This window comes from Dromiciops gliroides, chromosome 2 (genome assembly GCF_019393635.1).
Source record: "Dromiciops gliroides isolate mDroGli1 chromosome 2, mDroGli1.pri, whole genome shotgun sequence".
NCBI classification, from domain to species: domain Eukaryota; kingdom Metazoa; phylum Chordata; class Mammalia; order Microbiotheria; family Microbiotheriidae; genus Dromiciops; species Dromiciops gliroides.
In genome coordinates this window covers 467,086,983-467,231,161 of record NC_057862.1, presented here as the reverse complement: position 1 = coordinate 467,231,161, position 144,179 = coordinate 467,086,983, and the positions used below count along the sequence as shown (strand labels likewise).

The 144,179-nt window shown below is 42.3% G+C and overlaps 2 protein-coding genes and 1 long non-coding RNA gene across 8 annotated transcripts; 2 read left to right on the top strand and 1 right to left on the bottom strand.

Moving 5' to 3' along the window:
• Nucleotides 1–36,399: 36,399 nt before the first annotated feature.
• Nucleotides 36,400–102,174, top strand: SCARA3 (scavenger receptor class A member 3). 4 transcript variants are annotated; one of them, XM_043987232.1, is made up of 7 exons: nucleotides 36,400–36,461; nucleotides 36,716–36,856; nucleotides 65,005–65,103; nucleotides 66,688–66,807; nucleotides 69,683–69,781; nucleotides 76,430–77,473; nucleotides 98,686–102,174. In XM_043987232.1, the coding sequence occupies exons 2-7, from the start codon at nucleotides 36,850–36,852 to the stop codon at nucleotides 99,135–99,137; spliced, it is 1,821 nt and encodes a 606-aa protein (XP_043843167.1). In that variant the 5' UTR covers nucleotides 36,400–36,461; nucleotides 36,716–36,849; the 3' UTR covers nucleotides 99,138–102,174. The 4 variants fall into 4 exon arrangements, with proteins under 4 accessions (XP_043843167.1, XP_043843166.1, XP_043843168.1 ...); XM_043987231.1 differs by having other exon boundaries at nucleotides 36,433–36,856; XM_043987230.1 differs by lacking the exons at nucleotides 36,400–36,461; nucleotides 36,716–36,856 and adding an exon at nucleotides 62,047–62,483.
• On the bottom strand, nucleotides 45,065–120,290 carry LOC122742759. 3 transcript variants are annotated; one of them, XR_006354954.1, is made up of 4 exons: nucleotides 119,985–120,290; nucleotides 65,994–66,074; nucleotides 64,906–65,055; nucleotides 45,065–45,129 (listed from the first exon to the last, which is right to left on the bottom strand). It is a non-coding gene; the product is annotated as an uncharacterized LOC122742759 (long non-coding RNA). The 3 variants fall into 3 exon arrangements; XR_006354953.1 differs by lacking the exon at nucleotides 45,065–45,129 and having other exon boundaries at nucleotides 63,706–65,055; XR_006354955.1 differs by lacking the exons at nucleotides 45,065–45,129; nucleotides 119,985–120,290 and adding an exon at nucleotides 66,489–67,211 and having other exon boundaries at nucleotides 63,706–65,055.
• Nucleotides 120,291–123,420: 3,130 nt separating this feature from the next.
• On the top strand, nucleotides 123,421–123,874 carry LOC122739688 (40S ribosomal protein S15a-like). The gene has a single exon (XM_043981335.1). It carries the CDS (start codon nucleotides 123,421–123,423, stop codon nucleotides 123,811–123,813), a length of 393 nt encoding a protein of 130 aa, XP_043837270.1. The 3' UTR covers nucleotides 123,814–123,874.
• Nucleotides 123,875–144,179: the final 20,305 nt, after the last annotated feature.

Below are 144,179 nucleotides of genomic sequence, written 5' to 3'. Positions count from 1 at the left end.
GCTTAATATTGCATATGCCTACACAAAAAGCATATTGGATATGACCACTCAAGTAGGGGAGACTTCCCAAAGAGAGGGAAATAGACACATGAAATCTTATTTTAGGTGAGAAAGCTGATATGGCAGGAGGAATTTGAAATAGGGCTGGCCACCAGAAGCCCCTCTCACCCTCTCAGCATTCTTGAACTCTCTCTCCCTTTAGAAAAGCCTGCTCGATAGAAAAGGCCTGACATCCGCCTCATACACCTTAGTACAAATAAGATAAAGTTCCGTATGATACTTTTCAAAGGTATTTACATTTTAGAGACAATCTGGTACAACAGAAGGGACCTAGATTCTTTGATGCGTGTGTGGCCAACTGAAGCTCTCTGAGCATCAGTTTCTTTATCTGTAATATGGGGATAATACTATCCATAGTAAGTATCTGCCTCATAGGATTGATGCAAGCATCAAATGAGATAAATTCTGTGAATCACTTTGCAAAACTGAGAGTTTCATATAAATCCTAAATATTATTGCTGTGGGATAAAAGGATCATAAAAGTGTAGATTTAGAACTGGAAGGGAGTATCATCCAGTCAAACCTCCTCATTTTAAAGATGAAAATACTGAGTCCCAGAAAGTTGCAGGGATTTACCCAAGGTCATACATGTAGTAAGTGACACAGAGGAGAATTGAAACCAGACCTTCTGACTTCCTCATTAGAGGAATGTCGGGCATCAGCCTAGGAATTAGGAGAGATACTGAGTCAGAGGGCTTTCCATACCTAGAAACATCAGGTAAGTCCCCATCTATTTTGCACTTCTCAGAATGCTTATATTAATTGCATGTTTCTTCATATAAAGGGGAAGGGGAGGGAAGGCAATTTATTTCTAGAATATCTTTGGCTGGGGACACTGAATTAGATGCCAGAGAAATGGGAATTACCTTCTTACTAACTTCTTGGGACAGTAAGGACACTAGCAAAGTTATCAACCCTGCAAAGCCTTCCAAAATTTAGCTACCTCCTGGAAAGGCAACTGAATGACTTCCACCCCTAGGATATGTGAGCACCATGAAAGAAAAAGAGATGGAAGTAAATAGACCAACCAAGATATGTTGGTTGGCAGATATGTATACAAAAGTCAGGATTGCTGATGACTGATGACAATTGTCCAGGTTTCTTCAGTTACCGTTTGTTCTTGCCCTTAGTTCTGTATGTATGCCAATCAAAGATCTTAACAATGGGACTAAGCTCAAAACCCTAGCCTTCTATACTTTGGGGGGCTTTTTGGTTAAGCTAGGTTTTCCAAATAAGGTTTGGGGACATGGGATTCAACTGGGAATTTAACAGAAGTTATGAAGAACTTTCTACCCCAAATCAGATAGTTGTCTGAGACCATAGACCTGGAATCAGCACCCAAAAAGCAAGTCAAACAAATACTTAATTTTGGCTTGGGGGCACAATCAGCTCTTCCCTCCCACACCTCCCCCACATAGCCCAGATAATTAGTTAGAGTTCAGTGGCCAAAAAGCCTCTCTCTGACTAGGGTAGGTTGGCATTTTTTTAGGACACAGAGATTCTAAGACACCTTACAAAGCTAGGACAACCAACTGAAGCTCTCCCTTTTTCTTTCTAGCCACTGCACTTTAATTAATTATCTGGGATATGTAGGGGGGAGTGAATTAAACATATTCTTTTGAAATATAGATGCTAGTTGTTCATCCTTTGTTTTTGAAGAGGTCAGATGACATCACACAAATTGGATTTAAATGAGGCAGAATTGCACAAAGTCATCAGCCTTGTTGTCTGTTCCAGAGTCATCAAAGTCCAGTGGCAAGACAAATATCCTGGGCTATATCCCAGGGTGCAGTGGATGATCTTGGCATCTTCAATCTCTGACTAAGTTCTCCACAGAACCTGCTTCAGGCCCCTTCATGGCTGTTGGAACAAATTGTTCTCATCCAAATATTCTGATAGGGGAAGTCTTCCCATCCTTGGGTAGACACCCCGCCTAACTCACAGACAGGTCTGAGGCCCATCAGTTATCCTCAACCTGGTTTAGCCTATGTGCAATGATGGTTTTACTGGGGTTCCGCTCCTTCACTTGCTGCAGCTTCTTGGAGCCACAGGTGAGAGATGGGTGACAGGTGGACACCAAACATGGATGAGCAACCCTAAAAAGGGGCCAGCAAGCCCTCACACCAGATGTACTAGTGTTGCCTGAATACCCATACACCCTTTAGATGCTGGTAGCCTGAATTTGGTATGCTTTAGAAGCACATAGGTCTATTTGTCAATTTGCTGCTCAGCACCATGAAGGGGAAAGCCCAGGACTTCCTAACCACTCAAGATCCAGATACTACCAGGAACTCATCCATTTCCCTGCCCCTGTGCCAGCCTCGACCCCTAACCAAAGAAGAACCCCACTTTCAAGAGCACTGAAGGACAAGCTAAAGTGATCCTCTCAAAAAGAAGTGAGCCTGTCCAAAAGCCTCTCACAAAGAATCCTAGTGAGACCCTGACACGATGTTCCCCCACCCCAAGGGAATGTCTCAAATTCTTTTATTCAGTAGCTTCTAAAAACATCTAATAACAAAAACTGATTGTTATTAACAATTATTTTGATACAAATTGCTTCTTCCTTATTTATAAATGCTCAGGGTCAGGATCCTCCATTGTGAACATTCTTTGTAAGTTTCCCAGTATTTGTAACTCCCCCAGGGTCAAGCATATGAGCATGGACACAAGATTATAATAGAAAATATGACCTTGGAAAAGAGACACAGAGACCTGGCCTATTCTGATGAAATATGGGAAAATGGAGGAGTGCAGGAAAAAGAAAACAATCAGTTCTCAGCTATGTAAAACCTACTTGGAAGTCTCCTCCCTCCCCTAGGGAGTGGAAAGTTAACAGTGGTTCATCAAAACATTGCACCTAGGGGCAGCTAGGTGGCACAGTGGATGGAGCACCGGCCCTGGAGTCAGGAGGACCTGAGTTCAAATTTGGCCTCAGACACTTAACACTTAACTAGCTGTGTGACCCTGGGCAAGTCACTTAACCCCAATTGCCTCACTAAAAAAACCCAAACAAACATTGCACCTAGGGAGACTGAGGAATCCTCCTCCTGGCTGGTCTCTTATGCAAATAACTTTACTTTTTTTTTTCCTTTTTTTTTCAGTGACTTTTTTTTTTTTGGTGAGGCAATTGGGGTTAAGTGACTTGCCTAGGATCATCCAGCTAGTAAGTGTTAAGTGTCTGAGGCCAGATTTGAACTCAGGTACTCCTGAATCCAGGGCCAGTGCTCTATCCACTGCACCACCTAGCTGCTCCTTTCAGTGACTTTTCTAACTATCTAAGACCAAGAAAGGTTGACTGGCAAATACGTATACAAAAGGCAGGACTGTGACTGATTGACAACAGTTGCCTAAGTATTTCTTTCTCTTTAAACACACAAACTTTAAACAAACAAAAATACAAAAAAAAATTTTTTTTCAACATTTTTTGGGGGAAACCTTTCAGTGAAATCGCACTTTGTTGCTTCTTTAAACAATACAATGAACATAATTTAACCCTTTCTTTTTTTTAAATTTCTCAGGGTCATTTTGAACATCAGTCTTAAAGTAGTCTTATAAGCATGTTATCTCATTGGTGTAGGTATTTTCTTTGTTCATGTTACAATTCCTTCAGTTTTCATTATGTGATTCTTGTCCATGTTTTCCTGTATTGGGTAGCTCAAAGAAACCTGTTACTAGTAACACACACACACACACACACACACACACACACACACACACGACAGTAATATGGAACAATAGGAAGCTGATTATCTTGCCCTCCTAGCTCAGTTTTTGTGCTTTCTCAGATTCATTTTCATGATAACACTCCAAGGGTTTTGTGAAGCCTGAGGAAAAGTTCAGTGACTAAGACCCAGGAGTCCCTTAAATGATTTGAGAGAGGTACAGGGCGGGGTCAAAGGAACTGAAAGGAGTTAACTTTGGACTTACTAACCCTAAGTCAGAAAGTCTTTGTACAGAGATATTAAGTCTATTAGCAGGAAGAAATGAATTCAAAGATAGACTAAATGCCTACGGACTCTACTGTTCCAAAATAAAAATAAACCTTAGTTTTTTGTTTGTTTTTTTTTGCAGGGCAGTGAGGGTTAAGTGACTTGCCCAGGGTCACACAGCCAGTAAGTGTCAAGTGTCTGAGGCTGGTTTTGAACTCAGGTCCTTCTGAATCCAGGGCCAGTGCTTTATCCACTGCACCACCTAGCTGCCCCCTAAACCTTAGTTCTTGATGGCAAAAACTCTGAGAGCCAACAATTTCCACTCCTTATGTGAGGAAAGCACTTTTTTCTTTTACTTTTCTAGTCTGATGACTGGATTAGGAGGGACCTTGGATTTCCAAACAAGCTGAGGCAGGCTCAAAGGAAGATTAAAGAGCAGACTCCCCTTATAGGGATGAAGTAGCACTTCAGCTGAGATTTTCTGTCTAGGAAAGAAAAAGAGAATTGGGGAGTGGCAGAGACATGGCGCCTAACAGGGAACTGTGAGGCACAGCATGATGCACAGATAAAGGCTCAGCTGAGATCAATTACCATGAGGACCAGGCACAGCATGAGCAGCACAACGTTAGCACCAGAAGACCTTAAGAGTGCTTACACCTCGTGAGACCCATTCTCCCTCTGGCATATGTCCTTGCAACATATTTTTCTTGCAACTGTGTCCATCACATACATGATCCCCTATAGAAGAGTAGTTTCTCTTCCCGGCTCTTTTCATTTGCCCTTTGTTTATTATCTTCCTTAATTCAATTCCGAACTCCTGAAGGATAAAAACTGTCCTTTTTCAAGTATTTGCATTTCCAACCTTAACACAGTGCTTGGCGCATATTGGCTGCTAAATAAATGTTTATTGACTGACTGGTGGGAGGGCTTGTGAGTTATGGTTTCTGAGCTCATGTTGATCTATAAAGTCTCTTGGACCTAGAGCAGACTTTTTGGAATATCCATGATGATAAGGGAGGTGTTTCAGGTGCTACCCTTAAAAAATCCTCTCTAGAGGGGCAGCTAGGTGGCGCAGTGGCTAGAGCACTGGCCCTGGATTCAGGAGGACCTGAGTTCAAATCCAGACTCAGACACTTGACACTTGCTAGCTGTGTGACCCTGGGCAAGTCACTTAACCCCAATTGCCTCACCAAAAATAAAATCCTCTCTAGAAAATCAGTCCAGCATGCTGGGGTTCATCCTCTCATTCCTTCAATACAAATATAATAATGAGAGACTGTGGCTGAGTGGATAGAAATCTGGGCTCAAGTTTTACTTCTAACAAATATAGGCTATGCGACCTGGGACAAGTCACTCATCCTCCAATACAGGCAACACTCTAAGAATATAAATATTCCTCTTTCCCTCTCTTTCCAGTCTTCTCTTAAGACTCCCAAGTGTCAGAAATAAAAATATTGGACTTTCCCACTTGATGAATATATGAAGGCTTTATTACATTCTTGCAAGAATGGGCATGCTCTATAAAGAAAAGTGATGTGTCCTGCCACAGCAAATTTCCCTTTTTATCCCTAAATCTAATGCAAATCCCCCCCCATTCTGTCCATTGACTGGCAATTCCAGATGCACACTCTTCATGACACTACTACTTCATATTAACTCCTAAACATGTACCCCCACCCTGATCATATGACATATTTCTAATTATAATGTAAAATTTCTACCCAGGGGTGTATTGGATAATATGCAAGAGGCTTATTAAGCAAGTACAGTACCATTTGAGGTTATTTAGGGGACAAGAAGGGGCTAGTTTGGGCCAGTATCCTAATCTCCCTGATTCTGGGGAGAAATCGTCCTTGTGGGACAACTTCTGATTGGACAGGGATTTTGTGGTCTTCTTGTTATCTGCCCCAGGCAATTGTAACTGCCAGTTCAGCAGACATAGGAAAAGAGAGGGAGAGGGGGCACTGGAGGCTTGAGGAATGTGGCCTGTTTACAATGAGGAGAGAACATCACTTATTTCTCTTACCAGCCTTCTATCTATTTAGACTTTTTCTATCACCTCTGATGTATTTCAGAGGAGACACATGTATCATCTCCCCATATTAGAATATAAATATTTTATTGTTATTTAGTCCTTCATCATCATTAGTTCATGTTTATTTTTGTTTGTTTCTCATAACTCCCATGTTTTAACTTAAATGTTTCTACATAGCTCAGGTCTTCTCATAAGAAATACTTGGAAGTCCTCTATTTCACCAAAGATCTATTTTTCTCTCAGGTAGGATTATATTCACTTTTTTTTTTTTTTTTTTGGTGAGGCAATTGGGGTCAAGTGACTTGCCTAGGGTCACACAGCTAGTTAAGTGTTAAGTGTCTGAGGCCAGATTTGAACTCAGGTCCTCCTGAATCCAGGGCCGGTGCTCTATTCACTGCGCCACCTAGCTGCCCCTTGATTATATTCATTCTTGCTGGGCAAGTTCTTCTTGGCTATATGTTTATTTACTAACTAATAACATATAAGAACACACAAGAACAATAATGCCCAATTTTGTCTGTAAAGCCAATCCTCCTCAAAAAGAGGCTCTTCCTGACTACATGATTGCCAGACTACAACTAATTACAGAATTTCTACATGCGCTACACAATTTCTTTAAGGCATTTCCATTCCATATCATTACAGTTCTCCCAGAAGCAGCCTGCTTAGCTTCTCCATGTGGGGAGGTACTATCAGAAGCATTCTCCAAATGTGCCAGACTCCTGTTACAGATAAAATAAGAGTAAATGGGCTCTGTGATGTCCCTATGGTGCTCTCCTATGAGTAAAGGGAATTATTTTCTGCTGTAACAATTGGAGTGATGCCACCTGCTGGAGAGTTACTGTAGGAAAGCTCCGCCATGAGGAGAAGGCATCTGAGGGCAAGCCATGTGGCTTGGAAGGTCAGTTCCTTGGCATCAGGAGGTGACGTTTGCTCATGGGTACTGTCGATCAAAGCTACCAGCCAATTAGCTTGGAGCTGTGTGTGCATGTGGATGGGATGTTTCCAGTTTACACAGGAGGCTTCTGGGAAGAAGAAGGGGCGAGGCCCTCTCTTTCTCGAGGACCTCAGTGGGGAGTGGAGCAGGAGACGCTGGCTCCCTGAGATAGATAGCTGAATCTAGGCCTCTTTCTCTCTCTCTTCACCAAATTCTTATGCTGCTTAATAAATGCTTAAAAGTCTAAACTCTTGCTAAAGCTTCTAATTTATTGGCGACCACTCATTAGATTTTTTAGACAGTATAGCTAAAATTTTTGCCCCTCATGCTGCACATGGTTATTTTGTCTTTGACCTTTCAGCTACTCAGAGACTTTTGTTTTTGTTTATTCCTGGTATCTTATTGCTTCAAGAGACTTTTTTTTTCTATAACTAGATCCTAGGTTAGTTAAATGCTGTTCTATGCACCTTTTGGAAATGGTCACTTTTCCTCATACTGTCTGAAGAAATCTACCATTTGTAGAAACGTAGTTCTAGTAGGGGTTACTAAGATGAAGAGTTAAGTTAAGAAATGCAAGGTCAAGAGTGACCAGCTAAGATGGTGGAGTAGGGGAAAGCCATACAGCTCAGCTACCCCTCACAACTATTCCACAAAAATGTAGAAAATGTACCAAATCAAGTTATGACAGGAAAATGCAAGGAAAAATCAAGGTGTGTCATTTTTCCAGGTTGGGTCTGCATAAGAAGGTAGACAGAAGCTTTGGACAATATAGATGGGTTTAGTCAGGAGAGAAACACACAGTCTTCCAGCCTGGAGATTTAACTGGGGCCTGGGGCCTGGGGCCATGTACTAGGAAAAGAAAAGTTTCTAAATTCAGCATGGAAGTGCCTGATGCTGGGTAGGGAGCAGAGATTGGTCCCAAGAGGCAGTTCTGTTACTCATACTCAAGAACTGACGCACAGATCTCCATTGCAAACTGAGAAGGAAAATCTGTACCTAGAAATGGTCATATTGGACAGGCAGTGGTTGTAGGATGGGAAGCTCATATAAGTGACCCCTCAGAGCCCTCTTATCATTGGAGATCTTAAAGGAAGTCAAATAACACAAGAAAGCCTAGGAGTGATTTGAGAAATGAGGTGAAAATATACCTTTCAAATCTTGGCTGGTTTGTCAACCTTGCATTTCTTAATTCTTAATCCCAACAAAAAGACCTATTTAAACAAACACAAATGGAAAAAAAAAATTAAAGAACTATATACTCTAAATAAAGTCCCCCCCCCAGACTGTTTTCTAAGTGACAGTTTGTGGTTGTTAAACTTTTGAAATAAAAAGATTTCTAGGGTTTGAGGAAGGACACTGAAGGGCTGCATATGGGAGGAGGAAGAAGAAGAGGAAGATGAAGAGGAGGAAGAAGAAAAAGGAAGAGGAGCAGGAGAGGAAAAGGAGAAAGGGAGGAGTAAAGGTACATACTAAGGAGAAGGGAGAAAAAGGTTGGGGGAAATTATCTCACATAATCAAGGTGTACAAACAAGGAAGAAGAGGTAGAGGCAACACTTGAACCTCATTTTTCATCTGAAGTAGTCAAAGGAGGGAAAAATCCAGACATACACATAGTTAAATACAGAAATAGGTTTTGCTCACCAGGAAACAGGAAGGAAAGGAGAAAAGAGAAAAGGGAGGATAAGAAAGGATAGATTTAGGGAAGTCATAAGTAAAATAAACCCCAACTAAGAGGAGTAGATTATGAAGAGGATTTAAAAGGAAAGAAAGAAGAGAAAAGAACCATAGATCAGAGGGGAAAAAAAAGAGGAACAGGGGAGCAGAAGCAAATTGATTATCCAAAATGAAAAACCTTTTGCACAAACAAAACTAATGTGACTAAAATTTAAAGTGAAGCAGGTAACTGGGGATTTTTTTTTTCAAAAAGTTTCTTTGACAAAGGTCTTGTTTTCACTATATTAACTAAATGAATTAATTCAAATTTATGGGAATTAGACATTCCCCAATTGACAAAAGATTAAAGGATATGGCCAGGCAATTTTCAGAGGAAGAAATCTAGGCTATCAATAGCTATTGCTTGACTTTGTACATTTGTTACAAAGCATTTGGGAGTCTTTTTTCCTATAGAGGGAGAGGTGCCATGTAAATAAAATAGAAAAATTGCTCCAAGACACTAATAACTAAAGACATGCAAATTGAATCTATTCTGAGGATCCATCTCACATCCATCAGATTAGCAAAAGTGACAAGAAATGAAAACAATAAGCAGAAAAACAGGCACATTAAGTGTATTATTAGTGTAGTTGTAAATTGGTCCAGCCATTTTGGAAAACAGTTAGGAACTATGTGCCTAAAGTTATTACATTTTGCATATCCTCTGGCCCAGAAATGCAAATATTGTGTCTGTACTACAAGAAAATTTTTTAAAAGAGAGAAAAAGGATGCATAGGTACAAAAATATAGCAGCTCCTTATGTGGTGGTAAAGAATTGGAAATCAAAGTAATTACAGATTGGGTAATAACTGAACAAAGTATGGTATATAGATGTAACAAAATGTGATTGTGCTATAAGAAAGAAATGAAGATGGTTTCAGAGAAACTTGGGAATTCTTATATGAACTGATGCAGAGTAAAGTGAAAGCCAAGAGAGCAATTTGTACAAAAACTACAATATTGTAAAGCCAAACAACTTTGAAGGACTTAAGAACTCACCACAGTAACCAACCAGGATTCCAGAGGGCCCATGATGAAACATGCTGCCCACCTTCTGACAGGTAATGGAATTGAGGTACAGACTAGGACAGGACTTGTGTTTTTTCAATGTGGCCAGTGTGGCAACTAATTTTGTTTGGTTATACATATTTGTTACAAGGGTTTGGTATGGTTTGGTTTTCCAATAGAGGGGGAAGTGAGATGGAGAAGAAATAGATTTTTTAAATTGAAAAATAATGAAATAAAACAATTAAAAAAGAAATGCAAGATCATAGTAGAGAGGGATCTGGGAGACTTTTAAAAAGGGGGGGGGAGACAATATTTATTCAGCTGTCAACCATTTTCATATTGATGAGTGCTTGAAATTTTTTAACCCACATTGACTTCCTCCAACCACGGAAAAAGCTTGGGTCCCTTCTGCCAGCTGAGGTGAGTTCAGGGAATATCTGCTCATTTTAATGTAGTTTAAAGCAAACATCATTAAGACGGTAGATCTGCTGGGAGGAAATGTTTCCAAAGCAAAATGCAAATGATTTTCTGCTTATTCTCAGTTTAGAATGATGTATGTCACTGTTCCAGATCTATTCTGAGGGAACTCTGGGGAAAACAGCTTAAAGCTGCTTGGATCCTCTTTTCATGGGAGACGCTGACAGCTGAAATCATCTCCCCTTAAGTTTAGCCCTGCTCAGGAATTCATAGTACACATTTGCAAGCAAAAGCCAATCTGCATTGTTCATGCTGTCTTCAGTGTTTTACACTGTCAAAGAGCTTAACATTCAACCACTTACCACCTAAACCTCTTTCCCTCTTGTCTAGGGCCCCTCTCATTCAATTTGTTTTGTTTTGTTTTGGTGGGGCAATGAGGGTTAAGTGATTTGCCCAAGGTCACACAGCTAGTAAGTGTCAAGTGTCTGAGGTCGGATTTGAACTCAAGTCCTCCTGAATCCAGGGCCAGTGCTTGATCCACTGCACCACCTACCTGCCCCCCTCTCATTTAATTTTAGAGGAGTGCAACATTTTATCATGTGGTAAGAGAAAGGAAGGAAATTACCACTTCAACTAAACACTATAGACTACATGGATTTTCCTGGTTACAGTGACTCAGCTTACTGAGTTATAGTTCCTTATATGCAGCTGGTCTACACAAATAAGTAAAAAGGCACTGGGGAAAACAAACTAGACAAAGAGTAAGGGAAAGAGTCCCACCTTTTAGTCCCTATACAGGCACAAGTAGCATGAAAGACGACCCTTCATTATCTACGGGAGTGAAGGCATAGCACTGGACGTATGTTTTATGTTTCAAAAGAGGGTAAGGGGTCTCTTTCTTCATTTCTTTTCCTTGGGAGCCTGGGATTTAACTTATACCTATGCCAAACATTTGAACACTCATAAAGGATGCTTCCAAGGCACCATGCTTGTCTGAAATATATACAACACTCTTCAAGATGTGCAATCTCATTTTTATGTGGCACTTTATTACAATCGTGCTAAAAAGATGAGCCTTGGCTCCAGATAATGCTTTGGAATCATAAAAAAGCTCTGTACCACTTCCCAACTACAATGCAGCCCACTCTCTTTCTTCTCTTAAATTCTGGGCTTAACCCATTCACCATCTGTAGTTCCTCCCCCATATAAATGCATCAATGGAGCAACATCATTCTAGCCATCCATCTGTTGTAGACAATAAGCATTTTCATCCATTTTAGTTGTGCTGAATGAATTTTCAAGCTAATTTCCTAACAGTGAGATCTAAGCAAGAGTAGCTGGACAGACTTACTTGAGAGGTTATCCATGTTTGGGGTTGGGGGTGGGATAAGATTAGGGCTCTTCAAGCAATAGTTGGATGAAGTTTTCTCAGGTATTTTACAAATGTAGAAGAAAATCTTGTTCAGTTACAGATTATATTAGATGATCATAGATTTTTTTTTTTTGGCATGGCAATTGGGGTTAAGTGATTTGCCCAGGGTCATACAACTAGTAAGTGTTAAGTGTCTGAGGCCAGATTTGAACTCAGGTCTTCCTGACTCCAGGGCTCTATCCACTGTCCCCCCTAGCTGCCCCCGGTCACAGACCTTTGATCTAGAGTAGAAGGGACTTCAGAAGCCACCTAGTCCAGCCCCCTCATTTTATAGATGGCCAAGTGAAATTAAGAATCTTATTCCTGGTCAGACAGGTGGGCAGAAAATTGCAGAGCAAAGTTGAGGTCCCCATAATTCCAAGTCAAGCTCTCCAAGTTCAGGGCTCTTTCCACCACACCCTGTCACTAATGGGCAGCTAGGTGATACAGCGGATAGAGCATTGGACCTAGAGTCAGGAAGACCTAAGTTCAAATCTGACCTCAGACACTTACTAGCTGTGTGACCCTGGGTGAGTCACTTAACCTTGTCTGCCTCAGTTTCCTCATCTGTAAAATGAGCTGCAGAAGGAAATGGCAAAACCACTCTAATATCTTTGCCAAGAAAACTCCAATTGTGGTCACAAAGAGTCAGCCATGATTGAAACAATGAATGATAACAACAACAACCCTGCCTCTGAGGTCTCTTATAACTCTGAGATCCTATCATCATTGGAGAATAATCATGCTTCTCACAAAGAAGGTCCTGTGATGTCCCAGGGCTAGATGTAGTTAGCACAATAACATCTGCAAACAAGGGAATCTGGAACTCTCACCACAAAGAGAGAATACCTCTCTCGATGAAACAAAGGTTGGAATGTGATAAAATAATGGAATTTGGCAGACACACAGGGGTTCCACCTGATTGATCTAGTATTGTTTGAGAAACCAACTAATTACCTACTTGAGATGATTAGATAGAGGCCACACACACCTGACCTACCCTGAGTGACATATACTACTGAGTCACTAGGTGGACCACTCTTGGCCAAGCTATTTGAAGGACCTCCCTTTTTGGGGGAGGGAGAGAAAAGGTAGAAAAGGGAACGCTTGCTCTGAGCTCTCTCTTTCCGGTTGGTAAGCTTCCAAGAACAGACTGGAGAGGGGCTGTACAGATGACTTCTATAGAAACTACGGACCCCAGGTAGTGAGTTAATAGAGACAAAACCAGCTCTTTGAATTAGCTGAGCTGGAAGCAAGTTTGGGGATTGTGTCAGTCTTTGCTAGAGCAAGGGAGCTTATTCATTTTTCTCTTCCCCTATTCCCTTGTCCTTGGCTTTATATTAATTTCACCTTTGCTAGGGGCAGCTACATGGTGCAGTGGATAGAGCACCAGCCCTGGATTCAGGAGTACCTGAGTTCAAATCTGGCCTCAAACACTTAACACTGGCTGTGTGACCTTGGGCAAGTCACTTAACCCCAACTGCCTCACCAAAAAAAAAAAAATTCACCTTTGTTATATATTTTATTCCCATTAATAAAACCTGATTTGTTTGTGGAAAAGAAGCTGTTAATCTCCTTTATTATTGGCCTGGGAGAAATAACTAAAAAAGGCAGTTTAGAAGGGAGGAAACTTTGGACCTAGAGGTTCCTCATTATTTTCTGAACCCCAATATTATGGCGAGCTACCCAATTAACTCTCCCCATATTAAATTTGGCCCCTACACCTCTCCACAACACCCCCAACAAGGGGTCATACAGCCTCCACTTGAAATCTTCCAGTGCTGGGGAGCTTACTATCCCTTCAGCCAACCCATTGCACTGTGGGGCAGCTTGAATCATTAAGAGGTTTTTACTGACATCAAGGATAAATCTACCTCTTTGCAACCCCACCCATTGCTCCTGGTTCTACCCTCTTTTCCAGGCAGAACAAATGTAATCCCCTTCCTCATGACAGCCCTCCCTCCTAAGGCTTGTCTTCAGCAAGTTGAACATAGTAATGGCCGACATTTTTGTAGCACTTTAAGGTGTGCAAGGGACTTTCTATTTATTATCTCATTGGACCCTCACAATAACCCTTAGTTAAATGATATCTTGCTGTTTATTGTTCAGTTGTGTCCAACTTACTCTTTGTGACCCCTTTTGGGGTTATCTTGGCAAAGATACCAGAGTAGTTTGCCATTTCCTTCTGCAGCTCATTTTGCAGATGAGGAAACTGAAGCAGACAGGGTTAAGTGACTTGCCCAGGGTTACACAGCTAGCACATATCTGAGTCCAGATTTGAACTCAGGATGATGAGTCCTCCTGATTCCAAACCCAGTGTTCTATCTACTGTACTACCTAGCTGCCACCCCCCTTAAGGGCTAGAGTTATTAATATCTCCATGTAGAGATGAGGAAACTGAGAAATCCTGAGAAAGTCAGGGAAGGAGGGGAAGAGGGCATAACCTAGCAGTAAATGTTTTGTTGTGTATTTTTCATTGTCTGTGTTCGTATGTCTATGTCTGGGTTCAATGGTAGGATTTGCATTCAGATTTTCCTGATTCTGGAGATCTGTCTTTTTATTTTGACAATTTTTCATATGGTACAATCTTGAGGCCTTGGGTTTCTGTCCCCTGGATACTCTCAACTTATCAAAGGCCTTCCCAAACTATGGCACCCCAAACTGAATGCAACATTCTAGATGTGATCTGATCAGGGCAGAATATAGTAAGAAATATAGTAAACCCATCACAGCCTAGTCCTGGGTACTTCATCACTCAATGCAGTCCAAGGTTCATTTCAATTCAGTGAAGGAGAAGGGAAGGGAATATGTTTTTATAGAGTGCTTACTGTGCTAAGTACTTTGAAAATGTGCTATCCACCTCTATAGAAAGAACTGATGGTGTCTGAATGCAGATTGAAACATGCTTTAAAAAAAACAAAACTTTATGATTCTTGGTTTTTTTAGTCTGTGTCTTCTTTTACAACATGGCTAAAATAGAAATATTTTGCATGACCGCATATGTATAATCTATATCAAATCCTGCTCCATCTTTCATTTAAAAAAAGCTGTTTCACTCAATCTTGCCATTCCAAGCCCTTCCTTCTAAAAATGTTTTCTGCCTAATATCTTCAAAGATATTAGGAGACACAACCAGTTGAAAGTAGCTAGGTGCTCAGTGGATAGAGTGCTAGACTAGGAATCAGGAAGATCTGAGTTCAAATCAGACCTCAGACACTTACTAGTTGTGTGATTCTGGGCACGTCACTTAACCTCTATCTCAGTTTTCTCATCTGTAAAAAAGGGATAATAGTACCATCTATTTATGTCCCAGAGTTGTTGTGAGGATCAAATGAAATAATAATTGAAGAGCACTTAGCATAATGCCTTGCACATAGTAGATGCTTAATAAATGGTATTTTCGGTGGGGGGGGGGGGACAGTGCAGTTAGGTAGTACAGTGGATAAAGCACCAGCCCTGGATTCAGGAGGACTTGTGTTCAAATCTGGGCTCAGACACTTGACACTTACTAGCTGTGTGACCCTGGACAAGTTACTTAACCCTCATTGCCCTGCAAAAAAATAAATTAAATAAATGTTCATTTTTTTTCTTCCTTTGGGCCCCACCTTTGTCATCTGTAAAATGGGGTTGTAGCAGTAGTCCTTGTATTGTCAGGCCAAAACAAAATAACATGGATAGACAAATGTTAGCTATCACAATCAGTATGTATTAATATGCTTTTGTCAATAAAAGCTTTAACATATTTGATTACATGGGGCAGGAATTAGATAGCTATCCTATTAAGACGTTAGATAGTCTTCTAAATTTCCAATTTGGGGAGAGTTATTACAAGACAAGAAGCTTGATTTTATGAATAAGTATATTAAGATTATTCTGGGTAGAGCCGAGATGGCAGAATATAGGCAGCAACCCAGCTGAATTCTCTCAACATTCTTCCCTACACAACTTAAAAATAACTCCTCAAATCAAATTTTAGAGGGGCAAAGCCAACTAAAGGTCAGAGTGAATGTGACATTTTCCCAGTCTAAGACAATGGAGGAGGTCAGAAGGAAAACTCTCTGACACCAGGGTGGAAGCCAGCCCGGAGGGCAGCAGAAGCACCAGAAGTGGGCCTTGTAGCTGCCTCAACCCACTGTGACAGAAGCAGCAGCAGGGTTGGGAACTCTCAGTACAGAGATGATAAAAGACGGGTCAGACAATAGGTCAGACTGAGATTACAGGGGACCCTTTGCCAGCACTGGGAGCAGTTGGCACTGATTGGCAACTCCATTGCCCATATGCAGTTCTGGGTCACAGTTCCAGGACAGAGAGGAGTGCTTGTGGTCAGTCACAAGGGAGCAGGGGCCCTGGTGTCAGTTCTTAAAATCTGACTGTGTCAGCTCCTGGTCAACAAATTCCAGAGCTTCCCTATTACCCGTAGAGCCAAATGTAAATCCCTCTATTTGGCATATAAAGCTCTTCACAGCTTAGGCCCTTCCTGCCTCTCCAAACTTCTGACACCTCACTGCCCTGAACACTCTCTGCCCTTGTCATATTGTCCGGCTTCTCATTCCTCACCACAATACTCCATTTCCCATTTCTGTGCCTTTGCAGAGGCTGCTGCCTGTGTCTCAGATGCACATAGAAGCACTTGGCAAATGCTTATTGGTGGATTGATTAGGTGAGCGAGTGAAAGTTCCCCTAACCCATTATGTCTAGGCAACCTCCTATCCTATCCATTCATCAGAATATCAGGGCCTATCGAACTTGAGTGTACCTTGCCCCTACCACCATATTGTTGTTGTTCAGTTGTGTCCAACTTTTCATGGTTTCATTTGTGGTTTTCTTGGCAAAGATGCTTGAGGGGTTTGCCATTTCCTTCTCCAATCCATTTTACAGATGAGGAAACTTGAGACAAGCAAGGTTAAATGACTTTCCTCTGGTCACACAGCTAGTAAATGTCTGAGGCTAGATTTGAACTAAGGAAGATGAGCCTTCCTGACTCCAGGCCAGTGACTCCATGCACTGTGCCACCTAGTTGCCCTGACATCCTACCACCATACATACATCTTTCCACCTCTTGCTCTTGCTCTGAGAATAATAATCAAATCAATACTGCCTTTACTAATGGAAGGATGCAATGATCCATTTGTCCTGTGGCCCCACTCAACATCCTTTCAACTGCCCAGACCAAAACTCCCTAACTTCCCTTGTTCCATAGTTTTTGTATCCCTTTATTAGAATGTAAGCTCCTTGAGGGAAGGGACTGTCTCACTTTGAATGTTATGTCCTAGCACAATGGCTGGCATATTTTATATACTTGATAAATGCTTTGCCATTCATTCATGCCTTCATTTATCCATTCCCATTTTGGGTGGCTAAGAGATATGTCACATCTCCTCTCTCTCTGCACCCCCCCTTAGTTTCTCAGAACTGAAACTTGTCTTCTGCCCCTCCCTTCTGGTGCTTCTTCTCCTCCTTTCTAGATAAGTCCAGAGTCAGGAACAAAGCCTGAAGAGGAGTGAAGGGGTGAATCTAGCTGAACTGAGGACTTTCTCAAAATGGAGGTTCTGGAAGGAATTCACCAATTGGAGGAGGGTACCACATGGGCAGAGAGGTCTTCTAGGGTAAGAAGGCCTCAGAGAAAGATCCATAATAGAGAAGTAAAGAAAATAAACAACCTTATCTCCAGTCATTAAGCTATGCAGCATTCTGACCATAACAAGACAGCCCACAGAGGTTTGTGCAGTGGTGGGGAAGAGATAGAAATAAGTTGGGTGTTTTTTGCACAGCACAAAAAGTAAGTGATGGATCCTTGAGGTCAAAATCATATGTTAGAAGTCCAGGCCAGGAGAAGTAGAAAGGAAGAGATGGTGCTCTATTATATTGTTGTTTTGTCCTTTGTTTTTCTTTTCTTTCTTTCCTTCTTTCTTTCCTTCTTTCTTTCTTTCTTTCTTTCTTTTTTTTGTAGTGAGGCAATTGGGGTTAAGTGACTTGCCCAGGGTCACACAGCTAGTAAGTGTTAAGTGTCTGAGGCCGGATTTGAACTCAGGTCCTCCTGACTCCAGGGCCGGTGCTCTATCCACTGCGCCACCTAGCTGCCCCTTGTCCTTTGTTGTTGAAGAAGAGCGATGACATCAGGGTGATGTCTTGACTTGTGGAAGAATTGGATTTAAGCGAGGTGGAGTTGCACAAAGACATCAGCCTCGCTCTCTCTCCAATCATCAAAGTCCAGTGGCAGGACATAGGATGGTTGGCGGTGGTCCAGATTGCAGTGTGGATGACCTTGGTGTCTGATAGCTGACCAAGCTCTAAGTTCTCCATAGTGCCTGTTTCAGCTGCCTTCATGTCTGTTGGAACAAATTGTTCTCATCCATCTATTCCACTGGGGGAAGTCTTCACATGCTTTGTATATACTTATTCTATTATACTAAAAACTGTATAAAGACTGAATGTAAACAGGAGACACCATAATTACATCCATCCTCAGTATTTTTATATGGAACAACATGGGATAGTCTGTGGAGGATCTTTGGCTTAGGAGGATACTTTTTCACCTCATCTTGCCTGGGAAAAGGCCTCCCTACCACTTCCCAGCCATCTCTTCATCATGCTGCCCACTCTACAGCCATCATCTTCATTTCCCTTCTTGGATTTCATGCCTGGTTCTCCCAGCTTTGATAGGTGAGGGCTTTTGGTTTGTTTGTTTGTTTTGGGTTTTTTGAGGGGCATTGAGGGTTAAGTGATTTGCCCAGGGTCACACTGCTAGCATGTGTCTGAGTTCGGATTTGAACTCAGGTCCTCCTGAATCCAGGGCTGGTGCTTTATCTACTGTGCCACCTAGCTGCCCCTGATAGGTGAGTTTTTACCTTATCTTGCCTATAATCAGGCCTCCATGTCTCTTCCAGTCATCTTCTCCCCAGGTAACATTCTCTGTCCTTTCCTCTCCTTTCTGGCTCCCTTTTATATGTTGTCTTCTCTCATTAGAACCTAAGTTCCTTGAAGACAGGATCTATCTTGGTTGTTTGTATTTGTATCCTCAGAGGTTAGTTAGCACAGTGCCTAACATAATAAGCACTTAAAGAATGTTCTGTCTCTATATCTACCTGGATATATCTGTATTTGTCTAAACAGATATAGATGTAAATGGATATGTCTAGATCTATGCATCTCTATCTATCTATAGATAGAGATAAATAATGATCTATATCTCTATTTATAGAGAGAGACCTAAATCTAGATATCTATTGTTGTTGAGTCATTTTTCAGTCATGTCCAACTCCTCATGACCCCATTTGGGGTTTTCTTGGCAAAGACACTGGAGTGGTTTGTCATTTCCTTCTCTAGTTCATTTTACAGATGAGGAAACTGGGGCAAACATGGTTAAGTGATTTGCCCAGGATCACACAGCTAGTAAGTGTCTGAGCTAGCGTTGGATTGAGGAAGATGAGTCTTTCTGACTCTAGGCCTGGAACTCTATACATTACTCCACCTAGCTGCCTCTAGATATCTCTACAGGCATCTATAGCTATCTATATAGATTAATATTTCTCTGTTTATATCTAGAAATAGATATAGATCCATAGATATAGATGTCTAGGTACACTATCTTCCCTGGGTATTCCCTAAACCACTAATAACAGGATATTGGGGCTTCAAACACAATCTAATGGATATGAATTCACAAACTAACCTAAGGTCAAGTATCACCATCCACACCATCAGTTGATTAGGTGACCAGCTCAAGAACTACCTCCAGGCCCACCCAAGAACAAACAGACAAGGAGAAACCTTGTAACATTTTTTGTTCTCCCAAGATCATAAGAGACCAGGCCACTTCCCCTTTACCATAACCCAGGAAGAAAAAGGGAAACAGTTCTTAAGAGAATAAGGCCAAACGTAAACATTTCTAGCACTTTTCTCTCCAAGAAGTGATTCTATAGTACTCTTAGCCCAAAAAGGAAACATATGATAGCTGGTGGCAGCTTCTGAATCAACAGAAAATTGCATGTTTCTTATACAAAGCCTTTGTCACTTAGGAAAAATGAAAACTGGGCAGTATGGCAGTTCCACCCAGTCCTGCCTTATATATATTCTTGGCCTGCCTCACCCTTCACTGTGTTTTCTCTCAAGGGTCTGCCAACACCTTCAGACTATCCCTGTGGTATTATCTAGAGAGAGAAGAAGAGGAGAAGTTGTCTGGATACATTCCCATTTCTTTCTTTCTCCTGTCAAGTATCAATGACCCACAGAGTCATTCCAATCATTCTAAAGCCAACCTTTCCTTCTCTCCAACAGGTCAAACCAAGATGTACCACAAAACATACCTTCCCCACCATTCTCTTGAAGTTGGTAGTGTTACTGCATCATATGTTCTTGGCTGTCCAGGGTCCTGACCTTATCTACCCTGGCTTACATTTTCCCCCACATTATGACCATAAGTGCTTTTCTTCCCAATCTAGTATGTAATGACCTGAGTTCTGGAAACTCTGTAGGGACTCTTTTCCAATGTCTAATGGAATTCACAATTCAAAAATATTTCCTGTGATTCAGTATAAATTCCCCTTTGCAAAGTTCATCCCATCTCCCTTTCCTTGTCCCATCCCCATGCAGGCCCAAACAGATGGCTCTCATTAACAATCAGAGATAGCCATCAGAGATGACTTGGCCTTGCCAAAACTTCATTATTTAAATCTAAAAGATTCTTCTGAGCATAGGATCGGCTCTCCCAGTAGAAATACAAGCACCTTTTCTTCTAACTAAACTTGTCATGAGAATTTCAGACTTACAGAATTCATAAGGAACACCATTAGCTAATTTGCAGAAAGAACATAAATCTTTGGCTTATAGAATTTATAGGCTGGATTATATATTATAATATTCAGAAGGACCTACCGGTAGAATATGGGATTGTAAGCCAGTTCTTTCAGACATAGGGAATACTCAGGAAAGCTATTCCACAGGATCTTGAGGCTCTCCTCTTTCAAGAACCATACAACCTGTTTGCCCTCTGCTTTTGCCCCATCTTTGTTGCTGTTGCCTGATGACTTACAGGTCATTCTCCCAACTTTTTCAGTGACTTTGACTCCTACCTAACTGCTAGTGTTCCTCTTTGCTCCTTCCTTTGTCATCATCCTTAGAAGATTAATATAAACATGGCCGATCCCTCTAACAACCTGAACACATACTTCCTCAACTCTGACTTCCTCTTCCACTCCATTTCAGTCACACACTGACACAGTCACATCTTAAATTTCACTATCTGTATAAATATGTTAGATCCAGGATCTGGACCTTGGAAAAGTCATCCACTTATCCAAAATAACTATAAAGAACATATGAAGAAAGTCTCTATCAGCATTCAGGGAAAGAACTGATAAATAGAAGTTTGTATAGAATAATTTTACATATATATACATATATAAATGTATACACATACCTATTTGTGTCTAATGGTAGCCATTATGGGCAGGGAGAAGTTTACATGGCAATTTTGTTGTATATTTGAAAGAAATAGCAAGTTGTGCATAGTAGATTTGGAGTTCCATGTACCATCATCTTTTTATTGTACTTTGTTATGGAAATGCTTGTTTTATTTCATAAATTAAAAATAAAATTAAAAAAGAAAAATCATCCTCTGATCACAACCTCTTATCCTTCTATGTCCCCCTTTCATTCACAGTAAATCCACTCTTTGCCTTGTCGGTGGCCATGCATATTCCCCAATCCATGTCCCCCATCCTAATTTCCCTTTCTTCCATATCTATCCTTAAGCCAATGGTCTAATCTTAATCTTTCACTGTCTGTTACCCCAGTATCCCCTGAACTTCTTCCATTCTCAATCTGCAAATCTTCATCCCTGGGTCACTCCTGCTATCTCTCCTGCTATCTCTGATTTCTGTCTTCTATCTCAAGGACTGCTGAAGGCAAATGGGGAAAATCAGAAAATTACAAAGTCATAGTATGTGACATCCTTCATGGTATGCAATCTCTTCCTTTTCCATGAGCCTGCTCTCCTTTGGCCTTTTCTATCATGTACCAGAATAATGTACTATCTACGTTCTATCATGTACCTGGAAGACCGCTTCATCCCTGGAACTCATATCTTGGAAGTACCTTCTGCTCCTGGGGCCCCTTCTTCTGATTGGAGGATGGAGGGTTCCGCCTAGAACTTCCCTTTATAGAAGGATCCCAAGTTAGCCATCTTTCATTTCCCTCCAGACTGCACTCCCCCATGATAAACTTCTTTTAAAAGTTTACTTCAGGGGCAGCTAGATGGCACAGTGGATAGAGCACTGGCCCTGGAGTCAGGAGTACCTGAGTTCAAATCCGGCCTCAGACACTTAACACTTACTAACTGTGTGACCCTGGGCAAGTCACTTAACCCCAATTGCCTCACCAAAAATAAATAAATATATATATATTTTTAAGTTTACTTCACCAATGCCTTGGCCTTTACCGGTCCTCCAAAGTTACCTCGTATCTATTTCATGCATGTTTCTCATATACTGCTTTATGTGCACATTAGCTCCCCTTTTAGAATGTAAGCTCCTTGAGGGCAGGGGCTGTTTTAGCAAACTGCCTGATTTAGTAGGGCCCTATGACTAAGAATAGTTTTTAAAGTTTTATATTATTACAACATGTAAAAAATAAATCTTAGCTCCTATCTATGCTGGGTGGATTTGGCCAGCTGAGGTGTAATTTGTGACCCCTGGATCCTATCACAGGCTGGGCACATAGTAGGCACTTAATAAATACTTATTGATTGTCTCATTGATTGATTGATACACCAGATGCTTCTAGGTTATCTTTACTCACTCATTTCAGCTGTGCTCAAGCTTCTGCCCTCACCCCCTCTAATAAAACTGTCTATTCACAGGTTACAAATGACTATCAAATACTTTTTTTTATAAGTCAGGTCAATGATGAGCTTTTGGGGGGGCAGGGCAATGGGGGTTAAGTGACTTTCCCAGGGTCACACAGCTAGTAAGTGTCAAGTAGGAGGCAGCTAGGTGGCGCAGTGGATAGAGCACCGGCCCTGGAGTCAGGAGTACCTGAGTTCAAATCCGGCCTGAGACACTTAACACTTACTAGCTGTGTGACCCTGGGCAAGTCACTTAACCCCAATTGCCTCACTAAAACAAAAACAAAAAGTGTCAAGTGTCTGAGGTTGGATTTGAACTCAGGTCCTCCTGAATCCAGGGCCGGTATTTTATCCACTATGCCACCTAGCTGCCCCATCATACTTTTTGTTTTTTTGTTTTTGCTTTTGTTTTGGTAAGGCAATCAGGGTTAAGTGACTTGCCCAGGGTCACACAGCTAGTAAGTGTTAAGTGTCTCAGGCTGGATTTGAACTCAGGTACTCCTGAATCCAGGGCCGGTGCTTTGTCCACTGCGCCACCTAGCTGCCCCCCCATCATGCTTTTAAAAGTCCTTTTAGGGGATGTCATCCTCCTTTGTGGGCAGCTAGATAGCACAGTGGATAGAGTACTGGGCCTATAGTCAAGAAGACTCTTCTTTCTGAGTTCAAATCTAGCCTCAGACATGTACTAGCTGTGGGACCCTGGGCAAGTCACTTAACACTATTTACCTCAATTCCTCAGCTGTCAAATGAGCTGGAGAAGGAAATGGCAAGCCAATCCAGTATCTTGACCAAGAAACCCCCAAATGGGTTTACAAAGAGTCTAGACTGAGTGAAAACAACTGAACAACAAATCCTTCACTTTTCTATACCCTTGTTCACCCTCTCCAGCTGCCCAGTTGATTCCAACTTCCTTTCTTTATCCCAACCCTATACAATTTCAAACAAATCCAGATGGTGCTCATTAGCCATTAGAGATGATCATCATGAATGACTTAGCCTTGCTAAGGCTTTATTATTTTAATCTGAAAGATTTATGAGTTCTCTCTTCCTTTGGCTTCAGAGATAACACACTTTCCAGTTCCTCCTGTTTTTCTACCTACTTCTTTTCTAACTCTTTCACTGGCTCCTCACCCCTTCCCCAATCCCTTATTGTGGGTGTTTGCCAAAGGTCTGTCCTTGGCTGTCTTCTCTTTTCGCTATATTACCCTCTCCCTTTGGCAATCTCACTGACTTCTGATTTGTAAGTATTTCCTCTAAGAAGCTGCTTCTGAAGTCTGTATGTCCAGTGCTGATGCCTCTTTTGAGCTCCAGATCCAAATGTCCAACTGCCTTCAGAACATCTTCAGGCAAATGTCCTCTATCTATCTCCAATATCCCAAACTCAGATCACTGTCTGCTCTGCCTCCTCCCCAAGCTTCTCCTGTCATCGCCTTTCCTCTCCATAGAGCTAACAGTCACCAGTTCCCCTGTTCATAAACTTGGGGTTATCTTTGACTCTTCACTCTCCCCTCACCTCTCATATCAAATCAGTTACCAGATCCAACAGATTCCAATTCCACACCATCTCACAGGTCTCTCCCCACCTCTCTGTTCCTACCATCACCACCCCAGTGCAAACACTCATTACCACTCTCCTAAACTCTTAGCGCAGCCTTCTAACATGTCCTCCAATCTGTCCTTTGTGCCACTACTAGAACCATCTTTCTTGGGCAAAGATCTGGCCATGTCATTACTCAAAAATCTTCAGTGAAGATAAAACTTCCCTGCATGGCATTCAAGCCCTCAGCAAACAGGCAATGATTACCTTTCTAGCCTTATCTCCTACTAACACTTATGTTCCCAAACACATTAATCCTGGCTCTTACCAGCTGTGTGACCCTGAGAAAATCACCTAACCTCTCTGTCTCAGTTTCCTCATCAACAAAATAGAAACAATGACAGGACCCCTCTCATAGGGTTGTTGTGAGGATCGAATGAGGTCCTATGTATAAAGCATGTACAAATCCTTCACTTCTCTATACTGTTACCTTTATAAAGTAAACCTTTATAAGTGTTACCTATTACACTCCAAGCCTCAATTTATCACGCATTTATTAAGTGCTTACTGTGTACCAGGTACTGTGCTAGGCCAATATGCCCTGTGCTCTCAGGTCCACACAAAACTGTGTTGGGGTAACTTGGCAGAAAATGAAGCCTCACCTTAATGTATTTACAGACTGGATTATAAATTGCTTTTGTTCAAAATATTCAAATTAAACTTAATATCATTACCCCAAAAACTCCCCCCCATCCAAATTTATCTATTACTCTTAAGGGTACCATTGTTCTCCCAAACACCCAGGCTCAAAACCTTAACTCCTCAGAATCTCCACATCCAATCTGTTGCCAAGGCCTGGCTGTTTTCCCTTTGCAACATCTCTCTTCTATGTCCTCATTTCTCCTCCAATACTACCACGATGGTGGTGTAGCAAAGAAGGAAACGTTTATTAGGTGCCTACTATGTGCCAGGCATTATTAAGTGCTTTTTACAAATATAGATGTATTATCCCCATTTCACAGTTGAGGAAACTGAGGCAGAGAGAAGTTAAATGATTTGCCAAGGATCATACAGCTAGTAAGAGTCTGAGGCTCATTTGAATCCAGGTCTTCCTGACTCCAAGTCCAGAGCTTTATCCACTGCACTATCTAGCTGCCTCTATACCTCACAGTTCATAGACTATTGTGATAGCCTGCTGGTTGGACTCTTCCATCCCCCTCCCAAGTCTCCTCCCACTTCAGCCTTCCACTTTAGCTGTCAATCTTCTTCAAGTGCAGATCTGACAAAACACTTTCTCCCATTCAATAAATTCCAGTGGCTCCCTATTGCCTTCAGAACCCAATATAAAATCCTCTGTTTGGTATTCAAAGCCCTTCACAACCTCCTTCCCCAGCTCCACACAAACACACTTCTCTAGACTTGTCATACTTCACGCCCTAACCACACACCCTGCAGTCTAATGACATTGGCCTCCTTGCTGCTCCATCTCCAGACACTGGGTATTTTTACTGGCTGTCCCCAATGGCTGTGATGCTCTCCCTCCTCGTCTCTGCCTTCTGGCTTCTTGGCTTCCTTCAAGCCCCAGCTAAAATCCCACCTTCTACAAGAAGTCTTTCTCAATCCACCTTAGATCTAGTGCCTTCTCTCTCCAGCTCGTTTTACAGATGGGGAAACTGAGGCAAACAGGGTTAAGTGACTTGCCCAGGGTCACATAGCTAGTAAGTGTCTGAGGCTGGATTTGAACTTAGGTCCTCCTGACTCCAGGCCAGGTACTCTATCCACTGCACCATCTTGCTGTCCTCTTCTCTCTTAATTATCTCCAATTTATCCTATATATATCTTGTTTGCATGTAGTTGTTCCCATGCTATTTCCCCATTTCACTGTGAACTTCTTTAGAGCAGGGACTGGTTTTTTGTCTCCCCAGTGCCCAACATAGAGCTCGGCATGAAATAGGTCCTTGAGAAAGGCTTACTAACTACTTGCATTCATTTCTAGACCTGGAATATCCTTTCTTTCCTTCTTGGCCTGTTTAATTCCTCCTCATCCTAGTTTAAAAATTAATTCAAATACTAATCCCTCCCAAAGGTCTTCTCTCCTCCTTCAGGTTTAGAAGGACCTTCCAGAAGCAGAGTGGTATATAGGAGTGGGAGAAGAGCTGAACTAGAAGTGGGAGGACCTGGGTTGACCTCCAGTCCCTGTTACTTAAAACCCAGACATATAACATTGGGCAATCTCTCTGCTCCTAAATTTTCGCATCTATAAAATGAGGTGGTAGGACTAGGTGAATATCGGGGGCCCTAGAAACTCTAAATCTATAAAAGGTTGGACCTGGAATCAGGAAGACATGAATTCAATCTGGCCTCAGACACTACTGACCCTCCACAAGTCACTTAACCTCTATTTACCTCAGTTTCCTCTGCCCTGTTCGATAGATTCCAATGGCTCCCCATTGCCTTCAGAACCAAATATAAACCCCTCTGTTTGGTATTCAAAGTCCTTCATAACTTCCTCCTCCAACTCCCCACAAACACACTTCTCTAGACTTCTCATACTTCACACCCTAACCACATACTCTTCAAACCAATAATATTGGTTTCCTTGCTGTTCCATCTTCAGATGCTGGGTATTCTGCAAAATGGGGATGGCAACTAAGTGTAGCAGTGAGTACAGTTCCAGGCCTGGAGTCAGGAAGACTCCTCTTCCTGAATTCAAATCAGGCTCAGACACTTATTAGCTGTGTGACCCTGGGTAAGTCACTTAAATCTGTTTGCCTCTATTTCCTCAACTATAAAATGAGCTGGAGAAGGAAATGGTGAACCACTCCAGTATCTTTGCCAAGAAAACCACAAATGGGTCATGAAAAGTTAGACATGAATGAAATTATTGAACAACAACAAAATTTGGGAATAATAATAATACCTACTCCCCAGGGTTGTCATGAGGAACAAATGAGATAATAATTGTAAAGCCCTTACACAGTGCCTGGTCCATAGGAAGCACTCTATAAATATTAGCCATTATTATTATTATTAATCCTAAAGCTTCAGATAATGCTTTGTTTCACAACTCTGTAATATACTCCAGTACAGGATCTGTTTCCTTTTTTGTTTTTGAATCCAGGGAACCTAGTACATAATAAACATTGAGGGGGGGGCAATGAGAGTTAAGTGACTTGCCCAGGGTCCCACAGCTAGTAAGTGTCAAGTGTCTGAGACCGGATTTGAACTCAGGTCCTCCTGAATCCAGGGTTGGTGCTTTATCCACTGTGCCACCTAGCTGCCCCCCCCCCATAGTAAGAATTTAACAAGTGTTTGTCTAATTGCATTGAAACTGAATGGGGCAGCTAGGTGGCATAGTGGATAAAGCACCGGCCCTGGATTCAGGAGGACCTGAGTTCAAATCTGGTCTCAGACACTTGATACTACCTGTGTGACCCTAGGTAAGTTATTTAACCCCAATTGTCTCACCAAAAAAAGAAAAAGAAAGAAAGAAAAGAAAAGAAAAAGAAAGAAACTGAATTTGTGTTGGGTGTTATACCCCCTACTGGACTGTAAGCCCCTATAGGACAGGTGCTAGGTCCTATCTAAGTTTTCCATCTTCTCTGTGCTTTGTACCCATAGGTGTTTAATCAAGGTCGTTCTTGTTTATACTTGTGAAGCCCCTTACTCAAACCCTGCTCCTTTGCCCAGGAAGGGATGGCCCCCATGTTCCTCTGTCTAGATGCTCATCAAAAACACCTGAAAATTGGCAACCCCCTGCCCCCATGCCCTATGATTGAGTATTGTCCTCGAAGAGGCTGCTGGCAATCCTCCAAAGGCCATCTCTTCATACCCAAGTGGTACTCTCTAGGCCGCTGTGGGAATAGAGGGTCTAGACCTCTAAGGAATTTACTACGATTCACCAAAAGGACAGAGGAGCTTCTTTCAGGGGTTCTAGTTCAGTACAAGTTGTTTATGGAGATGCTCCCCCTAGGGATTTCCCAGGGACTGGACCAAGGTAGACTTCATAAGCAGCCTGGCTGCTTTCTTCTATGCCACACATTGCCCAGAGCCTAGCTTCTTAAACTGTGGTTCACGTAACTGAATGTGGGGGTCATGAAAAATTTGGCAACAGTAAAAGGATATGTATACCTATTTTACATCCCTATATACTCGGGGTGGCATAAAAATTTCTTGGGTGAAGAGGGGTTGTAAATGAAAAAAATTTAAGCCCTGCCCTAGAGTTACTGTGGCAACATGACTAGAGTGCTGAATATGGAGTCAGGAAGACCTGAATTTTATTCTCCCCTACCCTGACTTGCTGTGTGAATATGATCAAGTCATTGAACCTCTCATAGCCTCAGTTTTATTATCTGCAAAATGAGACTAATAACAGCATCTATCACAGGACTGCTGTGAAGATCAAATGAGATATCCATTGTAAAGTGCTTTGCAAATTAGTGCTAAATAAATGTCAATTACTATATCATAAGATCATAGATCTAAAGGAGACTTTTTATGTGTCCAAATCTAACACCTTCATTCTGCAGTTGAGGAAATCGAGGGTCACAGAGATAAAGTGATTTGCCTGAGATGTCACAGAGATAGTAAGTGTCAAAGCCAGGTTTTTAACACATCCTCTGGATCTAAATCCAGGATTCTTTCCTGCCGTGTGGTACCTCCCCATTCCCCATTGGACAAGTAGTCTTTTCACAGGTGCTCCAGACCCAAGATTGTTAACTCCCCTCATTTACTGGCTCCAGCAGGGGGCAAGGGAGAATGAGAGACCATGGCAGGTCCGTTTATATGGAATTCCCCTACCCCAGGCTTAACTATACACATTCATCAAGTAATTAGTCCCTCTGAGTCCCATCTTTGATCAGAGCCAAAATTGTTGAGGGCCTTCTAACACTCTCCTAGCCCAGTAGATGGAAGCTGATTATACAATTTGGGGAGCTGCATAGCATGAGGCTACAATTTCTGATCTATTCCTATCACAAAGACAGTCTTCTACCCAAGAAGTGAGCCATCCATATACCAGGCTGCCTAACACTACAAGTCAGGATTTCTTCAGTTGTCCCCTCTACCAACCCTTAAACCAAACCATGGCCCAATTCTTTCTCTCCTTTCTTTCCTTCTTTCTTTCCTTCCTTTCCTTAAACCAAATGATGGCCCAATTCTTTCTCTCCTTTCTTTCCTTTCTTTCTTTCCTTCCTTCCTCCCTCCTTCCCTTCCCTTCTTTTTTCCTTTCTCTTTCTTTCTTTCTTCCTTTCTTCCTTTCTTTCTTTCTTTCTTTCTTTCTTTCTTTCTTTCTTTCTTTCTTTCTTTCTTTCTTTCTTTCTTTCTTTCCTTCCTCCCTCCTTCCCTTCCCTTCTTTTTTCCTATAACCATTAAAGTACTCATACATTACTTGGCATATCTGGTGACCCACTTATTTCTGACTCTGAAGATCAAACTTCCAGGCTCCTAGGTATTATGAATCTCAGATATGGGGGACTTGGTGCCCTCTGCAGATGCTATGGTCTTGACTCTAGTCAAGAAAGAGTGAGTACTGCAGAGATCCCATGCCAGTCCCTGTGATAGTAAAAATAGTAAGTGGGCACTCACTTCAACTCAGACCCAGGGCACCATGCCCCTACAGCTGTGCCAAGTGGGCAAACTTCTGTAACTCAGACTTCTAATCAAGTCTGGGGCATTTCACATGTAGGTAGAGGGGGTCATGATTCCTAAATGGTAGAGAGAATGCTGAGACAATGATGCATACCTATGCAAGGGACAGAGTTGGGGCCAGAGCTTCTGGGAGGCACGTATGGCTTTCTAGACTCTTCAGAAGAGACACAGAGAGAAAGAAGCTGTAGATACATAGGGGTAGCCAGCTCCTCCACATATTCCTGATTTCCAACTTTCCTCCTCAGGAACTGCAACAGGGACATCCCTGAGTAAAATTGCATTTAGTTTGAGCTGAGATATCATCTCATTCCCAGCTAAAGAGTTCATTTACTCTTGGGTATTTTTTTTGGTGGGGCAATGAGGGTTAAGTGACTTGCCCAGGGTCACACAGCTAGTAAGTATCAAGTGTCTGAGGCCAGATTTGAATTCAGGTCCTCCTGAATTCAGGGTTGGTGCTTTATCCACTGTGCCACCTCGCTGCCCCCTACTCTTGGGTATTTTCTAGCATATTCCAATCCATAAACCTCTAACTTTTGTTTTGTTTAAATATTTTTTTCTATTTGATTTTTGTCATGGTCTTTTGTATAAACTGTTTTAGGAGAAGGAACTAAGCTGCTGAATGTAAGCTAAGGGCTTTGTTGTTTTTTAATCATTTCAAACATGTCCAATTCTCTGTGACCCCACTTAGGGTTTTCTTGGCAAAGATACTGGTGTGGTTTGCCATTTCTTTCTCCAACTCACTTTATAGATGAAAAACTGAGGTAAACAGGGTGAAGTGACTTGTCCAAGATCACACAGCTAGTAAGTGTCTGAAGCTGGATTTGAATTCAGGAAAAGGAGTCTTCCTGATGCCAAACCCAGTGCTCTATCCACCATGCCACCTAGCTGCCCAAAACTAAGGACTGCTATTCCTTTTAAGATCAACCAAGGAAATGGGCTTCCCTTCTGAACCATACTTATACCCCTAGACTTGACTAGAGATATTTGAGGGGACAAATAGATATATTTCTAGTCAGCTACCCTGCTTGAAGATAGGTTAAGAGCAGGAACAAGCACCTAATCATGATTCTCCTACTCTTCTTAAGGTAGAAATAACAGTTTACCTTGGAGAGGAGCAGGCCAGATTCCAGTTATATCTATTTATCTATCCATCCATCCATCCATCCATCCATCCATCCATCCATCTCTCCATGTGGACTATAAGCCATGTTTGTACATCTCTAGGAAGGCTATCCTTTCACAGGGGCACATTGCCCTCTTCTATGCTCTAATCTTATGTATTCTTTCTCTGTAAACTGAGTGATGCCAAAGAGAAGAAACTCTTCATACCCAAAATTCCAATGGAGGCATGGAGGGGCTTAATCATCTCCAGCAAGTCCAATACCACATAACTGCCTATGTTCACCTTTGGCAGCTCCATCAGTGCCATTTCCATTGGACTATATTTTTCAGATACATGAGAACATGATTCAATTTTGATTACCTAGTGGATCAATCACCACAATATCTTTGGTTTCTGTGGTCTTCCTTCTCACATTTTCTCTGCTTTATGTCCTGAGCTTATCTCATATTTCTGGGCTCACTCTTCATGACAGAGGTAAGGAGGAGATGTATTCCAAGCACAGGGGATGGCCATCTATGCAAAATCACAGAAGCCAAAGTTGGAAGATCACATAGATACATCTTCAAAGGATGTAGACGTTGAAGAGATCTTAGACATCATCTGGTCAGATTCCCTAATTTTACAGGGGAAAAAACTCATTCTCAGAGAGGGTGAGTGACTTGTCCAAGGCCACATAGGTGATAAATGGTAAACTCAGGGATTCAAACTTAGGCCTTGTGACTACAAGTTCAGTATTCTTTACTCTATGGCAACAGAAAGTAGAGTGTATGAAGGAGTAATGCACAATAAGCCCAGAAAAGTAGACTGGAGTCAGGTTGTAAAGGGCTTTAAGAGAGTCATCGAAGTACCTTGAGGAAAGGAGTGCCAAAGTCAAATCTGTGCTTTAAAAACATCAGTTTGACAGCTGTGTAGAGCACACTTTGGAGAAGGGAGAAGGAGAACAATTAGGAGGCACTGCCATAGACCAGGTAAGAGGTGGCAGGGACCTGAACTGAGGTGGCAGAAATTTCTAGAAGGTGAGGATTAGAGATGTTGTGTTGTCAGAATCAACTTAGATTAAATAGTAAGCTCCTTGAGGGCATGGACTGTCTTTTGCCTCTTTTTGTATCCCCAGGGCTTAGCACAGTGCCTGGCAAATAGTAGGTGCTTAATAAATGTTTATTGATTGAGTGATTGAACTTGGCGACTGATTGGAGACAGAGGATGAGGGAGAAGGAAGACTTGAAGCTGACTGAGTTTGCAAATCTGTATGATTGGAAGGATGGTGGTATGCTTATCAAAAACCAGGAAGTTAGGGAGAATGGTAGTTTTAAGGGAAGAAAAAAAATGAGTTCCATTTTGGACATGTTGAATTTGAGATGCCTATGGGGCACTAAGTTAGAAATGCCCAGTAGGCCATTGGTGATGTAGAACTGAAGCTCAGGAGAGAGATTAGGGCTGGATACATAGATCTGGAAGTCAACTGCACAGAGATGCATGGGAGCTGGTAATAACACTACAGAAAAAGAAGAAAAGAGGACCCATGGTACAGTCTTGGGGGACACAAACTGTTAGGGGATAGGATATGAATGAGGATTCAACAAAAGAGATTGGAAAGGAATGATCAGACAAGCAAGAAGAAAATCAAGAGACAGCAGGGTCAGAGAAGAAGAAGAGGAGGAGGAGGAGGAAGAAGAAGAAGAAGGAGAATATGATTATGATGATGATGACCAAAAAACACATGAATGAGAGAATATATGGTGGTGGTGGTGGTCATCAGGGAAGCTGTAGAGATATCAAGAAGGATAAGGATTAAGAAATTTCTATGGCACAGTGGATAAAGTGGCACAGTGGATAAAGTGGCACAGTGGATAAAGCACCGGCCCTGGATTCAGGAGTTCCTGAGTTCAAATCCGGTCTCAGACACTTAACACTTACTAGCTGTGTGACCCTAGGCAAGTCACTTAACCCCATTGCCCCATAAAAAAAAAAAAGAAATTTCTAATGGCCTTGGGACAAGAATGGAGAAGTATACACTGGCCTGTAAGGAAGAAATTCCTTACCAAAACACATACCTTGCCCATGTACAAACACAAACCAATTTTTTACTATGGTCAGTGGATAATAACCTCTTCATCATATCCCTTAAGCCCTGCCAAGAGGTCTCTATGTCTGGCCTCAATGCACAAAGATTGGTGATAACCAACTTTCAAACCCATCAGATAAACTCTAGCTGATAAGGCAAAATATTGATCCCTGAGAGCCCACCAAAATTGAAAATATCTGTGTAATCATAGGCATCATCCCATTACTGCCCCACCAGAAAGCTTTTAAAGACTATACATAAATTTCAAAGGTGTTCCTGACCTGCAACAGTGGATAAAGTTCCTATACCAGGAACTTTCCATGATGAAAGTAAAGGAATGGACCCACCCCATCCCCAACACACATTCACAAATGTAGCTCAAAGGCTTTTTTTCAGTACCTTAGCTACCATAGCAAGGGTTCTTCTATTGGACCCCCTTAATCAACTATCTAAGTCTATGTACTCGTCTCAGAATGTTTTAAATAATTGAAGGAAATGCTAAACTTTAGTTAGAAGTTAGGAAAAATAAAGGTGTATTTTTTTTTCATCCAAGTTCATGAGTCCCCTAAAATCTTCTCCATTCTTTTCTTTCCCAGGTTAAAATTCCCTGAACTACAGAATGATAATCCACAATCATGTTTGTAAAGCACTTTCCATCAATTAACAAATATGTATACAGTGTCCCAGGTACTATGCTGAGCACAAGGGATTCAAGTACAAGGAATAAAACAATTCTTCTTCCCAAGGAGGCTATATTTTCTCATAACAACCCTTTGAGGAAGGGGTAATGATGATAATGATGGTGATGGTGACAATAAGTATTATTATCTCCTTTTGAAGATGAGGAAATTGAAAGGTTACATGATTTGCCCACCATCACATAGGAAATGTCTAATGTGGGATTCAAACTGAGGTCTTCTGACTGAAAGTCTAGGATTATATCCATTTGTAGTCCACAGATTACTCCATGGGAGGATACTGGGAACACTGGAAAATACTGAAACTCCTGACCTGAGCTTTTTGATAGCTTTCAGTCCATTAGATCATTAAGTTCTATGCATGGTTCTAGGAGATGTACACACCCCAAGATACCCATTTTCCCAGCAAAAGCCTTCACAGAGAGCACTAGGCATTCATTGCCAAGCCATCAAAGATGTAAGGCAGGCAATTCTCTCCACCTCACTAAAGTCCTTCCTCCATCTAGAAGAAACAAGCTGTCTTAGTGGTCCCCACCATACTCACCAAAACGGCTCATTACTGTTCCTACAAGAACTTTCTTTACATCACTCCCAGACCACCCATCTGGTCCCGTACCACATTTTCCAGTTATCAGCCTTCAGCCTCCAAGACTGTATTCTTTCTCATTTAAAGGTATCAATTTAGTTCCTGGTTTTGGAAGAACGTCCTGGTATTTCTGGGCAATGAAACACAGCTCACAGCTACCTCCCAAGCACGACTCATCGAACAATAATAATTATAGTGACATATATAGCATTTGAAGGTCTGTAAAGTTCTTGACACACATTATCTACTTTGAGCCTCACCACAACCCTTCGAGGCAGGCAGCAAAGGAATTATAACGATGATGGTGGCAGCAGTGGTGATGATGCCTGGAGCTATTTCATTGGTGTTTGCCATGGGGAACCTCCTAGAAGGAAAACTCTTCTCCCAACTCAGATTGGCAGCTGTTCTCCAACTTACAGTCTTAGAATGCTGCTGGGACTCTGAGACGTTAAGCAACGTGACCAGGTTCATCTGGGTGCTCCTTCAGGATCTAGCATGGAAACTCTGCCCTGGCTTTTTTTAGAGGGTTTGGCTACACTCCTTTTCAGTTTCCTTTGCTGCATCATCATCCCGGTGATGACAGAGATTCAAATCCAGGGCCATGAAACCAGTGTGTATCAGATATTCCTGATTCCAAGTCCACTTCTCTGTCTCCTGCACACAACACTGCCTATCACTAGGGATGTATTCATGCCTCCATTCAACAGAACAAGCATTTATTAAGTGACTGCTGTGTAACTGGCCCAAGGGAGGCACTAGGCTACAAAAGTGAAGTGGTCTCTCACCTCAAGGAGCTTATATCCTATTTATCCCTGTTTTATAGATTAGGAAACATAGACTCAGCAAAGTAAAGTGAGTTCCTCATGGTCCTACAGCTAGTATCAGAAGTAGGATTCATACCTAAGTCTTCCTAACTCCAAGGACAGTGCTCAGTCCACTATGCCAGCACTTTGCATGATCAGTGGCTGAATTCACTCATGGCAATGGTCTATGTGACACCCTCTGTATAGATGATGGATTCCATCCATAAAACATGTTCCTGACCCTCAACCATCACTTGTGCCCATGGCCAATAACTGGATAGCAAATGGGTCAATTAGAACTCACCCATCTTTTGAACCAGGATAGGGACACAAGACAATTGAGGGTATGCTGGGAAGACCTCTATTCTTCATTGAACAAGTTATGGTTTTTCATAGGGCATCAGCAGAACCATCCAAAAGGGTAAACCAAAGATATCTAGGCTTACACAAGAACATACCCTCTGGAGATAGTAAGGAACCATAGAATTATAGAGATGCTGGTCAATACACATCACAGAATCACAGAACCTGGGAACTAAAATGGATTCTATTGTTCATCTAGTCCAACCTGTACAGGAAAGAAATTCTCACTATAATATACACAAGTGCCCCACTAGTTTCTTCTTGAAGAGCTCAAATGAGGAGTTACTAACTCACTGCCTTACTAGGCAGTTCATCCTATTTTTGAAAGGCTCTCATTGTTAGGAAATATCTCCTGACACTATGCCTAAATTGGTCTCTTTGCTACTTCTACTCATTGTTTCTGGTTCTTCACTCTGGGGCCAGACAGAACAAATCTAATCCCTCCTCCGTGCAATAGCCCTCCAAATATGTGAATACATCCTCCAGACTCTTCTCTTCTCTAGGCTAAGCATCCCCAGTTCTTCCAAAGGATCTGTATGTGACATGGGGATGGAACTCAGTGCAATACTGCAGATGAGGTCTGTTAAGGCAGAGTGGAGTGAGGCTATCATCCTCCCTTTTCCTAGAAGCTAGTCTCTCTTTAATGGGACCTCTAGTTCTCTCCTGGCCCAGTGGCTTCAGGAAACATTCCACTACCTCCTTAAAGAAAACTCCTTCCTCCTGACAAACCTTGGATTAGATGACCTCTGAGTCCCCTTCCAGCCCTGAGGTCCTATGATTCTGTGATCCTCCAAGCACAGAGACCTGACATTTGCTAGCAATTAGAGTTACTAGGGAGTGGGGATAGAAGGAGGGCTAGAGAGGAGGGGAGAGTCGGGAGACCAGGGAGAGTGGGCTGGGGGAAGCAGAAGAGTTTTGTGTCAGATTTCTCTGCGCCTGTCAGCTGAAAGCATCCCAGTCTGCCCCGCCCTAGGGAGTTTGCCAACAGTTTCTCCCAGTGGGGGCAAGGTGGGCGTGATCCACCAAAGGGGAGATCCTGGGGTGTTGTCGAAGGTGGAAGGGGAACAGGGGGGGCAGGGGGGCGGTTCAGAGGGAGGAAACAGCCACACAAAGAAGTCCTGGCCGCGGTAGTTTCAAAAATACCAAGGAAGTTGATCTGGGCTCTGGCCCAAGAAGTGACGAGGCTGGGAGAGGGAGGAGAGGGAGAGGCAGGCACGGGAAGCCTGGATCACACACTTGGAGTTTGGATGTCTAGTGGGAAAGAGGGTGACTCCTTGCTGTTGGGTGAGTGGGGAGGGATGGTTAGAAAGAACAGCTGTGTCAGCTCCAGGCTCTAGGCAGCAAATGCCAGTTGGGGAGGAGTCACCACAGGGTACAATTCTAACCTGGGGCATGAACTAAAATCCACAAATCCCAGGCCTTTGAGGGAGCCCAGAGAGGGGTCCAGAGGATAAGGATGGGTCCAGAAAGCTAATCCCTTCCTCATTGTAACTCTTAGGTACAGAGGGGCAGCTAATATGCTTTGTATGGTCCTATAGGGAGCCACCTGCCATCCTGTCTTGGACCCCCAAGAGCTATCCCCCTGCCCCAGGTCATTCTAAGAAGCATCTAACGCTCCCCAAGAGCCACTCTCACCACTTTCCTCCTTTGATTCCTGGCTAACAACGAGAACATGAAAGGTAAGTTCTGGGCAAAAATGGGGCCTAGGGTTAGAGAGAACCCTTTGGGGTCAGACCTGCTAAAAGAGACCTTCTTCCCTCTGACCATTGGGAGAAGCTGGGGACAGGGAACACAATGGGCTGCTTTGTCTGAAAGGCTGCTGCTGGTGTCCCGGGATGGAAACATTCAAGTTCAGGGCAGGAGAGGGGCGGGGGGAGGTGTGTCTGTCTGAGTTCTAACCATACGGGGAGATCCCTGATTCTGTGACAGCAGCAGCAGCAAGGGAGTAGGGCAGAGAGCATTTAAATAGGCAGATGGACAGAAGAGCTCTTAAGTAGGTAGATGGTTGGACAGAGGGGAAGATGGGAAGGTGGGGCAGAGAAATGATGGAGAGTAGTGACCGGGGCCAAACAGTTCCAGCATCCAAGATGCACAGGAAGTTATTTCTCTGATAAGATTTCTGCTTTTCCTCTCATCCAAAGAATCAGGATGTTAGACCAGTCCAGTTCATCCTTTCCCATCACATGCCCCTCCAACTCCCATACTCGTTTTACAGATGAGGAAAGTGAGGCTTAAAGAGATTACCATTTGAATACTAGAGGAGCTCTAATATCCAATATCAGTAACTGCAGGCAAGCAGTGAGATTTGATAAGGAGAGTGGTCCCCCCTGCCCCTGCCCCTGCCCCATCCCATAATGGTGCAAAGCATTTGACTGTCACTAGTCTGAGCTCCAGCTCTGCCATCTGCCCCCAGGAATGATTCCTCTGGAATTGGCTGCAAGGTATGGCCAGCCCCTCTGCCCTCTTGCTTGGGATGAAGAATTACAGCATGATGGGGCCACAAAGAGAATGATGCTCCAAAGCTCCTTAGCCCTGCCTGCTCTGTAGTTGCTCCCCTGACCCTTATGCCTGAGCCTACTCTGCCTCTCACCTACACCATTCTCTGCAAATAAGTAGTTAGAGCCAGAGCTAAGCAGGGCAACCTGAATGGCCTGCCAAAGAACTGAGTCCTTCACCCCAGATCAATAAGGATTTCTTCTTGGAAGAAACTTTACAGATTGTTTTTGGTGTTGGGATCAAGATTCAAATGGGGCCCTCTCCTCTGCTCTGTCTCTTCTTCCCACTACTTCTTGTCCCTTAAGTCTGTCAAAAGTGATAATTAGCATCCAGTCTCCCAAGTCTGGGTAGAGGAGGAGACTTGTTAGAAGAATTTGGCAGCCACAGGAAACAGAGGGTCTTAGCTCTCACAGAGGTCTTAGAAATCACCTGGTCCCACCAACTTTCCTTAATTTTAAAATATTTATATGTAATAAATATATTTATAACAATATAGAATAAATGTATTATAAGTATACATTAACCTTGGCTAAAAATAACTTTCTGAAAGGCTTCTTTGCTTCCCTGTCTCCTTTCATTCTCTTTTTCTTCTGCCTAATCTTTTGTTTATTTTTGTGGCTCATCATTTTTTGCATCATGTGCACATTGTTGCTCTGCTTTCTTTATTCACCATCACTTCATGTAAGTCTTCACGTATTTCTTTGTATTCCGATCTGTAATTTCTTACAGTGCAATAACATTCCATTATAGTCATATACCACAACTTGTTCAGCCATTTCCCACTGTTGAACATCTACTATGAGCTATTTCTTTCTAGGTTTAGAATTTTTCTTTCTTCCTTTCTTCTTTTGCTCCTTTCTTTCTTCTTTTCCGTTTTCTTCCTTTCTTTGCTTCTTCCTTCTTTTTTCCTTTCTTTACCTCTTTTCTTCCTTTCTTCCATCCTTTCTTCCTTCTTTTCTTCCTATCTTTTCCCTCTTCTCTTCCTTCTTTTCCTTCTTTCTTCCTTTCCTTCCTTTCTCCTTTCTCCACCTTTTCTCCTTTCCTTTTCTTTTTCCCCCTTTCCATCATATGTTCCTTTCTTCACAAATGAAGCTGCTATGGATCATTTTATGCAGATAAGAGACATTTCTTTCCCCCCTTTATTTTTAGTGTATGATCTGCCCCATCTCCTCATTTAAAAGATAAGGGTAGTAGAAAAAGCCGTAAATTTGTAGTGGGTGTGTATGCTGGCTCTGCCACTTATCTATGTGACTTCAGACTAGCCAATCTCTCTGGACCTCAGTTTCCTTCTCTGTAAAATAAAGGAGATTGGACTGCATGACCTCCAAAGTCACTTCCGGCACTAAATATGTTTTTATTAATTCCTGTTCATTTGTATAGCACTTAAGGTTTACAAAACACTTTCCATATATCCAACAATGAGAACAGCTCAATATAAGAGAACAGTATTGTGTTATGACAAAGTATAAGGAAAGATTCAGACACTAGGTAACTTGTTCCTGGTCACACAAGGCGTTAGTAACAGAACTGGCCCAAGAGCCCTTCCCACTACATTATGGGACACATTTCTTTGTGTTCTAGATCAGGGCTTCTTAAAATTTTTCCACTCATGACCACTTTTTACCCAAGCAGTTTTTACGTGACCCCGGGTACATGGGTATATAAAATAAATATACATGACCTTTTACTGTTGCCAATTTTTTTGTAACTCCTACATTCAGTTATGTGACCCCATATGGGGTTGCGACCCAGAGTTTAAGAAACTTTGTTCTAGACCATGTCATCATAATCTTGCACACCCAGAGGTCTTTATTATTTACAAAAGGCTTTGCAGATATTCTCAGATTCTCATTAATCTAGAGCTGGAAGAGACCTTAGACATCACCTAGTCTGATCCACTCATTTTACAGGTGAAGAAACTGAGGTCAGAGAAATTAGGTGATTTATCTAGGGACAGTTGGAAAGGAAATAAGTTGAGGTCTAAAACATGGACCCAGGTCAAGGCATCAAGTTAAATCAATAATCATTTATTAAGCACCTGCTATGTGCCAGGTCTTCTGGTTCAAACATAGTTCTCTCTTTGATTGTGCCACCCTCCACCCAAAACTCTTCAAGTTATCATCCCCATTTTGCAGATGAGGAAATTGATATTTGATGACTTGCCAAGTAGTAGTAAGAGGTGGAAGAAGGAGTTAGATACCTCATAAATCCCAATACATAACCCAGATCTATACAAAATCCCACCTTTCCATTACTCTCTCTATGTGGCTTCCCTCCATGAATAATAAAACTGTTTTTTTATCTCAGGGGTTTCCACGGCTTGGCTGTGAGAGGTCTCATCCAACCGACTCCCTTCTATAGTTTCCTGGACACCCAAATGTCAGGGGTCATTGGCAAATCTGTAAGAAGGTGATGGTTCTTTATGACCTGAGGAAATCAGGAGGAATGTTAAGCCTTGATCGGGACCTTCCCTCTGGCTGCTGGGCCCACACATGACCAAGCCTGGAATGGTGGTAGAACTAGGCCCTTCATCCTGTCAGGATGGTATGGGGTCTTGCCAACAATCCAGGCATAAACATCATAAGATAAAAATGATAGGGTAGGGAATGATGGAGGCCTTTGCCTTTAAATACAGAGCCCCAGTCCGCTGAGGTTGCGCCATTACAGCCCAGGTCCCAAGGAGAAAGGAAGCCCATAACTTAAGTCATCTGGGTCTAGAGGAAAAAGTCACGGAATTTGGAGCTAGAGGAGTGTGTTGGAATCCCAGTTATGTCATAGTTTGTATGACCTTGTTTAAGTCCCCGAACTTCCTCTGGTCTCAGTTTCTTCATCATAAAAATGAGAATGTTGAACTAAATGACCACATTGTACCACCATGATCTGATGAGTCTATGTTTTAAAGGAATGGTGTCAAACTCAAATAGAAATGGAGGCCACTAAACCATACATAAGAATCCCTTCAGGTTGTGTATTGACTTAGAAAACCACGTGCCAACATCATCTTTTTCTATTATCTTTTGATTTATTTTGTTAAATATTTCCCAATTACATTTTAATATGGTTCAGGCCCATTCAAGAGTGTTGTGGAATATGTCCCATGGGCCACATGATTGACATCTCTGTTCTAAGGTCCTTTCAAGTTCCCATGATCCTTCACCCTTTGGGGGAAAGGGGCAGTAAGTCAGAAAAGAAATCCAGATCCTGGATTTGAAGCTATTAAGATATCTTAGAGGTCACCTAGTTCAACGACCCTTTCATTTTACAGAAAGGAAAAATTGAGGAACAAAGAAATGAAATGACTTACGCAAGGAATAAATATCATAGCCAGGGTTGGAAGCCATTTGTCTGACTCTAAAGCTAGCACTTTTCCTATTGTACCATTTTTCAGAAATAACAATAGGGAGGGGAAGAAAGTCCAAGAAATAACATTTCAAACCTTTAGTAGAATCAATCAACATGCATTTATTAAGCACCTACTATGTACTAGGCACAAACACAGAGGTGAATAAGCCTTTCCCCTCAAGGAACTTATATTCTATCAGGAGAGACATCTAAGATATTTCTCACTTGGCCAAGGTTGCTTCATTAACTATCATAATCAAACCCAATTCCTACCTTTCCTATCATGTAGTAGGTTCTTCAACAAATAGTTGTTGAATTGAATTGCATTGAATAAACCCCTCTCCACCACTGAGGATAAAGACCCTCCTCCTTAAGAGTGGAACTTTGGAGTTTGGCAGGGAGGCTTTGGCACTACCACTGTCAGAGATCAGAAATGCTATGGAACTCTTTCTGCAATCATCCAATGGATAGCTGGAGACAGAGCTTTAACTTGGGCAGGGCAGTGTGGCCTTTGTACCAAGGTGCCAAATTTAAAGATAGAAAATGAAAAGGAGGAATAGAAGTCAGCACCTTGTTAGTGAAAAGAATTACTGAAAATAGGAATTTACTAGGTACCCTGCTTCCTTCTCTGATAGCCGTACCTCAAGTGAACTCCTCCTCAACCATTCCCCCACTCTTTACCTCTTCTAGTAACAGTACCCCCTCCTCCAGGCAGCAGCAACCTCAAAGTATCCAAAGGTCTCCAATGACCAGAGTCATCAGAGAATTGGTTTTAAAAAGTTGATTAAGGGTGAGTTTCATGGAGCTTACCCTGGATATGGCTTTTGGTGTCCAGTCACAAAACTTGGTAGTTACAGTTTTGACTTGAGACTAACTCAACTGTTTCTTAATTTTTCTTTGTCTTTTGGTTTTGAGACTTGGTTTGCCTATCTCACCCAGGCTGAAAGTGTGGCAGCCACTCATGAGCTCAAACTCAATATTGATCAATACAGAAAGTTTGGGGTGGTGTTTGTTTTATAAAAACATTTTTCAATTTATTATTTATTTTTAACAATCTTTTTTTTTAATTTTTGAGTTCCAAATTCTCTCCCTCCCTCCCACCCCTTCCCCCCTGCTGAGAAGGCAAGCAAATAGATATGATTTATACATGTGAAATAATGCAATATGTAAATAATAATCCATATTAACCATATCATAAAATAAAGGAAAGAAGGAAGGAAGGAAGGAAGGAAAAATTAAACTTCAATTTGCACTCAGGGTTCATCAGTTCTCTCTCTGGAGATGGATAGCATTTTTCATCATGAGACCTTTGGAATTGTCTTGGGTCATTGTACTGATCAGAGCAGCCAAGTGTTTCACAGTTGATCGTTACAGCATTATTGTTACTATGCACAATGATCTCTGGGTTCTTTTCACTTCACTTTGCATCAGTTCATTTAGGTCTTGCAATGTTTTTTGTTGTTTTTTTTTAAACCACCTCCTCATCATTTCCCACAGCACAATAGTACTCCGTGACAATTATATGCCAGTTATTCAGCCATTCCCCAATTGATGAGCATCCTCTCAATGTCCAATTTATTGCCACCACAAAAAGAGCTACTTTAAACATTTTGTATGCTTGGTCCTTTTCCTTTTTCTTTGATCCTTTTGAGGTATAGACCTAGTAAAGGGCATGCAGTTTTGTAGCCCTTTGGGGATAGTTCAAAATTGTTCTCTGTAATGATTGGACCAGTTTACAACTCCACCAACAATTTATTAGCGTATCTATATTCCCTCATCCCCTCTATCATTCATCATTTATGATATGTATGCAGTGGTCTCTCAGTTTCAATACAGAAGTGTTAACCTCCTCTGTTTTTCCCCACCTGGACTAGTTTTCTCCTCCTTAGACAGTCTGGTGACCCCCTGCACCAGGAGACTTGCCATGTTAGTGCCATTAATGCTGATAACAGATCAGCTTCAGCCCTATTATAACTCAGAACTCCTGAATTTAAGCATTCCACCAGCCTTATCCTGGGCATCTAGCTGGCACAGTGGATGGAGTACTGCAGTCAGGAAGACTCATCTTTATGAGTTGAAAACCGGTCTCAGAACCTTACTAGCTATGTGATCCTGGGCAACTCACTTAACCTGGTTTGCCTCAGTTTCCTCATCTGTAAAAGGAGGTGGAGAAGGAAATGGCAAACCATTCCAGTATCTCTGACAAGAAGACCCCAAATGGAGTCACAAGACTGAAACAACTGAACAACAAACCCTTATCCTCACCCAGTGGCAGGGATTACAGATGTGAGCGGTTTCCTAGTATATTCTCTGGGAAAACATTAGGGATATATGCGACAAAACAACCCTACTGGAAAAGGGCATGCTTTGAAGTCAGAGGATCTCAGTTCAAGTTCCAACTCTTATGCTTATTATTATTATTCGTATGACCCCGGGCTGTATCCTAGGCCTTGCTTCACTTCCTCTATAAAGTGAGGATAGACCAGATGGTCTCTAAGGTTCTTTGCCACTCTCCGTCTATGATCCTATCATTCCTCAGAGCAATGAGCGCATTGGGTCACTGACCATCTGGGGATGTCTGTGCCCTGATGACTTATGTTTTTACATAAAATGTGGAATAGTGGAAAGAGCCCCAGACTTGAAGTTAGAAGACATGAATTCTAAGCCCTTATTAGCTGTGTGACTCTGGGTGAGTTTCCTCACCTATTAAATGAGGGAGTTGGACTAGGTGGCTTCCAAGGTATCTCCTATAAATCTATAATCCTTTGACCTTCCTGAATTTCTTTCTTCATCTGGAAAATAGTGATAATGGACCTTACACTATTTATTATAGGGCTATTATTTTAATTTAGTGAATAATGTCTATAACCTCCCTATACTCCAGTTTCCTCATCCGTAAAATGAGGCAGTTAAATTAGTTGATAAAATAGAATTTTTGAAAGGGACCTCTGTGGCCATCTAATCCAACTTATACTGAAAAGGAACTCTCACTATGACATCCCCAACAAGTAGTCAGCCAGGCTTTTTTTTTTAATTTTTGTGGAGCAATGTGGGTTAAGTGACTTGTCCAAGGTCACACAGCTGGTACATGTCAAGTGTCTGAGGCTAGATTTGAACTCAGGCCCTCCTGAATCCAAGGCCAGTGCTTTATCCACTGCACCACCTAGCTGCCCCCAGGTTTTGCTTTCTTTGTTTGTTTGGTTTTTGTTTATTTTGTTTTGTTTTGTTTTGTTTTTTTAGTCAGGCAATTGGGGTTAAGTGACTTGCCCAGGGTCACACAGCTAGTAAGTCTTAAGTGTCTGAGGCCAGATTTGAACTCAGGTACTCCTGACTCCAGGGCCGGTGCTCTATCCACTGTGCCACCTAGCTGCCCCTGCTTTCTTTCTTTCTTTTTTTTTTTTAAGTGAGGCAATTGGGGTTAAGTGACTTGCCCAGGGTCACACAGCTAGTAAGTGTTAAGTGTCTGAGGCCGGATTTGAACTCAGGTACTCCTGACTCCAGGGCCGGTGCTCTATCCACTGTGCCACCTAGCTGCCTCTGCTTTCTTAATATAGTATTTTGTTTTTTCCTAAAACAATTTTTAACATTTTTTAAAGTTTTGAGTTCCAAATTCTATCTCCACTTTCTGTCCTCCCTCCCTGAGATGGTGAGCAATCATTGTAGGTTATACATGTGCAATCATGTAAAACATTTCCGTATTAGTCACTTTTTACAAGAAGACTCAAATTTTTTTAAAAAAAGAATTAAAGAAAGAAAGTGAAAAATAGCGTGCTTCGGTCTATTTTCAAACATTAGTAGTTCTTTCTCTGGAGGCAGATAGTATGCTTCATCATTAGTCCTTTGGGGATTGTCTTGGATCATCATATTTCTGAAAAGAACTAAGTCATTCACAGTTCTTCATTGTACAGTATTGCTGTTACAATGTAAAATGTTCTCCTGGTTCTGCTCAATTCACTTTCCATCAATTCATTGAAGTCTTTTCAGGTTTTTCTAAAATCATCCTGCTCATCATTTCTTTTAGCACAATAATATTCCATAACAATCATATACCACAGCTTGTTTAGCCATTCCCCAATAAATGGGCATCTGTTTGATTTCCAATTTTTAGCCACCACTGCAAAAAAAAAAAAGAGCTGCTATAAATATTTTTGTACAAATAGGTCTTTTTCCCTTTTTTATGTCAGCCAGGCTCTTCTTGAAGAACTACAAAACCATTACCCATGTAGGTAACCTAATCCACCTTGGGTTAGCTCTAATTGTTGGGAAGATTTCTCGACATCAAACCTAAAGCTGACTCTTTGTAAATCACACCCATTGTTTTGTTTTTTGGAGGGTTTTTGTCTTTGTATCCATCAGTAGTGAGCACCTTGGAACATGATAGGAGCTTAATAAATACTTATTGATTAATTAATTGATTATTCCTTGTTTCCCACTCTCATACCAAAGGAACCAAGTCTAATCAAATCTAAGAGGACCTCTAAAGTCCCTTCTGGTTCTAAATCTCAGATCCTAGGACCAATAGGTTTGAGAGCTGAAATATTTAGATCAAGGAGGAACCTTAAGGATCACCTAATTTAACCCTCTTGTTTTACAAAGGGGGAAACCGAGGCCAGAGAGATTAAATGACTTGCCCAACCACTTTACCTCTGTTAAGATCACAGAGTTTCATCAATTCAAGCATAGCAGTGGTCTCTGTCAAAGCTGGGGTTCTTATCCAGGTCCTCTGACTCCAAATCTAAAACTCTTCCTACTGTCCCTCAGTGTTTTGTAACTTTAAAGGACCCCAAGGGTATTTCTGCATAGGACCCTGCTACCCCCTCAGTCCTGAAATGCAGATACTTAAGCTTGGGTCCATTCACTTTTGAAAAATTAATTTGATAGCCATTTTACCATAATTGATTTCCTTTGTATTACTAAGCATTTTATTTTATGCACTTAAAAACACTGTCCTGTTAAGAGGTCCATAGGGGGGGCAGCTAGGTGGCACAGTGGATAGAGCACTGACCCTGGAGTCAGGAGTACCTGAGTTCAAATCCAGCCTCAGACACTTACTAGCTGTATGACCCTGGGCAAGTCACTTAACCTCAATCGCCTCACAAAAAAAAGAGGTTCATAGGATTTGCCAGGCTGCCAAAGGGGTCTATGACACTTAAAGGTCAAGAATCCCTTTCCTTGGGAGAAATGGAGACATTCTGTATACAAATTCTACAGGAAATCTAAGTTAAAGCCCTTATCCCTCCAGCAGTGTTACCTGGGGCAGAAAAAGTGGCAGCCCGGAACAGTCTTTTCTCAGGCTACAGACACTAAATATTTGAACTGCTTTCTGACACTAGTGACCTAGAGAATACATACAAACAGATGCTCGGATCTTTGTGGTTGCTGTTATTTCTTTCCCATGGAAAACAACATGACTGAGTAGGGGGGAGGAGAAGAAGAAGGGTCCCTTCCAGGCTAGATCTTCCCTGAAAGGAAGCCCTGGATTTTTATAAGCTCTTTCTGGAAATGGCACCACCAAAGCCCCAGCTGATCCTCTGAGATTCACAATTTTTGGCAGAACTTTTCTGTGTCCCCATCCCCCACTCCCCCCCAAAGCAAATAGAGTTATGGATTTTTTTTTTTTTAAGAAAGGGCCAAGAGAAGGGAAAACCACATGTATAAGATTCCTCATCAGTAAAATGAGGGGGTTGGTCTCTAAGGTCCTTTTCAGTTCTGAGAGTCTATGTTCTTGAAGAGAACATGCACATGCACGCGCACACACACACACACACACACACACACACACACACACACACACACACAGAGGAATCGCCGAGCACTCCACTCCTGGGCAGGATGCCCAGGACAATTCTGCCAAGGCAAGTCCCTTCCAACCTGCTGTTCCCCTCTTTCCTGCCTCACCAGCCCTGGCCGCCCACATGGGCCATCCCTTTCCATGAAAATCCACAGCTGGCATGGCCCTGGGCACATCTGAAGGCTCCCTCCCCATACTCCACCCCCTCAAAACACAGCCCCAGATCGCCTTGCTCCGCAGTGATAGGGCTGGGTCAGACTCTCTTTCCATGGCTTCCTGCCTGCATGCCATTACTAGCTACCAAGAGGCCCTTTTGGGAGAGGGACATGGCATGCGCAGCCAAGACTGCTATTTTAAAGCTCTGACCCCTAATTCCTTCAGGACTTTGGGCCAGAGGTCCCAGAGGAAGAGGCATCGAGGGGTTCTGTGGACATGGCCCAGGCTGCTGCCTCCAAAGGAGCAAAGGACCATGGGAGCGCTGCAGCCTCAGCTATCATGAATGCTGGTGACTGGCCCTCACTCCCTGCTGCTCTCCCCTGCATGAAGAAAACGGTTCCCAACGCCCAGCTCTTTGCGGGGGTGGCTCCCACCATGTGTCATAAACACAGCTCCCTAGAGCACAGTAATGGGCTGAGAGGGGGGGCAAGAGAGAGAGTGACACAATCCCAAGGAAAATCTACTTCATGAAGGCTCCTGTGGGGGTGACTCAATGCTGCTACTGGCCTCATGGGCTGGCCCCATGCCATGACTAGGAGGACTATGGGCCTCCCTCAGAAAGCTCCAATGCCAGACTGCAGACCTCCGATGTTTGCAAGGGACCAGAGGCTGTAGCAAAGATGCTTAAGGTGGCCAGGCAACATTCCTTGCAAAATGACACTTTCCGTAGGATTGAAGCCTTAGGGATAGAAGGGACCTCAGAGGCCAGAGAGTCCAACCTTTTCATTTTTACAAATCTGTGAAATGGGGGCTCGAGCGATTTGCCCAAAGTCCCACAGGTAGTAAGTGACAGCGCTAGGATTCAGACCCAGCTCCACCATAATAGAAAGGCAGAGTATTACAGTGTAAAGAGCCCTGACCAGATCTGAGGCCCTGAGTTCAATTCCCCATCTCCAATATTCACTATTTGTAAGACTCTGGGCAAGTCTTTTTCCTTTGTTCTGTGCCTCAGTTTCTTCATTGGTTAAATGTGGGGGTTGGACTAGTTGCTCTCTAGGGTACCTTGAAGCTCTGATGGTCTTTGAGTCTATGTAAAAAAGAGTTGTTCTTTGACTCAGAATCGATTTGTTTTTAATAGAAATCTGTGAGTCTAAGAGAGAAGCTAGGGAGTGTCTCTAATTTGGCAGCTCTCAGCCAAAAGCAGGCAGCTGCCCTGGGTGGTGGAAGAATGGCTTAGGGCTGGCCGGGCCTGCTCTGAGCACTTATTATCAACACCATATATTTTTAGCACTTGGTTATATTCACATTAGCTCTCTGCTGTCTGGAATTGTTCTTTGATTGATTCGGGCCAATAAAGGAGAGGAAGAAAGGGAAAGGGAGACAAGACAGACTCATGAAAAATCATCCCTTCTATTTATAGGGAGGTTTCACAGTTTACAAAGACCATTCACATTCATCATTTTACTTGGCCCCTCACCCTATTAGGCAAAGGGGAGGAGTTATTATAATTGCCATTTTACAAATGCAAAAACTAAGGCTCAAAACTTAGGTTTATAGGCTTGTAGATTTAGACCAGGAAGGGATCTGGAGAGGTCATACAGTTTAACACTCTCATTTTTACAGATGAGGAAATGACGGTCAAAAGAGGTTAAGTGACTAGTGTAAGGTCTAACAGGTAATAAGTACCAAAGTCAAGATTGGAACTCAGATCCCAACCTCTTCATTTTACTGAGGAGAAAATTTGAGGTGAAGTGCCTAGGTTTCACCCTTTTGTTGTTGTTCGGTCATTTTCAGTTGTATCTAGATCTTCATGACCCCATTTGGAGTTTACTTAGACACAGGAGTGGTTTGCCATTTCCTTCCCTAGCTCATTTTACAGATGAGGAAATTGAGACAAAAAGGGTTAAGTGACTTGTCACACAGCGAGTAAGTATCTAAGGCCAGATTTGAACTCAGTAAGATGACTTTTCCTGATTCCGGACGTGGCACTCTATTCCCTGAGCCACCTAGCTGCCCTAACACATGGCAAAGCTTTCAGCAAACCAAACTGGCTAAATGAGCTACCAAAGATCCCAAAATGAATTAATGAAAATTAATGAAAAAGGGGAAAGGAACAGAACAAGAGCAAGATGTCAGTGGATGTGAAAGGGTTATGAAGTTTTCAGTAGAGGCAGCAAGGATGAAACATCTGTGTCCAGAGTAGCCAGTGTGGATCCCCAGGCTGATGGAAGCTCTAGAGTCAGAAACTGAGTGAAAAGCAAGGGAGGCCAGGGTGTAATGAAAAGTGAAGCAAGAAGAATCAGGGGAAGGATGAGATTCACCAGGATAGAGAGACAGATGAATAGACTCTGAAATGTACATGTATGCAAGTACTCATATGCGTGTGCACACACACACACACACACACACACACAGTAGTCCAGAGGGAAATTACAAGTGGGGGCTGGGACCAGTGGACTGGGACTAATGAAAATCATTTTGCAATCTTAATTGCAGCATTTTCTAACCTTAACTATAACTGTCCCCCAACTGAAATTATAGTGTTGACTACCAATAGACTCAAAAGTCATTATTTCTTTTTACACAGCTATTTAGAAAACTCGCACTGTTAACTTGACAAAAGATAACCGTCCAAATATGTCCCTTGAAGCTACGGAAGAGAAAACTTCAGTTACAATTCCTTGACTCTGCCCCTTGTTGCCCCTTATGGGAGCAAATGGCCCAAGAGAGACCAGAAGCTTTGGTTACCAAGACGATAGGGCTAGAGTTGGACTCAGGAAGACCTGGATATGAAACCTGCTTCAAACTCTTATTATAAGCTCTGAGACTCTAAACAAATCATTTAGCTTCCCTGGTCCTGAGTGTCCCATGGAAAATGAAGGACTGGATTTGAACACCAGGAATTTTTTAGCTCTAAATCTATGATCCTATCCAAGGCTGAGCTAGCAGGAGACTAGCTTCAGGCTATTTTTCTGCCTTTGAAGACCTAAACCAATCTCACTACCAAACTATTAGAAGATACAGAGAGAAACACCAAGACATACTTAAATTCTCTATCTTGTTCTTCTGGACTAGAAACAAAGAAGAGCCTTGGATTTGTGTGATCTTAGACAAGTCACCTTACCCTACTTTCCTCACCTATAAATGAAAGGTATTGTGTTAGATAGTCCCTTCCAGTTCTGAATCTGTGATGCCTAAGAATACTCACCCTTGTTTCTGTCCTACACTATTATTTCTATTGGATAATACATCACTGAGGCCATAGATCTAAGCACATAGACAACTAGATTTTCCAAAAGTGCCCTTTAAAATTTGTAACAGTTAATATAATTTCCTAGATTTGATTCTTTAAGACTAATCTTTCAGAGACTATCTCTCTCCTCTTGGGGGCTCTCTCTATAATTGGGTAATCTAAGGTGCAGTTTGCTGTGATTCATAACTAATCTTCCTATAGGCATGAATGTTAGGAATGAGAAGAAGAAGGAATGGGTTATACTTTTCTAACCAATTATATTTTTCTATAAAAAATAAACTGCCAAGTAAAATAAATCATAACAATTCATCTTTAACCACTAAAAATAAAAAATATACATAATTTAGAGCAGTATTAAAAGAAATGCAAACATAGGCACTATCTGGTTGCTTTCACACTAATCTTTAAATGTCAACAATCACTATTTAATATAGTCATAGCCCTGCCTCTGAGATAAGTAAAACAAAACACGTTGAACTTTTTTATACAGTTAGAAGCCTTCTAAAGTACATGATAAGTTCCAAATTTGGCTATCACTGAGATTTTAGGGCTATTTCAGCAGTATAGTATCAAAAACTCTTATAAGTGGATTTCTACTAGCAGATGCTCTTGGACTCACACTATTTAAATTTTTAAGGGGGAGTAAATACTATTTGTCCCTCTAATTTGCTTACTTTCTTTAATTCCTGTCTCAAAAGAAGAAAAGGTTAAGTGGCCTGAGGTTTCACCAGTTATAAGTAGCAGAGTCAGAATTAGAACTCAGGTCCCATGTCCTTTATTTTTCTAAAGAGAAAACTGATACGAAATTATTAACCTAAGATCTCACAGCTAATAAGCAGCAGAGCCATGTCTTTTTTGTTGTTGTTGAGTCTTTTCAGTCATATACAACTCTCCATGACCCCAATCGGGCTTTTCTTGGCAAAGATACTGCAGTGGCTTGCCATTTCCATCTCCAGATCATTTTATAGGTGAGGAACTGAGGCAAACAGATGAGGAACCGGGAAAGTGACTTGTCCAGAGTCACATATCTACTAAGTGTCTGAGGCTTCATTTGAATTCAGGTCCTCCTGACTACAGGAACTTCTATCCATTGTGACACCTAGCTGACTTTTGGGGTCTATATAAAAATTAATGATCTTCTCCTTCCAATCTGGATGGCATTTTCCTCCAGATGAGTTGCCCTGCTCAGTTTCTTGGTCTTAAAACCAGGCAGCTGTAAAATCCCCAATTTGAATCAAACACAAAAGATTGTCCCCTAACCATTCTTGTGAACTTCTACTTCTCTTTAAACTTGCTCCCAATTTTTAAGGGATCAGGTCTTTTTTTCTGAACATTTTAAAATATATTTGAAAAAACAACAATTTAAAATGGAGTCATACAGTGGTTTTCTCATAAAACCAAAAATTAAACAAATGTTCTTTTAATAAATATTTTTGAGGGACCTAATAAATAATAAATAAAATAAATGTTTTATTTCATTCCTGAAACTCTTTCCTTGACCCTGACCCTGGCCTATATGTGTTCTCTAGACTTAGGGAGTCTTTAACTATTCCATTAGTCCAATAGAATAATGATACAACCTCATCTTGTTCATATGAGTAGGTTTTTTTAAATGCTAGTGACTTCTAGAAAGAGGTAGAATGAGGCAAGATAGGTGAACTATTTATGTGGTGCAGAGACTAGAATTAAATGTAGGGTTAATAGAGCCCCTTTTTTAAATGTATTTTTTAAATTTTTTTCCAATTACACAATAAAAATAAAAAATAGTATTCCATTACATTCATATACCACAACTTGTTTAGCCATTTTCCAATTGATGGTCATCCTCTCAATTTCTAATTCTCTGCCACCTCAAAAAGAATAGCTATAAATATTTTTGTACATATGGGTCATTTTCCCTTTTTCATGATCTCTTTGGGATATAGACATAGTAGTGGTATTGCCGAGTCAAAGGGTATGCACAGTTTTATAACCTTTTGGGCAGGGTTCCAAATTGCTTAATAGAGCCCTTTATTCTTGAACAGTTCTGTATAGTAACTCCCAATTTCCTTCTGTTATGAGAAGGGGGCACAGAATGGTTTCTTTACCACTTCTGGTTCTGGAGCATTAGCCAGGAGTCTCCTAATTGAGTGCCACTCGGTCTGCTGTGAGGCAGGGATGAGGTCTGGCCAGACAAGTGATGAATAAAACAGCTGTTGCCCCTTCCCTCTGATATTTTTTTCTTTTTTTTCTCGGGGCAATAAGGGTTAAGTGACTTGCCCAGGGTCACACAGCTAGTAAGTGTCAAGTGTCTGAGGCCAGATTTGAACTCAGGTCCTCCTGAGTCCAGGACTGGTGCTTTATCCACTATGCTGCCTAGTTACACCCCCCGCCATGCCTCTCCAATATTTCTTGCATAGCCCTAGTTAGTGTTCAGCCCTAGGAGATAATTCTTTATTCTGACACTCAGGAGAGGTAGCAACCTTAACCAAGGTTGCTGGGCTTATGAGGGACACGAAAAAGAAAGAGCAAGGAAAAAAGAAAACCCCTGCCCTCATGGAGCTTACAATCTACTAGGGGAGAAAAGACTGGCACCCTCAGTTCAAGTGTCACCTCCTCCCAGGAGGACTTTTCTGGTCCCCACCAGATGCCAGTGTGGGTCGGCATAAGAAATTAAATGGAAATTTTGGGGGAGTTTTGTGGAAGCTACAGATGACACACGGAGGCCAACAGATGACACGGAAAAAATTTAGAAACTCAGAAATGCATAAAATATGTTGTATAATATCAACATATTTTATCTTTTAATACCATAATAATTCAAACTTCTTCTCTGGTACAAAGAGAGAGCCAAAAATGTTTACTCAGATTTTCCAGATTACAGGAGTACCACGTTTCTAACCCGGAGATGTGGAAGGGATAACTGTGTTGTGTTTATCTTGTTTGTATTGATTTATGTATATTGTCTTCCCTCATTAGATTTGAGCTCCTTGAGGACAGGGACTGTTTTTGCTCCCGCATTATATTCCCAGTGCTTAGAAGTGCCTAGTACATAAAAGGTGCTTAATTAATGCCTGGTGATTGATTAATTGACTGACTACACATAAGAAAAGTGAAGAAATGAAAAAGAAAAAATAATCAAATACTAAATTGTGGAAGAGGAAGGGAGGGAGGGGGGTATGACATTCTAGGTTAGTACAGCCCCATTTGTAAGGACACAGAGAGGAGATGAATCCAGAACATCTATGGAATCATAGAGCAAACCAGGAGGCCAGTATTTTCCAACTACTATTTCGTGGAAACTTGTCACTGGTCCACAAAGCTTCTACTAGACTTTGAAATGGAAGGGACTTAGAGACAGGATATCAAATCCAACCCCTTCATTTTACAGATGGGGAAGCTGAGGCTCCAGAGAAGTGACTTGTTCAGGGTTACTCAGCTATTAAGTGTCCAAGGTGGGATTCAAACCCAGATCTTCTTGATTCCAGCTCCAGATCTCCATCCACTCTACTATAGTTCTGATTCTTCCTTTTCCTTCACCTTTTTTTTCACCTTCTCTTCTACCATCTTGGTTCCCTTATTTTCCTTGGCTCCTGTAGCCCACCCCAAAGAGCCCTTAAACAATGTATTCTTAACCTTGTTTAAGTTTGAAGAAACTCATCCACAGAGAGTTACCCACTGGGGACAGATATAGTTAGCCATAGAAACTTGGGACAATCATCAACTAAGAGGTGTGTGTGTGTGTGTGTGTGTGTGTGTGTGTGTGTATTTGTAGAAGACTATGCTCTATTTTGAAGGAGAGACTGCCCATCCAGAGAAAAATTTGTAGGAGTCTTTAGATAGGATAAAAAAGTTACATCTTTGTTTTCACTAACCTCTAACTGAATTTTAGCATTTCCCTCAATTAATTAAAAGCAGTGGTCCATAGACTTTATCAGATGGCCAAAGGAATCCACTACACACACACACACACACACACACACACACACACACAGGTTAAGAACCCCTGACCTAGGGGCAACTAAGTGGTGCAGTGGAAAAAGCATCTGCTCTGAAGTCAGAAGGACCTTAGTTCAAATACAGCCTCAGACACTCACTATCTGTGTGACCCTGGGCAAGTCACTTAACCCCAAATGCCTCAACAACAACAACAACAACAAAGAACCCCTCTCCTAGATGAACTGAGGCTATAAAGCGGAGATAGCTTAAAATTTTTGTCACGGAGGCAAAGGTAGGTCAAGGCAGAAGTGAAGGAACACAGCTGGGATATAGCCACCAAAGGAGAAGAATCCCACCTGAGATCCCTGAAGGTTTACCAATCCACAGTCTAGTTTAGAAACATGGTACTAGGAAAGAGCAGAGCATGTATATTGGGGCATAATGGGAAATAACAATTGGTTAGATAAGATGGGGCCAGATTATGGTGAGCTTAAAATAAAGGCAGAAGAATTTGGATTTCATACACTAAAAGAGAGATACTTTTCTCTGGATGGGCAGTCTCCTTCAAAATAGAACATAGTCTTCTACACATATATATAAACACACATATCCCTTAGTTGATGACCGTCCTGAGTTTCTATGGCCAAATGTCTATCCCCACTGGGCAACCCTCTGTAGACAACTTTCTTCAAACTTAGCAAAACTGATTCTCAGACAACAGAAGAAACACAATCCATTGCTGGGTCTGCCAGAATTTGTGTTTTGCTGGCATAGGCTCCAAGACCTCAAAGTCACCCTTGTACCATGAGGAGGCATCAGAAGAGAACTCCAGTGGAGGGGGTTATTCAATATGGTAGACAAAAAAAACAGTTTTTACAGCCTAGAAGTGACTTCTCAAGCTGAGTTTGGGGAAGATTAGTCTGGCAGTGGACCATATCCCCCCTGGGACATCAGAGGGTATTTCAGGGTATCCAGGCTCCAGCTAGAAGTATCCCTACCCCACCAAGTTCCTTTCCTTTTTTACCTGCCTACCTATTTTGAGGGTCCATTAGTCCAGAACATCTGAGTTTATCCCTATCTAGTAGCAATATAACAATCACAACATATTTATATGCAGATTTAGAAAAAACAATTAGGAGGCTATCCTCTGGGAGAAAATACGGATTGCTCCATTTGACATTTAAAGTCTTTCAAGATCTTGCTCCTCCTACCTGTTTTTCCAAGCTGATTAAACATTAGTCCTCCTCATACCTTCTATATTCCTACCCAACTGGCCTATTTGCTATTCCTAACATCCCATCTCCTGTTGACGTGTCCTTGGGTTGGCTGTCCCCTATTCCTGCGATACTGTCCCTTCTCACTCCCACTTTGTGGAATGCCCAGATCTCTGAAAAACTCAGCTCGGTGCCACTTCCTGCAGGAGACCTTTCCTAAACCCTGACCTTGTGATACTGTTCTTCACCACACTGCCAATAAATCAATAAGCATTTATTAAATACCTACTATATACCAGGCACCGTACCAAGTGCTAGGGATAGAAAAAGAAGTAGAATACAGTCCCTACCCTCAAGAAGCTTTCAATCTAGTGGGGAAGACAATGTGTGAAGCAATATATACAAGGCAAATTCTACACAGGATAAATAGGAAATAATTATCAAAGGGGAGGCATTAGGGGCTGCTAGGTGGTGCAGTGGATAAAGCACCAGCCCTGGATTCAGGAGGACCTGAGTTCAGATCCGGCCTTAGACACTTGACACTTACTGTGTGACCCTGGACAAGTCACTTAATCCTCATTGCCCTGCAAACACAAACACACACACACACACACACACACACACACACAATACAGCCTCAGAAACAAAGGGAAGGTATTAAAATTAAGAGGGACTAGGGAAGCCTTCCTGTAGAAGATGGAATTTTAGCTGAGACTTAAAGGAAGCCAGGGAGGTTAGCAATATTTTCATCACATATATTTTGTTTTGGCTTAACTGCATACATTTTGCTCTCCATGCCCCACCAGAAGAATGCAAGCTCCTTATGGGCAGGTACTGTTTGACTTTTGTGTTTTTATCCCTAGTGCCTAGCACAGAACCTGGCATGAAGTAGGAACTTAATTATTGAATTGAGCTGCAGTAATGCAAGGATGATAGGAAGAGGGCATGAATACAGTGGTCACAGCAAGAACAGAGGATGGATGAGACAGGCATATAAGAAGAAAGATCAATAGCACTTGATGAGGTCCTTACAAAGCTTTATAAGAATGTCCTTTTAGATCTACAGCAACTATGGCATCTTGAGTTGGACCCAAAATGGACTCATCTTTATTGAATTCCCATCTAAAGCCAAGAATTTTTTGAGGAGATAATACAGAACAGTGCTTCAGTGTTTCCACAAGTCATGCTAAGAGGCAGGGTGGCTTCTTGGGTGGGGATGACCTGCACACTAGGTCATCCTGCAACAACTCACACGGAATGGCCTCCAGAGTCAGTGCGGCATCACGGACAGGGTGCCAGACTTAGAGTCAGAAAATTTGGATTCAGATCATTCACTAGCTGGGTGACCCTAGGCAAGTCACCTAACTTTTCTGAGCCTCAGTTTCTTCATCTCTCAAATGAGGGTAACAATAGCACCTGACTCCCAGGATTACTCTGAGAATCAAATGAGATAATGTATGAAATGTGGAAAATGGGGAGCCCTATAGAAATGCCATCCATTATTATTATCATTGTAGAAATGTGGGGCACTCATTCCACCAACCCAGATAATAATAATAATAGTAGTTGTAGTAGTAGTAGTAATAGTGGGAGTAGTAGTAGCAGCAGCTGCAGCAGCAGTAGCTAACATTTATATAGCACTCACTATGTGCCAGGCACTTTAAAATTATTATTTCATTTAAGCCTCACAACAAACTTGGAAAGGTGCTATTATTATACCATTTTACAGACGAGGAGACTAAGGCAAACAGAGGTTAAGTGATTTGCTCAGAGTCACAGAGCCAGTAACTGTCCAAATCTGGATTTGAACTGAGATCTTCCTGACTCCAGGCCTGGAGCTTTATCCACTGTACCACCTAGATGCCTTGGCTCTCTATGCTTTCCTAGACAATCAGAGTTTCTCTTCTCCCCCTGCTACCTGTCACCGCCCTCCCCCCCAATCACCAGACAACCCATATAAGGAGCCTCTCTGGACTTAGGCAGTCTGACCCCAAGACCACCAGCCTCCTGTCCATCATAAGGAGAAGAGGGGAAACCTTTGTGACTTGCCCCAACCTACAGGGCTTATGCTCCATTTCCAAACCTTTCAGCTTCTTAAGGTTCCGTGTTCACCTTTATGGCAGGATGAGGCATCCTAGGAAGACCTTAGTGAATGGTGTTAAGTAGCTATTTAAAAGTAGCAGCTTGGGGCAGCTAGGTGGCGCAGTAGATAGAGCACCAGCCCTGGATTCAGGAGGACCTGAGTTCAAATCTGACCTCAGACACTTAACACTTAACTAGCTGTGTGACCCTGGGCAAGTCACTTAACCCCAATTGCCTAAAAAATAAAATAAAAAACATTAAAAGTAGCAGCTTTCCTTTCTGCCTGCCCTAACCCTCTGGCCCTTCTACCTACTCATCTTATACATATGCATACCTGTCCCACAAACATATTCAGGGATGTTCATCTTTTAAAGTTCTGGGTTTTGGTGGGTATATTTTGTTTGGAAATAATTTAAACCTCCCAACAAACAAATATTCAAATACTCCCACCAAGCACATTAGGGATGTTCATTTTAAGAGTTGTTTGTGGGGGCAACTAGGTGGTGCAGTGGATAAATCACTAGCCCTGGATTCAGGAGAACCCAAGTTCAAATCTGGCCTCAGACACTTGACACTTACTAGCTGTGTGACCTTGGGCAAGTCACTTAACCCTCATTACCCTGCCAAAAAAATAAATGAATACATTTAAAAAAAAAGAGTTGTTTATGCACAGTCCAGCTCGCTCTGACTTAACCAGATGAAAATGCAATGTATTCACAGAATCACAGATTTGGGGTTAAAAGGGACCTTGGTGGCCCTAGAGTCCAAACAATATGCCAAAGGAAGGCCTACTCTAACTTACCTCACAAGTGGTCCCCAATCATTCCTGCAGGAGAGTAATACTTTTTAGGGGGTGAGAAGGACGGGAGAAAAAAAGAGTCCCTGGGATAGCAGGGCATTATGACTTGGATCTTTGTTTCTTGGGGAACATATTAAGGATTAAAGCCCCAAAGCACTGTTATTCTGGGAATCATTCAAGGCACAATGGAGAGGAGCCTGATGGATGGATATGAGCAAGTGACAACATCTTGCAAACCAGGAAATACAAAGTAGTAGTAAAGAAGGTCATTATTTTAAATGATAGCATTAAAAGATATAGACTAGGGGCAGCTAGGTGGTGCAGTGGATAGAGTACCGGTCCTGGAGTCAGGAGTACCTGAGTTTAAATCCGGCCTCAGACATTTAATACTTACTAGCTGTGTGACCCTGGTCAAGTCATTTAACCCCAATTGCCTCACTTAAAAAAAAAAAAAAGATATGGACTGGGGCAGCTAGGTGGCAGAGTGGATAAAGCACTGACCCTGGATTTGGGAGGACTTGAGTTCAAGTCCAGCCTCAGACACTTGACACTTACTAACTGTGTGATCCTGGGCAAGTCATTTAACCCTCATTGCCCCACCCCCCCAAAAAAGATATGGACTGGACATAAGAACAGGGTGAGGAATGCACGGACAGTCTCCATGCTCCTTGTTGTCTCTACCAAGATTGTGGGAAAAAGGTCTCCAGTATGATGGGCAAACCTCCCCTGGTGACCTCATGGGAGGACATGACAAGGTCAGAATCGATGAAATCATCACTCCATTGGACCTATCAGGTTGCAGCTTGTACAGTTCACATTTCTCAAAAGACTTTTCATGTCCATGAAAGTCTTTTGAGTCTGTGAGCTGTGCAAGACTGGCACAATCCCATTCCCCCATAAGCACTTCTCCATCCCATGACCCCCCGAGCATGAATTCTTGTACGATGTGGTGGTAATTGAAAACCCACAGGGGAGACTTTGGGCAGAGCCATAAAATCATAAACTCAGAGCTGGAAGGGAATTTAAAGATCACCAGCCCACAAAATCCCAGAATATTAGGGCTGGCGAAGCAGCCACCTAGTCCAACCCACATCTGAAAAAGGTCCTTCTGCAACACACCTGACCAGTGGGCACCCAGTCTGTATTTGAAGACCTTGAGTGAAAAGAAGGCTCCTGAGGCATCCCATCTCACTGTTGGATAGCCCAACTTGGTTTGTGTTGGTTTAGTTTTTTGCTAAGTTTTCCCTTACAACCCCTTCATCTACAGGTGAAGGAACTGAAGCCCACAGAGATAAAGTGATTTGCCTAAAATCAACCAACCAATCAATCGATCGACAGACATGTATTAAGCACCTACAACATCCCAGGTACTGTGCTAGGTGTTGGGAATACAAATATAAAAGTGAGACAGTTCCTGCCCTCAAGAAGCATACATTCTACTAGCGGGATACAACATGTTCCCAGAGAATTGCATGTGGGACATACATGTGTGAATGTTACCCATATGCACACATACATATATGTGTACATATGCACATGTATAAGTGTACATATGCCATAATGTGTTGGGGTTTTATATATGTGCATTTTTGTTGTTGTTCAGTCATTTTCAGTCGTGTCTGACTCTTCGTGACTCCATTTGGGGTTTTCTTGACATAGATACTAGAGTGGTTTGCAATTTCTTTCTCAAGCTCATTTTACAGATGAAGAGACTGAGATAAACAGGGTTAAGTGACTTACGGAGGGTCACACACCTAGTGTCTGAGGCCAGATTTGAACTCAGGAAGATAAGTCTTCCTGATTCCAAATCCAGCGTTCTATCCACTATAGCACCTAGCCACCCCTGTATATATACATATGTGTGTATATGTGTATGTATACATATATGTATGTGTACACATATGCCTATCTCTAATTTATCTTGTATAGATCTTATTTATACACAGTTGTCTGCATGTTGTCTCTCCCACGAGAGCAGGGATATATCCCCCAAGTCTCCACTTTTAGCCTTTCTTTGTGTCCCTAGCGTTTAGCACAGTGCCTGTGCTATAAAACTATATACATAGAGATATACACATATGTATATATACCTCTATATGTATATATGTATGCAAACATTTTTCTGGGGACACTAACAATTGGAGGAACCAGGAAAGGCTTCTTGAAGGAGATGGTACTTGAGCTGAGCCTTGAAGAGTTCTAGGGGGTCTCTGTAAGAAGGAGATGAGGAAGGAGAGCCCTCCAGGCATTGGGGGACAACCTGGGCAAGGCTTTGGAAATGGAGTGTCAACTATAGGGAGCTGCATACAGGGCAGTTTATCTGGAGTATAGAGTGTGTAATGGGAAAGAATTCAGAAATCAGTCTGGGGAGTTAGGCTGGAGCCAGACTGTGAAGGTAAATGCTAAACAGAGGAGTCTGTACTTAATCCTAAAGTCCACAGGAGCTGTTGAAGCTTTTGAGGCTGCTAAGAGCTGTGTTTTAGGAATATGAATTTGCCTGCTGCACGGCGGATGAGCACAAGGTACAACAAGGAAGGTACAAGGAGTGGCAGCAGGTATAACCCTTGCCAGTGTGGGCAATCATGGGGTCATAGGTCTAGAGCTGGAAGGGACTTTAGAGGCCATTTAGTCTCACCCCCTCATTTTACAGATAAGGAAACTGAGGCCCAGGGAGCTTAAGCAACTCATCTAAGATAGCAAGTAGTGGAGCGGCCTTTCCGAGGTTCATCAATTTGATGTTTCAAGACATACTAGACTAGGTGATGGCCTTTGTCAGCTGGAAGGGACCTTAGAAGTCCCCTAATCCAACACACTCCCTTTCCCTCATTTTACAGATGAGAAAATTTAGGCCCTGAGAAGCCAACACCACCCAGGTGATAAGCAGTGGAAAGGGGTATTAGCTTCTACTTCTTCTGATTACAAATCCTGCAATCTCTAAGGTCCTTAGGGGATAGAGATGCCACTCTACCTACTTTATCACACACCTCTTCAAATCACTATGCATTTCAAGCAACTGCTGTCTTTTCCTTGCTCCCAAAATTCAATCTGGTTGCACCTGAGATTATGGGAGTGGGGCATTAAGGGCCTTCTTCTCCCCTCTACATTGGGAAGACTCTTCCTGATGTAAATGAGAGATTAAGGGTCCATTCCAGCCCATCATCCTTAGGCCCTTCTGAGATCCCTGATATCCTCCGTTCCAGAACCTTGTTCTATGTCCTTCCCTAAACGTTTCCCTGATTTTTGCCTGGGTTTCCATCCACACTGCAGACAAGCACGATAATACCAGGGCAGAGCTAGCTAATGCATCCTAAACTCTTGGCTTATGAAAAGCACTGGACGGATGTTTCAGATGGTGTTCTCACTAAGGAAGGACTGTGTGGAGAATTGGTCTAGGTAAATGGATGCTCTCTAGAGCCCCTGAATGTGAAGTGTGGGTGTGAGGAATAGGAAGGCAAGAAGAAGGAAGACTGGGAAGCGATGTCTTCAGAGAATCTATGAGTTAGGGAGCGAGGAAACCAGTAGTTAAGGGGAAAGGGAGGAGGGGGGGTTAAGTAAAACCACTTATGAATGTTCTTAGCCTAGGGAGGGCTAAGAAAAGTGTGGTGGGTGCTGCCACTCACCTTTTACCCTCAGAGGACCCAAGTCTCAAACAGGCCCAGAGTAGGGTCTTGTCTGTTCTCACCCCATAACTAACTTGGCTCCAGCTTGTGAGAAATTGGCCAGGGAAGCGAAGGAACAAGGAGAGAGAGAGCCTTCAGAAGAAGGTCAACTTTGGTCTCATTTGATTTAAACCTTCCTAGAACATCAGGGAAGGGGTATAAACACTGAAGTGATGAAACTGGTCGAGGAGCCAGAACTGGGTGGAGCTCTCGTCACCAGGGAGGGCAGAGGAACAACACCAAGGGGAGGGGGGGAGGTAATAAGAAACATAGACAGGAAATCACAGCCAGGGCCTCACTGCTGCAAATAAGAGTAACAGGCCCTGAGGGGGAGGAGGAGAGAGCCCTTGTGTACCCAGAGAGCCTGTAGAAGGCTCCTCGCTCAGAGATTGGGGCTGGAGCTGGCTGTGAGAGGTGGGGACAGTGAACAATCATCTGGGAGAGTGGGTCTGAACAAACCCTGGAGCAAAGACCCCAGCATATTCAGGGCTGCCTCCACCAGGGCATTAGCCTCTGCAAGAAGAAATTCAGGGCAGGATTGAGAAGGCTAACTATGGACCACTGGGATAGCTCTGACCCTGCTACACCAAGAAGAGGTAGGTAGACAGTCATGGGAAGATGAGGGGAGGAAGGGGAGAGGTGTGTGGGGACAGAGGGTGGAAAGGGATAATTTATCTGCATGAATTTAGTAAGATTAGCCATAATCCATCCATTTACCCCTTTGTTTCCCTCCCTCTTCCCCTATCATGCACAGAAAGTCAACAACCATTTAAGTGCCTACCCTGTGTCGAGCACTGTGCCAAAGGCTAGGAATACAAAGAAAGGCCAAAAAGGAGGTCTGGGGGGACATACGCTTGCTCTCAAGGAGCTCACCATCTAATGGGAGAGATAACACACAGACAACTATGTATAAATAAGATATATACAAGATAAATTAGAGATGACCTCAGAAGGAAGGCACTGAGATTAAGGAGAACTGGGAAAAGCTTCTTGCAGAAGATGGAAACATGGAGTATCCATGAGTGAAATCTGAAGATGGGTGGATTTAAAGTTAATGTCATGGGGGCAGCTAGGTGGCACAGTGGATAAAGCACCAGCCCTGGATTCAGGAGGACCTGAGTTCAAATCCGGAATCAGACACTTAACACTTACTAGCTGTGTGACCCTGGGCAAGTCACTTAACCCCAACTGCCTCACTAAAAAAACCCAAACAAACAAATAAAGTTAATGTCATGAAAAACTTCCTTGCCATTGGACCAAAAGGCCTCTGAGCTCCCTCCCAACTCTGAGATTCTGCAAGTTTGTGATTATGTGAAGACTCAAGTGCTGGTGGCATTGGTCTCTCACAAGCTACAACTAACACACACACACACACACACACACACACACACACACATACTCTCTCTCTCTCCCTCTCTCTCTCTCTTCCTTATTAGCCATGGTTTTCTGACCTTTCTAGTATAAAGGTCATCCTCCTTGACAAGAGAAAGTGCAATTGAAGTAAGAGTTGAGCAGCTCAGCCTTCTTTCCATCATCATTTACCATCTCCCTTATTCTCCCTGAGGAGGAAGCCAGTCCCTTCTTGGATCCAATGGAGTCCAAGCTCCTTCAGGACAAGGCTGGCACCACTTCTGTATTTGTCTTCCCTGCAGCTGTCAGAAAGTCTGGCATACACTAGACACTGCACTTAGAGCCAGGAAGAACTGAGTTCGAATGTGACCTCAGTCACTTACTAGCTATGTGACCCTGGGAAAGCCTAAGTGTTGAGTCCTCTTCTCTTTTTGTTCCAGAAGAGTTCTCATTTGTTCTCCTGTTTAGAGACCACAAGGTTCAGAGATAAAAGTATCTGATCTTAGGGTCATAGATTCAGAGTTGGAAGTGATTTTAATTAAGGACATCAATACCAAGCCCTTCATTTTACAGATGAGAGCTAGGTTGGGGTTCTAAAGTCTTGTCTTCTGATGTTGATCTGCTTCATGATTTTGGGAAAGACTTCTGTTTCCACAAAGAAATCAAATGTTGAAATTTAAAAGAATCTTAGAGAGATCATATAGCATACACCTTTCCCCCCATCACCACAAAACATACATTATCCCAACTTACATATGATGACTACAGAGGTTAAAAGGCCACCACCGGGGAAGCTCGGTGGCACAGTGGATAGAGCACCGGCCCTGGAGTGAGGAGGACCTGAGTTCAAATCCGGCCTCAGACACTTACCAGCTGTGTGACCCTGGGCAAGTCACTTAGCCCCAATTGCCTCACTAAAAAAAAAAAAAAAAAAGGCCACCACCATGCTAAACTTCATCCTTGGAAGCAGAGTGTCCAGGGAGCTGGTGGTCCCTCTGTATGCTGACCCAGTCAGGACACATCCAGAGGAAGAATCATATTCAGTCCTGGGCACCACATGTTTGATGGATTTAAGTAAATTGAAGAAGCCCTTCAGGATAAACCTGGGTTGAGGATCAGGAGACTGAAGGTCTAGTCTGGCCTTGAACACTGGTCACAGCCAGCTTCCTCTCTCCCATTTCTCCCTTCAATCTCCACTTGGAGAAATCACTTGGAGAAATCACTTACTCTTTCTAGCTCATTTTCCTCTTTTGAAAATAAGGAACCCTGCCCCATACTCACAGGCCCCTAGGATGGATCTGACAACCTCTAAATTCCCTTCCCATTTTGATATTCTATAGCCTCATCAGGAGGCACTCTGGGTATTATTAACTCCATTTTATAGATGAAGAAACTGAGAAAAGAGAGGTGACATGTATCCCCTAAGGTCATATAGGCAGTAAATGGCAGACTGTGAGACTAGAACCCAGGTCTAGAACACCTTAGCTTAGTACTAATGGTAAGATGGATGTTTGTATCTCTTCAAAAGCATTTCCTTGCTTAGAAAATGGCTCTGCAAGTTAAATTTGCATAGAAGTCCCATCCCCTATAACTCAGGTCCTTAGCCACCTAGTTCTCACTTAAATGGCCCACTCTTCTGTTCAGAGAAAAATGAGCAGCTTTAGGCACCAGGGTCAAGGGTTGGAGGAAGTGGTGGAAATTGCTGGTGAGTGAAGCAGCTGGAGATGGGGTGGGATGGGGTCCTGACAGGCACCAACTCCTTCTCAGTGAGGTCCACGGGAGGCGACGGAGAAGCCTTATGTGTAGCAGAAGAGGAACCTGTTGGAGAAGAGGAGGAAATGCCAGCATTCCCATGCACCCAGAATGGTAAGGGGCCTCCCCAGGCTGGCCAGGGAACCCCACCCATGGGCAGGGCAGCCGTGTGGCTAGGCACTCACACTTCCACGAGAGCAGGGCATCAGGGTCGGTTGTATCTCTAGGTGAGGCTGAGGTTATCTGGTAGCCATTCTCACTCCCCACTGAAGCGAGGAGTGGAAAATGCTTTGTCCCAGCCAGCCAGGATCGATAAAGCCGTTTGGAAATAGACCAAAGTTTGTAATTTGCCTACCTTCCCCTCTTCCAGCACCCCCTCTTTTATCCCTCTCCTCCTCCTTCCTCCCTTTCAATGCCCCTCTCCTTCCTCTGCTAGAGCCTCATGCTGCCCACTGGATATTCTGACCTACACACACACCCTTCTCTCAGGGGACCCTCGTTTGAATGTTTCTGACTCACCCCACCCCTGTCAAAATGAAAGGCCTCTCAGGGCCTCAATGAATAGCTATTTAAATCTAGTAAAGAAATTGCCACTGAGTAAAATTTCTATTTTAACAGGTATGAGTGAGGTCTGTTATTTGGAGGCTAAGATGAGCAAGAAGCAGATCTTAAGGTCTTGCCTAAATGCTCTGTAACCTGGGACAAAGTTATATTGCTGTATTCTACTTGCCCCACATTAGGCACTCCCCCTCCCCACAGAACCCGACCCTCTCACTTCCACTGGGGATGATCCTAGACTACCTCTCTCCCATTTCTCCCTTCAATGTCCCCAGTCTTAGGCAAAGTTCTAAGCTCTGCTCGGTCCCTCAGCTATCTTAGAGAGAGGTGAGGCTAGAGAGGGCCGCCAGAAGTGTGGGCAGGCCAAGGACGATCTGAGCTTAGTGACTCCAGCTGCTGGGTTCAATTCAAATCAATTAACCAAGTGTTTACTGGGTGGGTCCTACCTGTGCCAGGCAGCAGCCCTCTGTTGGAGCCTCAGGTCGGTCTAGACCAATAACGTCAAACATCCTGAGCGCAGCCTGAACCTGATTAAAAGATAATTGGGAAATATATGACAAAATAAATAAAAATACAATAAAACCTAGATAACACATTTTAAAACTGAATCAAAGGGCAGCTAGGTGGCACAGTGGATAGAGCACCGGCCCTGGATTCAGGAGGACCTGAGTTCAAATCCGGCCTCAGGCACTTAACAATTACTAGCTGTGTGACCCTGGGCAAGTCACTTAACCCCAATTGCCTCACTAAAAAGAAAAAAACTGAATCAATATGAGGCCTGTGAGGATCCTGATGTACAGATAACCCACTCTGCTTCTATTTGTGTGTGACACCCCATTCTGGACACCGGGTAGTAGCTTTCCCTCAAATATACCTCATGTGCTTAAAGACAACAGAGACACCCAAAGATAGAGACAAAGAGACAAAAACAGAGGAGGTACCTTAATCTCACTCATTCCAAAGGCCTCTAGAACCAGAAGACAGATGAGAAGCCTGGAAAAGGGAGTAGAAAACTGTTCTCTTCTCATCCCCAGTATGATCACCAACTGAGGGAGGTCATGGCCAAGTTCACAGAGGGAGATCTCTATCCCCAGGGTCAGACCTGGAGACTGAGTAAGTCCTACCCTTCTTCCCACACAGGTCCAGCAGGGCCCAGCTGTAGCCGCTGTCAGAAGAACCTGTCCCTGCACACATCCGTGAGAATTCTCTACCTGTTCTTGGCTCTCCTGCTGGTGGCTGTGGCAGTGCTGGCTTCACTGGGTGAGTGGAGACCATGCTCCCCTGAAAGGGCACATCCCTCCTCCCCTCTGCATGCACGACTCTCCTCTTGGCCAAACTATGGAGAAAGACCCATCCGAGGACCTTGATAACTTCCCAGTCTATTCACTGCCTCTTGATGAGCTTTTGGGGATCTTCTGGCCCAGGGTCCCCAATCCCAGCTGCTTTCAAGCCTAGAGAATCTCAGCCTCCTCCAAGACATAAATCAGAAGTTCTTAATCTTTTTTGTATCATGGACTCCTTTAGACAGCCTGGTGATGCCCATGGATCCCTTCTCAGAAGAATGTCTTGAAATGCATAACAATGGAAATCAATTCTATTGAAATAAAGATGGGGGCAGCTAGGTGGCACAGTGGATGAAGCACTGGCCTTGGATTCAGGAGGACCTGAATTCAAATCCAGCCTCAGACACTTGACACTTAAGTAGCTGTGTAACCCTGGGCAAGTCACTTAACCTTCATTGCCCTGAAAAAAAAAAAAAGAAAGAAAGATGTATTTTTTCCCATCCAAGGTCATAGACCCCCTAAAATCTACCCACAGACCCAGAGGTCACTATGTCACATGACATAGAGGAAAGAACTCTGGATTCAGCGTCAGGAGACCTGGCTTCTCATCCCATCTTGGCCAGTAACCAGTTTGGGCAAGTAACCCCCTGGGGCCTTACTCTGGGGTCAAATAGGGGTGTTACACTAGACCCTTATGGCCTAACTCTCTAGTGCTGGCTGCGGGGAACTGACTACCCTAGAGACAGATTCAGAGCATCTCTCAGGGGTGGGAAGAACAATACAAGGAAACAACCTGGGCCTGGAATCAATCCACTACTTAACATGTATGCTCTGGTTGGGAAGCTCTCTTCCTAACCAGAGGTCACAGAAGGTAGCAAGCAGAAAGAAAGGTTTTCATCTAATTCTCCCAGTACCTTGACTATGCTCTGGTTGTAAATATGGTTTAATAATAGCCAGAGTGTGGGGCAGCTAAGTGGTGCAGTGGATAGAACACAAGCCCTGGAGTCAGGAGGACCTGAGTTCAAATCCGGCCTCAGACACTTGACACTAGCTGTGTGACCCTGGGCAAGTCACTTAACCCCAATTGCCTCACCAAAATAATAATAATAATAATAATAATAATAATAATAATAATAATAGCCAGTGGGGGGCGGGAGGGTACAGTGGATAGAACACTGGCCCTGGAGCCAGGAGAACCTGAATTCAAATCTGGTCTTGGACACTCACTAGTTGTATGACCTTGGCTAAGTCACTTAAACCTAATTGCCTAAAACAAATACCCAAAGATATGCTGGTAAATATTTAACAAGAAGTTCTCCAAAAACATAGGATTCACTTTTAAGTTTAATCATTTTCTTAGTCTAAATATCAACAAAACAACAAATCACTCCCTGATATATAGCACTCACTCTGAAAATGGTTACTTCAAGTAGACTCAGCACTCCCCTGAAATAGCTGACATTTAAGTTTTCAAAGCTCATTACATTTTCTGTATGGACTGTGCTTGGTATAGGAAGCAGAGAGCTGCTTTCAGAGGCCTCTGATTCCTATTTGCTGCAAGTTACTCTAACCTCTTAGGGCCCCAGGTGACTCTCTAAACCTACCTTCCTGGGAAGCTGCTGACCTGCTTCAGTAGCAGGAATTTCCTCCTATGCACCAGTGAAAGAAAGTCCAGGTCGGTTCCCTATCCTACCCTTTTTCATTTTTACAACATGTGTGATTTTCACATTGATTGCAGCCTGAGCCAGATTAAACTGTAACTGAGAAATGTTTAACAAAATTTAAAAAAAATCAATGCACCATAGATAATGTTGATATGTGGTTTTCTAAATCAACATAGGGCATGCAGAGATCCATTTCTATTTGAGTTGGACACCACTGGATTAAAATGACTTCAGAAGCCCTTTGGTCTAGATCTGTTATCCTAAGTTTCCTTTAAAGAAACAAAACAAAACATTCATTGGTGAAAGTCAACAGTAAAAAAAAAAAAAGTCAACTGCAGATTGCCAGTGAAACTCAAATAAAGTTAGTCCTCTTCCCTCGAAGATTCTACTTCCTTTCCCAGGAATTCTGGCTTTGAGTAGTGACAGTCGGGCCCAGGCTGATACTCAGTAGACATTGTTAACTGACAATCCACTGGGTCCACAGAAGATTCTCTTACACACCACAGGGAATTCCAGATTGCTTTAACATATCCCCAAGCAACAAAGGAATCCCTTTCCAAAACCCCCGATCATAAAATTATAGGATTTGGAGTTGAAGGGGAGTCAATGAGACATAACAGTCACAGGAGTCAGAGTTTGAATCCCTTCTCTCCCACTTATCCTAGGATCTAAAGGGCCTTAGAGACCACTGAGTCCAATCCCCTCATTTTACATATGAAGAAACGGAGCCCCAGAGAAGTTAAATAACTTCTCTAGTCATAGACTAGTAAGTGTCCGATGTGGGATTTGAACCAAGATCCTGACTCCAGATCCGGTGCCCTATCTACCCTACCACTCACTGCCTTTGTCAGTCTAAATGAGTCACTCCACCTTCCTGATGGATCTCCATTTCCTCATCTGTAAGACTCCTGATCTGTGCTGGATGAACACTAAATGTCCCTTCCAAATCTCAAGTCTTGTTCTATAATATAGCCATTTACCCATTGGCATCCAGCTAACTGCGTGCCCAAGCAATCAAAAGACATTACGTAAGCATCTCCTTCGTATCAGCTCAGATCCGGCAGGCCTCTCAGAGAGCTCCTAATCCAATCTCATCCTGTGGCATCTTCTCCCAAATTGCTCTATTTTGTTTAACCAAATTCCCCATAGCCTTCGCCTCTTATGTTCTCACCTATGTTGCTTCCACAGTGTTTAAGAAGGTGGACTCTCTCTCAGAAGACATCACCATCACCCAGTCAAACTACGAGAAGAAGATAGTGTCCATGCAAGAAAACCTCCAGGAGCTAGGTGAGTTATGTACAACCCTCCTTGTGGCTGCTCTCTGACCCAGGAGAGAACTAGATCTGTGTCCCCCTAGTCCTATAGCTGCTGGGAAGACAGACAGTTTCACATTTGCCATTCCAGACAAAATAACAAAAGCTGATATTACAAAGGGCTTTAAGGTTTGCAAAGCGCTCTGTTTAGTTGTGTTAGACTTTTCATAACCCTGTGGACCATGGCCCTCCAGTGCTGTCCATGGGGTTTTCTTGGCAAAGACACTGGAGTGGCTTGCCATATCTCTTTCCTGTGAATGACCCGCCTAGGGTCACACAACTAGTAAATGTCTGAAGCCAGATTGGAACTCAGGCCTTCCTGACTCCAGGCCCAACTCTCTATCCACTTAGCCATCTAGCTGCCTCAGCAAAGCATTTTGCATATATATAATGTTTCACTGAAGCCATACACACAACAACCCTGTGAGGTAGCTGCTAAATAGACCAGCCCTGTGACAATTTCTAATCTAAGAGCTGCCTGGAACATTGATAGGTAACATTGCCCAAGATAACATTGTCAGTATGTGTCAATGGTGAGCCTCAAACCCAGACTCTCTGGTCTTAATGCTATGCTACATTGTTGTTATTGTTGTTGTTATTATCATTCCTATTTTACAGATAGGGAGACTGAGGCCTGAATAGGGCCTGCAGGCACCCAGCAGACAGTGGAAAGAGTGCTGGATTTGAAGTTAAAGGAGTCAGGTCCAGATCTTAGCTCTACTATTTATTATCTTCTTGACCTTGAGCAAGTCACTTCAGCTCTCTGAGCCTCAGTTTCCCCATCTGAAAAATGCGATGTTTAGACTAGATGATCTCTAAGGTGTTTCTTCCTGTCCTAAGTGTCTGAGAAGGAATTCAGATCATCTTGACTCCAAAACCAGAGCTCTATCCATGATACCACACTGCCTTTGAAATAAGGATAGTGAGGGGCAGCTAGGTGGCGCAGTGGATAAAGCACCGGCCCTAGATTCAGGAGGACCTGAGTTCAAATCCAGACTCAGACACTTGACACTTACTAGCTGTGTGACCCCGGGCAAGTCACTTAACCCTCATTGCCCTGCAAAGAAAAAAAAAAGGAAAAGACTTAAGGATAGTGAAATAAGTGGTAACTAATTCTACAAGATTCTGAGAAGACCTCCTAGGTCTCTTTCAGCCCTGAGATTTTCTCATTTTCTACTTGCTGCTGCCTTCCAGAGGGGGAGGCAGCTACCTGGGAACAAACACATCTGACTTGGAATCAAGTGGGACCTGGTTGGGGGCACAAGCCCATCATGTTCCACCAGCAAAATGTGGAGCCCAGGGCAGGGATGTATGTAAACCATCATTTTTTCTGGCAGAGAAAACAGGGGTATGATGGGAATTGAGCAGGGCTCCTCTGTATTGTGGGCTACCATCCTCTTGTCCACTCTAACCAGGCTTCCTCCACTCCTGCCTTGGTCCTCACCTCCTCCCCACCAGAAAATTCGGCTCTGCCCAGGGGGTTGCTAAGAAATAATTCACTTCTCCCAGGCTCTCTAAAGACAGGGAGGGGAAAGCATGTGCACATACTAGTTTCATCTTCATTATTTACACTCTCTCGAGCCTAAACAGGCCACAAAACAATAAATCAAGGCCTGGTTTGTAGTGATTTGCTTTTTCTGAGGTATAAGTACTCACAATGAAATATCTAACAATTGACAGAGCTGGCTCCAGCGCATCCCAGACTCTATACCCTTGGAAGCACCCCGGGCTCTGACAGATTGGGCTTCTACCTTCTCTTTCCCAATCCCAGGCCTTTATTTCAATTCCCACCTACCTACTGTGTGCTGATTCCTCCCTTCCCATCCATCCACCCACCCACCCACCCATACCCACTTCCTTGTATCCCTCTTCTTCCATTAGAATATCTATTCCTTGAGGCCAAAGACTATCCTGCTTGCTTGTATTTGTCTTGTCCACTACATCCCAGGCCATCACCAGTCATCCTGACTTGTGCCACTGGACTTAGGTGACTCTGGAAAAGAGAATGAGACTACTGACATGCAATTCTGCCCCAGTTAAATACAATTCAAGCACAAGTCAAGAGATCACTCTGTGATGTCATTGGTCTTCTAAAAAAACAAAAGACAAACAATATCCTCCCTGCTCTTTTTTCCCCATGGAGGTTACAAAAAACAAAACAAAGCCTTTTTGTTAATCTTATTTTTCTTCCTCAGCCTTCGAACATTTGAGCTTCAGCACCCCAGACACTGCTCTTCCAATATCTTGCCATGATTTTGTATTCTATTTCCTGCCTTCCCTTCTCACACTTCCATCTCAACACATCTTTTTTTTTTTTGGTGAGGCAATTGGGGTTAAGTGACTTGCCCAGGGTCACACAGCTAGTAAGTGTCAAGGTTCTGAGGCCGGATTTGAACTCAGGTCCTCTGAATCCAGGGCCGGTGCTCTATCCACTGCACCACCTAGCTGCCCCAAGCCGCTACTTTTAAATGGTTGATCAGTTACCTGTCAAACTCCATTGATCTCTTTAACAGTTCCTTGTTTTCCTCAGAATCATTTCTCTTCATGTGAGAATTTCATTCCTGAGAGCTTCCTGTCCTTTCTGGGCTGACATTCCCCCATGGAATTTTAGTTTATGGAATCTTGCCTACTCATCCCTTCCTTGAACCCTTTGAAATCTGCTCTCCCAAAACCTAAGAATATCTATTTTTCACAGCTCCTTTTTCTATCATTCTAAAATGAAGCAGTTACTTCCCCCCAGGGTTCTCATCATTTCTCCCCCGGCATCAACTTTTTCCTTATTGTTGAGAATCAGATTCAGAGTAGAATTTCCTCTTGTTGGTTTCTCTACCTTTTGAAAGATGAAACTATCAATAAAAGAAGTCAAGGAGTAATTGGAAGCTATCTCCAATAGATGTCTGGACAATTGAAGCCTCCCTCCCAATAACTGCCATGTGTTTGATCTGTTTCCCAGACTAGGAAATCTATTTCTCCTTTCCGTCTAAGTGGTCTATGAATCATGCTCTGATACAATATTGTTTCTGTGTCTGTCTCTAGTGATTTTCACCCAAATATTGTCTTCATCATGCTCTCCTCTCTGGTTCCTCAATTTCCTCACAAAAGTATATTTTTCTGATATACAGTTATCTCTTCCACATCATGACTTTCTCCCTCACAGTTTCAATATAACACAAGCTGGCATAAGAAATTAAATGGGAGGGCAGCTAGGTGGTGCAGTGGACAAAGCACTGGCCCTGGATTCAGGAGGACCTGAGTTCAAATCTGGCATCAGACACTTGACACTTACTAGCTGTGTGACCCTAGGCAAGTCACTTAACCCTCATTGCCCTGTGAAAAAAAAAAGAAATTAAATGGGAATTTGGGGGGAGTTTTGTAAAAGCCACAGATGACACTCACAGTCTAGCAGATGACAGAGAAAAAGTATAGAAACTCAGAAGTACACAAAATATATGTATAGTATGGTATAATATCAACAAATTTTATCTTTTCTTTCTTTCTTTTCTTTTCTTTTCTTTTTTTTCTTTTTTTTTTTTTTTTTGCAGAGCAGGGTCACATAGCTAGTAAGTATCAAGTGTTTGAGGCCTAATTTGAACTCAGATCCTCCTGAATACAGGGATGGTGCTTTATCCACTGAGCCACCTAGCTGCCCCCAAATTGTATCTTTTAATACCAAAATAGTTCAGACTTCTCTGGTATGAAGGGAGGGCCAAAATGTTTCACTTAGATTTTCCAAATCACAGGGGCACCACACCCCTAAGCCCCATGATGTGAAAGGGATAACTGTACAATGCTACTACTTATATCCTACCTTTTACCTATTCCTTTTTTATAAAACAAGGCTTTTAAAGATGAGGTACACAGACCCTCATGGGATCTGTGAACTCAGATGGGAGAAAAGAATTATGTCTTTATTTCCCTAAACTCTTTTTGAAATTTAGCATTTCTTTCAATTATGAATGTTGGAAACAAGTATTATTCTGAGGTGGGATCCATGGGCTTTATCAGACCCCGACTTGGGCCCATTCCTGCTATAAAGTAAACCATTCCAGACCCATTTTCCAGTCCTGACTTTCATCCCACCAAGTCTCAGGAAGACCATTTGATTTTTTGTGTCTAAAGTTCTCCATCCATCGAATGAGGTTAATACCAACCCTAGCTGCCTCCAGTAGCTAGTAAGACGATCAAAGAAAATAATAAACATGAAAACACTTCAAAAATGTTTAAATACTATATACACATATGGTATCATACTTGCTCCTTCACTGAAGTCCTTTTCCTATTCCCATTGTGGTGAGGAGGTGATCCTTGATTCTCAAATCAACCAACAGACCTTTATTAAGCACCTACTATGTGCCACCATTGTGCTAGGTTCAAGGGATACAAGTACCAAAGTGAGACACTCCTTGCATTCAAGGAGCTAATGTTATGCTAAACTCTAATAACAAGAGGGATAAACTATGTTCACAGGTTCAACCAATTAATAATCAGGGCAGCTAGGTGGCATAGTAGGTAGAGTGCCAGACTGGAGTCAGGAAGACTAATTTTCCTGACTTCAAATCTGGCCTCAGACAATTACTAGCTGTGTGACCCAGGATAAGTCACTTAACTCTCTTTGCCTCCGTTTCCTCATCTTTTAAATGAGCCAGAGAAGAAAATGGTGAACCACTCCAGTATCTGTGCCAAGAAAACATCCAATGGGGTCACAAAAAGTAGGAAGTGACCAAAATGACTAAACAACAACTCATGAGCATTTATTGAGTACCTACTACACACCAGGCACTGTACTAGGTTCTTGACATATGAAGACAAAAGAAAGTAATTCTTGCCCTCAGGGAGCTTACAAAAGGGTAGGGGTTCTTGACATAGGATCTGGGATCTTGTTTTTTAAAGTATTGGAAGGGCAGCTAGGTGGTGTAGTGGATAAAGCACTGGTCCTGGATTCAGGAGGACCTGAGTTCAAATCTGACCTCGGACACTTGACAGTAGCTGTGTGACTCTGGACAAGTCACTTAACCCTCATTGCCCCTCCAAAATAAACAAACAAAAAAACAAAAAAGAAAGAAAAACTCCTTAAAGTATTTGGTAGCTGTATTTCAATACTATTGGTTTCCTTTGTAATCCAATGCATCTTATTTTATACATTAAAAAGCAATATTCTGAGAAGGGACCCATGGGCTTCATGAGACAGTCACAGAGGTCCATGACACAAAAAAGGTTAAGTCCTACACTAGAGGAAGACAACAAACACAAAGATAAGTAAATATAAAATATGTATTTTAAAGTACATAGTAGCGGGTAGCTAGGTGACACAGTGGATAGAGCACCAGCTCTGGATTCAGGAGGACCTGAGTTCAAATCCGGCCTCATACACTTGACACTTAACAAGCTGTGTGACCCTGGGCAAGTCACTTAGCCCTCATTGCCCCCACAAAAATTAATTAATTAATTAAATACATAGTACTGGGCGTAGGGCAGGGAATCGGACAACTGGAGGGAAATCTGGAAAGCCTTCAAATAAGTTGCCTAGCCATATGAGGAGCAGCCTAGCTATTTCTTATCACCAAAAGGTTGGCCACAAGATGATTTGTCTTTTTTGGGGGGTGGGGGGGAGTGTTGTTACAGCAACCATCTAAGAAGCTATAAAGGAGTGGTAATTTATGTCAAAGGAGAGAGTAATAACTTGGAAGAATCTGAAATCTTTTGAGGTATTAGATATTATTTAGATAGGTAGGTAGGTAGGTGGGTGGTTGGGTGGGTGGATGGATGAATGGATAGATGGACAGACAGACAATAGATAGAACATTTATTAAGTACTTACTATAGGCCAAGTGCTACACTAAGCACTAGGAATACAAATGCAAGCAAATAAGACAATCCATGCTTTTAAGGAGGTAATTCTAATTTCTAATGGAAGAAGACAACAAAAACAAAACACTAGAGAGGTTAAGAGAGACACACAAGGATGATGGTCCGAAGATGGTCCAGATGGGTCTGGGCCAAAGATAAAACAAAATCCCACCTACCCGGGCCCAGGCTGGTTTTAGGGTCAGTTAGCATCACCATCATCATAGTTTTAGAGCTCAGAAAATCTTATGGGGACAAAATCTGGTGGGCCTATGGTGGAATGGGTAGTAGTGGCTTACATTTTCCAAACCCTGATTTATTAAAACGAAGCAAACAAACTAAAAAAAAAAAACACTCCAAGTAAATGAGAAGCTTTTCTAAGTGAGATTTTGGAAGAGGACTTATAAAAAGAAGTCAGGGTATCTCCTACTTATTTACCTTTGTATTTCTCCTAGTTACTGTCCAGCATAGTTCACTTCATATGTTGGCACTTAATAAATTATGAATGAATGTATGAATGAATGAATGATGCCTGATGGGGTGGCAGGAGGTCAAACCTTTCATGCCAATCAATAATGAAATTAGGCCCTTAAAATGCCCCTATACTTCCAGCCTGGGTGAAAGGAGGAGGCTCAAACTTGTAAAAATTTAAATTAAAAAACTTTTAGTTAATGAATGGACAAATAAAGTCCTTTCTCTACCAATTTACAGAAGCTGCCCCTGTTCTACAACCCTCCAATCCTAGGAACTTAACAGCTTTATCACTTTTCTCTTATAGATCAGAAAGCTCTGGGCAATTGCTCCTTCTGCCATGACACGGGGCAGTTGGGACAAGAGATCCATAAACTTCAGCAGGAACTGGAGGAAATCCAGAAGATGCTTCGAGTCCAAGAGATTCAGCTGGATCAGACGTCCCATGCCCATCAGCAGCTCTTTTCTACAAGCAACCAAATCACTGCTGCAGTAGACAGCTGCTCTTTCTCCATCCACCAGGTCAACCAGACTCTGGGCCAATTTCTGGCCCAGGTGAGGGGCTGGCAGGCTGCCATGGCTGGACTGGATTTTTCGCTAAAGGACCTGACCCAAGATTGCTATGACGTTAAGGCAGCCGTGCAGCAGATCAACTTCACAGTGGGCCAGACCTCAGACTGGGTCCACATGATCCAGAGAAAGACAGAAGAAGAGACCTTGACCCTGCAGAAGATGGTCAGTGACTGGCAGAACTACACCCGGCTCTTTGGCGGCCTGCGGGCCACCTCGGCCAAGACGGGGGAACTGGTCAAGAGCATTCAGACCAACCTCGGTAGTGCCTCCCAGCGCATCAACCAAAATTCTGAGGGCATCCATGATCTAGTGTTGCAGGTGATGGGCCTGCAGCTGCAGCTGGACAATGTGTCTTCCTTCCTGGATGACCACGAGGAGAACATGCATGATCTTCAGTACCACACACGCTATGCCCAGAACCGGACTGTGGAGCGTTTTGAGACCCTGGAAGGGCGTATGACTTCCCACGAGATTGAGATCAACACCATTTTCACCAACATCAATGCCACAGACAACCACGTACATAGCATGCTCAAGTACCTGGACGACGTCCGGCTCTCCTGCACACTGGGCTTCCATACCCATGCTGAAGAGCTCTACTATCTCAACAAGTCTGTCTCCATCATGCTGAGCACCACAGACTTGCTGAGGGAACGCTTCAGCCTGCTCCGTGCCCGACTGGACTTTGACATCCAGAACCTCTCAATGGTCATGGAGGAAATGAAGGCTGTGGATGTCCGGCATGGAGCCATCCTCCAGAATGTCACCATTCTAAGAGGTAAGGTCTCTTTCTGTGTATTATATGGGATGCTAGGGCAAGTCACTGAGACTGAATTGAATCTAATTCAATTAAATTAATGATAACAATAGTAATAATATAATTATGACAATATGGTAATAGCTAGCATTTATATAGTATGTTAAGGTTTACAAAGCACTTTAGGAAGGAAGAAAATAAGCATTTACTAAGTGCTTACTATGTGCAGGCACTATGCTAAGAGCTTTACAAATGATATCTCATTTTGTTCTCACAACAACCGTGGGAGTTGGGTGCTATTAATTATACATGAGGAGACTGAGGCAAACAGAGGATAAGTGATTCACCCAGGGTCACATAGCTAGTGAATGTCTGGAGGAGTTGAACTCAGGTCTTCCTGACTCTGGGTGCAGTGCTCTGTCCACTGTATCGAGTGTCTGCCTCAATTCAAGTCAGTTTAATTTGATTCAATTCAACAAGCAATTTTAAAGAACCTATTATGTGCCCAAGACAGGTAGGTGGCACAGTGAGTAGAGTGTCATGCCTAGAGTGAGGAAGACTCATCTTCTTGAGTTCAAATGCAGCCTCAGACACTTACTAGCTGTGTGACCCTAGACAAGTCACTTAACCCTGTTTGCTTCAGTTTCCTCATCTGGTGAAGAAATTGGCGAACTACTCTAGTACCTCTGCCAAGAAAACTCCAAATGGGGTCACCAAGAATCAGACATGACTGAAAATGATTGAACAACAGGAACACTATGTTCCCAAGATGGTGCTAGGGATACAAAGATAGTCCCTGTCCTCAAGAAGCTTATAGTTTACTGATTTCTTTTTTTTTTAATCTGTAAAATGGGGTTAGCAATACTTGGAAGACCCATACCATAGAAGAGGATTCTATTATCTTGATGAAAAGGACAAGAGCATCATAGCTATTTAGACCTGGAAGGAACCTTAGAGGTAATCTAGTCCACTGTGATGATAGGAAAAGATGACTGGCTTTTAAAAATATATAAATACTTTAAAAGCTCTTGTGGAGGGGCAGCTAGGTGGCACAGTGAATAAAGCACCAGCCCTGGATTCAGGAGGACCTGAGTTCAAATCCAGCCTCAGACACTTGAGACTTACTAGGTGTGTGACCCTGGGCAAGTCACTTAACCCTCATTGCCCCTAAATAAATAAATGAGTAAAAAAATAAACGAATGAATGAATGAATAGATAGATAAATAAATAAATGCCCCTGGTTAGAAATCCTAGGCCTGTAGAAAGAACTATTATCGTGCATTTAAGTTTAGAGTTAGAGCCCCAATAGTAGAACAGAACTCAAGATGGAATGCATGGGATTGATGTTGTTGAGTCAGCCGAACTTGAATGAAAACACACTGGCCTTGTGGCTCTGCTTCTTCTCTTCCTTATCTGTTCATGTGAAGAGGTAGAAATGTTGCCCAGTCTAACATGCAAAGTTCAGAGGGTTTGGTACCAAATTTATATTGGAATTATGATGATTATATGAGTTTGAAGAATCTTAACTCACTGATTTTAGTAAACATTGATAGAATTTTTGTTTTGTTTTGTTTTGTTTGTGGAATGAAGGGGTATATTAATAGGGATGGGGAAAAGACCTGTGATTTCACAGGCATAGAAAACACCTTGGATGAGGAAACTATTGAAAACCTATCACTTTGTGTGTGGGGCGTGTCCCCAACTGTGATTTCTTCAGTGTAAAGAAGTCTCGGTATGGACACTTCCTCTGCCAATGCTGTTTCATAATTCATTAGTAATCTCAGTAGGTATTCCCTCTATATCTTTTGTCTAATCGCTGATATTTTTTAAATGAAGAAGACGGGGCCAATAGCTCAGTGCTGAGACATACCTTCCATCTTGTTCTCTCTGCCTCCAAGAACAACTACTTGAATCTTGCTCCTTAAACAGGAACTTGGTCATCCTCACTCTGTTCCAACTGCTCATGCTGTGGGATAGGAAGAATGTTCCTTTGGTTGCTTCTGCTTTTCCTTCTTACCTGGATCTAAGCCCATCCTAAGCTTAAAACCATACACATGTGCCAGCTCAGTGAATCATAGAATGTTGAAGCTGGAAGGAAGTTTGGGGGAACATCTAGCCCAATTTTTAAAATGGAGAAATAAGTGGGGGGCTCCAAACAAACCAGCTGTGTTACCAGTGAGCTCACAGAACTGGGACTACACCCCAGGTTTCCTGATTCCTGGTCCTTTGTTCTTTCTAGTACATCACTCTGCACTCTTACCCAATGAAGCTATACAACATACCCTCCTTCTGATGTTCACCAGCATCATCCTGCCCTTCTCTACTGGTATTCCACACTCAAAGCTTCCTTGGGTCCATAGATGTAAAAGCACAAGGCCACCTGCTGTATCGACCACCGGTCTCCTCTATGTTTCCAAAATGAAATTCCTTGGCAGCCGATTCACCTTTTTTCCCCTTTACAACAAATTTACCTTGAATGTCTATTTCCCTATTTTCCCACACAGGAAGGTATTGTTTTAACTTGTTCTTAAATGAGCTTCAGGGATACTCACATCCAAGCCCAGTGTCCCTTAATGTCAAAATCTTATATTTCAATACTTCAAGGATTTGTGATACCCAAGGCATCCTTCCACTACCACTGATGGTCACCTTTCTACATCTGAGTAAATGATCTTCTCAAGTTGTTGTGGTTGAGAAATTCTTCAGCCTGATAATGAGCCTCCCAAAACTTAGCCATGCTGGTCCTCACCTAACAGACATAGCCATGACCAGGCCTGCACTTAAACTCATAAAATACAAATTCCTTTCTTTAGCATTGAAACCCCTTAACAATCAGGTTTCAGCCTATCTTTTTGGTCTTTATGTGTAAAACTCCCCTTCACAAACTCTGTTTCAGCAAAACTTTTCTTTTTGCTATTTCTTGCTCAGAACATGCTGTCTCTGAATCAATCAATCAAAAAGTATTTATAAAATGCCTACTATGTGCCAGGCACTAGGGATACAAAGAATGGAAAAAAATCTCTACTTGCAAGGCACTTATATTCTAAAGTGGGAGACAAGTACATACAAAAATATGTGTACTCACACACATAAAGCAGTTAATATAAGGTAGTTTGGTGAGGGAGGGCACTAGCAGGTAGGAGAATCAAAAAGCTGAATATAGAAGGTAATTGTACCTTAAAGGAATAGAGGGATCCCATGAATTGAAGGAAAAGAGGGAATACATTCAGACCATGTGTGACAGCCAGGGAAAATCCTGGGAGATGGAAAATTAGAGAAAAGAATAGTTGGGTTAGATCACAGACTGAGGGAGGGGGAACAATGTTTGATCAGGCTAGAAAGATTGGGTCAGGCCAAATTGTAAAAATCTTTAAAGGCTGAACAGAAGAGTTCATATTTTACCCAAGAGGCAATGGGAACCCACTAGAGTTGATTGAATGGGGAAGTCAGGTGGTTAGATCTGCATTAAGGAAAATCACTTTAGCTACTCTGTGTAGCTAAAGGATGGATTGGCATGGTGAGAGATTTGAGGTAAGGATATCAATTAGGAGGCTATTGCAATAATCTAGAGAAGAGAAGATGAGGGTTTGAAAAAAAGGTGGTGGCCAGGTGATTGGAGAGAAAAGGTTGAATTTAAGAAATGTTATGGAGGTCAAAATGGCAAGATTTGGTAACTAAATTCATATTGGGAGTCAGAGAGAATAAGGAGTTGAGGGTAATGCTAAGGTTACAAACTTGGGAAACCAGAAGGATGGTGATGCTTTTGATAGAAATGCAGAATTTTTAGAAGAGGGTTGGCAAAAGCTAATGAGATCAATTTTGGATATATTAAGTTAGAGTTGTTTCCAGGACATCCAATGTGGAATGTCTAATAGGCAAATGGTGATGTAGGTCTGAAGCTTGAGGGAGAACAGACCTAAATGTTCTGTGTGTGTGTGTGTGTGTGTGTGTGTGTGTGTGTGTGAGAGAGAGAGAGAGAGAGAGAGAGAGAGAGAGAGAGAGAGAGAGAGAGAGAGAGAGAGAGAGAGAGAGAGGGAGGGGCAGGCACAGGCAGGAAGACAGAGAGACAAAAAGAGAGAGACAGAGACAAATACAGAGACAGAGAGAAAGGGTGGGAGAGACAGATAGAAACAGAGAGGGAGAGAGACATAAAGAGGAACAGAGATAGAGAGACAGAGATTAAGACAGAGAGACAGATCTGAATAGAGATAATAAACTCCTGGAAACTGATGAGGTTATTAAGAAAGAAAAAATGTAGAGGGAGAAGAGGAGTGGATTGGGACAGAACCTTAGAGAATCCCCAGAGTCAGGGGAGATGATATGAATAATGAGCCATCGAAGAAGACTGAGAAGGAGCAATCAGACAGATAGAAACAGACCCAGGAAAGAAGAGTCACACAAGTATCTGAGGCCATGTCACCAGTGTGACACCTCCCATGGAGCTAGATATGTGCTCTCACTGGGATGACATAGCAACTCCTGATTGGGCCCCATGACAAGGGAGGTTGTGTTCATTCAAGAGTGCATGCCCAGAGAGTACTTAAGAAAGCATGGTTTGGCAGAGCCAAGATGGCGGAGGAAAGGCAGTGAGCTCCCGAACTCATGACACGATCACTCCAAAAAACATCCAAATAATGCCATAGGAAAATGCCCAGAGCTGAAATCATCTTCTAACCAAGAATGACTTGGAAGATCAGAAGGAGGGAGCTGCTGTGCTGATACAGGAGTCGGGCCCAACCCCACAGTCACCCTGACACAGATCCAGTCTCAGGAAGACCTCACCCAGAGAAGGAAACCCCCAGAGCCTCTGAATCAGCTGAAGCACCAGTGTCATCTGGAACTAAGCTCACAGTCTGGTGAGTGGGCTGAGCCCTGGGCAGGGGAGAGACTACAGGGGTCTATGCTGGTGCTAAGGCAGAACTTGGATTTTACACCCCTGCTGAGAACCAGGAGGTAGGCTTGAGTAGCAGTGGCCCAGGTGGGGGAGGGGCACAGTCTCATCAGAGCTAACAACCACAACACACAAAGCTGGTTGATTGGCAAGTTGGTCTAGGGTCATCTAGGACCAGGAAACAAGCCGGGCAAGGGAAGAACCTGATCCCCCTTAAATCATACCACCTGGGACTTCTTAAGCTTGGGATACTGCAGCCTGGAAACAGTGCCCCACTTTAAGGAGCTAAAAGTCTAGTAAAAGAAAGGCAAGATGAGCCAACAGAGAAAGGTGAAGACCATAGAAAGTTTCTTCAGTAACAAGGAAGACCAAGGGGCACCCTCAGAGGAAGATGTCAACATCAGGGCCCCTATATCTAAAACTTCCAAGAAAAATACGAATTGGTCTCAGGCCATAGAGATGCTCAAAAAGGACTTTGAAGATAAAGTCAGAGAGGTAGAGGAAAAAATGGAAAGAGAAATGAGGGTGATGCAGGAAAGACATGAGAAAAAAGTTAACAGCTGAAAAGTCAAATTGGACAAATGGAAAAGGAGGTACAAAAGCTCTCTGATGAAAATAATTGCCTAAGAATTAAGAGTGAACAAATGGAAGCCAGTGACTTTATGAGAAACCAAGACACAATAAAGCAAATCCAAATGCATAGAAAAATAGAGGGCAAGAGTGCATGCCCAAACCTATTGGAAGTGCCCTAGTCTAGAAAATTAGGGATTCCCCTGATCACTCTTCTTATATACCATTGAGAAGACCAGGGCTCAAAGAGATTACATGACTAGCTCAAAGTTACATCAGTCTTTATGACCCTAAGTCTAGCAGTAAACTCTCTAGCTGCCTCTAGAAGTCACCTGGACCCTAGCTTCTTAAACTGTGAGTCTCAACCCCATATAGGATCAGTAACTGAATGTGGGGGTCGCAAAAAATTTGGCAGCAGTAAAAGGTTATGTATACCTATTTTATATATCTATATGCCCAGGGTCACAAAAAATCTCTCCTGGGGAAAGGGGTAGGGTAAAGGAGTTGTGAGAGGGAAAAGTTTAAGAAGCCCTGACCTAGACCAGTAGTGTTAAACTCAAACAGAAATGGAAGCCGCTAATCTGGACATAAGGATCCCTGTGGGCTGTGTATTAAGTTAGGCTTTAAAATGCAATATTATCTATGTTTATTGTATTTTTATTTATTTTGTTAAATATTTCCCAATCACATTTTAATCTGCTTTTGGCCACCATGTAGGCTGCATATTTGACACCTCTGATCTAGACCAACCCCTCATTTTATAGATGAGGAAACTGAGTCACAATGCAGTTCAGTGATTTGCCCTGTGGTCATACAACTAGTAAGTGCCTGAAGAAAGCTCTAAGTGAAAGAACCAGTGGCAAACAAGATGTGATCATTTCATCTCCAGGAGTTCACACTTGAGGGACCAGCCATCTGGGCTCAATCATATTGGGAATTCCAGCATTAGATACTTGCTGGAAGGAGAAAAGGAAGCAGTTGTCTTAGATGGCTATGCTGCCAAGTGCCCAGTGTAGTGGTCAGCCTAAAATAGCTTTCTTTTCTTTTCTTTTTGATTTGTCTTTAACTATTTATCCCTTGACATATCCCCCCCCCCCACCGAATTCCTGTGTTATTTCAGTGCAACCATAACCAAATGAGTGAGGGGTATAGGAGAGATTGTAAAGGAATAGTAGGGAAATGTTCAACCACTTTGCCTAGTGTGGCATTTTTTTTTATAAGGTAGAAAACAAACAAAAATCCTTCTAAAGACACTTGGACACCTTTTGGAAGGTAGGTGATTGCTACCAGCCACAAATTCACACAAATTCTATTCATATCCTGGCCCTTGAATGTTTTTTATCCCAGAACAAAAATAAAAAACTCTGAGACTATATAAATATAAGTCAGAGGACAGAGTAAAACCAGACTGAGGTAAATAAAAGTCTGCTCCCTTAAAATCCTGTTGTTCTTGTCTTTAATCTTACATCTGAGGCTCACAGAAAAATAAAGACAACTCCCCCAAAAGTCCTGTTGGCTTTTATGCAACTCGAACTTTCAGATTGTGGTAGGAGTGACTTACGTATGTGCATAAATCTTTGGAAATGCAACTTCAGTGTTTGTGTAAGGGCAGGAAAGCGCAGGTCCAAGTAAATATGAATCCTGCTCTTCTTTGGAAAAAACCGCAACTCTATAGTTGAAAAATATGGGTGAACTTTAAAAATCCACATAAAATATTTTTACTGTAAAGAGACTAACTGAAAGGCCCCAAATGGAATGGGAGGCAAGGTTTCCTTTCTTTCCTCCAGGTCAGCTGGTGGGTTCTCTTTAAAGTACAAAGAATCTGCTGCCTTGCCCTGTCAAGAAAGGGACTGAGATCACTCCTGAAATCATACCATGACAACATCAAGTCCAACCCCCTCACTTTACAGATGAAGAAACTGAGGCCCAAGAGAGATGCAGTGATTTGTCCAGGGAGTAAGAGGCAGAAGAAGAAGAATCCCATCAAATCATTTCCATTGAACCAAAACTCCTGGAATTCCTTGCCCTGGGCCCTCTACCTGAAACCTGATTATCAACCAATGGATAGGGGCAGCTAGGTGGCGCAGTGGATAAAGCACTGGCCCTGGATTCAGGAGTACCTGAGTTCAAATCCAGCCTCAGACACTTGACACTTACTAGCTGTGTGACCCTGGGCAAGTCACTTAACCCCCATTGCCCCGAGGGGAAAAAAAAATTCAACCAATGGATATAGAAAAAAAAATCAGCTCCTGACTTCAAGGAGCTTATTGTTCTATCAGGGGAAACAACATGTTCACATAGAACTAAACTCAAAATATATAAAAAAATAAACAAAAGGCAGTTTGAAAGGGAAGGCACTAGCAGCAGGGAGGATCAAGAAGGGCTTTATGCAGATGGTGGCATTCAAGCCAGGCGCTGAAGGAGCCAGGAATTCCAACAGGCAGAGGTGAGGAGGTGTAGAGGCCTATGCAAAGTCAGGGAGATGAGAAGTTCATTGTCATGTGTGAGGAAGAGCAAGAAGGCCACTTTGCATAGACCATAAAGTGCTTTAAGGATAGTGATATGACTCGGCCAAGGTCTCTCTGCTAGTCACTGGCAAAGCCAGAAGTAGATTTCCTGGCTCCACTCTCTTGTGTAGAATAGTGGTATTCCATACCATCCAAGAGGCACTGTCTTAATGTTCATTTCCTGTATGTCCTGGTGGTGTTCCCTGGCAGTGTAATCTCTGTCTCAGCAGCATGGAGGGCTTGGGACTCAGAGTAGCTCCTACCTAATCTCTCATCCCCTAGTTTCAGTCATATAGACCACCTACTTTTCCCAGACTTGAAGTCATTTGTGGATTGAACTTAATGGGCATGAATTACTTAATGACAACTTCTGACTTCCTGACTCTTCCTTGGTAATTAAGGGGCCTGCTAGGACTTATGTGTTTTCTGTTCACTTCTTTCCCTGCCTCCTGACCTTGGTAACTCCCGATGGCACCCTTTGCTTCCATGCTCAGAATTCCCTTATGACCTGTTGAGAGCCCCAGCAATCCTCCCTCTCCCCTTTTTCCCAGAACTGGTGAGCTAATGTTAGCCTTGATTCCTCCCTCCCCTTCCTGACCTGATGCCTGTTCCCTATCATTTGGAAACAACTGGGGTTTCTGTGGTAAGAAAGGCTCCATGAGGGGTCCCAAGCTATGGTGAATAATCAACTTCTAGTCACATTCCTAACCCCTCTTTCTACCAGCTTAATTATAGTTGGGCACTTCCTCCCTGAGGCCCAGCTAGTTACAAACTGCTAGAAATGCTGACATGGACCCAGGTCTTCCTACTACAATGTCCCAGAATGCTATGCTTCATAGTCAGCCAGTTGAGCACCAGAGAAGGGCCTATCCTGAGCTGAGAAACAAACCTCTAAAAATGGTCCCATACACACTTCAGAGACAGAAGGAGCTTCCTTTTCCTTCCAGGTAGTATCAAGCATAGTCAGTAAAATCCCCAAGATAGGCAGAGTGCTAGCCATGGGGGTTGGGATGAGGTTCCTAGGGGAGAAGGAATAAGGAAAAAATTATGCCAATAGCAGCCAAGTTAAGCGTAAGACTTACATAGAGTCTCTGGGCTCACTCTCCTATCCCTTCCCCCAGCACTTTGGGGTTGGTTTGTCAGAATTAGGTACATTTCCTCCCTCAGGGTTCTAGGCATTCCCTGAGGGTTTGGGGGTAGCATTTTTCTAGTATTATATTTCCCAATTCCCCATCTAGTGTGTTCCCTTCATATTTTTTTTTTGGTGACGCAATTGGGGTTAAGTGACTTGCCTAGGGTCACACAACTAGTAAGTGTCAAGGGTCTGAGGCTGGATTTGAACTCAGGTCCTCCTGAATCCAGGGATGGTGCTCTATCCACTGCACCACCTAGCTGCCCCGTGTTCCCCTAATATTATTTGACTGGTTAGTATCTCATCTCCTCCTCAGGCTGTATGGGATGTTCAGGGAGTATTAGTATCTTTGGTGTGAGGCTGTTCATCTACCTTTTGTATCTATCTGCCCCCCCAGCTCTCACCTGTGGCTCCAAGAAGCTGTAACATGCACAGCAGCCACCCTCCCTGGTAAAACTGTCTCAGCAGAGGAGCTAAACCAGGGTGAGGGTAACTGACAGGACTCAAAACCATCAGAGAGTTATGAGGGTATCTCCCCCAAGCATGTGAACACTTCCCCCAGTAGAATGGGCAGATGAGAACAATTTGTTCCAAGGGCTGTGAAGATGGCTAAAGCATGTCCTGTGGAAGGCTTAGAGCTAGGTTAGACATCAAAGACACCAAGGTCACCCACTACATCCCAGGCTATATCCAGTCATCTTGACTTCTGTCTTGCCATTGGACTTCAATGAGTAAGGCTGATGACTTTGTGCAACTCTGCCTCACCTAAATCCAATTTACAGTCAAAAAGCATCACCCCGGGGCAGCTAGGTGACACAGTGGATAGAACACCGGCCCTGGATTCAGGAGGACCTGAGTTCAAATCCAGTCTCCAACCCTTGACACTCACTAGCTGTGTGACCCTGGGCAAGTCACTTAACCCCAAGTGCCTCACCAAAAAAAAAAGCATCACCCCATGATATTATTGGTCCTCTTCAAGCACAAAGAACAAACAACAAGATCTCCTCAATATTATCTAATCCATCCCAATACCACTGACCAGTTGCTCTCTCCTCAAGATCACAACTAACCAATGAACATGAATTAGCTTTCTATAAAGGGATACATCCTGAAAAGCTACAGCAAGCCCAGAAGTACAAAACTATCCCTCCCCAACCGGGGGCATACTCACCCCCACTCCTTTGATCTCTAGGGAGAGTTAAGAAGGCCATGCAGGCAAAGACATAAGAGAAGAGCTGTTGAGAGGATGCTTGAGGGATGACTCAATCTATTCAACTAGGACAGTGGGTTTGTGTGGCAGAGAAATGAGAAATAAGGTTGGAGCATTAGCTTAGGACTAGATTCTAGAGGGCCTTGAATGGCAATCTTAGAAGTCTGGACTGTATTTTATGATCAACGTAGAGTCACTGAAGCTCTTCGAACAGGGAAGTGGTGTGTGAAAAGGGGTGTTTTAGGACACATGAATCTGGCCATTTCTGCTATGAAGAATGCTAAAAGACCTACTTTCCTCTAAATACCTCCCCCGCTGGGCTCCCAAGACCTGAAATGCCCACCAAGATTATTCATTTATTGGATCAATTTCCCAACGTCCAACATCTTGATGTGCTGTGAAGCTGTGTTGGCTGTGCCATCTTCCTTGCTACAGCCCTCACTCTCTCAATGAGCAACTTCCAAGGTCCCTTCTCACTCTTTGGTTCAAAAACCTTCAAAGACACTTCCCTGATGACAGGATTCAATCCAAATTCCTCAAACTAGTGTATACATCGATACATTCTAACTACAATCAAGCAATCAACGAACATTTATTGATCACCTACTAGGTACCAGGCACTGTGCTAAGGACTAGGAGCACAAATACAAAGAATGAAATGATTCCTATTCTTAAGGAACTTACATTCTATTGGGGAAAGACAGCTAGTACACACACATGTACAGTAAATGTATGGATGTTGAATAAATACAAAGTAGTTAGGGGGAGAGGGTGCTAGCAGTCGGGGAGATCGAGAAGGGCTGCATGTAGACAATGGTGCTTGAGCTGCAGCTTGAAGGGAGAGAAAGATTCTATGAGGAAGAGCTAAGAAGAGAGTCCCCATTCCAGGCCTGGGGAGTGGCCACAATGCAAAGCTCAGAGATGGAGACTGGAGTGCTGTGTGCGAGGGATAAAGAGGAAACCAGTGTGCCTGGTCCACAGCTACAGCGGAAGGAATAATGTCTAATGAGACAGGTAGAGAAAAGAACTTGTGAAGCCTGAAGCCAAAAATTCCAAAGGCTGAAGGTTGGTGTTTCCCCCAGCGTCTCCTAGAGTTGAAAAAGGCTAGGTAGAGGGCCTGGATCTAGGACTTCACTGGCAAAGGAAACTCCCAGGTGAGGAAACTCCCTCTACCAGGACAGTTGATGCCTCCTCTGCAACTTGTCTTAGAGAGTTGTCTAGGGCAGTAATGTCAAATTCACTAATTCTAACCTTTACACAAGGATCCCTGCTGCCACATGCTAATTTAGAAAACCACATGTTAATACTATGTATATTCTATTGTGTGCGGGTGTTTTCGTTAAATATTTCCCAATTCTATTTTAATTTGATTGGGACCACACTCAGAAGCAGGTTGGACTGCATGTTTGCTACCTCTGGTCTGGATCACTGAGAAGTTAAGTGACTTATCTAGGATCACACAGCCAGTAGGTGTCAGAAGAAGGACTGCTGGCTTCAAACTACAACCTTTCTACTGGTTAGCAAGGGGAGGAAACTCAGAACATGGTATCTGAGACAAGAGTCTAGAGAACAGTTTTCCAGCTTTCACCCCAGGCCACTGACCCACTAGTGGTGGCTCGACTAACCCATAATTAAGGTCTAATTCCATGTGGTTCTGAACAGCACATGCAGACCAGTGTAACTGTATGAAAGAATTCCATCATCTGAGGTACACAGAAGATAGGACACATCTACGCTGGGTCAGTGGCAGTTGCCTCATTTTGGGAGGAAAAAACATACAATCTACAACACCAAATACAGGAGGTGTGGATTACCAAATGCTGTGGAGATAGAGGTCCTTTGGGGGCAGTGAATCCTTCTCTCCAGAACTTTTATTGTTGTTGTTGTTCAGTCATTTCAATCATGTCCAACTCTGTGAGCCCATCTGGGGTTTTCTTGGCAAAGATACTGGAGTGCTTTGCTATTTCCTTCTCCAGCTCATTTGACAGATGAGGAACTAAGGAAAACAGGATTAAGTGACTTGCCCAAAGTCACACAGTTAGTAAGTATATGAATTTAATTTCAGCTCAGGAAGATGAGTCTTCCTGATTCCAAGCCCAGTGCTCTTTCCACTGTACCACCTAGTTGCCCACTCTCCTGACCTAGAGGGCTCTGAAATAACCCTCTACAGGCTAAGGAAGAGTTACCTAAGGCAACTAGCAAGAGGTGGGAGTTCCTGCCTTAAACTTTATAGTCTGCCTTCACCATGCTCTGGTTAGGTAGACTTCATCCCCCATCTACACAGCCCTGAAGAACAACAGCTACTACACAATATATGAGTGTTTACCTGCAGTAAAACAGGTAAGCATGAAAAGACCTAGCAACTCAGCTGAGTCAACAGCACAGCCAAAGGGCCTCACTGCTGCTGCAAAGTGAAAGTCCTTTCAATAGATCTTGTACAAGTAAATAAATAGGATTATTAAGAGCAGAAAGAACACCAAGGAAAATAAGAGATACTTCAGAGCAGCAAAGTTACAGACTTTTTAGAGCTGGGAGCATCTCCAATCCCAAAGCCAATTTCTAAAACCCCCAAATTTTTTCAAACAGAGAGAGAGAGAGAGAGAATGACTGAGACTACACGGAGAACTGACTCCACTTCAGAAATACTTGCAGATATTTAAAACAAACTTTGGGATGTTTATAACAAAGATGCTGAAGTTTCACAGATAAACCAAGCAACTGCTTTTTAGCTCCAAGGAGTCCTTGTGACGCTATAATGGGACCATGATTGCATGAGTAAAAATATTCATGAGATCTGCCTGTAAGTTCCTGGGCCAAGGAAGAGGATTTCCTCTCTGACTAAAAATAGCTCCTGTTTACATAGTGTTTTAAGGTTTGAAAAGCACTTTATCTATATGAATTCATTTGGTCCCCTCACAACAATCTTGTGAGGTAGCTGCTGTTATTTATTTATTTATTTGTTTGTTTGTTTGTTTGTTTGTTTATTTATTTATTTATTGGGTTGGGGGTGGGGCATGAGGGTTAAGTGACTTGCCCAAGGTCACACAGCTAGTAAGTGTCAAGTGTCTGAGGCTGGATTTGAACTCAGGTCCTCCTGAATCCAGGGTCGGTGTTCTATCCACTGCGCCACCTCGCTGCCAACATAGGTGCTATTATTAACCCCATTTTGTAGATGTGGAAACTGAGATTGAGAAAAACTGTAAGACTTGCCCAGAGTTAGAGAGCTAGTAAAGATTTAGAACCTGTTGAGGTTGAAGGTTGGGCTGTTGCTACACTGTTGCACACCCTTCTCCTCTCTGGGTGCTAGGTACAGTGTTGCAGCTTGAATACAGTTGGAAAGCAGTGAGTTCCACAACAGACATTTTGCAAAATGTTATTGTTGTTGTTGTTGTCATCGTTGTCATTCAAACAAACATTTATTAAGCTCCTCCTGCATGTAGAGCATCACCCTAGTTATTGGGAAGAGCATTTCACATAATGGCAGGGTGTGTAATAAAAAAACATTCTGATTTTGGAGGCAGAAGAGCTGGCTTCTAATGCTGGTTCTGTTACTACAGATGAGATGACCGTCAGGGAAAGTACTTTGGAAATCACCAAGCATACATATAGACACACCCAGAATCAGGCTACGCTGGGAACTTGGCTTTGCAATAACATCATTCATGCATAGTAACCAAAACCTATTGTAAAATCATCAAGTCTTGGTGTAACATCATTTGACCAAATATTGTCCCTTTTGCAGCTAACTGTCCTAGATAATATTTTGGCTTAACATCATGTTTTTGTAAAATTGATTAATAATGTTAAGTGGGATAGGTCTATTAAAATATAAACCATGAAAACATAAGACAAAAACATTTTTGTTGAAAATAACTGGGATCAGGCAGCTAGGTGGTACAGTGGATAGAGCACTGGCCCTGGATTCAGGAGGACGTGAGTTCAAACCCAGTCTCAGACACTTGACACTTACTAGCTGTGTGACCCTAGGCAAGTCACTTAACCCTCATTGCCCTGCAAAAAGAAAAAAGAAAATAACTGGAATCTTTGTATTTTCTTGCTCAGTGGGGGACTTTGATGCCTACTGGTAAATAGTATTGTAAAAAATTGACAAATCGGAAAGACTTAAGAACTCTGATCAAGTGATCAACTAGGATTTCAAAGATCTATTATGAAAAATGTTAACTACCTCCTGGGAGAGAGAGATGGTGGATTAATATGCTGAAGGAGACATGCATTTTCTTTCTTTTCTTTTTTTATTTTTGTGGGGTAATGATGGTTAAGTGACTTGCCCAGGGTCACACAGCTAGTGAGTGTCAAGTGTCTGAGGCTGGATTTGAACCCAGGTTCTCCTGAATCCAGGGCCAGTGCTTTATCCATTGTGCCACCTAGCTACCCCCGACATGCATTTTCTTTCACTTAATATCTGTCTACCTCAGTTTTCTTATATGTAAAAAAGGGTAATAATAATAATAAACACCTTCCAGAGTTGTTGTGAGGATCAAATGAGATATTTGTAAAGTACTTTGCAAACCTTAAAGTCCTACATAAATGCTAGCTATCATCATTATTGCTACTTTCCTTTTTCAATGAGTGGAGGAAGGTAGAAGGTAGAAAAATAAAATTCTTGATAATCAAAACAAAGATATATACATACATACATACATGAATATATATGTGTGTATAGATATATTTTTAAAGAATGAGTATGGCACTATGCAATGAATAAAAAGGTCAAAGCATGGGAATAATTTCAAAAGGGGAAAAATTATTAGTGATCCCTTAAGACAATGCTCAAACTCACTAATAATTTAAGAGATTAAAATTAAAAGAAAATTAGCCCTCTTAGGTTAAGACCCTAGGCTAGGATTTAGGCCATGTTAAGCCCAGAGACCTGGTGAAGCCCTGGGTTACAGGTAGTATTCTAATATCAAGTGTGGACATTATAATGATACAGGATTCAGTTTTGTTTCCTCATTCTTCACTTTTGCTGTAATCACTGTGACTATATTGTTTTCCTGGTTCTGTTTACTTCATTATGCATCCATTCAAATGATTCCATCTTCCTCCAAACCAACCCCTCCATGTTCTAGATGGGAAACTGAGGCCCACATCTGGTGGTAGATGCAGTAGTTGGTGACAGAATGAGAACTAGGACCCAGGAGTCCTTGTGACCCCTAATGCCAGTCAGTGTCCCTTCCACTGCACCTCACCAGGACAGTGTTCCAGCCCCTAAATGATGTTTAGGGCTTTGGCAAACCTGAACAGAGCCAGGTTACAAACAACTCCAGCTCCAGAGCCAGAGCCCTTGGGCAGTGCTTCAGGGAGCCTTATGCTGTTTTTGCTGCCATCCCACTAGGGGTGTTTATTACGGAAAATGGGGCAGGGCAAAGACTCTTGGGCTGTTGGCATTTCAAAAGCCTCACAGCTGCCCTCCTCAGCCTCCCTCCCCCAGACAACCTAGAAGCAGACAGGGAATTCTATTCTCTGTTATTGAGATATCTGAGTGAGTCAATACATGACAACATCTTCTAGTGGTGGGGGAGAGGCTGGGCGGGGAAGGCTAGGGATGGAGGTGGCAAGAAACTGGGGCCTGAAGTTTTGGTTGGCTCTAATGGGGTAGAGACTGGGCTCTGGTTCCTGGTTTAGGTCATAACAGAGCAATACTTATGGCCTCATTGTTCCACTTAGAACAAATCACTCCAGGAGAAGTAATGGGAGTATGGGGGAGAGATGGTGAGGGGTGGAGGCTAAAGGGAGGACAAAGGGTGGGGCTAGACCTAGTGTTGCCAGAATCCAAAAAAATCAGAGAAGTTCTGGGGTGGGGTGGAAAGTGCACTGGTGGGGACTAAACTGGCTTCCAGTAACTCCCAGGGAGCTTCAAACCATCCTGAGTCCCCAGGTCCCTTCTCCCTGAAAACTAATCCTTTGCAAGTAGTAACATCACATCATGGCCAGAGCTTTCAGTCTACAGTCAAAGGACCTGGGTTTGAGTCATGGTTTTTCTACTCCCTATATACATAATCTCTCTACGTTTCTTTCCATATGTAACATAAGAACTGACTAAAATCTTCTAGCTCCAGCCTTCTGTAATTCTGTTATAAAGGGAGAAGTGGGCAGAGGCCTTCAAAACCCTGTATAACCTAGAACCCTTGTACCTTTCTAGTCTCCTTACACCTTAATCCCTGCCACATTCTCTCCAATCCAATGACACTGGCCTCCTGACTGTTCAGCAAATAAGACAGGCCATCTCTCCCCTCTGGGCATTTTCTCTAGTTGTCCTCTGCCTGGTATATGTTCTCCCCCTAATCACCACTGGCTAGCTTCCCTGGCTTTAAGCCCTAACTAAAATCCTACCTTCTACAGAAGGCCTTTCCCAATTCCTCTTAATTCTAGTGCCTTCTCTGCCACAATTAATTATTTCCTAATTATATGTGTATGTAGAATTATAACTTATTTATACCTATTTGTCTACTTATTGTCTCCCTCATTAGATTTTTTATTATTTTTAAATTTTTTTTGTAGGGCAATAAGGGTTAAGTGACTTCCCCAGGGTCACACAGCTAGTAAGTGTCAAGTGTCTGAGGCTGGATTTGAACTCAGGTCCTCCTGAATCCAGGGCCAGTGCTTTATCCATTGTGCCACCTAGCTGCCCCCTCTCTCATTAGATTTTAAGCTTTTGAAGGCAGGGATGATCTTTTGCCTCTTTTGTATCCTCAGAGCTTAGCACAATGCCTGGTACATGGTGGTGGTTATTATTTGTCCTTCATTCTTGAAAAAGACCATGACATCAGGAGGTGATTTGTCATGATTTGCACTGAATTGGAAGGGCTGTGCAAGGTCACCAACTTCACCCTCAACTCCAAAGCCATCTGGGTCCAGTGGCAAGATATGTATCAGGATGACTGGTGATGACTCTGGATGTTTAAGGCATTTGGGGTTAAGTGATTTGCCCAGGGTCACACAGCTAGAGTCTGAGGTGAGATTTGAATTCAGGTCCTCTTGACTCCAGGGCCAGACAATGCTCTATCCATTGCACCACCTAGCTGCTCCCTGGTACATGGTAAGTGTTTAACAAATACTTACTTGTTAACCACATATGCATTGGCAGAAAGAGCTTCCTTACTAGAAGCCCCAGGTATCAGTGAAATCATAGGTCCAATTAAAAAAAAATCCCTGCATCATTGGGCTCTAGAGAACAAGTATGGGATACAGGACTTATCCTGTTCTAGTTGGAGAGACAGAACAAACACAAGACGATTACAAGGAAAACTAGGCTAAAGGCCATGGGAGTCATAGAGAAAATGAAGTCTACAAGAGTTAAAAGGGGGGCGGCTAGGTGGTGCAGTGGAAAAAGCACCAGCCCTGGATTCAGGAGTTCCTGAGTTCAAATCCAACCTCAGACACTTGACACTTACTAGCTGTGTGACCTTGGGCAAGTCACTTAAGCCCCATTGCCCCACAAAAAAAAAAAAGAGTTAAAAGGAAGGAAGCACCCCCTGTGCATTCAGATGGACAGGGGCAGGTTCAAGAAGACCTGAAGCCAGAAAAAGAACAGTCAGAGGACCTGGAAGGGAAAAAAGTAACTAACATGTATATACATATATGTCAACTATATAATGCAAGAGATTAAATTAGGGCTGGGGACTTAAATTTCCTCACCTGTCATAAATGAGAATATTGGAGTAACAGTTGGTGACCATGGGCAAGTCACTAAACCTCTCTGTTTCTGTTTCACCTTTTGTAAAACAAAAGAGCTGGGGCAGCTAGGTGGTGCAGTGGATAGAGCAATAGCCCTGGATTCAGGAGGACCTGAGTTCAAATCCTGCATAAGACACTTAAGTGTGACCCTGGGCAAGTCACTTAACCCCAATTGCCTCACCAATAAAAAAAAAAAAAAGAAAAAGATAAGATCTGTTAAATATGCCTCCAGTTTACCCACATGACTCCAGAGTGGAGCTGAACCAGATTAAAATGTAATTGGAGGGGCAGCTAGGTGGCGCAGTGGATAGAGCACCGGCCCTGGAGTCAGGAGTATCTGAGTTCAAATCTGACCTCAGACACTTAACACTTACTAGCTGTGTGACCCTGGGCAAGTCACTTAACCCCAACTGCCTCACTAAAAAAAAAAAAAATGTAATTGGAAAATATTTAAAGAAATAAATAAAAATAATATAAATCTCAGATAATGTTAATATGTGGTTTTCTAAGTCAACATGCTAAGTGATCCTTACATATGGTTCAATGGTCCCAAGTTACTACAGAGTTGTACACCACTGGGTTAGAGCATTAAATTTTCTGGTTTCTAAGATGCTTAAGAATCATAGATCTACAGGGGGAAGGTACCTTAGAGGCCAACCGCCTCATTTTAGAAATGAAGAAATGGAATCCATAAAGGTAAAGTGACTTGCCCAAGGTCACTCAGGTGGGAAGTAGCAAATCCAGAATTCGAACCCAGGTTCTCTGACGAGCATTCTGTAACTATTTTTTCTATTTTGTAATTGTGCATGTTTTCCTTTTAAAACAATAATACTGTCCATATGCAAGAAGAGAACTTATATATTGTTTTAGGTCCCTAAATCCTATGATCTCCATACCTTAAATGGAAAAGAGAAAAGGCCCCCATACAAATAATGAAGGGGTCTTCCTGGTTCCTTGTTTTTCCATTAGCCTTCAAGGTCCCACTGAGAGACCTTATTTGCTCCTTTGTTCTCCAGTTCAAAGGAATAGCTTGTCCTCTGCTGTGTATGTGAGTTCAGAAAGGGCAGGATGTAGTTGGCCACAGGAATGGTCTGTAAAATAAGGGTAACAAATCCTACCCCAAACCTTTACAGAAAGCAGGATGGTTAAGCCAAATCACCTTTTGTAGATAGACATAAGCAGGATGTTACTTTATAGAAAAGTACCAAAGAAACAAGTGCAACAAATGCTATGACACAGTGGTAGAGTGGGGAGTGCCTGGCACAGCATCAGAAAGACCCAAGTTAAAATCCTACCTCAGATCCTCACCAACTACATGATCCTGGACAAGTCAGTATCTGTCTCTCAGCCTCAGTTTCCTCATTTGTGAAATGGAAATAATAAAAGTACTGTCCTCACAGTGTTTTTATGAAGTTCAAATGAGATAATCTCCATAAAGTGTTACAAACCTTAAAGCACTTTGTAAATGTTAACGATCAATGATGATGGTGGTGGTGGTGATGGTGGCAGTGATGAAGACGATGAAGATGTTGATAGACTGATGAGAAAAACTTGAGTTCTTAGCCTGATTTTATAACCCCCTGCCTCCATGACTGTAGGGCAGATATTTTCATGGATCAGTAAAAGATAAAGTATTTGTTAAGTTCTTTTTCTTTTAATTTTTTATTTTTAATAATATTTTCTCTCCCCAAAATTATATGCACAAGCAATTTTAACATTCATTGGCTATTTTTTAAGTTTTGAGTTCCAGATGCTATCCCCTGCCTTCTCCTTCCCATTTCCTGAGATGTTAAGCAATCTGACATAGGTTATATATGTACAATCACATAAAACAGTTCCATATTAGTCATTTTGTGCAAGAAGACAAAAGGAAGGAAGGAAGGAAGGAAGGAAGGAAGGAAGGAAGGAAGGAAGGAAGGAAGGAAGGAAGGAAGGAAGGAAGGAAGGAAGGAAGGAAGGAAGGAAGGAAGGAAGGAAGGAAGGAAGGAAGGAAGGAAGGAAGAAGAATGCTTTAGACTATATTTAGACAACATTAGTTCTTTTTATGGATTTTTCAACACAAATCTTTGGGATTGTCTTGGATTATTGTATTGCTGAGAATAGCTAAGTCATTCACAGCTGATCATTGTCCAATATCTTTGTTACTGTGTATAATATTCTCCTAGTTCTGCTCACTTCACTTTGTATCAGTTCATGTAAGTCTTTCTTGATATTTGTTAAGTTTTTACTATGTGGTGGGCACAGTGTTAAATACTGCAGATACAAAGACAAAAGCAAAGACAACTGTCTTCAAAAAGTTTATATTCTAACAGGAGAAAACAACGTGTATAGGGAAGTGGTAGCCTGAGAGGGTTGTTTTGATTGGGGAAGTCACAGGGATGGTGAGTACCCTCATAGGTCAATCAATTGATACTCTCTTTCCAGGAATGATAGATTATTGTTGTTTTTTGTTTTGTTTTGTTTTGCTGGGACAATGAGGGTTAAGTGACTTGTCCAGGGTCCCACACCTAGTAAGTATCAAGTGTCTGAGGTCAGATTTGAACTCAGGTCCTCCTGAATCCAGGGCCAGTGCTCTATCCACTGTGCCACCTAGCTGCCCCTGGAATGATAGATTGTTGATTTGATTAGTGTTCTCAAAGCTAAATGTATACCTACAAGCAGAGGGGAGGGGAGGTCTAGCAGGAAGATAGATGTGGTATAGTGTAGTTGGGTAAGAAGCTGGGACCATGGAAAACCCTCTCCAATCAGTTGAGCACAGTCCTAGAGTGGAAGCTAGACATGGAGTCCACATCAGAGAGGAAGGGTAAAATAACAAGTAATGTCAGTAGTGGAAGCAACAGGATAGCATGTCGGAATGATGGCAGGAGTAACAGCATGGCTGGGTTTGAGGTTAGTGAGATATGGCAAACCCTCACCATTCTGGGCCTCCATTTCCTCATCTGTAAAATGAGAGAGTTGCTGGGGCAACTAGATGGCACAGTGGATAAATTACCGGCCCTGGATTCAAGAGTACCTGAGTTCAAATCTGGCCTCAGACACTTAACTCTTACTAGCTGTGTGACCCTGGGCAAGTCACTTAACCCCAATTGCCTCACTAAAAAAAAAAAAAAAATGAAAGAGTTGGACTACATGATCTCCAAGTTCACTTCTAGATGTCACATCCTACATTCTTCTAAATTAAGCAAACTCTCATGTTTTGACCTCCCATTTTTCTTCCACTCCTAGGCATCCCTGGACCTCCAGGACCAAGAGGACTCAAAGGAGATGTGGGTGTGAAAGGACCCTATGGGATCAGGGGTCCCAAAGGAGACAATGGCACTATGGGTCCCCCTGGCCCCCAAGGTCCCCAGGGTCAGCCTGGTAAAGCAGGGCCAGCAGGTGAACGGGGACCCAGCGGCCTCAAAGGTTTCCCAGGCCTTAAAGGATCTAAAGGCAGCTTTGGATCAGCAGGACTAAGAGGACAGCCAGGCCCTAAGGGTGATATGGGTCCCCAGGGGCCAGAGGGACCCCCAGGTTCTCCAGGTCCACCAGGACTCCAGGGCAAGCCAGGGATCGCTGGGAAGACAGGATCGCCAGGCCAGATTGGACCCATGGGTCCAAAGGGCGAGCCTGGCATACAGGGCCCCCCTGGTCTCCCTGGGCCTCCAGGGCTACCAGGAAACGAGAGCCCATACTGAACAGAATCCACTTCCTAGAAATGCTGCCGCACAAAAGTTCTAGGGAAAGGGACTGCCCAAAGCAGCCCAGAGCCCTGTCAGGGAAGAAGAATCTACCCAAAGACAACTGTGCTTCCTTCATCTCCACTGGGATTCCTCCTGGATCTGACCCTGTCCACTTCCAGCTTCCAAAGGACTTCCTGCTTGCTACTTTGGCTAGTCCCAGGGATCCTAGAACCCTACCTTTCCTCACCCCCACAGGCTGTTGCCAAAGAAGTCCCCAATGCTAAATTAATGGGACTAAACTTCTTCTTAGGGGGAAGACAAGGATGGGGATGAAGATGATGGTGGTGGTCATAGTGATGATTACAGCAGTGATTGATGATAAAGTAGCAGCAACTCCCTTCTTCCTATTCTTCTTTCTCTACTGAGCAGGGGTCTAGCTGGACTAGCCTTGGGAAGGTCATGAAAGGGGACAGATGGGTCTGGGGGTACCCATTCGGATGGGAATTGAGCAAATTATTGTGTGGGAGTCAGTGCATAAATCTGATGGTGACTACCCAGGGGGAGGGGGGGTGTTGAACCAGCATCATCACTGGTACGCCAAATATTTTCTTTTATTCCCTGTCCTATCCAACATGGCCAACCATGTACTGGATGTGGCAAGGAAAGAGGAGACAAAAATGGAAGCCCCTGCTTGTGGAGACCTTTAGGGAGTAGGTCTATTTGGTCATAGAAAAAGCCTCTTGGTTTGGATTATGCCAGAGGTGACTCATAAACCTTTAGAGGGTAATTTCAGAGAGCTCTTCTTGATTGAAATAGAAAGAAATGGCCGTGCCGTCCTCAGGGCCCTGCCTCTGGTTTAACCTGAAATCAAGGGGTCTTTTTTAAAGGCCCTTTGCTGCACCCTCTCCTCTTTGGGTATGTGGCAGCCCAGTGGGAACTCATGTGGAAGGGGAGGGTGTCTTCACTTTAGAAAGAAAATGCAGCAATTGAAAGCACACTCGAAAGTTTGGGTTTGGTCTGGAACTGTAATTTTATTGGTGCAGGAAACATTCCCCACGAGGCAACTCCCTTCACTGACACAGATCAGCACCTGCTCTGCAACTGCTAGTCTTTAGAAAACTACTTAAAGTAGGTTGGTGAAAATGAATGGAGAAGGCCACCAATATTGGATGAGGGGGAGGGAACAAACTGCAGAGAAGGGTCCTGGTTAAACATGCTCATGTTTGGGAGCTTTGGGAAGATACCTCTTCATTCAGAGTCCTCCCCGCAAAACACAAGCATGTGCACACATACACACACACACACACACACACACACAAACACAATTTCACACCCAACCCTGAGACTGGCCTTCTGTTCCCTGAACAAGAGGTTGTCGTTGTGACAGGGGATGTCCCAGGCAGCGGCAGGTACCCCCAGCTAACCAGAGTCCTGATTTCACCACACTAGGTCCATCTGGCCCTAGCACGCACTGAACAGGTGCTCATTCTATACACTTATTTGCAGCAGTCTCATGAATAGTGCCTTTCTGCTCCCCGATCTAGTACTTAAAATCACCCCCAGCTAACCCAGTGAAGAGAGACAAGATTATACTAGTTAGTGGGCAGGACTCGCTACTTAAAGACCAAGGGCTGGGCCCTCAAATGAGTACAGTGTATGATCCTCTTGTTTCCCAATGAGATACCGACCATTCCCCTCCCTCCCACCACCCTCGGCTTGCAGTGGGCACTGCTGGAAAGAAGTATCAAGAAATTCCTTGTAAAAGGATCAAGATCCCCAAAGATATGGCCCTCTCTGGGCTGTGGGAACTAGAGAAACCACATATCCTCACATTTCCCTTCATAACCCCAGACTTTAGGGAAATGGGGTTTAGGGTCTTTGCTACCAGACTGATCGATCTGGAACAGGGCCCTTGTACTACTTGCTGGGGCCTGAAGTGGCATTTTAATTTCAATTGTCTTTGTTCTGATTAATATGCAACTGGTTTGCATCTTCCCCCATTACTGCTGTGTAACCCTCATATCTACCTATATCACAAAACATTGTATTACTGGATCAATAAAGAGATGCCTACCTGAGGGAGATGGGCTTCTTGACCTTTCTTCCAGGGAGGTGCCATTTTGTTGGAATATAGAGGAATGACCCACGGATACATCCACTCCATAGAGAGTTTTCATATTTAGGCCTCTCTTCCAGGGAGCTGCTGCTCTGACAGAACTTAGAGGAATCACTCTACAAGATATGTCCATCCCACATAGAGTCTCTGTTTCTGCATGCTCTGATCCATCCATCAATCAACAATCACTCACTGAGTGGCTCCTTTATGAACAACATTGTGTTTGACCAGGGGTCTAGGAAGGCAGAGGATGCAGTCCCTGGATGGGCAGTCTCTATGGCCTAATTGTGGGGTGGGGAGTAGAAGAAAAGGAATTGGAAGAGAGCATACACATAAAAAGATGCCCAAAGATATAAGGGAAACATAATAATAATAGATTGCCTTGGGGGCAGCTAGGTGGCACAGTGGATAGAGCACCGGCCCTACAGTCAGGAGGACCTGAGTTCAGATCTAGCCTCAGACACTTGACACTAGCTGTGTGACCCTGGGCAAGTCACTTAACCCTCATTGCCCCACAAAATAATAATAATAATAACAATAATAGATTGTCTTTATATCGCACTTCAAGTTTTGCAAAGGGCTTTTTCACAAGTTATCTCATATTAGTTAAAATACAGGCCAACTTCCAATCAAGCACTACAGGCAATAATTTCCAGAGGATCATAAATTCAGAACTAGAGTGATTTTAGAGTGTATCCTCTCTAACCTCTCCATTTTATGGATGAGGAAACTGATACCCAGGAGGGCTGAGTGACCTGTCCATGGTCATATCCAGGCACACCTCAGAAACATTTCAGGTTCAGTTCCAGATCACCACAATAAAGCAAATATCGCAGTAAAGGGAGTCACATGAATGTGTTTGTTTCCCAGTGCATATAAAAGTTATTTTTTCACTATACTGTATTCTATTACATGTGCAATAGTATTATGCCTAAAATAAACCCAATGTACATATCATAATTAAAAATACTGTATTGCTAAAAAAAAAAAAGTGCTAGCCATTATCTGAGCCTTCAGTGAGTCGTGACCTTTTTGCAGGTGGAGGGTCTCGCATCAATGTCGATGGCCTCTGACTGAGCAGGGTGGTGGTTGCTGAAGTTTGAGGTGACTGTGGCAATTTCTTAAAATATGACAATAATGAAGTTTTCCACATTGATTGACTCTTCCTTTCCCAGAAGATTTCTCTGTCACATGTGATATTGTTTGATAGCGTTTTACCCACGGTAGAATTTCTTTCAAAATTGGAGTCAATCCTCTCAAACCCACTTGCTGTTTTAACCACTCAATTTATGTAATATTCTTCAATATTGCTGTGTCTCAGGGAACAGGGAGCCCCAAGGAGAGGGTTGTTGTTGTTTGTCCTTTGTCATGACAGATGTCACGACTTGCAATGAACTGGATCTAAGTGAGGAAAGGTTGTGCAGAGTAACCAGCCTCACTTTCTCCTCCAGAGTCATCTGGGTTCAGTGGTAAGATAGGCATCAGGATCACTGGAGATGGCCCCAGATGTTTGAGGCAATTGGAGTTGTGACTTGCTCATGGTCACACAGCTACTAAGTGTCAAGTGTCTAAGGTCAAATTTGAACTCATGTCCTCCTGACTCCTGGGCCAGTACTCTATCCACTGCACCATGTAGCTGCCCCCCAAGGAGAGGGAGGGACAGGGAATGACCTGTCTGAAGCATTCAGAATGGAACATTCATTGATTAAGTTTGCTGTCATATAAGTGCAATTCATGATATCCCAAAACAAGTACAATAGTAGCATGAAAGATAGCTGATCACTGATCACCATAACAGATATAATAATAACAAAAAAGCTTAAAATATTGCAAGAATTACCAAAATGTGACACTGAGACATGATGTGAACAAATGCTGTTGGAAAATGGTGCTGTTAGACTTGCTCGGCACAGGATTGCCACAAACTTTACAATCTCTGCAAAAACTAGGTATGCCTGTAGGTAACAAATAGAAGAGTCAGGATTTGAATTCAGATTCTCTTCAAATCCAGTGCTATTTTCACTGCAACGCTCGTTCCCTGACCACAACAAGGAGAGAAGATAGCAAGCCAGGGTAGTCAGAGAAGACTTAGTAGAGAAGGTAAGCCTCCACCTGGGACTTAAAGGACCAAAGGGATTCAGAGGAACAGAAGAAGAGAAAATGCACTCTGCTGGGAACCTCTGACACTAACCTCCCACCCCCAAACAAAGAAACCCTTCACAATCCATGTCCTTTCCTCTGATCTAACCTCACAGCTGACTCCAATGACCCTGTTATTGCAATGATTCTCATTGTTTGATTCAATTTAACAAGCATTCAATGAGCTCTCACTCACAGCCCAGCCCCATGCCCAGGTGCTGGAACCTATAAGGACAAAAAAAAAAACAATCTCAGCCCTCAAGTAGTTTCCATCAAACAATGAAACCTTATTGAAGGATCATAGATTTAGAGTTGGCAAGTGATCTAGTCCAACCATCTCATTTTACATATGAGGAAACTGAGGACCTTGCCCACAGTTACACAAAATGCAAGTGGCAGAGCCAGGCTCAGAAGGAACATTCTTCAACATCGAATCCAAAGCTCTCCATCTAGCCGAGTCCAAGGGCAGAAGCTATCCCAACCATGAGGAATCATAAGCCCCACTGGAGCAGAGTGAGGCAAGGCTTCAGAGTTCCTCCGGTTCTCAAGAGCTTTCTCTCCCCCATGAGGGCCATCGGCTACATGAAAGCATGTCCTCCTTAGCTTTCTTTCTCCCAGAGAGCTTAACATGGTCCTTCCACAGTGGAGGTGTGAAATAAATGTTTCTGAATTGACTTCAGAGCCCCTGTTATCTCCTTGGACAGCAGATAGATCTGTCTCCTTGGAGAGAGCTGAGTAAGTAGGGAAGTTACTACCATTTTCCCATGTGGCACTTCAACTCTTCTCCTAGATTCCTACAACTTTCCCAAAGGTAGTAATGTCTATAGACCAACTGGGAAGGTGGTCAGTAGACAGAATTCAAACCAAACATCAGGTCTAGAATAAGGATCCTTCTCAGGATGCTGGGTAGTGCAGTAGATAGAGAGCTAGAGTCAAGAAGACTTGTGTTCAAAGTCTGCTTCAGACACTTAGTAAGCTGTGTGATCCTGGGCATGTCAACCTCAGTTTCCTCATCTATAAAATAGGGGGCATAGACCCAATGGCCTCAAAGTTCCTTCAAGATCTAATTCCATGATTCTATGGTTTGTCAAGCGGTGAGTTAGTTTCTGGGATTTAGGATTACAGGTTCAAAGCAGAACGGGATGTTAGAAATCATTTGGTCCAATACTTTCATTTTCCAAAGGAGGAAACTGAAGCCAGAGAAGTTCAGTGACTTGCCTAAGTTAACAGGCGTGGCAGAGTCAGGATTTGAATCCAAGATCTCTGACTCCCAATACAGCAATCTTTTTGCTGCACTACAAATATGCATCCTGGAAAAAATTAGATTGGGAGTTCTGGAGGGAGGGGTGGGAAGGGATGCTGCTTCGGGTACATTCCTGAAGGCCATTCTTTAATTGCCCTCACCATCCCAGTCTTCTCCATTTCAGCTCTGACTGCTTCATTATCTCCCTGGCCTATGTGTGGAAGCAAGCTAAGGCACAGTGCCTCCTGCCCCAATTTGTGCTGAGCCTAATGATTCCTGCTGCCCACAGCCCTTAGACACACCTGTCAAAATAGAGAAGTGAGGGAGGAGGGTGCTGAGGTGGAAAGTACTGCCTAGTCCAAGCTGCCCTCTCCAGAGGAAGATGCTGAGCTGAGCTGGCAAGCTCCTGTTGGCTCAGAACAACTTTGCTGCGTAGGCAGCTTGAAGAGACCTGTGCTATGAAGACCATTGGTTTGGAAAACTCAGAAGGGCAAACAGCTCAACAGTCTTTCTTTCTGTAACAAGCCTAGTGACAGCCTGCATTAGCATAATATTCTCCTGTTTACAAAGTGCTTTCTTCATGACAACTCCATGAGTACGAGTGTTGCTGCCATTACCCATTTTTCAGATGAGAAAAACAAGATTTGAAGCAGTTAAGTGACTTACCCAGGATCAAACAACACAGCAGAGCCAGGACTCAAACCTAGATCCAGAAAATCTGAAGCCAATCTTTTTACCACTACTTCCTATCCGTATTTGTGGCACCATGATGCTGTGGGGGATAGGGAGAGGTATATGACATATCATCTCTAGCACCTTCATACACTAACAGCCATCCAAATTAGCCTTCTCCATATCCCTCATACATAACACTCCATTGTGGGCAGCTGGGAGAAATCATCTTCCTCAGTTCAAATCTGGTCTTAGACACTAGCAATGTGACACTGGGCAAGACACTTAATACTGTTTGCCTCAGTTTCCTCATCTCTAAAATGAAATGGAAAAGGAAATGACAAATCACTCCAGTATCTCTGCCAAGAAAACCTCAAATGGGGTCACAAAGAGTCAGATGACTGAACAACAAAAACAACACTCCATCACCTACATCTTTGAACTGGAAGTCCCCCATATCTAGAAACCACTCTCTCTTCTCTTCCCTCTCTTAGAATCAAAAATCACCTCCTACAGAAGCGGAGAGCGGTGTCAGACCCTGATAACCCCCCCATACAAATAAATAAGCTGAGAAGCAAGTAGATTAAATGATTTGCCCAAGGTCACACAACTACTGCATGATGGAACTCTCAGGCATTTTCCACGGTACTACATTGCCCTTCCCCAAACTTTATGCTATTGGTACAGACAATAAGTGAAGAGGAAGGCTAGATGGAATGTGAATTTAATATCAATCAATCACCAAGCATTTATTAAACTCTTATTATGTGCCAGGTGATAGTGTGATATAGCATCCTACCCCCCCAAAAAAAAACTAGTGCACACTTAGCTTGTATAAATAATAATAGCTAATCTGTATATGTAACACTTTTAAGATTTGCAAAGCATTTAGCAAAATATTATCTCATTTTTTATCCTTGCAACAATCCTAGGATGCTATTATTATCCCCATTTTACAGATGAGGAAAATGAGTCAGATAGAGGGTAAGTAACTTGCCCAGGGTCACCCAGTCTGAGGAAAGATTTGAACTCAGGTATTCCTGACTCCAAGTCCAGCACTATATCCACAGTGCTATCTAGCTGTCAAGAGAGAAATGATAACCTTGTTATATTCTGCCTTGGTCAGACCACAGCTATAATACTGTGTTTAGTTCTGGGCCCCATATTTTGGAAAGAAGATTGACAAAGCTAAAGCCTAGAATTACAATCAAATGTGGACTGAACAGGACTTGATCTGGACCCTACTAATATCACCTCTTGTCATGAATGTTTTGACTGCTTTGCTTTTTTTCTGCAAAAATCTTTTTTCTAGTCCTGCCTCCCCAGAATAGGACAACCAGTATGATGAAAGGCATGAAGACTATGACATATTAGGACCTACTGAAGGACCTGGAGATGTTTAGCCTGGAGAAGAGAAGGATTAGAAGGGACATGATGGGGGCAGCTAGGTAGCACAGTGGATAAAGCACCAGCCCTGGATTCAGGAGGACCTGAGTTCAAATCCTGCTTCAGACACTTGACACTTACTAGCTGTGTGTCCCTGGGCAAGTCACTTAACCCTCATTGCCCCACCAAAAAAAAAAAGGAAGAAGGGGCATGATACCTATTTTCAAGTTTTCAAAGGGTTGTTATGTGGCAGCCAGATTCCATTTCTTCTGCTTGTCCTTAGACTAACGGCGTTGGTTGAAAGTCACAAAGGCACAGAAAGAGGGGGTCACTAGGGACTTCAGCTGGGTATTCCATCATATTGCCCTTGAACAACCCATTGACAATGGCACTTGAGCACAAGTATGAGAACCACACAGAATACCAAGCTCTGTTGCTTTCCACTTTTCTGTCCCAGGACTTCCAGGTTTCAGCCAAACCCAGCACTTCTTGGCCTTCAGAGTCACTTTTCAGAAATATACCTCTAGGGAGCAGCTAGGTGGCACAGTGGATAAAGCACTAGCCTTGGATTCAGGAAGACCTGAGTTCAAATCCAGCCTCAGACACTTGACACTTACTCACTATGTGACCCTGGGCAAGTCACTTAACCCTCATTGCCCTGCCAAAAAAAAAAAAAAAAAAAAGGAATTGTTTGAGAAATATACCTCTCTTACTGAGGTAGAACATATCCAGGCAAGGTCTTAGGTCTTGAATAAATAGTTGATTTTTTTTTACATTTCTAAAATTTTAATTAAAATTTTATACAATATGTATGGAAAGTGACCTTGACAGAAGCACAACAGATAAGTTTCCCTAAGCTAGATGGGGAGCTATAAGCCAGGAAATATTTTCTAATTGGATAATCTAGTAAATGGTTGAGTTTAAACTTTTAAAAATTTAAAGATTAGAATGCTCAAGCCAGTGAGAAAAGAATGGCAGCATGAAGCCTCAATTTGGACCCTCATTTCAGGGGGTACCTGAACTTGGATGGAAATAAATTATGCCTTTATTTTCACCAACCTCTCCCTGAAATTTGTCATTTCTTTCCATTATGAATTTTTAAAAATATATTCTCAGACAGGGTCCTAAGGCTTCACCAGACTCCCAAGGGCTACATGACAAAAACATTTGGGAACTCCTATTTTGCCCCTTATATCTCTCAGTGATGTTATCAGCTCCTGTGGGTTCAATTCTTTGATCTCTATGTAGATGACTCCCAGAATCATTTTTCTAGCCCTGGTTTCTCTCTTGAGCTCTAGTTCAGAATCAGTTGCTTAGTCAGTAAGCATTAATTAAGCACTTACTGTGTACTAGGCACTGTGCCTTTATATCTGCATACACAAAGAAAAACAAAAACGTGATCCCTCCCTTCAAGAAGTTCACATTCTAATGGGAAAGACAACATGTAAAAACTATACACACAATATATCAATAGAGTAGATAGAGGTAGTCTCAGAGAGAAGTCACTAGCAGGAAGAGAACCAAAGAAGACCTCCTACAGAAGGTTGGAATCATCAACTACTTGATGGATATTTTCCATTACATGTCCCATTGGCACCTCAAACTCAATATGTCCAGAATAGAACTGATTTTCTTTTTCCAAAAACCTACTCCTCTCCCAAATATCCCCATTTCTACCGCAGACATCATGTTCCTTCCAATCACTCAGGTTCACAACCTCCGAGTCATCCACAACTCTTCATTCTCCTTCATCCACCATAGCCCATTGGCTGCCAAGACTCATTGAGTTTATATTCACACCTCTCACACATGTTCCCTTCTCTCTACTCACAGGCCACCACCCTAGTTCAGCCTTTCAGCACCTTTCAGCTAAACTATCACAATAGCCTCCTAATTTGCCTCCCTGCCTTAACTCTCTCCCCCTCCAGTCCATCATACACACAGCCACTCAAGCAATGGTCCAAGAATGGGTCTTACCATTTTGTCACTTCCTTTTTCCAAAGGCTCCAATGGCTCCCTCTTGTCTCTAGAATAAAATACAAACTTGTCCTTTGGCACTGAGACTCTTTCTCAATCTGGCTCCAACCTTGACCTTTCTAGTCTCTTCTTCGTGAACTTGATATTTCAGCCAAACTAGCTGGATTACTATTCCCTATATGTGACAATGGGAACCTAGGTGCCAAGTCTGGAGTCAAGAAGACCTGAGTTCAAATCCAGCCTCAGACACTTACTACCTGTGTGACTCTGGACAAGTCTCTTAACCCTGTTTGTCTCAGTTTCCTGATCTGTAAAATGAGCTGGAGAAGAAATTAGTAAACCACTGTAGTATCTTTTCCAAGAAAATCCCAAATGGAATCACAAAGAGTCAGACACAATTGAAAATGACTAAACAATAATAAATATATCACAGTCCACCTCTTATCTTCATGACTTTGCACAGGTTGTCCCCCATGACTGGAATATACTCACTCCTCATCTTCACCACGTAGAATCCATACCTCTCTTAACAAGTCAGTTTAAGTGATCCTCCTTACATGAAATTATCTGTGACTCCCCTAAAGCTGATAGTACACATTTGTTGTGTTCATATTTTGCATTTTAAAATATATGTACATGTTGTTTACCTTGATAAGGTGGATGTGAGATCCTCAAGAGCAGGGACAATTTTGTTTTTATTCCAGTTCACTAGACATTTCATGTCCCCAACACCTAACACAATACTTGGTATATAGTAGATACTTAACAAATACTTCTGGATGAACAAATGAATGATTGGAGCTGAGTTCAAATTCTGGGTCTTTCAGTCGCTCCCAGTGTAAACTTGGGAAAATCACTTCATGTCACTGAGTCTCCATTTCCACATCTATAAAATGAGGGAATTGGACTAGATAATGTCTCTTCTAACTTTAAATCTATGATCCCAAGACTGAGTCCTCCCAAGATTCTTCAGGCAATGCAGTTCAAACCAATAGACACTTATTAAGTGTCTACTTAATGTCCAGGCCCTGTGAAAGTTGGTGTGGAGGGAGGTAGGGATACAGATGTGGTTGCTTTCCTTAATTAGGAGGACAACCTTCCTTAAATTTGATTCTAGCCTAAATTCTTCATGGGACTTGAAGTCTAGTAGGGTAGGAAAGATGGACCAGAGTAAAAAATGATTGTACAAAATAGAACATGGAATTTAAGTACTGTTGGAGGTGTGGGTTGAGGATGGGGCAGTTCAGGGGAGGGAAAGATTATATTCAATCTGAAAGTAGAAGATTTCATGGAGGAGGTGGCGTCTGAGCAGGGCATGCTGTACCACAGCTCTAGGACACACACACACACACACACACACACACACCAGTGCATGTCGGACATAACATGAAGCAGCCCTTTTGTCTGCCACCATGAGGGCTGAAATCAGTGTCTAGTCTCCCAGCCTATCAAGAGCCTGGGGCAGCAAGTGAGAAGGAAGGCTGCAGAGGTGGTGGTAAGGAAGTGGAACAGAGAACAGTCTGGTTAGAACCAGGAATCAATCATCCAGCTCATCCAGAAGAGCCTCGAGATGTCTGTTGAACATAAGTAATGGCCCAGAAAAATGGTGCCCATGAAAGCCCAGTCTGTCCTACGGCCTCCATTGACTTCTTAATGAAGCATTCATGACTACACCTGGATTAAAGCCACAGCTTGACTTTTAGGGTGCTAGTTAACCATGGGCTAGTGAAAGAGCCACAAGACTGACAGATGTTCATCCTCTCAGGCAATGAGCATTTCTTAAGCATCTCTTGTATGCCAAGAACTGAGGATGCAAAGATAAAAACAATAATGATGATTGATTATGATTGGGACCCTTTGAAGTTTGCAAAGTGCTTTACAAGGATTATCTCATCCTCTCCTCACAACAACCCTGGAAGGTTAGGTGCTATTATCATCCCCAATTTAAAGTTGAGGAAAATTTAAATTTAAAAAATTTAAAGTTGAGGAAACTGAGGCAAGTAGAGGTGAAATGACTTTCCCAAGATTACACAGGTAGTAAGTGTCCAAGGTCAGATTTGAACATGGATCTTCATGACTCCACATCCCAGACTCTATCCACAGAGCCACTCTGCATTCAAAGAGCTTATATTCTATCAGAGAGAAAAACTAGATTAAGAAAATACAACATATATACCAAACCATCTCAGGGACAGGGAAGGTACTAAGTCTTGTGTAGGCAACAGCACTTAATTGAACCTTGAAGGAAGCAGAGATGAGAAGAAAGAGCAGAACCTTATGTGAAGGCACAGAAATGTAACATAGAATGTTGGGTAGAAGGACCATGATGTCAGTCAGTTTGGCTGAAAAAGAAAGTGTGTGAAGGGGATCAGTGTATAAGTTCTAAAAAGGTAGACTAGAACTAGAATGTGAAAAAACTTTAAAAGGCAAAGGAGTTGGAGGCAGCTAGGTGTCACAGTGGATAAATTACTGGCCCTGGATTCAGGAGGAACTGAGTTCAAATCTGGCCTCAGATACTTGACACTTACTAGCTGTGTGATCCTGAGCAAGTCACTTAACCCTCATTGTCCTGCCAAAAAAAAAAAAAAGGCAAAGGAGTTTTCCATTTTATAAAAGCAATAGAGAGCCATGAAAGATTCTTGAGCAACAGAGTGACATAATCAAACTTTTTTTTTTTTGGTTGTTATTTTGGACTGGACCTGTGATTTCATTGGTGTAAGGAACAAACTTCCTATGGAAAAAACTATCTTCCAGTGCAGATCCTCACCTTCTTCCTGCAAGTTCTGGTCCTAGAGAGTTGTGTGAGGACAATGTGAGGTTAAGTAATTTGCCAAGAGTCACGTAGTACATATATGTCAGAAACAGGATTTGAATCTACACCTTTCTGATTCCAAGTCCAGCTTTTTATCTCCTAAACCACTAAGTCTTTTTTAAATAGATAATATTTTGGTTTTCCCCAATTATGTATTAAAACAATTTTTAACATTTGGCATTTTCTTAAGTTTTGAGTTCCCAATTCTATCCCTCCCTCTTCTCCCCTCCCCTCCCCCACTTCCTGAGATGGTAGGCAATCAGATATAGGTTATACATGTGCAATCATGTAAAACATTTCCATATTAGTCATTTTGTATAAAAAGACTCAAATAGGGGGCAGCTAGGTGGCACAGTGGATAGAGCACTGGCCCTGGATTCAGGAGGACTTGAGTTCAAATCCGACCTCAGACACTTGACACTTACTAGCTGTGTGACCTTGGGCAAGTCACTTAACCCTCATTGCCCAACCAAAAACCAAACAAACAAAAATACTCAAATAAAAGCAAAAGAATGAATAAAAGCAAGCAAAAAATAGCATGCTTCAGTCTGTATTTAAACAATATCAGTTCTTTCTTTGGAAATGGATTGTGTGCTTCATCATTAGTCCTTTGGGATTGTCTCAGATCATTATATTGCTGAAAATAGTTGTCATTCACAGTCCTTCATCAAACAATATTGCTGTTACTTTGTACAATGTTCTCCTGGTTCTCTTAACTTCACTATGCATCAGTTCATATAAATCTTTCCAGGTTTTTCTAAAATCATCCTGCTTGTCATTTCTTATAGCACAATAATGTTCTATTACAATCATATGCCACAGTTTACTTAACCATTTCCCCAATTAATGGGCATCCCTTCAATTTCCAATTCTTAGATACCACAAAGAGCAACTATAAATGTTTTTGTGCAAATAGATCCTTTTCAGGGCAGCTAAGTGGCGCAGTGGATAGAGCACCAGCCCTGGAGTCAGGAGGACCTGAGTTCAAATCCATCTTCAGATACTTAACACTTACTAGCTGTGTGACCCTAGGCAAGTCACTTAACCCCAACTGCCTCACCAAAAAAAACCCAAAAAAAACCAAAAAACAAAAAACCCCCAAATAGATCCTTTTCCCTTTTTTTGGATATCTTTGGGATATAGACCTAGTAATATGCCACTAAGTCTTAATAATGACAATAGCAACAGCATAGCTGACCCAGCCAGGTGGCATAATAGATAGTTTATGGAACTTGGAATCTGGAGGATTCAGACATTTACTAGCCCTAAACAAGTCACTTAACCTCTCTTGGTCTCAATTTCCCCTTACAGTGTTGTTGTGGGCTTGAATGAGATAACATGCAAATTTCAAAGTGCTATGTAACCACCAGCTATTATTATTTATCTGCCAGTTTAAGGTTTATGATCCCTACTTGCCAGTAGAACAAAACCAGAGATTACAGGGGAAATCACCCCTAATGCTACCCCAAGATTTCTCTGTTATCTCCCCTTTAATCTCTCATCCAACCCACTATGAGGAAGTAGGACCCTGGGAATAGTTCCTGGATGCATCTCTGAATCCTAGTCAATTACTTTCACTGCCTTTCTTGGCCATGGTTGGTTTGTTGGTTTTTGTTCATTTGTTTGAAACAAATTCATATTCCTATCTTTGTCTTTACATTATCTACATTTTCCCCTGACCTCCTCCCAGAAAGCCATATCTTAAAATAAATAAAGAAGAAAAGAAGAAGAAGAATGTTGACTAAATCGACCAACATATCAGAGAAATTAAAAAACTGATGTCATTAGCAGTGTTCCACCCACTCTGAGTATTTTTCTTTTGGGGGAAACTCAAGACAGGTGTTTCCCTCTCTGCCAGGCTGGGGAACATTAGCCAAATATTCCCTGCAGACATCTCTGATGATTTTCCTCCCTGATGCTGCCTGACACCCCCCTCCCTGTTTCATAGCTTTGCCTGCAGCCATTCCTGCCACCTGGCAGTCCCCTCCTCCCTTTCTTTCCTCACACAATAATTTTTGCAGGCATCTCAGCATTCTATGGACAAATGCCTTTATTTCCTTCCCATACTACTTGACTTTGACAAAAGCAGTCCTTGACATTTCCTTAGTATTTCTTGGCTTTCTAAGAGCTTTCACAAATCTTATTAGACACTAAGGCGCATGCATGTGAGATAGGTAGGGTAACTTTTGCCTAACTCACAAATTTTAAAATATGGAATCCTGAGGGAGTAGTGACTTGCCCATTCATAACCATAAGTAGCAGAGATGGAGCTAAAACTTGGAATTTTCTGACTAAAATCCCACCTTCTGCAAGAATCTTTTTTCACTGGCCTTTCGCTCCCCTTCCCATGATTAATCCTAGTGTTTTCCACTTGATATTATACCCAATTCATCCTGTTTATATCTGCTTTGCACATAGATGTCTATAAGCACCATTAGACTATGAACTCATTAAAAGCCAGAGCAATTTGTCTTTGTCTTCTCACCATTTGGGCTCATAATGATCGCTTAATACATGCTTGTTGATGACTTCAGAGTGGGAAACTCCTTTGAGGACTGAGGAAAAGTATTAGATTTGGCAATTAATAGTTCACTGGTAACTTTGGAAGAGGGCAGTTTCAGTTGAACTGACTACAAATTAAGCATTCTACCAAACTGCTCTTACCTAGAACTTTGTCCCAGAATATTTGTAGGATGAGGAGAGAGAAAGAGAGAAGAGGTTAATGACTTGCCCAGTATTACACACCTAATTAGTATCTGAGGTTGGATTTGAACTCAGGTCTTCCAAATTCCAGATGCAGCTCTCTATCCACTATACCATCTGGCTGCCTATTAACTTACCCTGACAAAATTCATTTCTGAATATGGCATAGAAAATGGACTCAGCTGTAGGGTTGGGTCAAACAGGTTGCTCTTCAGGACTGGCTCTTCACTAGACCTAGCTACTGGTGCTCCTAACAGAATGATATGGACTCCAGTTGCTGGAGTTCTGGTAGTTCTGACATTTTGAAGCTCACGAAGTTATGACCTGGCCCATTTCATCTCCAATATTGTCATTAAAGATCAGGGAAAAAATTAATTAACTGAGATAGAAATCATGGTGCCAATTGTTCAAGGCCACTTGGCAACCTAGATGGAGAAATGTATTATACTTCTATTTTGCCTTTGACTTCCTTGGTGTGTATACTCAGTAGTGGGATCACTGGGTCAAAGGGAATGAAGTTTTCTTGCATGATTCCAAATTGGTATCTACCACTAGTACTGACATTTGGGGGGAATCAGAAAAGGCTTCATGTAGAAAGTGGTGCTTGAGGTACAACTGGAGATCATCTGGGTATCATGTATGGAGCTTTCTGTGATACCAGGGAGCACTGTGCCAAATGCCTGGTCCTATTCAGTGGTATGAACTTGGATATGTCCTGTCAATCAGGTGTTCTCCTCTCTACCCACCTTTTGTGTACCACCCAATAGCATAGGATGCTCTCAGATATCAGCCTAGATTCTTGTCCCTCTCTCAGTCTCTCCAAGAGCTAGCTACTACCCCAGTCTCCACTCATTTGTGAGTGATATTACTTTTCTCTCCTTCATCTATGGCAGAAATCCTTAACCTTTTTTTGTATCAAGGATCCCTTTGGCAGTCTAATAACGGCTATGGACCTTTTCTCAGAATAGTGTTTTTAAATATATAAAATAAATTTGATAGCATTACAAAGGAAATTAATTGTGTTGAAATTCAGTTATCCAAACATTTCTAAAAACAAGTTCATGGACCCAAGATTAAGAACCTCTGGTCTAGAGTTTGATAATGGCGTAGCCTTTCATATCATGGCTCAACATCTATTGAGATAATCATATGATTTCTGTTCATTTTGTTATCAATATGGTCAATTATATTGATAGTTTTCCTAATAGTGAGCAACCCTGCATTCCTAGTCATAGTGTATAATCCTTTTAATATATGTTTATTATATATATTATGTATATTAATAAGTTGCCTTGCTAGTATTTTGTTCAAAATTTTTGTGTCAATATTCATTAGGGAAATTTGTCTATACTTTCCTTTCTCTGTTTTAGCTCTTCCTGGCTTAGGTATCAGCATCATATTTGTGTCATAAAAGGAATTTGTTAGGACTCCTTCTTAACATATTTTTCCAAATAGTCTGTATAGTATTGGGATTCATTGTTCTTTGAATCTTTGGTAGAATTCACTTGTGAACCCATCTGACCTGTTCAATTTCTTTTTCTAAGATGGGCTTATTTAGGCATTCTGTTTTCTACTCTGTTAATCTGGGTATTTTTAATTTTCATAAATATTCACTGATTTTGCTCAGATTGTCAGATTTATTGGTCTTTAATTGGGTAAAATATTTCCTAATGATTGCTTTAATTTATTTTTCATTAGTGGTGATTTCACCCTTTTCCACTTTTTGATACTGGATATTTAGTTTTCTTCTTTCTTTTTTTAATCAAATTAACCAATGGCTTATCTATCTTATTGGTATTTTTCATAAAACCAGCTCCTAGATTTATTTTTTTGCCCAATAGTTTTGTTTTCTTTTTACTTTTCTCTTATTGCTCTCACCTTTGATTTTTAGGATTTCCAATTGGGTGATCAACTGGGGATTTTTAACTTGTTCTTTTTCTAGTTGCATGTCCAATTCATTAATCTATTCTTTTTCTATTTTGTTGATGTAAGAATTTAGAGAAATAAATTTTCCCCTAAGTACTGCTTTCGCTGTATCCCATAAATTTGGTGTTTTGTCTTGTTTTGTTCTCTTTAATGAAATTATTGACTGTTTCTATGGTTTGTTCTTTGATCCACTTATTCTTTAGGATTAGATTATTTAGTTTTCAATTAATTTTAATCTATCTTTCCACTGCCCTTTGTTGAAGGTAATTTTATTGTATTATGATCCAAAAGGAATACATTTAATATTCCTGCCTTTCTACATTGAATTTTGAGATCTGTATGCCCTAGTACATGGTCAGATTTTGAGTAAGTGCCATTTACTCCTGAGAAAAAGGTATATTGCTCTCTGTTCCAATTCAGTTGGGGTTTTTTTTTTGGGGGGGGGGGTTGTTTGGTTTGTTTTTGTTTTTGCAGGGCAATGAAGGTTAAGTGACTTGTCCAGGGTCACACGGCTAGTAAGTGTCAAGTGTCTTAATCTGGATTTGAACTCAGGTCCTCCTGAATCCAGGGCCAATGCTCTATCCACTCCCATTCAGTTTTCTCCAAAGGTCTTTCATATCTAACTTTTCTACTATACTATTTACCTCCTTAGTTTCTTTCTTCTTTGTTTTTTGGTTAGATTTATAGAGCTCTGAGAGGGTATGGTTGAGGTACCTCACTATTATAGTTTTGATGTCTATTTCTTCCTGTAACTCATTTAACTTCTTTAAGAATTTGGATGCAGGGGTGGCTAGGTGGCGCAGTGGATAAAGCACCGGCCCCGGATTCAGGAATACCTGAGTTCAAATCCGGTCTCAGACACTTGACACTTACTAGCTGTGAGACCCTGGGCAAGTCACTTAACCCCCATTGCCCCGCAAAAAAAAAAAAAAAAAAAAAAAAAAAAAAAAAAAGAAGAAGAATTTGGATGCTATACCACTTGGTGCATATGGTTAGTATTGATATTACTTCATTGTCTATGGTACCTTCTAGGAAGATGTAGTTTCCTTGTTTCTTTTAATTACATCTATTTTTTATTTTACTTTGTCTGAGATCAGGATTGCTAACCCTGCTTTTTTTTTTTTTTACTTCAGCTGAAGCATAATAGATTTTGCTCAGCCCCTTACCTTTGCTCTGTGTGTGTCTCTCTGCTTCAAGTGTGTTTCTTGTAAACAACATATTGTAGGATTCTGTTTTTTAATCCACTCTGCTCTTCACTTTCATTTTATGGAGAATTCATCCCATTCACATTCACAGTTATGATTACTAATTGTATTTCCCTCCATCCTCTTTTTCATCCTGTTTGTCCTCTCTCTCTCCTTTTACCCTTTCCCTCCTCACCAGTGTTTTGCTTCTGTCTACCATCTGCCCTGATCTGCCCTCCCTTCTGTCAGTTCTCCCCACCCCTTACTTAATCTCCTCTCTTCCTACTTCCCTGATGGATAAGACAGAGTTCTATAGTCAACTGATTGTGTATATTATTTCCTCTTTGAGCCAATACTAATGTGAGTTACTCAATTCAAGCAATTTCAATTCAATTCATTGAGGTTCAAGCAATATCCATGGCCCACCCTCCTTCTTCCCCTCCACTGTAATAGGTCTTTTGTACCTCTCCATGTGAAATAATTTACCCCATTCTACCTCTTACTTCCTTCTGAACTTAGTGTACTCCTCTTTCTCATCCCTTAATTTTTTTTAATGTCATTTCCTCAAATTCAGCTTATACCCATACCCTTTGTCTATGTATATTCCTTCTGGATGCACTATTAGTAGTATAATTTTTTTTTCAGGGCAATGAGGGTTAAGTGAGTGTCAAGTGTCTGAGGTCAAATTCGAACTCAGGTCCTCCTGAATCCAAGGCCGGTGATTTATTCACTGCACCACCTAGCTGCCACCTATACTGATAATTCTTAAAAATTATACCACAAAAATAAAATACCTTATACATTAAAAAGAAAAAAAAAGAAAAAAAATTATACCACTACAGCCTCAGACACTTGACACTTACTAGCTGTGTGACCCTGGGCAAGTCACTTAACCCCCATTGCCCTAAAAAACAAAATAGAATTATAAGTATCATCTTCCCATGTAAGGATGTAAACAGTATGGCTTTATTGAACCTATGTTTTCTTTTCCTTTTTTACCTGTTTATGCTACTCTTGGGTCTCTAAATGAGAACAAACAAAGTAGTTCAGTTCTCTCACCACCTCCCTCTGGGAATATGACAAGACTTTTTTCTCACTAAATCAGTAGTGTTGAATTATTCTCCCAATGATGAATTATAGGAACTCCAGAGCATTCTCTGGTCTCTTCCAAGAGCCACATCAGGAACTTACCCATCACATCCAGAGAATGGCATATTTTCCTTGGCTTGTTGTACTAAATCTCATTCATTGAACTGCCCAGCTCCAGCCTTTCATGTCTTGGCTCCTTCATATAATTTCTCACGTAATGCCTTCTTCTTAATGACATTGCCAGCTTTAGGGTAGGCCTTCATCATCTGCCAGTCAACAAATCAAAAAGCATAGATGAAGGGGGCAGCTAGGTGGCTCAATGGATAAAGCACCAGCCCTGGATCCAGGAGGACCTCAGTTCAAATCCGGCCTCAGACACTTGACACTTACTAGCTGTGTGACCCTAGGCAAGTCACTTAACCCTCATTGCCCTGCCCCCCCCCCAAAAAGCATAGATGAAGCACCTACTGTGTGCTGACATTGACATTGACACCTGCTACAGGCTCACAATGAAAAGTACTGGAGAGACAGAGATAAACAAAAACAGTCCCTACTGTCAAGGAGCTCACAATCAAAGGGGGAGACAGCATGAAAACAATGATGTTCAAACAAGATGTATACAGGATAATTGGGGGATGATCAAATGAAGGAAATAAGGGGACACCTGAATTCTTTCAATAGCCTTTGGGTTGGCCTCCCTGCCTCAAGTCTTTCCACTCCACTTTATCTTCCATCCAGCTATCCGAGTGCTCTTCTAAAAGTACAAACCCAACCAGGTATGTCATTTCTCTACTCGTTAACCTACATTGACTCCAAGATCAAATTTTAAATTCTGTTTGGACTTTAAAGCCCTTTACAACTTGTGCCCTTCCAACTTTTCCAGGTTTCTTATACATTACTCCCATCCACACACCATAGGATCTAGTGACATTGGCCTCCCAACTGTTTATTGCACACAATATGGTATCATGCAGCTCTTATTTTCCCTGCCTGTCTATCCTCCACCCTGGGACACTCCTTAACTCTGCCTCTGATCTTCTCTGGATTCCTTCAAGTCTCAGATAAAATCCCACCTTCTGCAAGAAGCTTTTTTCACTGGCCTTTCCCTCCCCTTCCCCTGATTAATCCTAGTGTTTTCCATTTGATATTATGTCCAATTCATCCTGTTTATATCTGCTTTGCACATAGATGTCTGTAAGCACCATTAGACTATGAACTTATTGAAAGCCAGAGCTATTTGCCTTTGTCTTCTCACCATTTTGGCTCATAATGATCGCTTAATACATGCTTGTTGATGACTTCAGGATGGGAAACTCCTTTGAGGACTGAGGAAAAGTATTAGATTTAGCAATTAAGAATTCACCGGTGGGGGGCAGCTAGGTGGCTCAGTGGATAAAGCACAGGCCCTGGATTCAGGAGGACCTGAGTTCAAATCTGGCCTCAGACACTTGACACTTACTAGCTGTGTGACCCTGGGCAAGTCACTTAACCCTCATTGCCCCGCAAAAAAAGAAAAAAGAAAAAAGAAAAGAATTCACTGGTAACTTTGGAAGAGGGCAGTTTAAGTTGAATAATGAAATCCATAAGAAATTAAGAGCAAAGATATAGTTCTTACCTTCAAGTAGTCAACTCCAGTCAAAACCCTGCAAACACCCACATGGTGTGGCCTGGTAGTCGTAAATGTAGAGTCCACAGCAGCAAAGGGACTTCCATGCCTTGAATGCCACTAGGCCCCTTCCCAGTCACCTTCAAACAACCCTTTGCAATCTCATCTCCAACATCTGCCCACTTCTTTACCCATATCTTTACTTGCATTAGATATTGAGCAGAAACCAGGCAGATGAAGCTAGCACCAAATGTCAGTGCATTGGCAGCCAACTCCTGGCTGTTTCAACTCTAAATGAATGTTCTTGTATCCACACCGATGGTCCCTCTCAGAAGGTCCTCAGCTGAAAAATTCCTATATAATTGCCCCAGATTCCAACTTGCTTCTCTCGGGAGACTCAATAAGTTTGGCTTTGTTGGAATTCAAGGCCAGGCATCACACAAGCCAATGATGGCTGGCTGAATGGTTTCCCTGGGCCACTGTGGAGCTAATGTTTTATAGTTCTTAGGGAAGTCATGGCAACAGCCAGCTGGTCTTTCCAAATATTGCCATTTGCCTATTTGTTGACACAATTCATCTTGCTGGAGAATATCATTATTAAGGCTTGTCAGAGTAAGTTGAATGAATTCTTAGGGTTATAGACCCTGGCCAAACTAGGAGAGGAAAATTGTGGGGGTGGGGGAGAGGTTATAAAGGCCTAGGGAATTTCCTCCATTGGATAAATTCATTATTTTGATGTGCAAAAACCATAGCAATAGAACTATGTGATGTGCTGAGTATAGTAAAAGCCTTGTTAGCTTATCTACCCAATAAAGTAATTATATACAAGTGAGAAGTCAAAGGTGACTTAGAGTCTTAAGAGAATCATGTCTGGGGTTTTTTTTGTATGAACCAGACACTGGACAACTGGATAGATGAAAACAGATGCCTCTGGTGACCAAGGGGCTTGAAGAAAATTCAGCTTGAGTTGAGAGCAGTAGTGAAGAAAAGAGGTAATGAAGAAACAGGAAGAAAACAATCTGGAACAAGAATGAGCTGAACTCAGGAGAATAGACAGAAAGATATGGGGCAGAGGAATCTCTAAGTAGGACTTCATGTGAGTAGAGTGACCCAAGGATATGTGCTATTTAACATGTTTATCAATGACATGAATAAAAGCATAGACACCACACTTACCTAATTTGTAGACAACATCAAGTGGAGGGCCATAGCTAGCACATTGAATGACAGTTGGGATCTCAAAAGATTTAATAATCTAGAGTATTGGGTCAATTCTAATAAAATGAATTTTGAAAGGAGTGAATGGGAAGTCATATACTTTGGCTCCAAAAATCAACTTCTTGAAAACGAAATGGGAAAAGTATGGCTAGAAAAGCAATTCATCTAGAAAAGATCTGTGGGTTTTAGTAAACAGCAAGCTCAATATGCCTCAAAAGAGCCACAAGAAAGCTAATGAACTCATAGGCTTCATTAAGAGGGGCATAATGTTGGAGAATAGGGAGTTGATAGGCCCACTGTATTTCTTCCTGATATTTTAGCTATTGTGTTCAATTTTAGGAAGCTCTTAAAAACTGGAGTGTACAGAGAAGAACAACTAAAGTGGTAAAGACCTTTACATCATGTGATATGAAAATCAGTTGATGAAACTGGGCATATCTGGTCTAGAGAAGAAAATATTTAGGTGAGATATAATAGCTGTTTTGAAGTATTCATACTGTTTGTTTCTGACACTAGATCTCCCAATCTTATCTCAATCTTATAGAAGTTTAACAGCTATTTGTGAACCCAATCCCAACATCAATTGGCACAGAAGCTTTAACCTGCTCTGGTTTCCCAATCTGGGCTGCTTTGCCCCTTCTTAGGTAGCCTAGGGCTGTTGCCTCCATTGCTAGGGGCTCACCATACCAATAAGGGACTTAATGTAGACAGATATGTTTAGCCCTACTGAAGCTGAGAACTCCCAAACTCAAGCAATCCACTAGTCACAGCCTCTCCCATAGCAGGGACCACAGGTGCATACTGCAATGCCTAGCCTATCTTCAAGTATTGAAAAGGTTGTCACATACAATTAACACAACAATAAATCAAGCCCTAATCTATAGCATTTGTCAATTTCTGAAGTGTAAATGTTCAAACTGAAAATTTAAACACTATATCTTAAGAACCAAATTGAACTGGCTCCAGCACACCCCTGCTTCCAGTTCTAAATTCTGTGACATTCAAGAAAAAAGAAAATATTTTCATCAAAGATCTCATATAAAAGTCAGATAGCCAAGATATATAGGCAATTCACATAAACATATACAACCAAGAGTCAGTTCCCGGTAGATGAGTGGTCAAAGAGTAAGAAGAATTTTCAGAAGGACAATGTCAAAATCTAAATGAAAATATATTCCAAATCATTCATAATAGATGTGTAAATTAGAAGAATTCTGAGGTTTCACTCTACAGATTCCCCGAAATGACCAGAAAATGAGGCAATCAATTTTGGAAGGGTTGTGGGAAAGTAGATGCACTACGATGGTGTATGTGGAACTGGGAATTGATCTAGTTGTTCTAGACAGAATTTTGAAATTACGCACAAAGAAGGAACTAAACTGTTCATACTCTTTGACTCAATAACCTCACTACTGAGCATACAGACCAAGGAGGTTAAAGACAAAAACAAATTTATAATATATGCCAAAATATTCGTAGCATTACTCTTTGTGGTAGCAGAGAACTGAGCACAAAGTCAGTGCCATCAATTGGGAAATGGCTAAATTGTTCCTCACACACAGTACTCCATTTCCTATCTCAATGCCTTTGTACTGGCTATCTCTCATGCTTGGAATCCACTCCCTCCTTACCTCTGGCCCATAGAATCACTCAATTTCTTCAAGATACTGCTCAGATGCCACCATCCTAAAGCCCTTCCTGATCCCCTCAAGTGCTAGTGCTATTCCTCCCCAACTATCTTGTAGTTATTTTGTTTTTCTTGTTTGCAGTTATTATGTAGACATTTATATATGTACTTATTGTCTCCCCTGATACATTGGAAGCTCTTTGAGTGTAGGGATTGTTTCATTTGGTCCCTGGGTAGCACAAGTGTATAAAGTGCAGCACCTGGAATCAGGAAGATTCATCTTCCTGGCTCAAATATGACCTCAGACATTTACTAGCTGTGTGACACTGAGCAAGTCACTTAACTCCATTTACCTATGTGTCCTCATCTGTAAAATGAGCTAGAGAAGGAAATGGCAAACCACTCCAGTATCTTTGGCAAGAAATCTCCAGATGGGGTCACAAAGAGTTGGACCCAACTGAAAAGGACTGAACAATAACAACTCTATTATTTCATTCTGTACATTTGTATACTCCGCACCTAGCACAATAGTTGATACATAATAAGTTCTTCATAAAGAAAGGTTGAATACTCTTTCCGCCATCTTGCAGTGCTGGCACCATGGTGCACGTGAATGTCCTGGCAGATGCTCTCAAAAGCATCAACAATGCAGAAAAACAAGGAAAATGCCAGGTTATCATTAGGCCATGCTCTCAAGTAATCGTCAGGTTCTTAACTGTGATGATGAAGCACGGTTACATTGGCCAATTTGAGGTCATCAATGATCACAGAGCAGGAAAAATTGCTGTGAACCTCACAGGCAGATTAAACAAGTGTGGTGTAATCAGCCCCAGATTTGATATTCAATTGAAAGATCTGGAAAAGTGGCAGAATAATCTGCTACCATCCCATCAGTTTGGGTTCATTGTGCTTACAACCTCAACTGGCATCATGGATCATGAGGAAGCAAGACAAAAACACACAGGAGGAAAAATCCTGGGATTCTTTTTCTAAGGGTGTAAAACATACATACAAATAAAATGCTCCAATGGACCAAAAAAAAAAAGAAAAGAAAGGTTGAATAAAATAACTAATATGGTAATGTTTTATATAATTGCATGTGTATAACATATCATTGCTAACCACCTCAGGGAAGGGGGAGGGGAGGAAGGAAACTCAAAACTTTAAATAAAAATGTTTATTTTTTTAAAAAGGTTGAATGGGGCAGCTAGGTAGAGCAGTGGATAAAGCACTGACCCTGGATTCAGGAGTACCTGAGTTCAAATCTGTCCTCAGACACTTGACAGTTAGTAGCTGTGTGACCCTGGGCATGTCACTTAACCCTCATTGCCCTGAAAAAAAAAAAAAAGGTTGCATAGAATTGAAGTTGAATGAATGAACTAGCCCTGTTAAGTTATAGCACTGTTGAGAAATGACAAATATAAAGAATTTAAAGAAACATGAGAAAATTTGTGTGTGCAGATCCAGAAGGAAATAAGCAAAACGCAATGGCTACAATCATGTAATAGATGCAGCATCAAAAGAGATAAGAGATTCAGACTCTGCTTTGAATAGCTGATCTTGTTCTTTGAGAACTCATAAGGATACACACCTCTCTCCATGGAGAGGTGGGGAATTAGTGAGGTAGAATGTGGAACGTTGTCAGCTATGGGACTGTGTCTATTGGTTTTTCTTAAAAATTTGTCTTTGTTGAAGAGAAGATTCAATAGGGATGGCAGGACATAGTGGAAGGGGCATTATTTAAGGGAAATGAATAATGGTGTGAAAACAAAAAGTAACAATACAACCTTTTTTAATTCCCATGCCAGACTCTCTAAATACATTTTTGCACAGGATCCTTTTTTTAAAAAAATCTACTCTATTAGAGGCAAGACAAAGAAAGATAGCAGTTGACCAATTATTCACTACAGACGATCTAATGCATCCTTGACACCTTTTTCCATTCCTTCTTTCTTCATTTTGAAGTTTTATTTCAGTCAGTACCTTCTTAGAATCAACACATTTCTAGGATCTAGACTCTCATTTGAGGAACCTCAAGTCAGCCTACTGAGGGAAAGGCAAGGCTCATATTAGTCAAACACCCAAAAGTCTTAGGTCGTTGTCATCTTTGCATCATCACCTTTCATTACTGCTCTCTACATTAATATAACAGGTGGCTCAGAAGCCATTTGCTTAAGATTCTATTGGTGGGGGGCACCTAGGTGGCGCAGTGGATAGAGCACCAGCCCTGGATTCAGGAGGACCTGAGTTCAAATTCGACCTCAGATACTAGCTGTGTGACCCTGGGCAAGTCACTTAACCCCAATTGCCTCGCAAAAAAAAAAAAGAAAGAAAAGATTCTATTGGTGGAAATCAATTGCTCAGTACTCTGTGTCTGTGTGATGGGCAGAGTTGGTGAGAACTTGCAAGAAAAGAGATTCTGGTCTCCTGATATATAGCTTCAAGAGAGAAGACAAGTGATTCCAGACTCCCTTCAGGTCTCTAAAGGCGAAGATAGACTCTGGGAAGAAGCCAACATGTAGAAGAGCAAGCACCCCAACAATGTCCCTGTCCCCAGTTTATTTCCCCTTGGGTGAGATCTAAGATACTCTCTCAATTGAACTGAGTTACCTCGATGCCAATGGGAGAGGTCATTCATTCTATGTATTGTCTAGTATATATTCTCTTATTTATACTTTCTCTGATTTCTGTTTACTATTGATTTGGAGACATAGATACAAATACACAGAGGTATTTCTGGGGGAGGGCATTGGTAGCTGAGGCATGCAGAATCAATTCTGTGACATTCATTTTTCAGGGAACAGCTATATGCATCTCTCACCCCTTCTCTAACCTATACCCTTCCTATGACCAATACAAGGTCATGGGCAAGCCAAAATAATAAAAGTAAAGAGGCAGCTTGTTGAGTAATTACTACTAACTTGTACACGCTCACCCCCCAAATCCAATCTATTGCCAAGTCTAGTCATTTCTTCCTTCCTAACATCTCATACACCCTCCCTTTTCTCTTCTGCCATTACCACCACCCTGGTGCAGGCCCTTACCACAGGCCAAAACTGCTGCAAGAGCCTGGTACCTCAAGTCTCTTACCACTCATCTTTTGACTCAAATGTCAAAATGATCTTCCTAAAGAAAAGATCTATCCATGTCACCTCCTCCACCACTCAATAAACTCTAGTGGCTCCCTATCATCTCCAGGATCAAATATAAAACCCTCTGTTTGGAATTCAAAGCCCTTCATAACCTAACCAAACCATCATCTTTCCAGTATTCTTACATCTGTCTCTGTGATCCAGGAACACTGGTGTCCTGGCTATTACTCCAACTAGATTGTCCATCTCCTAACTCCAGGCATTTCCTCTGGCCATCCTTCATGCTTAGAATTCTCTCTCTCCTCATGCCCACCTCCTGACTTTCCTAGTGCCTTTCAAGTACCAGATAAAGTCCCACCTTCTCAAGAAAGCTCTCCTGATCCCCCATTCATGCTAATGTCTTCCCTCTGAGATTTTGTCCAAACATCATGACAAACATTCCCCTGCTCTGAGTACTTGTCAGCTTTCTTGATGAGTTCAAATCCTGCCTCAGACACTTATCTGTGTGACGCTGGGTAAGTAACTTAACTTCACTTAGCCACAGTTTCCTCATCTGTAAAATGGGGATAACAATAGCACCTGCTGGGGGCAGCTAGGTGGCACAATGGATAAAGTGCCAGCCCTGAATTCAGGAGGACCTGAGTTCAGATCTGGTCTCAGACACCTGACTCTTACTAGCTGTGTGACCCTGGGCAAGTCACTTAACCCTCATTGCCCCACCAAAAACAAAACAAAATTAAATGAAATAAAAATAAAAAACAATAGCACCTGCTACACAGGGTGGTTGCAAGTATCAAATGAGTTAATATGTATAAAGCACTTTTCAAATTTTAAATCACTATATAAATGCTAGGTATCATCCTCCACCTCCTCATTATTATTTTATTACTTCTACTACTATCACTTGTTAGTGACTTTATTAAGGAAATTCTTGTTCAGAAACAGGTTGGACTGGAAATGCTCTGAGGCCCCTTCCAACTTTGAGATTCAGGTTGGCTGTTTCCTGGTGAGGTCTCAAAGGTTCTATAATCTCTTTTAATGGTTACACATTTCCAAATGCCCTAGCAAGATAAATTACTTATGAGAAAGTTTCCAGTAGAATGCTAATCTGATATGTACCAAATAGATTCTTGTAAGCTTCAATCAAGCATTCATCCTTTTCCTGACCTGAATGTCGTCCTGTCTTTCTTATCTTGATCAAACGATCTCCTGTCCTGGATCTTGGGCACATTTCATTTGGAGACCTCTAGTTCATTTTCTATACCTCCTGCCTTCTAAAAATCAATAGGTTCCCCAACCCCAATTTTATAAAAGAGTAATTACCAAAACCATTTGGTACTGGTGATCAGTAGAATAGAAGGATAGACTTAGAATCAGAGTAGGCCAATGTCTGATAAACTCCAAAACACAAAGCACTAGAGGAAGAACTTGTTCTTTGACAAGAACTGCTAGAAAAACTGGAAAGCAATTTGGTAGAAAATAGGTTTAGACTAGCTGCTTACATCATATATCATAAAAAGAGTCAAATGGAGATATGGGGGTTTTTTGGTTTGTTTTTTTTGTTTTTTTGGTGAGACAATTGGGGTTAAGTGACTTGCCCAGGGTCACACAGCTTGTAAGTGTCAAGTGTCTGAGGCTGGATTTGAACTCAGGTCCTCCTGACTACAGGCCTAGTGCTCTATCCACTGCACCACCTAGCTGTCCTGAGAGATACGTTTTAAATATAAAAGATCATATCATTAAAAAAATTAAAGAAGAACATAAGTGCCAGTCAGATCTACTGTTAAGGGGAGGATTTTCAACCAACCAAATGCTAGAAATAAACATAAAAGATAAAATAAACTCTTTCAATTACACAAAATTTTAAAAGATTTTGCACAAACAAAATTAATGCAACTAGACTACAAAATAAGCTGTCAAGTGAAGGAAAACCATTTTCATCAAATAGGGTTCAGAACTAGACCTGCAGTTTTATTATAATGAGGAACTCTAGCATGAAGAAGCTTGCTCTACCAATGCAGATCAGCACATACTCTGCCATGTATGGTCTTAGAGCCAGGGGCACTGAGGGATTAAGTGATTTGTCATTTGAGAAATGAAACCAGAAAGACTTCAAGTCCAACTCTTTCTCCATTATACCATCATGCTGTCTCTTTACTAAATATATCTGATAAAAGTTGAAGTCAATTCCTTATATATCCATACAAATATGTAAGAACAAAAGTCATTCCCCCATAAATGTATTCAAAGGATTTGAACAGTTTTCAGAATTAAAATATTAGAATTAGCAATCATATTAAAAGACTCTAATTCACCAATAAGAACTTTTAATAAGTATTGATTGACACATTAAGCCTGAGGACCTGGGTTCAAATCTTGGATCAGATGATCCTATGAAATAGAAAGATGTGTCCCATCATAACAGCTCATTTATCATATGCTTCCCATTATGGCTAGAGAAAATTGAGAAACATCAGGATAATCTATTTTAAAGGATCTATAGGAAGACACTGTTGGTAAAGGTGTGGTATCAAAAAAGCAGAAACAAATTAAGTGCCCATCAATTGGGGAAGCACTGAACAGATGGTGGTATATGATCTGGGTGAAATCTAATTTTCCCCTCATTTGTAGGGGGCTTTGTGCTTTTCAAAAAATTGTCACCTCGGCAGCTAGGTGGTACAGTGGATAAAGCACCAGCCCTGGATTCAGGACAACCTGAGTTCAAATCCGGCCTTAGACACTTGACACTTACTAGCTGTGTGACCCTGGGCAAGTCACTTAACCCTCATTGCCCTGAAAAAACAAAAACAAAAAACCCTGTCACCCCTATTACTTGATTCAGTTCTAAAAAACACAGGGTGAGTAAGAAAGCAATAGCATAAAGGTAATGAACAATTATTGTGATGTAAGGCAGAGAATATGACCTGTATGCAGTCATGCAAAGTAAAATAAATAGAATCAAGAAACCAGAAAAATAGCAATAATGTTGTGAATTAAAATAATGCTAAAAGACAGCAGAACCCAGATTAACTGCAATGAACCAACTTGGCTGAGAAAAGAGAAAATCAGTGTGTCACTGATCATTTGCCAGCCACCATCCAAGGCACTGGGAATGCAAATACAAAGGATGAAACAACATCTACTCATAAGGAGTTCCCAAGAAACACATATCCTCTTGGTAGGGAGGTGGCAGATGATGGGTACAGAATGTTGCATTATTTTTACTAAACTATATTTGTTACAAAGAAAGCTTCAATGGAGCTTGGCATATCAGGAAAGTATGTGTTGTTTGTTTTAAGGCATCAGTTTTTAAAATATTAAAAAAAGTAAAACAATAAACTAAACCTCTAGTCCTCTCCACATTGCTTTCACTCTGTAGTAACTAAAACATTACCAAAAGTTAAGATCCTCAGAGGACCAAATGAAAGATCTAGAGCTGGAAGAGACCTGAGAGGTCATCAGGTCCAACCACCTCCTTTTACAGAAAAGGAAACTAAGACCCAAAGAGGAGAAGTGACTTGTCCAAGGTCACACAGGTATTAAGTAGCACACCCAAGACTTGACTGTAAGCCCTCTGATCCAGTACACTATATGGAAGAGGATGGGAGAGCATGTGACAAATGAACTTGGGAGAAGGATTCCTGAGCTTTTGAATATTACTTGTGGCTACAAAGCAGGTGGGAGGTAGGCAGAAGAGGTAGGATCTACAACTCCTGGAACCCCAGTCTTTTACTTCAAGACCATCATAGCATGCTGATTCTCTTAGGACCCTCTATGGCCCAGGGCTCTTTCTCCTTACTCTAGGCCTTCCAGCCTGGCTCTGCCAGAAAGGACTGCTGACCTTTTGGGAGAGGTGTGTGCTCCTTAACATGTCTTTGAGTAAACAAAAACAGCCTGCAGGTTTTCCAACAGTCTCTGCTTGTTTTTCCCTGGAGTGCTCATTGGAAAAAATAACCTATGTGGGGTGAGAGTGGACAGCAAGCACCCCAGAGGGAAGGGCCGCAGGGCTTTTAGGTCTCTGGCCAGCAGTGTGTCCTCTCTGCTCAGTCCCTCAGGGCCTTACTTGTTAGAACTTGGTTTTTCTTGGGGCAGAGGTTAAGAATGGGGCATGAGAGTGGTGGGAGAAAGAGATCAATGAATCAAAACATTTTCAGCTGGTTCTATAAACCTGGGTCAGATTTCTCATCTTGATTTTAGCTCAACAGAATCCTTAGAGGTGGGAGAACCCGGCTGAGGGAGGGTCAGGAATTGAAATATTCTGTTTTCCATCCCTACCCAATCAACCTTTCCTCCCCATGGCTGGGCAAGTGCCCTTTGCTGGAGGAGAAAAGGAATTAACTAAGCATGTCCTTTGCAGTGGGGTCCCTGAGGTAGACTTTTTTTTCTGGGGCTAGCGTGGACTTCCCTTTGATCTCTCCTCTCACTCTGTTTTCATCTTCTCAGAGCTGCTTCTAAACAGAGAGGGTTTTTCACACTTGGAGCTCTCCCTCTCCCTCCTCCTCCTTGGTCCTGCCAGAGTCTCATTCTAAGGCCAGGCATCCAGCTGGCAGCCACATGAAAGGACTTCCTGTCAAGATCCCACAGAGAACAGAGCCTGGAGGCTACTCATGGCTCTGGCCCTGGCCCAGGGCCCCTGAACATGGTGGGGCCACAGAAACTTGGCTGGGATGGGCAAGTGGCACAAGGAAGGGGGGAAAAACACCCCACTGCCTCCGAATCATAGGACCCAGACCCAAAGGAACCATAGTCTCAGAGACCTAGCAGCTTGAATGGGAGAGGAAGGAAAACAAGCAGGAACAAAAGAAGGGGCAGTTTCTGGAAACCACCTTAGCAAGATCTGCAGCAGTAGCCAATGTACTTGGGAGAAGGATTTCGAAGTTCTTGAACATTGCTTCCAGTAATACTTGGGGTTGGTGGGTAGAGGAAGAGGGAAAATCAGGAGCTATATAATTTTCCATGTGTTGGCAAAAAAAGAGAGACAGCAGAAATTTCAGGGGAAGGGGGCACATGGGACACTGAGGGGAAGGGCAGTACAATGGAAAAAGCATTGAATTTGGAGTCAAAGGACCTGGGTTCAAATCCCACTCTGTAACACACTACCTGTGTGACTTTGGGCAAGTCACTTAACCTCTTCTGGCCTCAAATTCTATATCTGATCTTTAAAAAGTAAAATTAAAGGAGGAGAGGAATGCACTGGGAGAAAGGGAAAGGGAGAGGTGGAATGGGGTAAAGCATCTCACATAAAAGAAGCAAAAAAAAGCATATGGAATAGAGGGGAAGATGGGAGAGGTGTGGGGGAGTGAGTGAGCCTTACTCTCATCAGAATTGGCTCAAAGAGGGAATAGCATACATACTAAAGTGGGTATATTAATTTATCTTGCCCTGCAGGAAAGTGGGAAGGGAAGGGGATAAGGAGGGGAGAGGTGAAGGAAGGGAAGATAGATTGGGGGAGGGAGCAGTCAGAAGCAAAACACTTTTGAGGAGGGATAGGGTGAAAGAAGATCAAAAATAGAGTAAATATCAAGGGGAGGGAATAGGATGGAGGATAATACAGTTAGCAATAGTAACTGTGAAAAAAATTTGAAGCGTTTGTCTGATAGGCCTCAGTTTGCAAACACATAGAGAACTGAGTCAAATTTGTTAAAATGAGAGCCATTCGGGGGCAGCTAGATGGCGCAGTGGATAGAGCACCGGCCCTGGAGTCAGGAGGACCTGAGTTCAAATCTGGCCTCAGACACTTAACACTTACTAGCTGTGTGACCCTGGGCAAGCCACTTAACCCCAATTGCCTCACAAAAAAAAAAAAATGAGAGCCATTCTCCAATTGATAGATGATCAAAAGACATGAAGCTTTCAGATGAAATAATCAAAACCACTTATAACTATATGAAAAAAAAATGCTCTAACTCACTATTGATTGGAGAGATTCAGGTCAAAACAATTCTGGGTACTACCTCATACCTATTTTATTGTATAATAGGACAACAAAGGAAAATGGCAAATGTGGGGGAAATGGGGAAAGAAACATTAATATACTCTTGGTAAAGTTGTAAACTGATTCAAACATTCTGTAGAGTAATTTGTAACCATGGCCAAAGGGCTATAAACCCATGCATATTCTTTGACCTAGCAATACCACAACTAGGTTGGTATCCTAAAAGAGTTTTTTTAAAAGTTGAATTTGAAATTGGGGTGATGTCCATCAATTGGGGAATGGCTGAATAAATTGTGGGATGAGATTGGGATGGAACACTATTGTGCTATAGGAAATGATGAGCAGAATGCTATCAGAAGGACTTATGAAAAATGCAATCCATCTACAGAGAAAGAACTGATGGTATCTGAATACAGATTGAAGTATACTTTTTTTGTTAGTTCCTCTTTCTAAAATTTTTTGTTTGTTTTCTTTCACAGCCTGACTAATGTAGAAATGTTTTTCATGACTGCACATGTATAACTTAATATTGAATTGCTTGAGTTCTTAAGGGGGGAGGGGGGAAGAAGAGAATTTGGAACACAAAGTTTTAAAAATCAGTGTGAAAATTTGTTTAGATATGTAACTTGAGGAAAATTCTAAATAAATAGATTTTATATCTGAAGAAGGGGGTTGGACTACATTGTCTCAAACTTCCCTTCTTTTTCTAAGTTCATAATATATGGATCCTGGCCCCATCTGGACACTAAGGAGATACAAGACAAGGGGGCCACCCTTTACTGTCCTTCCCCACTCCTCACTAAAACAATCCCTCATACTATCCCCACCTCAAAGTGACTAATAGTTGCCCTGTTTCAGGGGGCTATCATAGGATCATGGATCTAAGACCAGGTTGGGATCCTGGAAGCATACATTTATATTGGAAAGTCACCTTACAGGCCTTTCAACTCTTCCATTTTATAGATAAAGAAAGTAAGGCCCAGAAAGGTTGTAACTTACCTTAGGCCACATAGGTAGGGAACAAAGTTGGAGAATCCTACTAAGTAAAAAAATTGTAAGGGGCAGAACCCTATCTAGCAATTTTGGTGCCAAGTGCAAGCAAGAACAAAACATGCCCCGGAATCAACTTTGCAATTAGTGGTTTAGATAACAATACAAGATTTAATTATGAAAATTTCAATTGAATAGGAAGGCAGAGTAAAGGGCATCGCTGTGGAGGGTGGAGATGGAGACATCTCTCTCCAGACCACCTTGTGTCAAATTGTAAAAATAATGAATTAAAATTTATTTTTAAAATTTTACCACACTAAGCACTTGAGACACTTAAATTTAAAATTTTAAAATTTTAATTCAGTACCCCTGAGGGCCCCAATTATCCCCACTCTAGTTATAGCTCCTGGGCAGCTAGGTAGCCCAGTGGATAGAATGCCAAGCCTGGAGTCAGGAAGACTCCTCTTCCTGAGTTCAAATCTAGCCTCAGACACTTACTAGCTGTGTGACCCTGGATAAGTCACTTAACCCTGTTTGCTTCAGTTCCTCATCTGTGAAATGAGCTGGAGAAGGAAATGGCAAACCATTCTAGTATCTTGGCCAAGAAAACACCAAATGGGGTCATGAAGAGTGGGGCACAACTGAAAAGACTGAACAACAAGTTGCATCTCTGATAAAAGGCAGAAATGGGATTCAAACTCAGCTCCTCTGACTCCAAATCAATATGGGACCTGGCTAAGATAAGGTGTGAGAAGAAGCAAGTTGGATGATTTAATGGAGGGTGAAGATCTCGTTGGACAATGCCAATATCCACAATGGCAAGGCATTTCTCTCACCACCCCTAGTTTGAGAAACATAGACCTCTAACCTACAGTCTACAATCTCACATCAGGAAGGGACCTCTGAAGTCATCTCTTTCAACCCATACCTGAAAAAAAGCATCCCAACAGGAAACTACAACATCCTGAAAAGTGATCTCTGTTTGGAGATAGCCACTTATGGGGAGCTTATTACCTATTAAAGTGGCCTGTTATGCTTTTGGAAATGTCTAATTTTGATTCAGTTTTCCTTATATTGAGCTGAAATATGCCTCTTTCAACTTCTGCCAATGCTCTTAGTTATGCCCCTTTGATGTCAACCAAGATGTATCTAAAACCTGGCCTTGGAGTCACCTCTCATACATACTAGCTCACCTCTCATACATACTGGTCTCACCTCTCATACATACTAGCTCACCTCTCATACATACTGGTCTCACCTCTCATACATGCCAGCTGTGTGACAAGAGGCAAGCCTCTTAACCTCTCACATCTATTTCACAGATGACACGACTGAAGTTGGGGGGTGGGCAGGGCTGAGCGGTGCCTCAGTTGCCCAAAGTGAATGACAGCTCCCCCAGGGGTCCTTCACTTGGTAGGCAAGTGGCAGAACTCCTCTGCACCACAGGTGCTGTGTCTTTGGCCACAGAAAGTGTCTCAAGTTTCATCATCTGTAAAATGAAAGGGTTGGACAACATAGTCTCCAAGGTGCCTTCCAACTCTTGATCTGTGATCATATCATCCTCTAAGTTGCAGAAAAGAGGCTTTGGCATTGGTGGATATTATGACACAGGGCGTTCCTCTCACACTGATGAAATCATGGTGGTGAAAGAGGAAGAGAAAGGAGGGACAGAGAGAGGAGGAGGGAGAGAAAGAGACAAAGATAGGAGAGAGAGGAGAGAGAGAGGAGAGAGATAGAAACAGAGAGAGACAGAGACAGAGAAAGACAGAGGAGAGACAGAGAGACGAAGACAGAGACAGAGAGAAACAGGAGAGACAGAGAGATAGGAAAGAGAAGAGAGGAGAGACAGAGACAGAGACACACACAGAGAGAGAAACAGAGACTGACAGAGACTTGGAAAGAGAATGAGAATAATACAAAGCATCCACTGTGTCCTCTCAACAGGTTTCTAGCAGTACCAGTAGTTTCTCTACCTAAAGGACTGAGGGCTAATGGTCACTAATGTCAGCACTCAAATTATAGCTTGTTCAGGATCAAAACTAAAAGGATTCTGGCTGGGCTGGGCTGGGCTGGATGCTGTTCCCACTTGGTTGTTGCCATCCTTGTTCCTGTGTTCATTCTTTACCACACTAAGCACTTGAGACACTTTCTGTGGCCAAAGACACAGCACCTGTGGTGCAGAGGAGTTCTGCCACTTGCCTACCAAGTGAAGGACCCCTGGGGGAGCTGTCATTCACTTTGGGCAACTGAGGCACCGCTCAGCCCTGCCCACCCCCCAACTTCAGTCGTGTCATCTGTGAAATAGATGTGATACTATCCACCTTAATATTGTGTGAAGATCAAATGAGATGAGAGCAGTACGAAGACCTTTGCAGGCAGCCTAGTACAATGAGAAGAGACCTAGTTTTGGGGGGTCAGAGGACCTCTATTTAAATCCTGCCTCTGATTTGTATTTACCTGTGTTTCCTTAGGGAAGTGACTCAAACTTCATGGGCCTCAGTTTCCTCATATGTAAAATGAGGGGGTTGGATTCGGACCAGCTGGCCTCTGAGGCTTCCAGCTCTGCAGTTTTCTAATTAGAGTGTTGTATCATCTCGAGATCCCAGATGGGATGGGAGGTGGGGGATACACCAATGTGTATCAGGCCAATTCCCTTAAAAATATAATTCTTGGGCAGCTAGGTGGCGCAGTGGATAAAGCACTGGCCCTGGATTCAGGAGTTCCTGAGTTCAAATCTGGCCTCAGACATTTGACACTCACTAGCTGTGTGACCCTGGGCAAGTCACTTAACCCCCATTGCCCCACAAAAAAAAAATTTTTAATATATATAATTCTTGTCTTACTCTGTCTTTATTAGTCAGAAGGAAGCAGGGGACAGGAAAAGAAGGCAATGGGGAAAAGAGTTCAGCTTTCTGCCAACATCCAACTAGGTAATTAAACTATCCTCACTTATGTCATGTTTTCTGCAGCAGAATTTCCCTTAAAAATCATTAGAATTAATTAATCCTTCAGCCCCCGCCTGCTCCAGATGTGCCAAAGCTTGTTAGATTGGGGGGGGGGTGGAGCGGGGAAAGAAACCATCACTGCTCATTAAAGGAGCAATTAGCAATAGTCCCAATTAGACAACTCCCCTATGTAGCATGAGGTCCTTGCTTTTGCCTTCTAGGCATTTTAAATGCCTGATTTCTTTGGGCCCTAGGGGCAGAGCAAGCCCCCTCCTGGGTAAGGACCTAGGGCCTCTGTGGTCAGGTGAGTAGAGCAAAAGGCCCCCAGTCTCTCCAGAGACCTCAAATCTAGGCAATTGTGAGCCAAGCTCAGAGACACCCAACACTTCTTTTCTCACTACGAAGCCCCAGATGGGGGGATATTTTAGATTGCAGTCAGTTGGCTGAAAGAAATGCTGTCGAGAGGGACCTTGGCAGACAGAGGCCTGGTCAGATGAAGAGAAGTGATGAAAGTTAAGCCACAGCTGTGGGCTCTGGGGAATTTTTCTCTCTCACTGGACTGAAGAGCCAATGTCAACATTTCAAAAGGGGAGGACAGGTATTAGAAAAACTAATCTAGTGTGGAAGATGAGCTCACATAGAGCTATGTCTTGAAGCAGGAAACAGTTCAATTCAACCAGCACTTAAAAAAATATTGATCTATTTTGGTTTTATGTTCTCTTATAGTAATTTTATTATTTTTAAATTTTATTTTATTTTTACACTACCTTTATATTAATCTTTTTCTCATATCCCTCCTTTCTCCCAGAGAGCTACCCCATATAACAAATATTTTAAAGGAAAAGGAAGAAGAAAAAAATCAACCAGCTAAACCAATCAATACAATAGAGGGGGAGGGGTTTCTGAAAATATATGCAGTGTTTTCAATCTGTGGGCTTCCCACTTCTTGGAGGAGGGTAAGGGGAGGTGTCAGCTCATATAATTTCTTTGGGGAAATGCTTGTTTTTGCAATTTTGCAACATTCACTTTGGATTTCAGCCAGCATTTATTGTCTTCTGTGTGCAGAGCACCATATTAAGTGTGTGTGGAGGCAGGGATACAAAGGACAATATAGCCTTAACTTTTTCACTCCTTTTTTTTTGGGGGGGGGGGGCAATGAGGGTTAAATGATTTGCCCAGGGTCACACAGCTAGTAAAGTGTCAAGTGTCTGAGGCTGGATTTGAACTCAGGTCCTCCTGAATCCAGGGCCAGTGCTTAACCACTGCGCCACCTAGCTGCCCCCATAGCCTTAACTTTTTGAGGTTCACGGTAGGGAAGGCAACTAGGCCTTTCAAGAAATTTGTCTTGTTTCACTATTACATATAGGTAAGGTGAACTCTGTGTGTGTGTGTGTGTGTGTGTATGTTTGGCCAGGAAATGACACACATACATAGGTAACTCTGATCCAAAGTATTACCAATGAGTGTAATGGAAAGGTGTGAAACAAAGTGTGACCTGAAGGGGGAACTGATGGGAAGGGAGGAAGTTATTGCCAATAGGGGTGGGAGTATTTTAGTTGGATCACAACCCTTCTACACTCCCCCAGAAACAAAAAAGACCATTCAAGGCCCTGAATGGTACTCAAAATCTATCTAAGCTTGGTAGGACATATAAGAGTTTTTGCAACCATATCTTAACCTTCCAAAATCCAAGGTCACCTTGATATTTTTAATGCCAGTATAGCACAGGCCCTGAGGCTACTTCTCAACTCCTATTTGTTGTTCTTTGTCCTTTTTTTCTAAGAGGGCCAATGACATCACAAGGTGATGTCTTGACTCGAGTGGAAATTGGATGTAAGTGAAGCAAAATCACACAAAGTTGGCAGCCTCATTCTCTCCTCCAGAGTCACTATTCATTTTGGCATGTCAAGTACCCAGTGGTTGGCTAACTCCCCTCCCCAAAATAATTCTATTTCAGGGGCTTGGCTAAAGCTGCTCTATTACTGGGCTGGCCCACCACTGGAACACAAGATTCCAAACTAGCTTGATATTTATATACAAGACCTGCAGTGCATGACTTATTCTCTCCAACCAACCGCAAGACATTTCCTGTGTGCAGTCATTTACTTTCATCCAATGGCCCAAAGGTATTTAGCTCCTTTGACTGCTTGTCCATGTCTAGTTTATACCTCTGATTGATTGATTCAACCTAAAAGTCTGCCTTCTGTGTTCAATTGGAGTGGGGTGGACTCCTACTCTTATAAACAATTCTTTTGGTAGCAGGAGGCATTTGTTTAGTGGGGGATGTGGGGGAGGAAGGGATTGGGTGATGGTGTGTGGCAATGAAGACTTGAAGCCTCTAATGGACAGTAGTAACTCAAGGAGTAAAAATTTTAAACCTTGGCTACAGCACACAAAAGCTTCGTCCCTTTATCCACTGAATTCAAGAGGAAGGGACGGAAGGAAGGAAGGCGGGAAGGCAGGCAGGGAGGAACGAAGGAACGAAAGAATGAAGGAAGTCATTTATTAAGTTCTTACTATATGCAAATCATTTTGCTAAGTGCTGAAGATAAAAATAAAAAGGCAAAAGACAGGGGGCAGCTAGGTGGCGCAGTGGATAAAGCACTGGCCCTGGATTCAGGAGGACCTGAGTTCAAAGCTGGCCTTAGACACTTGACACTTACTAGCTGTGTGACCTTGGGCAAGTCACTTAACCCTTATTGCCCTGCAAAAAAAAAAAAAAAAAAAGACAGTCCCTGCTCTTCTGGAGTTCATATTCTAACGAGGGAGACAGTAACAGAGCAGGTTTTTGCAGGTTTCATAGTCCTGAGGTTGCAGTGGTAAAGCTGATGCAAATACATTCTTTAAAATGCATTTCCAGGAGGGGCAGCTAGGTGGCGCAGTGCATAGAGCACCGGCCCTGGAGTCAGGAATACCTGAGTTCAAATCTGATCTCAGACACTGGACACTTATTAGCTGTGTGACCCTGGGCAAGTCACAACCCCAATTGCCTCACTAAAAAAATTAAAAAAAATTTTTTTAAAAAAAAATGCATTTCCAGGGGTAGCTAGGTGGTGCAGTGGATAGAGCACCGGCCCTGGAGTCAGGAGTACCTGAGTTCAAATCTGGCCTCAGACACTTAATACTTACTAGCTGTGTGACCCTGGGCAAGTCACTTAACCCCAATTGCCTCACTAAAAAAAAATAAAAATAAAATGCATTTCCATTAATAAAGCTATATCACTTTCTGATGCCAGCCCATTCAACAGTGTCAAGGAATTTGGTGATAAGAACTTTCCTTTCTGCTCTTAAGTGGCTGTGGCTGCTAAGGAGGCTATGGCACCTTCAAAGGAAGTTGCTAGGTCACAGGCCCACAAGGATAACTCCTGGACACGGGTTTCCAAAGCCAGGTTGGAAGAAGGAACAATGTGTGTGTGGGGGGGGGTGGTACACTGCTATTCTTGGGGCTCTTGAGCTCAGGGTCCTAGACTGTTTCTACTGGAATCTAAAGGGAGCTGGTAATCAAAGCGATACAAGCCTGGTATGTGGCATCTTCTGTCTTTCTGTTAAAGCTCCTGTTTTGTCTAGGCTAGATTGCCTGTCCTATTGATGATTGCTGGTGAGTGGCAATTGGTCCTTGTGGTGATGAGGATGAAAGAGCCCTTCTCCATAAGGGTTGTTCCCCTCGATAATGGCTACAAGATTGGAGCTGGAGGCAGGACTGGTGGTCTTAAGGGCACTGCTTCACCTTAGGGGCATTCTTGTGCCCTGACTCCTGGGCTGTCTCCATCAGCTAGTAAATAGCAGAACCAGGAATCAAAAGCATGTGTTTTGACTCCAAATCCAGTCCCTTTCCTACTTCTCCTAAGTCAGATTTACAAATATCATAGAACTAGAAGTGACCTAGAAATCTTCTTGTACAACCCCCTCATAACTGAGGAAATTGACTCCAGAGAGGTTGTGTGACTTGCCCAAGGTCACTTAGAAAGGTAGGAACAGGGACTAGAACCCTGATCTCTTGATCCTTTACCTAGTCTACTTTCTCCCTTCCCACTTCCCCTCAACCGGGATGTTTTGTGTGATTTCTATTTGAAAAGATGGTATAAATTTCCTGAGGGCACAAAATTGTAGGATCTTTGTGGATGGTGATTTTTAAACATGGCTCAAGGAAGAAGCAACTAAGTAATATAGTGGATAGAGCACTGGAATGAGAAAGACCTGAGTTCAAATTCAGCCTTGGCTACTTACTATGTGACTTTGGGCAAGTCCCTTAATCTCTGGCCTCAGTTTACTCATCTGTAATATGAGGATAATAACAGCACCTATATTCTAGGGGTTTATGAGGATAAAATGTGATATTTATAAAACTACTTGCAATCCTCAAAGCACAATCTAAGTGCTAAACAAAACAAAAACCCCAGGGAGAACTAATTCAGAGTCATCAGCCACCCAAAACTGAGAGGGTGGAGGTGTCTTCAGTTACATGGTGGGCAGGCAGTCGGTTGGCTATCTGAACTGCCTGCCGTGGATGGCATTGAATAATCAGCTCCTGGAATGATCCAGAAAAGTCCAGCTGAACTATTGGTCCCACCCAATCCCTACCCACGCACTGTCTGCCTGAACGGAACCAGATGGAATTCATATAGTTCACCCCACCCTTCTTCCAGCTGCAGGTGATGCTGGATTTGGCTCTAACTAGGATCCTCAGGTCAACAGACCAAAGAACATTTGGCTGGAGTGAATGGAAAGAAGAATACTGTACATTGGACCTAAGGATCCCCCTCCCCCATCTTTACCTTCACCCTGTCCCTAAAGGCCCATGGACCCCAGCAGCCATGTTACTACAGATGAGGGGGGGGGGGAATATCTCCTGATGGTGATTTAGAACTTGACAACATACTCCCCTCCTAAGAGGGAAAGAATGGAAGAAGGGAGCTTTAGCAAGGTCAGAAGTAGGCAAAATAGTGAGGTAGGTGAAGTTTGTCCTTGGATTAATTCAAAGAGCAGTTACCTTCTTAGCCAGCTACATAACAGGTCTCCACCACTCTGGTCCTCCTCTGCCTCTCACTGGGACTCAGACTGCCACCCCTGGGCCCTGATAGGTGAGCTTTCAGAACCAGACCCCCATGACACTTCCCAGCCGACACCAAAACATTCCAGCTGGTGAAGTTCTGGAACAGATCAATATGGCTTACTACAGCCAGCATTGACTTTTCAGTGTGAGCAATTACACCTCAGAAATCTCTAAATGATACAGATAAGAGTTTGATTGATTATTTTGTCAATTGTGAAGACAAGAAAATGATGGAGAAAATGTTAATGATGCAGATTAGAGTTAAAAGGATAGCTCTGGCTGTGTAACCCTGGACAAGTCACTTAACCTCGATTGCCTCCAAAAACAAAAAAGCGTGTCTCTACATACATTTTTTTTTGAGAGCTAGTTGTTAAACATTTACCAGTACATCCCTGATGCCACCAAACCTTGGCCAAATTTCCCCCTCTTTTCTAACTCTAGCTCCCCTCTAACGTAAACTTAAAATGTAAGTTCCTTAAGGTCAGGGAATGACTTGCTTGATTATATCTTCAGCACTTTAGCACCATTCCTGAAAGTCATTCATTCAGTCAATAAACGTGTATTAAACACTTACTATGTGCCTACCACTATACTAGGTGCAAATGACAAAAAGAAAGGCCAAAAAAAAATAGTTCCCTCCTTCAAAGAGTGATCATTCTAATAATGGGGAAAATGAGATGGAAATAATTCAACATACATAATAAGTGTTTACTTACTACATGATTTTTCACCCATTCATTCACCTGCTTATATGCCAGGTTGTGTGATATATGCTAGAAATAAAAAGAAGGAAAAAAAAAACAGAAATAGTCCCTGTCCTTGAGAAAATTAACATTTTATTGATCATAGATTTAGAACTAGGAGAAAATCACAAGATGTGAGAGTGGGTAGGGACCTCATTGCTCATCTGGTCCAACCCATATATACTATAACCACTATAACATAACTGACAAATAGTCAGACAACCTCCACTTAAAGACCTCCAAGAAAGGGAACCTCTTGAGCCAGCCCATTCCATTTGTGTATATTGGGAAGGTTTGTCTTGACCTTTCCCCTAACTTTGCCTCTTGGCCACATTTACCCATTGCTCCTATTTCTTCTCCCAGGTGTCAAACAGAACAAGTCTGCCTCCCTCCATCCTTGAGAAGGACCAATAGGTCCTCCTTGGATCAATTCTTTAGCAAGTTAAACACTCCCAAGCTTCTTTAACCAATTTTCATATGACACATACATTGGGTTGCCCTTCTCTGGACATTCCCCACCTTATCAATGTCCTTCTTAAACTGTGCTGCCCAGAATTGAACACAACACTCCATATGATGGCTAACAAGGACTCAGGACAGTGGGATTATTATTCTCCCTTTCCTGGAAACTACACCTAAACAAGATTTTAGAGATTACCTCATTTCCCCCTTGTTTTACGGGATGGCCAGTGAAGGAATTTGTTTTGCACGACTGACTGACTATGTATACTTGTTACAAGGAATTGTCTTCCCATCCCACCCCAAAGGGGTGGGGCTAGGTGGGAGAGAAAAACAATACCTATTGATTTTTTTTAAATGTAATTAAAAATAAAATAAAATAAAATAGGGTGGTTGCCTCAAGAGGTAGTGAGTTCCCCTTCGCCAGAGGTCTTCAAGCATGGACTGGATAAACAATTATCTGGGCTGCTGTTCTGGGAATCCTTTCTCGGGTATGGGTTGTATTATACGACCACTGAGGTTTCTTCTGAGCCCTTGTAACAGAGACTTTTACAGCAGTGAAAATCCGGATCACTCTGGGGAATTTCTTACCTCTCTGGTTCATAGCTTCCACCTCCAAAGTCAATCAATCACTAAACATTTTTTTTTTGAGGGGCAATGAGGGTTAAGTGACTTGTCCAGTGTCACACAGCTAGTAAGTATCAAGTGTCTGAGGCCAGATTTGAACTCAGGTCCTCCTGAATCCAGAGCCAGTGCTTTATCCACTGTGCCACCTAGCTTCCCCAACATTTCTGTATTAAATATGTATTATGTGCCAGTCCTATTGCTAAGTGCTGTGGATAGGAGTACAAAAATGAAACAGTGCCTACATAATGACTTTGGACACATGGGTCAAAAAGGAGCCCAAGAACTAATAAAGAACAGATTTACTGGCCCCAGATGACCACAAATGTCACTAAGAAGTATGAGACATGCTCATTGTGTGGGAGAAAAAAAAAATATTACCAGAAAGTGCTACATGTTTAGAGAATACAATGGTTATCATTCTTACCCTGTCATACTCTCCCCATCCCAGTGATTCTGACACCCAGGTCATCATTATACAGACCTCATTCCCCAGCCTCCACTGCCTGCTCCCTTAAGCCAATCCCCTTACACCCCACTCTCAAGAAGCACTCTAGATCTACCTACCCACTCTTTCCACTGTGGTCTCTGGAATGCTCCACAGGTAGCAAACAGCTTTCATATTTTAAAAATTTCCTTTTCTTACTCCTTCCCTCTTCTGGTACACACTGAGTCCTAGCTCCTTCCTGGTAACTGGCCACCCTTCCCTTCTCTACTCACTGGTGGGGGAGTTGGAATATTTCTTGCTTCCCATTTCCACTTTCAGACTTTCCTTCTACCCAGTAATTGTCCATCCTTTTTAGAATCATTTCATCTAAATTTATCACCCAATCAAGATTCTGGTAACTGTTATCTACTGATTCCCAGAATATTCTCCTTCCATCCTCAATGAGTTCAGTGCTTGACTGGCCTCTCTCTCTACTTCAACTACTGCCTTCTTACTAAGGTACTCGATGGATAGCTGGATGGACAGACACATGTATGCATGCATGCATACATAGACAGACATTTATAGATACTCTCTCAACTTCCTAGTTCCTCAATTTACTAATTTCCCATGATCTACTCCAGTTCACTTTAGCTAAACACAACAATGCTCATATGCTTTATCTTGCCATCACTCCCAAGTGTTCCACTTCCATGTTTCATGAACTGTAAAATTCCTTTTCTCTGATCATAATCTTTGATCATTATATCTTTCCTTCTGTCTTCTGGCCCCTAGCCCTGTTCTTTGTCTTCATCAAGACTTCTAATCTCTCCACCCTTCATTTTTCCCCCAGATTATCACCTCTGCACCTGCACTTTCCTCCTTTCCCTATAATCTAAACCTTGAGGTGGCAAAATCTCTATAGGAAAGTTTCAAAAGATGAGATTTATTTTTTATTCTCTTTTTATTTATTTTGTTAAATATTTCACTATTATATTTTTTTCAATTTTTTAACATTTTTATTTAAAGTTTTTAGTTCCAGGGCAGCTAGGTGGCACAGTGGATAGAGAACCAGCCCTGGAGTCAGGAGT

Excerpts from the sequence above, each read along its gene's own strand:
- LOC122739688 (XM_043981335.1), top strand. The coding sequence starts at position 123,421 with ATGGTGCACGTGAATGTCCTGGCAGATGCTCTCAAAAGCATCAACAAT.
- SCARA3 (XM_043987230.1), top strand. The coding sequence starts at position 62,441 with ATGGACCACTGGGATAGCTCTGACCCTGCTACACCAAGAAGAG. Across the intron at positions 66,808-69,682 it reads GGCAGTGCTGGCTTCACTGG|TGTTTAAGAAGGTGGACTCT; the intron begins GTGAGTGGAGAC and ends TTGCTTCCACAG. Across the intron at positions 77,474-98,685 it reads GAATGTCACCATTCTAAGAG|GCATCCCTGGACCTCCAGGA; the intron begins GTAAGGTCTCTT and ends TTCCACTCCTAG.